Source organism: Chinchilla lanigera, unplaced genomic scaffold (assembly GCF_000276665.1).
Source record: "Chinchilla lanigera isolate Chin_1 unplaced genomic scaffold, ChiLan1.0 scaffold00037, whole genome shotgun sequence".
In the NCBI taxonomy this organism is placed as follows: domain Eukaryota; kingdom Metazoa; phylum Chordata; class Mammalia; order Rodentia; family Chinchillidae; genus Chinchilla; species Chinchilla lanigera.
The window spans coordinates 5,009,552-5,117,485 of NW_004955438.1; the positions used below are offsets into that span (position 1 = coordinate 5,009,552).

The 107,934-nt window shown below is 42.1% G+C and overlaps 2 protein-coding genes across 2 annotated transcripts; both read right to left on the reverse strand.

Moving 5' to 3' along the window:
* Positions 1–21,363: 21,363 nt before the first annotated feature.
* On the reverse strand, positions 21,364–72,464 carry Sel1l (sel-1 suppressor of lin-12-like (C. elegans)). Its single transcript, XM_005390240.2, has 21 exons — positions 72,282–72,464; positions 66,797–66,834; positions 65,725–65,953; positions 53,428–53,595; positions 52,033–52,138; positions 51,121–51,283; positions 49,130–49,183; positions 48,981–49,040; positions 46,956–47,037; positions 46,459–46,613; positions 44,592–44,648; positions 40,608–40,676; positions 38,838–38,915; positions 37,690–37,752; positions 36,210–36,297; positions 35,577–35,725; positions 34,548–34,713; positions 34,148–34,222; positions 32,883–33,055; positions 29,182–29,310; positions 21,364–25,666 (listed from the first exon to the last, which is right to left on the reverse strand). The coding sequence occupies exons 1-21, from the start codon at positions 72,343–72,345 to the stop codon at positions 25,457–25,459; spliced, it is 2,376 nt and encodes a 791-aa protein (XP_005390297.1). The 5' UTR covers positions 72,346–72,464; the 3' UTR covers positions 21,364–25,456.
* Positions 72,465–95,778: 23,314 nt separating this feature from the next.
* Positions 95,779–103,969, reverse strand: LOC102008665 (dnaJ homolog subfamily B member 6-like; the record flags this gene model as incomplete). Its single annotated transcript, XM_013517150.1, is given in 3 exon segments — positions 95,779–95,834; positions 103,241–103,519; positions 103,522–103,969. Coding segments are annotated over 3 exon segments (750 nt in total), but the record flags the coding sequence as incomplete, so codon positions are not given.
* Positions 103,970–107,934: the final 3,965 nt, after the last annotated feature.

Here is a 107,934-nt window from a genome sequence, read left to right on the forward strand (position 1 = left end):
CCGAGCCGCACGCCGATTGGACAGCCGGGAGAGGGGCGGGGCCGGGGCCGCTGGGTCCTGCGCGCGGACCCTCCCCGACCGCAGCCGAGTCCGCGCCGCACCCGGGCTGGGGTCGGTCCTTCTTGCCCGGACCCTGCCTCAACGATGGAGACCCCTGCATCCCCGAGCGGAGCAGAAAGTGTCGCTTCGAGGAAAGACGGAGAGGGGGAGGATGGGGATCCCCTTGGAGCTGGCTGGGGACCTTCGCGGTGGCGGCGCCATCGCGCCCTGGCCTCTCCTCTGCCAGTCGCCTGGCTTCCTTTCTACACTTTTCACCACGCAAGAGGCTTAGGACTCAGGGCATTGGCTTATGAGCAGCAGGCGCCACATAGCGTGGATTCTGGCCGAAGGCGGCACAACCCGACGTGGGAAAGGGAAGGCGACTTGTCCCAGGTCCCAGTCGGTCAACACCTGTGCAACCTGGAGAAAAGCACCAAGGTGAGATCACCATTTCCAAGGAATTTAAGACCAAGCTAGGGAGATAAGGCTGAATAATAATTGCCCAACATTTCTACCCATCTGCACTTTAAAAAATTTTTTTTTGAGACAAGGTCTCACTAAATTGCCTAAACTAGTCTCAATTTTTAATCCTCCTGCCTGCTGGGCGTGGTGGCGCACGCCTGTAATCCCAGCTCTCAGAGGCCGAGGCAGGAGAATCGTTGTAAGTTCAAGACCAGCCTGGACTACAAAGTGAACTCAAGGCCAACCTGAACTGCCTAGTGAGATCCTGTCTCAAACAGATTAAAAAAAAAAAAAATTAAAATTAAAAAAAAAAAAAATCCTCCTGCCTCAGCCCCCGAGAGCTCTGGGATTACAAGCATGTGCCACCACATCAGTTTACACTAAGTCTTTCTAAAAGTAAAAAATAAAAACAGCTGCTATAAAACCGAATTCTGCCAGACTTCTCTGTCACTCTTAAAAGCACTCCCTCTACACACCAAGATAGGCAGTAAATGAAAGTAAATAATAAATACCACATTTGTGCCCATTTTTCCACAGGTGTTTCTCCTTGTTCTATTCTCCCACACTGACAGAATCTTTGAGTGAGAAATCTGGCTTGGTAGACAGGTACTTCAAGATCTAAGTGAAAAACCATCTTGACCATGTCTTGAAGAGTTTGTTCCTATCCTAGGGTGAGTTTAATGTCATACACCTCAAAGAGCCCAAGACCCTCAGAGGAAATTAGCTCTGGTATCTCTAGTTCACCAGAGCTTATATTTATATTAATGGACAAACAACAGGCTCCTGTGACATTGAAAAGGTAGACTGGCCATGGGTTGAGCCTCCCCTGGTTAAAACATCAGGCATAGCAGCTGGAAACCAGCTGTGGTGGACGGACAACTGGTGGTCAGCGTGTAACCCCCAGCTGAACTGAGTAAGTGTGGTGCTGGGTGTGGGAGGCCCTCCTGAGGACTGTTGCTGGCGGCGTAAGAGGCAGACCTGAAGAAGAGGAGAGGCTGTTGGGAGCTGTGAGAAGCTGTAAGGAGCTGTTGATTCTCTTGGAGGAGCTTGTCATGCTGGCTTTCCTGACGAACTCTGCTGTTCTCATTGTCCGAGGAGTTTGGGACCTTGTTGTCACTGAGAATGGCTGTGGTTCACTTTAGTGGAGCTCTGGTCCTCAGTCTGAGCATCACTTCCTGGCTCCAGAGGGGAAGATGTGCTGCTCAGTCTCCTGGAGAAGCTTGTCATGTTGGCTTTCCTGATGGGAATGTGGCTTTCCTCATCATAGGAGGAGCTCGGGACCTCACCGTTGCTGAGGATGGCTGTGGTACTCTTGGGGGAGCTGTGGTTCTTACTTTGAGCACTGCTTCCGGGCTCCAGTGTAGTTCCTTCAGGCTGCTAACACAGATCTTTCATCCCGCTGGCACAGACTTCCTAGATTCCACCACTGACCTTTCACCCTTCCCAGCCCAGATCCGTGGAACAGGCTGCATGAGACACTGTCGTGGGCTCTTGGCCTCCAGTTGGACTCATGGGGGACATTGTTATGGGTCTTCAGCTGGACTTATGCAGGACAATATTGTGGGATCCAGGCCCTCAGCTGGATTGTCTTTAGTGTGTGGACACACAGATTTCCTGCACTCTCTCATGTATGATCCTTTGGGTGACTGTTATAAATCTTATAAAATATGTGTCCTGTATTATATGGTTACCCTTGCAAAAACCCAAACCAAGGACAGTAAGGACACCATCTGAGGAGAGCACCTGCATGGCACTTCCTTTCCCAGCACCAGAAACACGTGACGAGGTCAACTCGTAGTTCTAGTTGCTCATTTTTCACAGCTGTGGCTTTTGTCAAAGCCAAAGTTCTGTTGGAGTTGTCATACATTCGCTTCAGAGTTATTTCAGCCAGAGAACAGGGCTGACCCAAGGCAGTGAGTGACGTCGCCGGACCATCAGCCCAAGGATGAAAAGTGAAAGACATGGCATGTGAAGGAAGCACTATAGGGGCAAAGAAGATCTGTACTCCATGCAAGCACCCTAGAATCTTCTTGATGGCTGGAGCTTCTCCTGTTGCATCCAGAAAAATGTCTTAGTTGTGCCTCTTGCATCCCATTTCTTCTTCGGTGACTCCTGCAGAGCACTCAAGTCTCAACTAAAATATCCCTTCCTCTGTGAGCTCTTCATGAACTGCCAGGCATGAAGCAACAGCATCCTAATGACCTGTTTACTTGACTATCTTTTCAACTGGAGGACTGTGCAGCACTTAGCAATGGCACTCCCTTGTCTGGCTTTGTATGTGAAACATAGTAGGTACTCAGCAAGTGTGAACTGGCAGACTAATGTGACTGACAGGCCGGCATGTGGCATTCAGGAGGCTGGAGTCACACCTCTCTCTGCAACTCAGAAGGCCAACTTCCACTTCCAGGGTGGATGGACATTTGGGATGAGTCAGAGTGATCATCCACTCAATCAACTTTTTTTTTTTTTGAGACAGAGTCTCACTATGTATTTCCGGCTGGCCTTGAACTCTCTTTGTAGCCCAGATGGCCTTGAATTCATGGCAATCCTCTTAACCCAGCCTCCTGAGTGCTGGGATTACAGGGGTACGCCAACATACTGGCTCTTAACCATCTTTGAATAGGTAGTTCCGGTACATGCATCACTGTCAGGAAAGAGAAAAATGAGAATTTTTAAAAGGTGCTTGAGACAACATGGTACAACTGATTTAGAAAATAGTTCGGTAGTTCTTAAAAAATTAGAATTACCCTAAGATCCGGTAATTCCATACCTAGGCATATATCCAAGAAAACTGAGAACATATGCCCACATAAAAAATTTGTACATTGACATTCATGGCATCATTACTCATAACAGCCTAAAAGGAAAAGCCCAAATGCCCATCAGTGGATGAAAGAGCAACAAAGTGTAGTCTATTCATATAATGGAATATTATTCAGCTGTGTAAATGAAGTACTGATACATGATGCAATGGATGAATCTTCACAACATTATGCAAAAGAAAACAAAGAGTCACATAATATATAAGCTCATTCCTATGAAATACCTAGAATAGGCAAATCCATAGAGATAGAAAGCAGATTAGTGATTTTCAGGGATTGAGAGAAGGAGAAGTCAGGGAGAGACTGCTTGATGAACATGAGGCTTTCTCTTGGGGTGCTGAAAATGTTCTGTAATTACAGAGGGGTTATAGGTAGTATGCTAAGAAATCGCTGAATTGTAAAGACAAAAGTACACAGCAGGTATCTTGAGTGTGCAGAAACTGTTAATGAGGGTGTTATGGTGTGTGTGGGCTTCTAGAGTTTATGATTGATCCAGGGTCCAATGCTGGGACTAGGAGTGTGAGTGCCACACTGGCCCTGGGGCGGGTAGTTTGCATACAATACAAGGGAGGGAAAGAGGCTGCTCTCTGTGGCTGCTCCTCCCTTTTGCTCTTGTTGCTTTTGCTGTCTTCCCTGGCCATGAACTGTTGCCATCTGCCATGTGCCACTCTGCCTTGGAGCCAGCCAAGTATGGACTGAAACCTCTGCAAACTGTGAGCTAAATAAACCTTTTCTTCCCTAATTCTGGGTGTCAGGTATTTTGTCTCAGCAATGAGAGAAAAGTAACGGAAACCAAGGGAAATTCTAATTAAATCTTAAGTTGTAGCAGCTAAAACTACAAAGGTGTGAGGGAACTCTTCTGAGCCTGTGAAAAGCAGTCAAATATGTCCAGTTACCCTCAGACTCCCGTCCTCAGCAGCCCAGGGGGTCTTACTCCTTAGCTCTGCCTGGTCCAACTGAACATTGCATGATGAGGCAAATGTCCTTCAGCTGAGCTACTCAGTATAGCCGCCACCAGGTCCACGCAGCCGTCAGACACTTGGAGTACGGTTAGTTGCAACTAGAAACACTTGATTTTAAATCATTGTAATTTGAATGTAGCTAATGGCTACCAACATGGTAGTGGAGCTTTCAGTGGTTTTGGACCAGTACCATTTTAACTGGCAGTTTGGAAAAATGCAAAGGGGCATTGGAGTGGGACAGTTTGTGTCTTTACATCCAAGAGCTCCACTCTAACCTGTAACCATTAAAAGTGCTTCAGTAAGATTCGATCTCTTTTGTTATCTTTTCTATGAACTCTTCTTTTTTTTAGCACTGATGGGAGGGGCGAGGGGTGAACCCAAGGCCTTCAGACTGAGCTACATTCTCAGCCTTTATTTTATTTTGAGGCAGGGTCTTGCTAAGTTGCTAAATTGCCCAGGGTGGGCTTGAACTCATGAACCTCCTGCCTCAGCCTCCCTAGAGTGTTGGAATTACAGGCGTGAGTCACCATGTCCAGCCTCTCTGAGTTTTTAATCGGCAACTGTCCATAGTGCAGGTTTGGTTTTGCTTTTATGATAAAGCATCTCCATCCCACCAATATGTATGGCCTTGTCACTTTGTGGAACATGGTAGGAATAGGACAGGTGTTAGACACTGCCTGCCAGATTCCAATTGTTGGTCTTGAGGCTGACATAAAGATGAAACCAAAGAAATCCCATGCAAGGACCTTGTCCTTCTTGCCTTCCCTGTAACACCACCCTCCCCCACCAGCATTCTTGTAAGTGGGAACTCTTGCCGAAACGTTGAAGAATCTTTAGACCTTGTTTCCATCCCAAGCCTTGTAACTTCCTTAACTCCTCTAATGCATCTTCTGATTCATGCTTATCTTTCCTTTCTGTTACCGTTTGTATTTAACTGTCTTCCCAAAGGCTCATGTGGTCATAGAGTTTTTTTTGGAAGTGGCTCAATCTAGTGTGTATGGCGGATTCTTAGTGCAATGCTGGGATTAAGGGTGGGGTTGTTGCTGGGTCAGTCCACTCGTTAGGTGGCACTGGCCTAATCCTGGTAGCCTGTATACAGTGTAAGGGACAGAAAGAGGTTTGTCTGTCCTTTTTTTTGCTTTTGCTGTCTTCTGCTGCCTTGAACTGTTGCCCCTCTGCCATGTGCCACCCTGCCTCGGAGCCAGCTGATTATGAACTGAAACCTCCACAAACTGTGTGTAAAGGCCTCACAAGGGACATGCATGGCCTCACAAACAACAGGAAAAATTACTGATTACTCCCCCTCTTGTCCTTTCCACCTGCATCATTCCGCATTCTAGCCACTCCCGGAAACTCCCTGAAATGTATCGTTCCTTTCTTGTAAGTTTCCTAAAGTTTCTATAGTTTCTCGGAAGGCTGCTTCACAAAGACTTCGCTTGCCAAGCAGGATGTGGTTTTTTGGCTTAAAAGCTGCTCACACACCTGATTTGCTGCTGATCTGATCCTACCCTGCGTGGAGGCTCTCAGTCAGTCGCTGGCCAGCTAATAAGGGCTCACTTTTAAATCTCAATTGGCGATCCGTGTGCTCCGGTGTTTGTAGGTCGGTACCTTGGTTCGGTTCTGAGTCCAGAACACTGTGAGCTAAATGAACCTGTCCTTCCTTAACTTTGGGTGTCAGGAATTTTGTGTCAGTAAAGAAAGAAAAGTAACAAAGATCCCTTCTATGAATTTTCAATGAACTCGAAATCAGGTCTACAGAGCGTAGACTAAATGTAGTGTAATGACTAAAATGGTCTTCCAGCACCAAGATGTATTTGCTACATAAATATTTAGGTATGTGCGTCAGAATGTTCCTAGGCACTATGGATAAGAAAAATGAAGGGGAGAGTCACCAGGCAGCCCAGAGCCTGGTGTGGGGCCCACGAGACAGGCAGCACCCTTCAAGCTGGAGAATATCAAGTGTTCAGGAGCATGCATGGTGCATTGTGATAGGAATTCGTAGACATGATTATGATGATTTAAAAATAATCTAAAATTCAAAGTCACTTGTCCTTGAAATCCCGGTCACATATTGCAAGGGACCTCCATTGTAATGATTAAAAACAAACAAAAGAGCACAGAGCTACGCACACTGTCTTTGAGCCATTGCTTCTGCTATTCCTTTGGCCTGAAATGTCTTCCTTTTGGTCAATAAAATCACCAAGTGTTTTTCCCGTCCTACCACCCCAGCAGCCGGGGTTCGTTCTGTCACACTCCTCTCCCTCAGTGACAGCCCCCTCTCCTTTTGACTTCACTGTGTATTTCCTGACATCCTCAATAAGTGTTTCTGGAATGGAAAGGTGAAAAAGGGAAACAGTTTTAAACTCTTGTCATTGACAAATACAAACTGTAGCTCACGGTGGACTGCAGCGCTCCCTCTGCAGGGATGAAGGGATTAACAGAGTAATGGAAGGGGCCTTTCCCGACACAAGGAGAAACAAACACATCACAGCAGCCCAGCCTGTATCTGGAAAGGTCTCAGTCCCACTGCCATACTCTATGGCCTGAGGAGAGGCTGTAGATCATGGCCCAGAGCAGGCCTAGGACAATCTGGGTGAGTTCCAGTTCTGCCCTTCCACAGTTGTTTAACCCTAGACCTAAACATCTGTGGACCTGTTTGTTGTTTACCTGTATGAAATGAACTTGTGGTGATTCTCCTGCCTCAGCCTCGCGAGTGCTGGGATAACAGGTGCATGTCACCCCAAAAGTACCATTATTGAGCCAGGTGTAGGGGTGCACAGAGGTAGGAGGATCACCACAAGTTCAAGACCAGCCTGGGCTACATAGTGAGTTCAAGGCCAGCCTGAACTACATAGCAAGACCCTGTCTCAAAAAAATAAGAATAAAAAAATAAAAATACATAAGTGAAAAGTGCCATAATTAGAAGAAGCCGTGATGTCCATTGCTCACTGAGCTCCATCCGGGCTGCCTCCGTACAGCTCCTGCAGCTCACATCCAGAGCTGAACAGCAACCAAGTTGCTGGGGAGGCCGGGATTTGGCAAACTCCTACCCCAGGGCCTTCTCCTCTCCAGCTGGCACAGAAACGCACAGTTCAGCTTCTGCAACAATTACAAGAACCTACACCCTTGTATTGTTTTTCTTTTCTAACGATGGAGCAGTCACATGGTTTCAACGGGAAAAACAACTCTCTTGGAATTGGAGAGAGTGTGCCCTGAGCTGTACACTGTCTGGTCCTCGGGTCTGAGCCCCCAGAAGAGAAAGACCATGGCCCTGACAGGTTGGGGAGTGAGCTGGACCAAGACCGTGGCCAGCAGCGCTGGTGCCAGGCTGGGCACTGAGCAGGTTGTGTTGCAGGACGGGAAACACCAACAATCCTAACGAAACAGGAGCTCGTGTTTACCAAGTGCTGGGGACCAGGTGTTCCCAGAGCGTCTCCAGGCTTAAATATCTCGCCACTATCCAAGGCGAGCAGTGTGCTATCTCCACAACATCCCTGAGGAGAATGCACCTCCGCGAAGACAGGCCCTTAGCTGGGCTTCCCCGCTTTCTGGGCATTGTCAGAGCCAGCGTCCTCCTTCCCCAGCCCCCTGAGAACAGCTGCAGGGCTTCCAAGCCCTAAAGTGCATCCACTCTCTTGGGGATCTTGGTGGAATGCAGACTCGGACTCCCTAGGCTTGTGAGCTCCAGGCCTGAGGGGCTGCATTCCCAACAAGGTTCCGGGGAAGGCTGCTGGCCCCCGGACTTCAGCTGCAAAGGTTGGATTCCAGGTCTCAACCCAATCTGCACCCGCGAGTCACCGGGCGCTCTCAGAAGGCTGAGGCTGGGCCCCATCCTAAGAGTCTGTTTTCTTGGTCCGGGAGCAGCTCTGGCGAGGCGTTTGCAGCACTCTCTGGTGCATGTGCAGCCGGGTTGTGGAGGGAGGCACTGTCTGAGGGTTCCCAAGGGCATGTTGCTATCCTGCTCTCCCCTTTCCCGGCCGCAGAGGCCTCTGTGGCTGGGCTTCGAGGACGCCCTTGAACGAGGCCTCCGGAGCGAAGCAAACGCCCAGCTTGGAAGAGGCCCGAGCCGCCACCTGTTTCCTTCAAATAGTTTGCAGCTGTGCAGGGTGAGCTCATCGCCGGGCCCGCTGCGGGCCAAGCAGCGATCTGGAAGGTCCGCTTCCCTCCTGGAGGCCGGGCTCTCTCAGTGCGGAGGCAAGCAGGGAGCAGAGCCGCGGCTGGGGAGGAGCCTGCCGGCTGCGGGCCAGGCAGATCTCATTCGCATCTCCAGGGAAGGATCCCACGAGAGAGGACTGCTGTGCGTTCGAGGCCAGCCTGGGACTCCTGGAGGGTCTGCCCCGCCCTCACACTGCGTGCAGAGTAAATAGCATCACCCCGACTTTCCCCTCTGCCCACCCTCCCCCAATGCTCAGGAACGAAGTCACCAGGGTGCACTCCTTCTTCCTTAACAAGATGCACAAACACTGCCGTATGCGGGTGAAAGGGGAGGGCCGATCTCTTGCCCCTACGCTTCCATAGACAGCCACCTCTTCCGAAGTTGGGTCCATCCTTCCAAACGTTTTTCTGTGCATAAAGATGTTTAGTTGTACACAGACCTATACATACGAAACCTTGTTTTATAAACAAAAGTGCATCGTGGAAATTATTACTATCTTGAATAGCTTTCCAGTGGAGTTACATATACTTATCAATTATGTTAGTGTCTCTCAAACTTATTTGGAAATCAGAATCTCTCTTTTCTTGAGACAGGGTCTTACTATGTAGTTCAGGCTAGTCTTGAACTCACATGTAGCCCAGGCTTTCCACAGACTCGTGGTGATCCTTCTGCCTCAGCCTCCTGAGTACTAGGATTATAGGCAAGCGCCCAGCTCAGAATCTTTTGAGAGCATTTTTAAAACATTTGTTGGAGACCACTACAAAGGGATTGTTGGAGACCACTACAAAGTGGCTCTGAGCTGGATTTAATATTAACCAATTGGCTTTCTGTGTTTACTTGTGAGTTGTCTGAAGCTTAGGCACCTTGTCTGAAGATGGGCAGTGGACTCATAGTAAGTGAACCTCTGTGAGTCCTGGTCACCTTGAGGCCTGTGTTGGCCTGTAAAGCTGTGACACCTCAAAGGACAAGATAAGGCCACAGATGAGGAGGTTTGGCTCCAACCCCAATTAACTACAAGGAGACTACAGCTGCAGGCATCTCACTCCTGCTGTGAAGGCCTTCCTGCAGATAACATAGTTCTCCTAAATTAACATAATGTATTACTTGGAAAAGTCCTGCCCAGATTCCCGCCTTTTCTTGAGTATCCTCCTCTTTTGTTTGTAAGCCAAATAAATACGGGCCACCCAGAAAAGTCTTTGTCTAAACTCAAAGAATATTGAAACTGTAAGAGAGTGAGACACCCCCCCCCCCCCGGGGCCCTGAAATCATTTCCATTGTCTTATTTATTTAAGCCGTCGCTGTCCACTTGCTTGGGAGCTTGTGGGCCTGATCAGCCTGCAATAACTAAGGGTTATTTAACCCGATAGGGACTGACAGCTCTTAGCCCAGACCTACCGGGTGACAATCTTTCAGAGACCAGCCTGGGAAGTCTCAGATTCCAGAGCCTGCATTTCCCTTCGAGCCCAGAGATGGTTCTTAAAGTCTCCCTACATTAGTGATGCATTAGAGATTTCATTAGAAATCTCACCTTCAAATTACAGTACTGAGTGGTGGGGTTAGACTTCTGCTTAAAAGCGCGTGCACTGAGGCCCCCTGGTGGAAGTCAGGGTTATGCCTTTGGGGCCTTTCCTAGCTCATTAACTGAATCTATAAAAATATAACTATTATTACCCCAGTCTTTGGAATTAAAAAAGTACCCTCATCAGAGAAAACTGAGAATCCCTGCAACATACTCGCATCTCGTACTGTCGGAGGGTAGCCACGGGGAGATCTTCCTTGCAGGTTTAGCTTCGGCCAGGTCATGTTTTTGGCAAGGGTCCCGTCTTAGTTACTTTTCTCTCATTGCTGAAACAGAGTACCCAGCGCCCCAAATTAAGGAAGGACAGATTCATTTAGCTCACAGTTTGTGGAGGTTTCAGTCCATGCTCAGCTGGCTCCAAGGCAGGGTGGCATGTTGCAGGGGCAACCCTTCAAGGCGGCAAAAGACGTCAAAAGGAGGCAAAAGCAGCAAAAGGGAGAGAAGCAGGCTGTTTTCCTCCCTTACACTGTAAGCAGGCTGTGCCCGCCAGGGCAGGTGTGGCACTCACACCATCCCCGTGCCCTCCTCTTGCAGAGGCTTTGGATGTTTACAGAGGGAGCACCCAGACCCCTGCTGAGTCCCTTAGTTAAACTTCTGAACTTCTCAAGTTGACACAAGGTATCAGCCGTTAGACGTACCCCGACATACTTGACTGTACACGTATCTCCGTTTCCAGGTTTACATGCAAGTGTGTACAGGTGTGTATCAGTTCCCCCAGGGAAAGGCTTGAACCCCTCGTTTAAGGGTCTGGACGTTCTGGGTTCAGAAATGAATGTTACTGATGATCTGAACAGAATGGTAGAAGAGCTCAAAATAAACCTGGCGTTTGAAGTAGAATCTGTGGGTTGAACCTGCTCAGAATTTTCTGTTTTTCGTTTGCACCTCGACCTCCAGATTCTCCAACCCCGCCCCCCAATCACACAGCTTTAGACGGCTGTCAATCAAGCGCCCCCCTCCCCAGGCGGTGGGCGGGGCCTAGAGATTTGAACGCTAAGCGAGGATGAGAAGCGCGGCTCTGGCGCCCCCTGCTGGGCTAACCGTGAGGCTCCATCGAGCGTGAGCTCCGGCTGCTAACTCCGCGACTCTGTGGGACCTGAGAGCTGCACTCTCGCTTCACTCTCGAGTTTGCTGAACTACAGAATCGCTATTGACACCTTTCTTGGGACAGAATTCAGTGTTACATAGCATGTGACTATAATTTGATAAAAATTGTCCTTGGGAAATCTTAGGCTATAATTTGCTAACCTTGAGCTGGGCGTGGTGGCTCACTCCTGTAATCCCAGCACTCTGGAGGCTGAGGCAGGAGGATCATTGCGAGTTTGAGGCCAGCCTGGGCTACAAAGTGAGTTCAAGGCCAGCCTGAACCACATAGAGAGACACTGTCTAAAAAAAAACCACAAACAAACAAAAAACCAAAATAAATTAATTTGCTAACCTGTAAGGGTGCAGACACACCGACTCTTGTGAAGAAAGTTAAACAGCTTTAAGCCGGCACACGTCCAAACCAGAAGACCAAGGCCAGCCTCCCGCCGTGTAGCCCCTCGGTTATTAACCACTAGTAGTGCCCCAGATCGGCTCAAGACGCTGAGTCCTCCACCCGGAGAGCTCTTGGGGGATTGACCTTTGCCCTCCAGTCTCACTCCCTCTCTCCCCGCCCAGACCCGCCTTCCCTAGCAGCCCCGCGCTCCTGTCCTGCACCAGCCCCGCTACCTCTGACGGCAGGCAGAACGGGCCACATCCCGTCCTTTACCCACAGATCAGCAACCGTAACAGCACAGACGGGAAGGACCCAGCGAGCTGAGTGCGTGAAGAGCCCCTCATTGGCTCTGGCTTTTGCATGTCCGGATAACGAGTCATTCAAGGCAGGAATATTTGGTGGAAGATTCTGCCTTCAGTATATTCACCAAATCAGGCAGTGACCTTTCTGTCCAAGGATGAAGTCCCTGGGGCAGGTGTGGGAAGTCACTGTATAAACCGCAGTGTGATGACCAATACGTGGCTATGTGGGAATTAACTAACCGCGTGCGTGAGCAGAAATGACAGCGGGGAGCCGGGGAAATCCCGTGTCCAAGCTCGGCATCATATTTTAGAGTGATTGTGGCGATGTTATGGAAAACCCCGAGGTGACAAAGCCATACTCGAAGCGGTAGAGATGGACAATGGAGGCAAGGAGACCTGTGTCACCGTGTCCTTGAATCCGACGAGTGATAGAATGCTTCAGCTGCAGATACCGGGAACACCGCTGGCTTTGCTGTACTGTTTGCAGGAGACGCGCTGAAAAGCATCAGCGCTAAGTGTGAGTTACATTTTTAACTTTTGCTGCAATCCCCCGGTTCAGAGGACACAATCGGAATGTTCTCTCCTATCTCTGCCTATTGTTACCCAGCCTTCTCCCCGCAGAGGGCACCGGGGTAGATCACTCCCTGTGTGCAAATACCGCGCTTCTTCCCTTCCATTCTACAAAAGGGCATCCTCCTATAAACACTGTTCAGCTCAGGGTACTTTCCTCCTCTTGATATATTTTGGAGAGCTTATCCTAGTGATGCGGAGAGGACTCCTGCCTTGTACCTACTCAGTCCTGTGGATGGACGTTTGTTTCTCACCTCTTGCTCTTACAAATACTACGTGATATGTTTGTACCATGCTCCATGGGGCCATAATGACCTCCCAGGGGTGAGAATTAATTCTTGCCAGGGGCAAAGAAATCTTTTTGGATATAATGCCCGAGATGTGCGTATAGTACATAAACAGGTGTGCAGGATACCCGCGGTATCAAAGTTACCTGGGGAAGGGGCAGCAATGAGGGCAAGTTTGCAGTGTTTCATCAGGATCCTGGCAGTGAAGGAAGCTGAGAAACACCCCTCGGCCCAGTGCTCACCGAGCGGCACAGGACGGCTGCCCGTGGCCGGGGCCACCGTGGCCTGGGGTGACCCCGGAGCTGTGCTCTTGCATGAGGGAGCAGAGTTGGGAGGCTGGTAGCAAGGAGAAATTGGGATGATGGCTGGAGCTCTTCCAGGAATTGCCGGGGCCAGCATCTGGGGAAGGACAGCTGGCCAGCGCCCAGGGACCCGAGGAGCCGCTCTCGGCCCCTGTGCAGGTGTGAGGAGCAGACCCCGGCACGAACAAGAGGCCGCACTGTCCAAGGAGGACTGTCACCTCTTCCCTGACTTGCTCAGGACATGTTGACTCATGACCATCCTCACACGTGGTACCTCTCAGCAACAGTCTGCCCCTCTCGCCACCCGTGCCCTCCCTTGGCACTAGTCAGAGTTGAGGACAACTCCTCACCTCCCGTGCGTGTGCTCACAATTCAGGATCTTTGAGAAAAAGCGGAACCAAGGGGTGGAGACAGATACGGAGTTACTCGAAGGTTATTTCAGGCCCTTCTCCGGTTGAGGGCTGCTGCACCGCACCTTCATTCCCTGGGGCTCCCTGTGAGGAGCACACACGGTCTGTGTCTTTCAGAAACTGCTCTCCCACAGAGACGGGAAAACTTTGCTCCCCACCCGTCTGCTTCCGGTCACAGCCCAGCAAGTTCGATTCCTTCCTCCCGCGCCGTGGGCAGCCTCTGCCTGGCCATCCAGGGTTGCGCCAGCGTCCTGCACCTGGCCGGAGAGGACGGTTTCTGCTCATTCTGTTCATCAGGAGCCAGCAGGCTGGAGGAGCCGATGAACTCGGGGCAGGAGAGGTGGGAGAAGGTCAGCATCGCGCCCAGCACCCCTTCCAGCCCATCCCTTCCGGGAGAGAGAGCTCCGTGCTGAGCTGCTCTCTCTGGGAGATGCTGGCAGGGGCTGGAAGGGGTGGGTGTTGGGAGCCGGGCTGGGGTTCCTCACCCCCCAGGAGCTGCCGGCTGCTGTCTAAAGAAGTGACCTCCACCATCTCCCCAGTCCTCTTCCTTATATGCTAAATAAATTTAGATAAATACTTAAATAATATCTCTTTCACAGGCCTACCCAGGTCTAGCCCTAATCAGTGTGCCTATTTTTATTTATTTATTTATTTATTTATTTATTTTTGAGACAGGGTCTCACTATGCAGTTCAGGCTGGCCTTGAGTTCATTTTGTAGCCCAAGCTGGTCTCGAACTCACAACGATCCTCCTGCCTCAGCCTCCCGAGTGCTGGGATTACAGGTGTGTGCCACAATGCCCGGCAGTGTGCCTGTTTTTAAAGACATCCTTTCTCTGGCTTGTTGGAACATTTAAAAAAAGATCGATGTTCTTTGATGATCACTCAAATCCTGAAGCCGTAAAGAAAAAGATTGAGGTGTTGGGTTATGTAATGAAAAAGTATGCATGACAAACACCATTAAAGTGAAAAAGCACATTCAAATGGAGAAATCACCTGCAGTTCATTTTCCAGCAAGAGGTTAACTTCCTGAAGACATAAAAGATCACAGAAATCAATGAGGATCAATAGCCTAGTGGGGGAATTGAACAACATGATTAATAATTTGCAGGAAAAGAAACGCCTATGACTTCTAGAACAGGAAAGATCATTAAGCCTGTCAGCAAAAGAAATGCAAAGTAGCCAGGTGTGGCCCACACCTGTAAGCCCAGCACTCTGGAAGGCTGAGGCAGGAAAATAGCAAGTTTGAGCCCAGCCCAGGCCACTTAGCGACCTAGCAAGAGACCCTGTCTCGAAATAAAAATGAAAAAAGGGCAGTACCAAAAACAAACAAACAGCACAACTCCCAAGAACATTTTGCAAATTCCTTTTTTTTTTTTTTTTTTAATACTGGGAATCGAATTCAGGACCTCACACTTGCCAGGCAGGCACTGTGCCACTGAGCTATATCCCCTGCCCACAAATTCTTATTAAAAAAAAAAAAAAGTGACACAAGGTCTCATTATGTAGTTCAGGCTGTCCTTGAACTACGTTGCCCTGGCTGGCTTCAAACTTGCAGGGATCTTCTTGCCTCAGCCTCCCGAGTGCTGGGATTACAGGTGTGTACCAGCAAGGCTGACTGCACATTCTTACTGGAAAATGGGGAAGGGTGGGGGCGTCCCTGTCCATGAGAAGACCCCCCTCTCCTCCTGGGTGCCTATGTCTGAGTTACTTGGAGCTGGGAACTTCCTTTGACACGTACCAGGTACCTGCTGGCTTTCTGCTCCTCTCTCAGCACCGGGAGGCTGAGATTGGAGACGGGTCCCGGAAGCCGCCCGCGGAGGCCGCGTGGAGTGAGCGCAGGGCGCGGGGAGCTGTTTCTCCGCTCATCGCCCCCAGCAAGAGGGTCGACACGCTGTCAGCCAACATCTGTCCCCCACTACCTCAGCGTTTTCAATCAAAAGAGCAAGAGAGGCGCAGCGAGGCGTCGAACCTCTATTCTATGACAGCGAATAGCGGCTGACAGGATGCTTCTAGCAGTTACCGTGATTTGGCTGTGGGAAGCTGGGGGCACACACCCCGCGGGTTTCATGTATCCTCAGAAAAGTGAAAAATATCTGCAAATTTTTCCGGCTCAAGCTTCTTTCGGATGTAGCCCTTTGGTTCCCTCTAGTGGAAATTTTTGTGAACTACAACTACACTTTTTCCAGGCGCTGGGGTTGCCGCGCTGCAGCCAGGAGGGCAGAACTTGTCTTGGTTTCTTTTCAGTGGTGGTTTAGGTACTCAGCGATTCCTGCTTTCCATGTGCAAATGGCTTCGTCCCTTCGACAGGCCAAATTCAATGCAGGGCCCTGCTCCTCTCCCTGTGGCGCACAGCCATCCCTGAGCGGGGTGGCAGCTCTCAGGCCGGCGCCCTGAAACCGCCCCACAGCCCTCAGCTTCCTCTCCCTGTGCACCACGCTTTTCCCAGACGGATTTCTCCTTCTTGCGCGGGAATTGAGACCGTCAGGCAGCAAGCTCCAGGACATCGTGCTTGAGGTGGCTAAGGCCCAGCGCGTAAACCCTGCAAGTGCATTTGCACTGAGGCGGGTTCTCTGCAGAGCGGACTCGGGACCTTCCCCATCTTTCACAGTGTTATTTCTCCTGGAAAGCCGATCTGCGGACCCAGACAGGAATCGCACTGACTTGTGTGGGCAGTGCCTGCTCCGGACACACTGGCGAGCGAGAGAGACTGGTGCCCGGGCCCTCGAGATTTGCCACCAGGGAGATGGAGATTAAACAAACGCTGCAATCAATGGTAAGAAGGGCTGTAAAGGGAAAACACAGCGGGGTGTGTGACAGGTGGGCCTGATTTCCTGTGAGCACGGGCGAGAGTGCGCCTGGCCGGCGGGCAGAGGCAGGGCGGACAGGCAGGACAGAGCCCAGGGGACAGCAGTTCGAAGAACTGAAAACAAGGATGATTAACCCCGCACACGCACACGCACCTCCATTGGCCCCGCTGGGCTTTTCCACCAGCTCAGCTATCTCAGGCAAAGGGACATGCGAGGTCTGAGTGCTAGTCTGTGGGCAGGCTGGGTTGGTGGCAGTTACATTAGAAGCTCCTGAAAATTGAAGACAGGGAAACGGTCTTGGCCTTGAAAAGCTCCTAAGGGCCACGGTTTAGCAATGCTTTGGGGCTGGAGCTGTTGTCTGATTTATTGGCATCCTTGTGTCCTCACTATTCACAGCACAAGTTACATACAGAGGAGTCACCCCGAGGCCAGTCAAGCATTAGTGCGTCTATAACTGATTTATGGGCTGTCAAGGTTGCTGGAGCCACAGAGGAAAGCGAACCTGTGAAGGCAGCAGTCTCCAAGACTCCTTCCCCGCTTCCCTCCCATACACTCTGCCCCGGAGGCGGAGCCCGCTCCTTCACACGGCATCCTCGACCCTGGGCTGGCCTTAGGGACCACTGACCCGAGGACAAAGTGGAAATGGTGCTTGAGATTTCTGAAGCCAGGTCCGAAGAAGCCTTGCAGCTCCACCTGGGCTCTCCTGATTGGCTGGAGGCATTTCTGCTACCCCCAAAGCTCCACGCACGAAGAGGGAGACCCCGGACAGTCCCCGGGGCTCTGGCCATGGAAGCCGAGGTGCCAGGCGCGGGAGCGCAGGAGCCGTCTGGGATGGTCCGGCCCCAGCAGATGTGAAATGATCTGGTCCCAGCCACAGCCCTCCCGAAGCCACCCATGGCCCCTCCTCCCACCCTGGACGCGGTGGAACGAATGAGCCAGCCCTCACGTGCTCCAGATGTGCTTTGTTTTTAGCCTTGCAGGGCAGCGCTGGATGCCCGCAAACCCTGCTCTAGTAGCACAAGCTAAAAACAGAACGAGAGCCCGTGTAGACAAGGTTGACCCGTGAAAGAAACAGGTGTTGCTCCTTTCTGTTCCCCACCGCCCCGCGTTTATGCCTCTGTTATGAAACTTCCCGCGTCCCACTGAAGACCCCCGACAGCAGAGTCTACGGCGAAGAGCTTGGGATTTAGGGATTCTGAATTCCACTTTTGAGATTAACACTGAGCGATCTTAAGCGAGCTGCATGGCCTCTCCAAGTTTGCAGTTTATCTGGTAAGAGGGAGGGAAGCGTCCCAAGGTCACCGAGTGAGCGTCAACTGTAACTTGTGTACTTAGAGCCAGTCACATGCTGTGTTCAATCAGCTATCCGCAAAGATCACTCTCAGAGGACAAAAGTCTCTTTAAATCCATTCTTTCGTGTCCTCTTCCCACAACTCTCTTTTAGTACTGGAGATTGAACTCAGGGCCTCCGCACTCTGTTACATCCTTAGCCCTTTAAAAAACACTTTTTTTTTTTTGAGACAGGGTCTTGCTGAGTTGCTCAGGCTGACTTAAACTTGTGATCTTCCTGCCTCAGCCTCCCAGAGTGCTGGGATCATAGACTTGCACCAGCATGCCTGGCTCAGACCCATCTTAAAATTCATTTCCATTCAGTCCCTGGAAGATAGAGACTAGAGTATAATAAAGGCTGGTGGATGGAGCACAAAATGTTATGTTATAAACTTTAAGACTGACCTTTGAAACACACATGATAGCTGTGCGTGCCTGTGTTAGAAGCCAACCACCTCAGGGCACTAGAATGTGTTATTTCTATCTCAGAGCCCTGTAAGAATTTGCTGTTGGTGAAAAAGTTACTTCAATCACTTCTGCCATTAAGACCTCCAGCAGTGGGACAGGGCCCTCACAGCCACCCAGGGCAAGCCGGCTCCTGAGGTCTGCGGACACCAGGGAAGGGGAGGGTCCTGCGGGGGTGGCTGGCCACTCAGTGCAGGGCGCTACGGCACCCACCTCTTCCCTCTGCACTTAGGGTGGATCATTAACCCGCTCTATGCGAGGGTCAGGAAACGGAGAACGATGGGAGGGGCAGCTGGAAACGTAGAACCCGCTACAGCGCAGCCTGTGACGGGTGTGGCTGCAGCCCTCCCTGAAGCTTCTGCCCCACTAGTCAGGAGGACGCTCATCCCGACTGGTGACACGGCTTAAAGCCCCTTTTAATAACGGAGGCAATGTAGTTCTTCTGTAGTTAAGATTGGGATAAGTCAGCCAGGTGTAATCCTGGCACAACGAAGCTGAGGCAGGAGGGTCACTGAGAGCTCAAGGCCAGCCTAAGTTACAAAGCAATACAGCCTGTATCAAAAACCCAAGCCAAGGGCTGGGGATATAGCTCAGTGGCACAGCGCCTGCCCAGCAAGCGCAAGGTCGTGAGTTCGATTCCCAGTACCAAAAACAAAACAAAACAAAACAAAAACAAAACCAAAGCCAACACAAAACAGAAATGTTTAGGGCTTCATCTCCATTCAGTCTTTCCTCTGTCTTACTACTCTACAGCATAAATGTCCTGCCTAACTTACCGTGCTGTTTGGTGACACCTAACACATTATTCCTTGGTTAAACTAACCTGAGTACACAAAATATCAATGTAGTTGTGAAGGTGCTGTTACTGTTACGTCTCAAATGGGTGATGAAACGCAGATGCCACTGAAACTGACTTGTAAATGTTTAATTCTCTTTGCCTTTCGGGAAAAAAAGGCTGCTGTCCCCAGCTCTGGTGCAGACAGTTCCACTTACAGCACATATTTCAGTCAAAACAGGGCCACTGAGAAATCGCGTCCTCACCTAGGTAAATTTACATGCATTTCATGAGACGCTACCAGCGGAAGAACGCTGTGCACCTGGTGTGTAAGAGAAAATAACGCCCAAGTGCAGGTGGCAAAAGGAGCCCGTTTTGTACGAGGGCATTAAGGGAAACACAGCCATGCCTCTGCTCCTGTCACGCACACACACGCAATCAAGACTCGTCTCCATGCGTGTCAGATTTCGTTTAGTTCAATTAATGATATTTCCCAAGGAAACCTAGGGGTGAGGCTAAGGGGGAGGAGCGGGGGAAACCCAGGTGCAAACTCTGAAACCCACAGCTGCGTCGTCACATCTTGAAATAAATGTTTCCCAGAATGGAGGTTTTTTCCATTTAAGTCTTGCATCATGCAAAACTGAGGACATCTTAAGTCTCCCAGTATGTGCAAGACACGAACAGTTCTCAACCCTGAGGGGAGAGGTCAAAGAAATCCCCTTGGAGGGAAGACAGAGGCAGAAGCTGGACTGAACAACCAATGGTTACATGCACTGACCACCATCTACCCAATTTTTTTTCTTGTTTTGTTTTTTAAGACAGGGTCTCATGATGCAGTTCAGGCTGGACTTGAACTCACTATGTAGCCCAGGCTGACCTCGAACTTACAGGAACTCTCCTGCCTCTGCTTCCTGAGTGCTGGGATTACATTCTCCTCAATTTACAGGAGAAAAAATTATGTAAGGTGTTTAGGAATGGGATTTAACACACAGTTCAGCATTAACACTAGGTCTTGTTTAAAAGAACTTACTCCAGAGAAAAATAACTGGACCTTTAGGAAAATCAGAGTTTTGCCCAAAACATAACATTAATAGTATAGTACCATCAGTCTAAAACTCCTACCAGACTGATAGTAAGTATATTTTTCAGGATCCAATTATAAGCTTGTTCAGCCTGATGGTTTCTAAACAGTGCAAGTGACCCAGAAGTATTCCAGGTCTACAACATAGTACTACTTCATGAGCTCTAGAAATTTTGCTTTAAAACATTAGAGCATTTGCTTTTAAATATTTTGAATGCCAAAGCTAATTTTATTTTTGTCGTCTCCAGAAGCTAAAAACTTCCTTCTGCTTTTTTCACAGTTCCTGAGACTTTTAAAAAAAATTCTGTGTTTTGGTTTCTGTCAGTTAAGGTCTTGCTACGTAATTCAGGCCCCCCTTGAACTCATTCTGCAGCCCAGGCTGGCCTTGAACCTAAGGTGCTCCCTACTCCCGGGGATTTCTCATGTTTTACTTACATAAAGTTCAGATATATGCAGTTACTTAGTGAACGTAAATTTCAAAACTGGTAAAACCAATCTGAATCAGGATCACAGAGGAAGGAAAGAGGCTGTTTCTCATCCAAGAGCATCCCCTGAAGGCTGAGGGCTTCATTTTAATGGCTTGTCAGCAAGGCGCTGACTGGTAAGCAGGCTCCAGCCCAGCTCCAGGCCGAGCCGCCCACCTGATGACTGATGTGGCTCTCAGGCCCCACGTGCCCAGAGCTGACTTCAGCCAAGGTCTTGCGGGTGGCCGACTGCTCCCTGAAGCAAGCGCTGAGGTCTGATGTCTCCCTCGACAAGACCTCCCTGTCCAGGCTTCCCCACGCACCCCATCCTTCCAAGCTGCAGCGTCTGGCCTCTGCAAGTTGGCTGTAGGACAGAGGGCCAAACTTGAGGCCTACTTCTAACGTGCATCTTTGTTGCTGCTGCTTCTGGGGACTGGAGTTCGGGCCTCACATGTGCTAGGCAAGGGCTTCACCACTGAGTGACACCCCTAGCCCATGATTTGCATGTAAGGGCTCTTGGTTTCATATTTTCTTTTCCATTCCTCCTTCACTTAGGTCTTATTCTAAGACTTTATGGTGCTGCATGTGTGTGTCTCTGCAAGCACTGCTAAAAACTTCCTGAAACGAGAGACGGCGTGAATACACGGACTCTAAGATCGGGCTAAGGGGAACCATGCTATACTGTATCACAGGCTGCTTCGGGTTTAGTGTACCAGAGAGTGAACATTTCTTAGCAAATTCATCTCCCTAGAGCAATATTTAACTTACAGGAATCTGAACTTTAGGAGTTAAAAATGAAAGGTGGATTCAAATTGCTCCAAATGAGTGTTTTCCAGAAGTTTCTGAATTTCCAAAAAAAGTTTCTTTTTTTTTGTTTGTTTTTGTAGTTTTTTTTTAGTTTTTCTTCCAGTACCCGGAATCGAACTCACGACCTTGCGCTTGCCAGGCAGGTGCTTTGCCACTGAGCTAAATCCCCAGCTCCCAAAAAAACGTTTCTTAAAAAGTTGAGTCATGCAGTGAAACAGGTGTGACCGGGAACACGCTTGGTCGTGGTGTACTACATGACACGGACACCCAGAGGTGGAATTTTTATTTCACAAGGTTCAAGATACAGTACAAAACGAATCTGTACATCTCTCTATTAACAGGGTTTGTTTACACAATTATATTACACTTCGCCAGCCTGTATACTGTATTTCATTAAATACAAAATCAATTTACAAAAAGAGTCTACCGTGATGTTCCTTTACCATGCCAGCTTATGGTCTTTTAAAACTTCCTCTCCTAAATATTTATAGTGGTTGCTCCGATCGTATCAGCATTGTTTTTCAACGAGAGAGAAATAGTGTTAGCCGGTGTGTCAATCCAGGGTAAAAACGAGACATATGAGAGGGCACCCTGCATAGAAACGGGACCCTTCCCCTGCGTACCAAAGGCAGATTTCTACTTGTGTAAGTAGTCAGTGTCAGATACAGATCTTTGTATTTGGGGTCATCTTAAACATTCTTCAAGTACCAGCCAGATGGAGAAATTTAGTTTCTCAATGACAATACTTTTAACAACCAGGTAGTGCCTCAGACAATATGCCATTCAGCAATTGTATATTTTCACGCCTATTTGAGCAGTGACTGATGAGAACATATGCATAAAAGAGGTTTTCTTTTGTTCTATTATTTCTTGCATATTTCTACTCACAATATTGTGTAATATATAACAAGTTCACTTTAAAAACAAACGCTGGCTGTCACTGGAACAAATACAGCCCTGTTCTTTCTGCCAGGTAAAGCAGCCGTTTACCTGAAGCATCTTGTTTCGAAATGTGCATGTGAACTGTTAGTCCAAGCCTCTGTCAAGGAAGTTCTTGCAGATACAGTTAGACATTAGTGTAAGGTGTGGTGGCACATGCCTGTAATCCCAGCACTCTGGGAGGCTGAGGTGGCTGAGGCAGGAGGATTGCAGGTTTGAGCCCAGCCTGGGCAACTTAGCGAGACCCTGTCTCAACATAGACATTAGTACACATGCTACACATATGAAGAACTGTGGTTTTCATTCAGAGGCCTGCATGCATACTTCCAAAACATTGGTTTGAATAACAAACATGAGGAGCAGAGAAAGAAAAACAAAAAATGCTGTGTGTGTGTGTGTGTGTGTGTGTTTCCTGTAGGCTTACTCATTGGATCATTGATCGCTGGTGGAAGTTTCTAAGCTTTTCCAACGGTACAGAGAGAAAACAGCTTGGTGGTAAAATTCTCAGAAATTACCCTTCCACTGCAGCAGAGCAACAGATTCTTCAGAATGTCAGGATTAATAGTTCATAATCCAATGTAAGTTCTAAACAGTCAACTTTGGAAAAAACTTCTCATTTGCCTTTTCTACGCCACAGTTAACCAAAAATAAGTCAAGCCTCTCCTAGAAAACAGAAACAAAAATTTCAAACACAAAAGGAAAAACGACCAAAAAACTTACCAGGGCCACCTGGTAAAATTAGAAGCAAAGCACAGAGAACTGATGAACAGTCTCGTCACCTCTGGAGGCCGAGAGGCTGCAGAGACGTCAGCAGAGGTGGGCTGCATGGAGAGATGAAGCCGTACTCTACCGGCAAGTCTAAACTCTAACACTGAAACTCCTGAATCCTGGAGTTAGTTTAATGTCACTGACATTCACTAGCTTTAGCTATTGTCATTTTATTCAAATGGATGCCATTTGATTAGGTAAGTATTGTGCATTATTTTTAGGAGAAAAACCAAGCCCAATTCCTATTTGCTTAGGTACCACGTCTCATGAACCAAAAGACAAGGGAACAAAGTGTTCTGATACAGTCTTTAAAGGAGCCATAAGGGCTGAGTTATGTTAAACATACTATCTAAATTTTTTGGAAGCAAAGGCCCCGGGAAAAACAGGAGGTAGAAACAAGCCAAGGGAAGGATATTTGCAGTCCTACTACTACTAACAATGAAAAAGGACACGGCAAGGGTACAGTGACGGGCAGCTGTTAATACCCGAAGAACAAGACCACGCTTGCCCATCCACCTTAGGTAGTGCACGCTGACTGAAGAAGTGTTTTCTCCAAGTACCAGGGCAGGGAGGGAAAGCTTGATATAAAAATATTGGGCAAGGAGAAAGCAGGTGGATGGCAGGGGGGAAAATGAAACTTGGTTGTCATTTCTTAGAAGCATTTTGACTTTTTTTGGAGGCAGGGTCTTCCTGTGCTGCCCAGGCTGGTCTCAAACTCATGGGCTCACGTGATCCTCTGGCCTTGCCCTTCCAAGTGGCTAGGACCTCAGGTGCGTGACACTGTGCCTGGGGCCTTCACCTCAGAATAAATTACCACAGTGCTTTCTAAATGAAGTGCGGCCTCCCCTGGATGACACTTGTTCTGAAGGGGCGGGGCAGAGGCATCTGTGAAGACGCCAACATACGGTACCACCTGCGGTCCGGTCTCAATGTAAGAGACCAACAGTCTTTGTATTTACAAGGGTTGCCCAAGGCAAAGGGCAGGTTTCCTATCTCTCACAGATACGCTTTTCTATGTGTGGTCCTCTCTGACTACTTCTTCAAACGCGGAAGCAAATGCCTGGGAGGAAGTTCGCTTATCAAGTTTCCCATAATACTCTAAACACGCACAAAAAAGCACACAAGTTCACATTTAAAGCCTTCATGTTCACTCTAGACTAATTAAATCTAGTTCTAAGAACAACCCTGAATTTAAAATCCCTAGCATTACAACTCTACAAGTAATGAACTCTTCAAGTTTTCTTGCAGATGAGGGGTTCAGACTATGTCTGTGGACTGCCCACTCACTACGGAGCCTCCGGTGAGCCCCCACCGTTTGATGATACAAAGAAATCCAATTCAGCTTATGGGTTACTGCTTTCATTTGAGTGATAGAGTGAAGCTACCAATTTTCTTTTTGGTTGTTGTCTTCTGTCTAACCAGGCGATTCTATGGTGCCGCAGCCCTGACTTTCCTGATGTTTGCAACAGTGGGAGGACGGTGAGCGGGATCAGGAAGCAAGCAGTTTTCTCCTGTAACACAAAACCGCCAGAAATAAAGCTCCCTGGACACACAGGACAGTGCGGACAGGCCCTGCTTTTCATCGGGCACTGAGTGGAACCCCCCTTCGGTGCTCTCAGCTGTAGTCGTTCCTGTGGGCCGCACACTAAAAACGCTATTTCATATCTGAAGGGTTCACGAGGGAGAACGGTTCTTTGTGCAGAAAGAAATGCAAAGTGAAACAAAACGTGGGAACAAATGCTTCAACTTTTGGGGAAGTGTCTATGGTGCTGGGACCTCATGTGAGGTTCTTTAGCATTGCTTTTCATTTCATCCACTTAGTCCATCCTCCAGCTTCTGGATCAAGGCTCTGTATACTCAAAATAAACAAGCAGATTACACGGAGCAGGCAGGGCAAGCTCATGTCAGCACAGAAATCTGCTCACAGAATCCCACATGTATTCTACTACAAGGAAGGGACACTCCCACACAACTCTTTCAACAAAGCCTTGCAGTCTTTGAGGGAGAGAAGTACGGTACGAAGTGTGACAATCGCCTATAGGAAGAAACCTCCCAACCTTCCATTTTAAAAGAAAAAAATGCTGCATGTGAGAACTTGCATGTGGACTGGTCAGTCTCTCAGTTATCACAGCTCCAAAACACTTTGAAGGTGTCTTTTGTTTTTTACTTTCAGACTTTTAAATGTATCTTTTTTATGTTTTTTACTTTCAGACTTTTAAACGTGTTTACGGTTAGACTTGCAACTGAGTCTTCTTCTTACATCCATCAGTTCTTAGTGTTGCTACACAAGACCTTACAGACGGTTGGTATGAGAACTTCCGCACGGGGAGAGAACGACCAAAGGGACCAATGAAAGACAGCCGGCTACGGCAGACGTTACTTTTGAGGGTCTCACATGTTTCCAGAGAAAAAAAAAAAAGGAAAGCCACTGAGTTGTTATTCATATGGCACTGAAACAAACGAACATTCAGCTCAGCTTAGGAACGAGCTACTTATCCCTGAAAATAAAGGCATCAGATTCTAAGCAGCTTTAGGCATTCAATGCTTCCTGTGCCTCTTCCAGGAGGCCACCAAGCCAGAGTCTTCATTCAAATGCAAGTCCGCAGCAAACAAGTCCGTGGGAGTTACTGGCCGAGGCTGGGCTGGTGGCTGTTACTGGGGCGGCTGCTGCTCAGGTGGCGCCTCCTGCTGGGGCGGGGCTGGCCTTGGCCCCGGAGGCCTGGGCACAGGCAGGTCCTGGTGCTGTCTCTGTCTGTAGGCTATGACTGTTCCCAAGAGCAACGCGATGATGGTCATGAGGTAAAGGTCCCACTCGGGGCCCAGAAGCTGGTCCATGTCCACCTGAGTGAACATATCTCGAATCTTAATGAAAATAACATAAAAATCATTACTACTTCGCTACCAGGCAAAGGACTATGAAAGTTATGTCACAAATTAGAGACAAATATAAACTGCTTTTTGGAATATTCTGCAATGTGTTTTTAAAAAGTCTTAAAAACCTTCAACCGAAGCTCACAATGAAGTGTCTCTGGAACTAAGCTATTAGTGTATAGCAGCTTGGCTCTATAAAGTGTCTAATAGGGTTCACCAGTGTTATGGTTGATACAGTGTGTCAACTGCAGGAGGCTAGAGGCTTCACTAAGGGACTCAGCAGTTCTGCATCCTGGGGTGAAAAGGACATGCCCTTCCTGCTATACGATGTTGTTCACTGTGTCAACTTGAGAAGTTTAAAATTTCAACTAAGTGATTCAGCAGGAGGCCAGGGTCCTCACTTTGTGAACATCCTCAGCTTGTGGAAGAGAAGGGCAGGAGATGCGCTTACAACATAAAGGAGGAAAAGAGGCTGTTTCCCCGCCCTGTGGTCTTGCTGCTTTTACTGTCTTCTGCCGCCTTGGACTGTTGCCCCTATGTCATGCCACCGTGCCTCAGAGCCAGCTGACTATGGACTGAAACCTCCACAAACTGCGAGATAAATAAACCTTTCCTTCCTTAATTTTGGGTGTGGGGTACTTTGTCCCAGCAATGAGAGACAATCAGTAATATAACGTACCAACTGCCAACCATTTTTCACAGCAAATACCCAGTGAAAGGAACACTGGGCAATCAGGAAAGAAAGAAAGGGAAGAAAAGCCAGCATCTGGGGACACCGGTCATCTGTCTGTAGTGAGGGCACACTGGCCGCAAAGGTCGGGTCTAGCGGCAGCTGAGCTGTGCCACTACTACTTCTCAGGCAACTAAACACTGCAGTAATTCAAATGTTCAATAGCTGAGTGAATAATGCCTTTTTGTGAGGTTTTAACTAAAACTGTGTTAATGTGAATTTGAACTTAAAAGTTATGCTCATCATCTATGAGATTTTGTTTTACTGTCACTTTTGAGAAATGACTAACATTTTCTGTTATCCCCCAAAAAACAATACATATGGGGTATTCCTTTAAATAAGATTACACCTCAAAAGGTCCTCATAATATATATTTGTAAGTACAGGTGGCTAAGTTTTTCTGGAAACAAAATTGCAAACTACGGTGTTCCCTGAGAAAGTATCTGAGATGGGAGATTTTGCGCTTTTCTCTACTGTTTGACTTTCTTACATCTATACTTCTTACTCATACACTTCTTTTAAGTTGGAATATCTGTGTCATAAGATTATTTTGCTTTTACATTTCCACATTTTAAGAAAGCAAACACAGAACCTGACAGACACCTAGAAATCCTACAGTGGCGCCAGCATGACACACTTCTTTGTTCTTCTTCAAACCCCAAAATAAACTTCCTGCTCCCTTTTAAAGCTTGGGCCAACAACTCCCCAATCCTCTTGAGATAGACACCTCGCCTGCCCACACTGACTCCACCCATTCAACCTAATAAAACCCGCCCCCCAGCTCCCTCCTGCGAGGGTCCTTGCAATCCCTGCAATCCTCCCGCACCAGCAATGCAGGCCTTTTAAAATCTGTGTCAGTGTCTCTCAACAGTGATAAAACCTTACACAACCTGCTCCATATGGTGTACATTGCAACATCAAATCCTGGACCAGTGATGGTGAGCCTTTTAGAGACAACTGCTCAAACTGCAACCTCAAACCCAAGTATTTATCTTCAGGGGCCAACACTGCAATGAAACCTGAATACTGAGGTTTTCGTTTAGAAAAACAACCCACACATTAACATCTTTTTTCTTCAGTTGCTGTTGCCAGCCCCCTACATCCTGGACTCTTTCTCCACATTTTAATGGAAGTATTGTGGCAGACGTGAAAAGCGGCTTTAATCTGGAGGAACTGGAAAAGAATAATGCACACTGCATACAAGCCATCCGGGGCCCTTGTTCAGCCAATAGCATACCTTTCTGGTCTCCGGGTCTGACAAATGGAATAATGGAGGAGAAAGACATACCTGAATTGCCAGAACAGAGGAGAGAAAGGAAACGAGGAAAAAGAGGACAACGATATGGAAAAGATCTCAGACATGTCCCCTATAGAAGAAACAAGTGAGGAGGCACTGCCAGAGGAAACTATTACAGCAGGTGAACCATCTACAAGACCTTTTACTATCTTGGATGAAAAGACTAAAGAGGAGGATGCTTACGACTTCAGCAGACATTATATACAACAACTCATCCTTTTATATGGATTTTAACATTTCAGACAAACTGCTCAAATGTTGTATATGTGTACTATGCTACTTTTAATTTTGGTATAGCATAAGCTGCATAAATTTTGTGAATATATATCATGTATACATTAAAGCAACTAAACAATTAAAAAAAAAAAAAAAAGAAAGAAAAACAACACATGTGCCATAGGCTGCCCCCACTGTCCTAGGTGGTAACCGGTGATTAAAGCTGTGGGAGACAAGAGGATGTGTGAGCCACCACTGCCAGCTTTGTCATTAGAGGAACAGGACTGTTTCAACCGGCAGAGGGTGCAGCGCACCGCGGCTCATGCTACCCAGCAGTTACAGCAACTGCCGCGCACGGGCAACTGTGAGCAGGACACTGGACCCGACATCAGAGGACCTCAGGAGCTGGGCTCAGGTAGACAGAGAAGACCCTTTCTCTCTACTGACGCTGTGGCAGATGGACCTCACTGGTATTTGTGCAGTGTTCAAAAGCAAAGCCCGGTCTCAAGCCAATGCTGAAGTAACACACCAGCCTGTTTGGGAAGACACTAATTGAAACATCACCCTTTCCCAGTCCTGCATGATCCAAAGTTAAATGGCTGCTGATTTTAACAAGCGCTCTGAACACTTTAGGGTGAGTTCTAGGTACTGTGAGGAAAGTGTAAAACTGGCAGATCCTAACAGCACCTACCTGTAAGAATGATTAAATAAAGCTGGTGGTTTTGAAGAGAACAGGTAACCCATCTCCTATGTATGATCTACTCTTAGCTTATTTCAACAGCTCAAGCTATTTTTAGGGAAGAAACTTCTGGTGGCAATTTTAACACATGTTTTATTATCAGACAAATATGAAGTACAACAGCCTGGACAGCTTCTTGGGTTCATCTTCCTTTTTCTTTTTTTTTTCTGAAAGTACTGGTTCAAGTAATTACCAGTCACCTGACCTAATGTTTACTATGTTTAGTTAACTTCTGTTTCCCCGGCCAAGAGTCAAACCAGAAAACACACGCACCAACGGAAAGCACCTAGGCGCTAGGCACTACAGTACTTCACGGCACTGCCTAAACCCTGTGCTGTTTTGTGTCTACACTCAACTCTCTCCTGGTGAGGTCTTCTGGGGCTTCCGGTGGGCAGAGGAAGGGATGGGACCTGACTCTCACAGGGTATTCCTCCCCATGCCCCAGAACTATTCAGATACAAACTCCCAGGCCTGGGACAGTCGTATCATCTGCATTTTCATGAAAAGAAGAACGGACCACTTACATTTGTTTCCCTTATATACTGCAAGAAGTACACAACGCCCAATTTGCAGAGTGCTAAGAAGACGGGGACTTGTGCATCTGGGCTTGCTTCCGCTGCCATGTCATAAAAGCGTTTTGCAAGATGAATGTCCTGTAACACAGGTAATGACCAAAATTCACTCCTTGTCAAAGCAGGTAAGACTGCTAGTTAGTTTTTATATCGGGAACATCTGTCTTACCTTTCAGCTTTTCATTTTAAGATGAATTTCTATCACCTAGAGAAAAAAGAATTTCCCTCACCTAAAGAAGAAAACCCCCAATTTTCTCTGATTTCTTGAATTACCTAACTGCAAAATTTTGATAAATTTAATAAAAAATGAGGACACTTAGCTCATTTCTGTCCAACTCTGTTTGCTGTGTAGATATGCCGGATGCAGGCACTGCCCACTGCTAGCTGGAGAGTTCCAGCAGTGTGCGCTAAGTTTCAAGCTGTTTTTTCCTACTCAACCTTCACTCAGTATAAGAAATTTTGGTTTAGTTTAAATCCTTAGGTCACTCAAGATTTCCCAAGAGGCACTTGTCTTGGCTGGAGTTTAGTCCTCAGCGTCCATACCCATTTTCTCCTGAGGAGGCTCCCGAAGCCAGGCCTGCATGCACGGTGACCTCACTCCATGGAGAGAAAGTCACACCGCTTGCTGGCCAGCCCCGCCTTGGGCACACTGCCTGGGCACGGAGAGACCTCCGGGGTCACCACATAAAGAGACACCCTAAAACACTGGTTCTGGAGAAGGCTCCAGTACTGACTAATTGAAAACCCATTATAGGGCATCTTGTCTTAGATGTATTTCTATAAAGGAGTAAACAAGTCATTAGTTTTGGCTCAGGATGGAGTGTCGGAAATTCAGATAATGCTAGAATGAATGGAACAGTGGGAATTGTGATAGTTTTCACTTAAAAGTAGTTCTTGTTCCATCCCTGACTATTGTCAAAGAATACTAAACTCAGGAAAGAGTTCCATGAGACATAAGAAGGGCTAAACATGACTTTGCCCCTACACATTAAGTACAGTTACTCTTGGCTAGTCCTTGGTATGTCACTAGTTAAAAAGAATGGCACCTTCAGATAGTATCAGCAGTATGGTGTCCCTGATTTATTAAGGAATACAACAGCTCAGGGCTGGCATGTGGCTCAGTGGTCAGCATGTGCTTAGTGTGTTTGAGCCCTTAGGATCCACCCTCCACACCAAACAAAACAAAAACAAAATAAAACAAAAAACTTGAAACATTTTTTGGACTGCTCTATTTTTCAAGATGATGAGTTCAAACTATGTCATAACACAAACTACAGATGACTCAATAGGGTGATTAAGGCTTACCAATCCCCTTTCCAACTACCCTCGTCTTTACTTAGTACGTCAGAGCTTTCTAACTATACTAGATGCAGGAGTGATTAGTATGCATGAGTATGACTATTTCTTTCATTTGAAAATACGGAAAAATGGGAAAAGGTAATCAAGATGTCTTGTAAGAAGTAATGGAATTCTTAGGGTATTTGTACAGGAATATTTATTCTCAAAACCTGAACTCAAGTTCCCTCCCCCTATGCTCATCTAAAGAATACTATGCTTTTTTCAGTCACAAAAATGCATACTAACTATACGTTTTATTAAATTAGAAATCAAATTATAAGTACATATCAATCTTCTTATTTTATAACTGTTATTAAAGTGGGTTATTAGTTGTATCTCCCAAGCCTATCCCCTAAATACTATAACTTTTTTGTGATCTTTACATTAGTCATAAAGCAAAAATAGTAAATTTTACTTGAATTAAAAAAATTCAAACAAATTAAAAAAATGAAGTCAGCCTCCTGATAGAAACAGCCTCATGGGCTGAGGACGGAGAGGCCCCCGTGAAAGCGCTGCGTGGCAGAGGCCTTCTCACAACGGGGTGCGCTGAGTCCGCAGCTCCGGAGTGCTGACAAAACTGCATTTAAGTATCTAATAGTGATGATTCACGTTGTAATTATAAAAATTGACATACTAAAAGAAAACAATGTTTAGCAAATGCGATTTGCCAAAATACAGCGTATAAGCAGAATGAAATTAACAAGTTTCTCCCCATCCTGTGCCGCGTGGCAGCGAGAGGGGTGTGGCCAACAGCCACTCCCCGGCCTCGGAGCCTTCCCGGCGCTCGGCCCAGAGACAGCTTGAACGGCTGTGCAGGTCGGGGAACGGCTCTGCCTGCAGGCTCCGGTTCTAATTCTTCCCTTTCCTGGTACACGAGGGGGGCCTAGTCAAGTCAGTGGACGGCACACTTAAAGATGTCCCCCTTAATGAGATCACTGATGGTCGGCACGTCACCACAAAGTAGCTGAAAGAACCAGGTGACTGTGGTAATGAAACCCTGTGTAGTCCCACATACTTATTTATGTAAATAAGGTTTCGGTCATACATTTATAAAAACAAACAGCAGAACTGGTGCTAAGTCCATGAATTGTACATAAGCTTTTTTCTAAAAAAACACAAAATTTTTAAAAATCAAAATTATATTATTTCATTGATTTGATTAATAATGTATTAATAACCGGCTGACCTTGACTAGTTATCTGAATTTTTCTTATCATTGATCTTTTTATATCTACACCACAGAAAATAAGGCACAAAGTAAATTTATATAACTGTTTTAGGGAAGTATGAAAGTATGACAGAGTAACCAGTTAAAGACCTAATCATTCAAAATGTAACGTTAGGATGTAATTTCATATGTGGATGCAGTGGTTGAAAATATAAACTTAAGGAGAAAAGCTAAAGATATAATTTGCAATTAAGGGATTTCCTTGTATACAGAAATCAAAGATATCAAATTATTCTGGTACTTAGATTCCAGTGAATATTTTAAGAGCAATTTAATAACTTTATTTAAAAAAATGTTGAAAGCCAGGCATGGTGGTGCATGCCTATAATCCTAGCATTTGGGAGGTTGGGGCAGGAGGATCGTTGTGAGTTTGAGACCAGCCTGGGCTACAAAAGTGAGCTCAAGGTCAGCCTGAACTACACAGTGAGACCCTGTCTCAAAAAGAGGAAAAAAAAAAATAAAGAAAGAAATTGATATTTAAAATGGCTGGAATTTGTTGACGAGTTGACTGGTTGACTTCCTAGGATAGGGTCTTGGCCTTGAACTTGTAACCACCCTGCCTCAGCCTCCCAAGTGCTAAAATTGTAGGAATACACCACCATACCTAGCTTAGCTGGTATTTAGATCTTTTTTCTAATGGAAGGAAAACATTAAACATCAACTTAAAAATGTAGAAGAAATATATAGTTCTTTCAAAATTTGTTCAAGGTTATGCAGGCAAAAATATAACACCATGGGTCTAGAGAATGTTAGACTTCATTAGGAAAGTATAAGAATCAGAAATAATTCAGCAGAAAAAAATTTAATTCATATAAAGTAATCTAGGAACAACACAGAGTCTGACGGAAGATGGAGAGGTATTCTCTTACATAAGCGGCTGCCAGCGGAGGCGCGCTGCAGCTCTGTCTCACGGCTCTGTCTCTAACAGTGCGGGTTTTATGTGTGTTTGCGGGACGGTGACAGAGTCTAGGGCAGCTCTCCAAAATAAACCTGACGTAGTTCCAAAGCAAGTGTATCTCCCACCCAAACGCAGGCCCTTCCCCACCACGGTTCCATCACTCCAAAGCGGCTGTGAAGCCGCACTCACCTGCTTAATGCCCAGGCCCTTCTCGTGCATATACCCCAGGTTGAACATCGCTTGTGCGCTGTGCTGCTGCTCGGAAGCAAGGCGGTAATGAATGAACGCGGTCTCGTAATCTACGTCGGTGCCAAACCCATAGAAATGGTAGTCTCCGAGCTTGATTCTAGCCACGGTGTAGCCTTAAAAAGGTTAAATGCAAAGCTGACAATAAATACAGTAGGTTTACAACAGACCAAACTCATTAATTCCCTTTACACACTTATATAAAACAAAGAATTTTAATTTGCACTACACAAACTTTGTAATACAATCCTTGTCTAAGTCGTAAGGTCAGTGAAAATTTAAACTAGAAGCGTACCTTTTCTCAGAATGCATTGCAATAGAGAGGAAAAAATAAAACAAAGTGGTAGTACTCTCGATTTTACTATTCTCCTTAAATGACCAGGATCTATTTTATCACATTGTTCACGTCTTAAAGAATAGTTTGACCATTGCTTAGTCTTGGAGAAGAGAGAGGCAGACAATACTGAGTAGAGGATGTGTGAGAAAGAAATATTTAAAAGAAAAAGACAGCCGGGTGTGGTGGCACTCTCCTGTAATCCCAGCACTCAGGAGGCTGAGGCAGGAAGATCATCATGAGTTCGAGACCAGCATGGGCTACAAAGTGAGCTCAAGGCCAGCCTGAACTGCATAGTGAGACCCCGTCTGAAAAAGACAAAAAAAAAAAAAAAAAAAAAAAAAAAGACAAGAACAAGACAAGGGAAAGGCTACAGTCTTATGGCTTATATCTAGACGTCCCCCAGAGCTCAAGCACTAGCAGGTGGGACTTCTGGAGTGGCCAGATCATGGCCGTGTGTGTGATACTAGATTAGTCCACTGCCTGGTGCGGCATCGCTCTGGGTGGGTCTGACAGACGTGAGAGGGAAGGCCACCCTGGGCATGAGTGGCACTAACTACCAGGCCTGCAGTCTGGGTGGGAGAAGGGAAAGCGGCAGCAGCCGCCGCTTCCAGCTGGCCGTGTCTGGGGCCGTCTCTCCTCTGCCGTGCCCTCTGCCACGCCGCCAGGCGACTATGGACTGCAGCTCCTATGAACTGTGAGCTACAATAAACCTCTGTCATTTCAAGAATAAATGCTGCCCATGATGGAATCAAGGTAACCGATAGTATCTGTGCTGAACTTTAAGGTAATGAATGACGTGACAATGTTCACAGGAGAGAAAAACCACAGAGAGGTCCCTGGATCAAACTTTTACCCAGCATCAGCCACTCACCTTGCGAGGCGGCCCTGTTCCAGTGCAGCAAAGCTCTGGGATACGTTTCATTCTCACCAACAATGGTTGCTTCTCCTGCAGAAAAAGAAACAGCACAATCAGACATTCGAAGAAAGGCACTAGGACTCTGGCTTCATTTGCAAACTAGTGTGGTATGTGGCACATGGGAATATTGAACAAGCACTGAAATCAAACGGGTACTGGAATACTCAAAGGAGTCCCTGGATTTGGGGTGGTGCCACTTCCTGAAACAGGTTTTGTCCCTTGTGTCAATAATGGGACTAGTAATCAGCCACTTCTGGGTATCCACTGTTTGAAGAATGGTATTGTATAACCACTGTATCTTGAGAAACCTTTAATGAATGCAGTTAAACGGGAGGTGAACTACAGTGAACCTTACTCTGGTCAAGAATGAAGGCTGCGTTGCTTTGCGCCACTTCATAGCCTTGTTCCGCCAGCAGGAGGTACTGGATCACTGCGGCATTGTAGTCACCGTCTTTGTAGCTGTTATAGGCCGTCATGAGTCTCTCGGACCAGCGGCCACGTTCACACACGTTCTTAAACAACTATGAGAAGCAGGAAAAAGTAAGAAAGACATGCCGAAACTAAGCTTTGACCCTTGGCCTACAAGTGATTGTTAAGGTTGCTCTTTGAATCGCTAGAAGCTTGCTTGCATTTACTCTTTAGAAGTCAACGTGGCCGGGCGTGGTGGCGCATGCTTGTAATCCCAGCACTCGGAAAGCTGAGGCAAGAGGATTGCTGTGAGTTCGAGACCAGCCTGGGCTACAAAGTGAACTCAAGGCCAGCCTGAACTGCATAGTGAAACCCGGTTTCAGAAAGACCAAAAAAAAGAAAAATCAACATGTTTATAAAAAATTAGCAAACTATTTTATACCATTTACTCTAGCCAGGTACTATTCTAGTGATTATGGACATTAACAAACTTAATCCTCCCAAGAAGTTCATGAGAGGCCATCCAGTGAGGTCCTATTAATAGCCCTATTTTACAAGGGAAAATACCGAAGCACAGAGATTTAGAAACTTTGCCGCCCATTTATCAATGTCACTTTAAGTTATCAGGTCTAAGGGAGCTAAAAAGGAAAATTTCCAAAGAGGAATTATTAGCATTTCCTCTTGGAACGTTCACTCAGCACGTTCTTTTTCTGTGATGCTAACTATGTACCAGCTACTGTCCAAGACACAGCACACACCAACATCTGCCTGACAAACACCGACTGTAACTGAGACAGCCTCAACAAGCACCCTAGTTACACAGACCCCAGGGACTTCTCTCAGCACAGGAACGCCAAAAACGCTAAGTCCTTTTCTTAGACTTTCTTAGAAACCATGCAAGGAAAGCCAGACGGAAAGGGCCAGCCTCCTGTGGGGCTAATCCACTTCCTGCACACAGGTCGGAGAGACGCCTCACCTCCACTGCAGTGTGACAGGACCGCATCACACCTGTGCCGCTGGCGTGCATCTGTGCCAGGTTATAGAAAGCCAAGATATGGCCTCCTTGAGAAGCTAAGTTAAAATACTTCAAGGCCTGCTTATAATCTCTCTTGACTCCAATGCCATCTGTAAGAAAATAAAAAAGTCACATAAAAGGTCTGTAAAAGTCTAAATTAAGATCTGATTAAGCACCAGAGGTAGACTTCCCTATGAGGAATAAGACTGGCAGGAAAGTCAGAATTCATAGTAAATAGGTGAATCTGATTTAATAAGATTAATATATTAACACAACTGAAATACTTTACAGTGACAAGCAAGATGCACAAGTAACTAAGTTGGAGAACATGACAGCCAGAACCGGACCGCCCTCTTCCGCACCACAGTGCCACCTAGTGGAAAACAGGTTCCTTTAGCTTTTCCTGCTCCACCATTAATCCCTTTATTGGAGTGTTCCATGTTTTGGAGCATAATAAAATAACAATGAACATAACAATGGAACATAAAAAATTTTTTGAACTCTTGTTCCTTGAGCTTTTCTAGGTTACATATATAAATCTCATGCAAAAATTGCAAGCTTTGGCACAAATGGGTTAATTCCAATGCTACTCACTATAATACATAGAACCAAGCTGTAGTTGTCCATCTACCCAGCCTTGTTCAGCAGCTTTCTGGAAATACTTCAGTGCCAGGTCATAATTCTATAGAAAAAGACATCAAATGATGAAAAGCTTAAAAGGCTGACATGCCCCAAAGTTAGGAGATTCATATAGTAAAAAGAATGAACAAAATAAAGTATTTTCAAGAGTTATTAAAAGGACTACCTTATAATTATTTACACAGAGATAAACATGTTCTAATTCGTAGAGGTAAATATTTAAGACTGAAGAAAAACAAAGTTTTATAAAATGGTCTGTGTGATTGCTCTCAGCATAAATGCTAGAACACAAAATCAGAAGTTAAGAAATCATGACTCTTTTCCATCACCAACTAATCCTTTGAAACCAGTGTTTCTAGTACTGAATAAGGAAAAACTTTCTTTCCTTAATTGTCTCTTCTCTGTGTACTTTAACAGACACTATCTGATTACTAGATTGCAAAGTAATCCACAGAGAAAAGCTGGAGACTGCTCTGAACGTTAGTATCCTACAATGATGAAGAGAAGTCACAGTGACTGTGACTATCTGTGTTTGGTGTTAGGGAATAACTATAGATCACATTCTTGTATCTGTTTTTTTTTTTTTTTTTAGACAGGGTCTGGCTCTGCAATTCAGGCTGGCCTTGAGCTCACTTTGTAGCCCAAGCTAGTCTCAAACTCGCAAAGATCCTCCTGCCTCAGCCTCCCCAGTGCTGGGATTACAGGCATGCGCCACCACGCCCGGCACATTCTTGTATCTAGATCTTACTTTCAGGCCCAAATTACAAGAACATATTTCACGGAGAGACCATACAGAACACATCACAAACCTAAGGATACCTAACATGAAGAGGCAGCACAGAACAGTGAGAAACAATGGCCAGCGAAAACCAGGAGCCTGCAGCCACAGAGCCAAGGAGGAGAAAGCTCAAGCGAAGGAAGACCAAACACTGTCAACTGGACTGACATTTAGGAGGTCACCCCACACCCAGAACAGAGAGGAAAGTACTGCTAAGAACTACAGGGTGAACGGCAGTGGCTTAATAAAGTTCATCTGGAGAAACATAGCTTTGTGTGAGGGCTGGAGGGAAGAGACGTGATAGCTGGAAGGGGCAAAGGGCAGAATGGAAAGCTTTCCTCTGTCTAAACGGGAGACTTAAGCATTTTGTAAGCCTGATGTAAGCGGCAGGCAAGGGAGGTATCTATGTCTTAGAGAGATGGGAAGAGCGAGTAGGGTAAGGAGCAGAGACAAAACTGAACAGCTCAGCTCAGAAGGTGCCAGAGGTGCAGTCATCTTCTGAAGACAGCAAGAAAGCGGAGCAGGGCGTGAGACTCGGAGAGACAAGGAAACGTTCAGCTGTTGTCACCGTGGAATAAGCTCCCTGGGCGCTAGCTGAGGAACACCTCCTGACCTCATCACACGGTATCAAGTGAGTGTGCTAAGCTGAACACTTACAACTTGAACTCCTCTCCCGTAGAGGTAGGCCATTCCAAGCCCACTCTGTCCAACTGGGTTGCCCTGAAAACCAAAGAAATTAGACAAGAGTGAAAAGAATTCACTTAAAAGTGGGCAAGAATAAATGACTACAAAAGCAATGACTTACAAGCGTATTCAAAACGCGTCTTTTTTTTTTTTTCCCAGTACCAGGAATTGAACTCAAGACCTCGTGCTTGCCAGGCAGGTGCTGTGCCGCTGAGCTAAATCCCCAGCCCCTCAAAACATGTCTTAATAGTTTTCAAGTCAAAACTTTCCCCTTCCTATCAGGCTAAACCTAATACTAACTTTCAGGCATTTGGGGAGCTGTCAGTAATCTGCTTACAAACAGTAAGCAGTAATTCATTTAGAATTACATTTTAGTGACTTTATGATTATCTACCCTATGGATTTATGATGCAAAACAGGAATAACATTTCATAAAAAAGATGTCGGATGGCTGTTTACTCTGTGACATCTAACCTCCTGATGCTGGGCCGAGCCAACAGTGGCGTAATAACAGCAAAGCCAGTATCAGGTGGCAGAGCTGCAACTAAGAGCAGTAAAGTGACACAGAGCAAGGGTACTCAATAATAGCCGTTTTGCAATTCCAAAAAGAGAAATCCAGAATTCACCAAAGCCAATGTGATAGAGGACATCTTAACAAAGGGGCCACAGCGCTCCTCTGGGAGCACTCGAGTGGCATCTGGAGTACGGTGACACGTGGCTGGGAAGGAAGTAAACGCAGTGTCACTACGTGCATGCAGCTTTCTCTGGGCCAAAGAGCCAAATTATGTATTAAGATTACCAAAAACCCCAATCAGTAGGCTTCAAACTGCCGCCCAAATGAGGGAAGTTCTATAACTCCCAATTCTACTGCTACGATCAATATTTCCCTGATTAGGAAACATCTCAAAGAAATCCAAACAGAAAGTTAATATTCAACAATCTAGCTCCTAAAAAAATTTTCCTGCTTATTGGGAAAACACTGTCCAGTCAGTATTTGCACATGAATCATATTTATATACACGCCTTCAATAACTTATGATGTAACTTTGTTATGGTTAATCTTCCAATGTAGTAAATGTATTTATTAAGTACTAGCAGTACATTGAGTCTGGAAGGCTTACCATATCAGCAGCTTTCTTAAAGTAGTGCAGAGCTGTCTCATTGCTCTGAGGTACAATATCACTTCCTTCTGAATACATCTAGAAAACAGACCCCAGTTTCACTCAGTGTTAGTAACTCTGTCTAATTACATGTTTTAAAATCTTATTCTGGGGGTTGGGGATTTAGCTCAGCGGCACAGTGCCTGCCTGGCAAATGCAAGGTCATAAGTTCAATTCCCAGTACCAGGGGAAAAAAAAAAACAAACAAAATAACTCATTCTGATTTTTATTTCGTCTCATGAAATCTTCTCAAAGTTTCACATTCCCCACAGACTATTTTAGAATTAAAAGCAAAAATATATTTCCTGTCCTATCAAATTTATGAAGAAATATAAATGTATAGGGCTGGGGATATAGCTCAGTGGTACAGCGCCTGCCTGGCAAGTGCAAGGTCCTGAGTTTCATTCCTAGTACCAAAAAAAAAAAGTATAAAATCAACTTATAGATCCATTTCAAAAGAAGAAACCTTTAATGTACAGATATATCTGTCTCAGTCTGTCCCACAGCAATCAGTGGCTAATCATTTGCTTGGCACTGGATGGGTGACCAGAAAGCAGGGAGACCCATCAGTGGAATCCGCCTCCCCCGCTTCTCCCAGGGTAAGGTAAATGGCATGTTGGGTATATCAGCCCTGTTCCTTAAGTTCAGGACAAAAAATAATTAAAGGTTACTTAAAAAGGTTTAAAATATTAAGTAATTAGAGTTTCAGGTACAGAACATGACAAGGGACCAAGAGAAGAGAACACAGAATGGCCAATGCTGCTAGTTATTCACATACACATTAACGAATTAAGAGTTGTATTTTGAAGTAGGGTTAATTAGTAATTCAGAGCAAGGGCCAAAAAATTTTTTTCTAAAAATACCCAACAAAAATAGATGGGGGAATACCAATTTCCATGCTGTGATGTTGGAATGTTTAAATGTAGTGATTAGCCCTCAGTTAACCAGTTTTGATCATGCAGTAAATACTCATGAGACTTTTCTATGTGTAAAAACCTCTGAGATACAGTCCATCTGAACTTCCTTACTTTTGCATTTGGTTATACATGAAAATAATCATTGGTTTATACTATATTAGTTTTCAAAATAATGGAAAAGTTTTGAGATCCTTCTATGTAATGTATTCATTAAGTCTTTAGATGTATGCTTCCTGGCTTAAGAAAAGAACTGCATTGATAGGTAGATATTTATACAAATACATTTTTAACACATACAGATTTATTTATTTATTGATTGATTGATTGATTGATTGTACCGGGAATCAAACTCAGGACCTTGTGCTTACCGGGCAGGCGCTTGTGCCACTGAGCTATATCCCTGGCCTGATAGGTAAATATTTAAACTGTGATATTTAAACAATTAAAAGTTCTGCAGATTTCAATGAACTCTGTCTCCATTCAGCATGAACAGAAATATGCAATTGTGACAATCTTAGCAAAAAACTATACCACGTAAAGTATAAACTCTTCATTATTGTATAAAATACACACAAAGCAGGAGCTCAGATACTGGTAACTTCAACAGAGGATTAACATACTCATGGACCAATACTGTTAAGTAGCCTAAGAAAATGCTCAGAATGGCACATACCTCAAGACAAGATATAACAACCTTGAACTGGAAATTTTATTTCCCCCTTATTTTTGTACACTGTAGCTCCTGAATATAACATGTACTTATTATGCAAACATTTTTTATTATTACATAATCGATTCACAGGATGGACAGTACCTTTCCTAAGAAGGCCATAGCGTGTGAATTGCCAGCATTAGCTGCTAAGTTGAAGTAGTCAAACGCTCTCTGTGAGAAAAGAATTTACGAAAATCATTAGTTTTGCAGGGGGTACCGGGAATCAAACTAAGGACCTCACATTTGCCAGGCAGGTGCTGCACTGCTAAGCTGTATCCCCGGCAAGAATTCATTAGTTTTTAAAAGAATCTGTTTTAGCTAAAGTAATTATTTCAGGAACACTAAAGAAGTTTTGTTATATTACAACAAACAATATCCAGTCATCAATATTTAAAAATAGAAATCTGTACATCTACAAGCTTTATTTTACCCACTAGCTACATCAAGGTACCATGTATCTTACAGTCATTTCATGGTTATAGCCACAAAGAAATGTCTTGCATTCCCTAAACTTAAACCATTCCCTAAGCTTAAATCAGTAAGACGTATTATTCACAGGTAATGCGAGCAAGATTCCAGTTGCTTAAAAGACATCTATTAACAGTGCAACCTCTTCTGACCACCTTACTATTGGTAATCTGAGAGAAGGGAAAAATTAGGAAGTCTTTATAAGCCAATGGACATATTTACATGGTTCCCTAAAGAAATGCAATTTACTTTTGTATTATTCAGAAACAAATTTTGGATTTTACTTAAAAATCACATAAATGAACAAACTGGCATCAGCAGAATTCATTATCATCACTCTCAACCGTACTGTCCACCGTTACTAAGGACCTTGTACCATCAATTACTTCATTGCCTTGTTGATTTAATCTCCCTTCTTTTCAGTTCTTTCCCACTCAGATGGATTCTAGTGACCTATTTCTAAAAAATGGAACCAAAACACAAGATGCATCCATCCTTCAGATTCCCAGTTTTTCTCCAGTGATGACTGGTATCTGTTAGCTACTTTCCTTCACAGACAATTTTCGCAAATGCATTGTCTCCAGGTGCTACAGTGTGCCCTACAGTCAGTCTTAACTGGTTTTCATCCACACTGCTTCAGGAAAGGCTGATCAAGCCACCAGTGACTTTCACATTGCCAGTAGAATCTGTCTCTCATCCCACTCCCCTCTCTATGCATTTGGCATGGCCCATCACTCTCTCTGTCGTGAAATGCTGTTCTGGCTTGGCACGTAGGATGTCTCTCTCCTGGTGTTAGGGTGTGTGTCTAGATGTCCCCCCAAAGCCTCATGCACTCATGTGGCAGGCTTCTAGAGATTTTGATTGATTCATGGTCCAGTGCTAAGATTATGTGTGAGTGCTACACCCAGCCTGGGGAGAGAAGCTTGTATACAATGTAAGGGAGGGAAAGAGGCTGCTCTTTTCTTCTCCTCCCTTTTGCTCTTGTTGCTTTTGCTGTTTTTCAATGCCATGAACTGCTGCCCTCTGCCATGTGCTACTCTGCCTTGGAGCCAGCTGAGTATGGACTGAAACCTCCACAAACTGTGAGCTAAGTAACCCTTTCCTTCCTTAATTTTGGGCATCAGTATTTTGTCTCAGCAACGAGAGAAAAGTAACTAAGACACCTGGTTTCTTCCTTTACTCTACTTGTACCATCTCAGTCACCTTTGCTAATTCTGATATATACTCTTTTTTGTTTTTCTTCTGGTACTAGGAATCGAACTCACAACCTTGTGCTTGCAAGGCAGGTGATGTGCCGCTGAGCTAAATCCCCAGCCTGCTGATTCTTATATTACTGGCTGAATTCTACATATTAAGGTTCTTCAGGGCTTAATTTGTGATTTGTCATTTTACATTCTCTAAGCAATCTTATCTCCACTCTCACGGCTTCACATTCTGTTGAGATGATGGCAACCACTACATCTGATTTTACTTTTGCTCTAAAGTAGTCTATGCAACTATCTCTGAATATCTGAAGCTTGGTCAGATCTCTGAAATTTCTCCTTGACCTCAACCTGCTTCTCCTCCAGTATCTCTGTTTAGTTAGGCAATACGCCACCTATTGGTTGCTGAAGGTACCTTCCCCCTTCACTCACACCCAACGCATCACTATGTATTGGTGACCACCAAATACCTGCTGAATCTACCCAGTATCTTCTATTACCATGGTTCTAGTTCAAGGCACATTTTCTCTCACATGAACTTCTGAACTATTCTGCTCTTCTAATTCATTCTCTATACAGCAGCCAAAACCAGTGCTTTGAAACTGAGAATGTTAGTCCTCATAGTCCCTGAAGTCTGCACGGATACAACGGTGTGATGAAGGACTGCTCACTGCAGCACTGCCCCACGCGTCACACTCTGCATGTGGGGTATTCCAGTCCTGTTCCTTCCTGCTAGGACCCATGCACACTCTGCTCCTTTTGGTTTGGGATGACACTACTTCCACTGCCAAGTGAAACGGCATCTATATCTCCTGAGAAAAGGCTTCCCTGATGAATGGGTCCTCCCACCTACTAGCCATTTATGTATCCTTGTCTTCATCTGTTGATGTGGCCACTTAAGAAATATATAATAACTCTACTGAACCTAAAGCTCTGTGAGGACACAGACCAAAGCTCTTTTGTCCAACACTGCATCCTGAATACCAAGCAGTGAATGACAAACAGTAGGTACGGAAATATTCGTTGAATTAATGCAGTTCTGTACTAGTTACGCATTTGTGATAATTTATCATTTTGTAGTTGCTTTCGACACAGGCACCATATAATACAAGAATATTCCCTAACTTCTTATGCAAAAGCTCTGCACCAAACTTATTTATCTGATACTTTTATTAACTAGCTTATCTGATGCTGCACTAGCATAAGAAATGCATCTTAGTGACCTAAAAACAATGCAAGCTGACAAACTGTCTGAACAAAAGCAAACCCATAGATACCTGGTACAGTTTTGGTAAGAAGAACATTTTGTTACCATTTTATTCTTAAAGTTAAAAGGGATACAAGTATACAAAACACCTTAATTAGTATACTTAATTGGCATGGTAGAAAACAGTTTTATTAGTTTGAGAAGCATTTACTGAAAACTTACTATATGCTAGGCTTTGTTGGGAGCTGGGAGTAAAGTGGGAAATGAAGTAGACATAGTTCATGCTCTTTTGGACTTTAGGTTCCAGCAGGGGACACACTTAATTATGTAACTGACTGGCAATGGATAAGGGTTATGATGGGTACAGATTTTCAGATATCCTCTATGGTGCGTGACCTACTTCTGGATCGAGACTGGGCTTCAGGGGAGACATATTACAGGTTGGTGTTAAGTTCTGGAGGATGGGCAGGAATTAGCTACAGAACGAAAGCAGGTGGGGCAATATCATTTCAGAGAGAGGAACCAGTGTCATGGAAGTTCTGAGACAGCAGATCCTGACAGGCTCAGACATTTTCAAAAAGGTCTGTGGGTCTGTGACTCAAAGAGTGGAGAGCTGCTAAGAAAAACTGACTGATACAAAGCCTTGGAGGGCAAGTTGAAGACTGCGGATTTTAAAGTATTGGAAATCACAGCACTCAAGAGTTTTAACCACAGGACCTGATATGCAGTTTGCAGAGACTTGGGGGAGGACTGTGACAGATGATTCACACAAGAGCTAGGTATAACGATGGGTGGCAGGGAAGACGCAAGTCATATTTAAGACAGAAAAAAGACAAAACTTGGTGACTAGATTATAGTTACACACTCTTAATTTTTTAGAAATGACCTACTACTTTCCCAGTTCCATAAAACATTCTCTAAAGTCTTAAGACCTACTTTTATCATATAGTTACAGAAAACCAAGATCTGTATACGCATTTTTTGGGCAGCACAGAGAATTAGGTTTAGCATGGATACATCCGACCACCTTGAGGCACAGTCATGCTTTTACTCTTTAGCTTCCTAAAGGGTTAAGGAGATCCTGGCAGCTCATTTGTGAGGAGTGCTTAGATAATACCAGCTGGACATCGCACTGTCTAGCAAAAATAGACGTGGAGCATGGTTTCTTGTTCCAGCGTGAGGTGTCAAGCCCAGGGATGAGGTCATTACCTGGTGATTCTGTTCTACTCCACGCCCGCCGTGCAGATGCAGTTGTCCCAGACCAACCTGAAAATCAACAGACAGAAGGCAAAAGCAAGTGACAGTGTCTCGCATGGACTAAATTAGACCAACAAGAAACCATTTAGTCATAAAAGGCTTCTGTGCATGACTCAAAAATTAGACATTCAGTCTTAAATCCTGAAATTATTACTTTGATTATTCTAAAATTTCTAAGAACTGAAAAAGTATGCTTTAAACATCAAAGTATCCCTATGAAGTGACGAGTGAAATAAAAGCATTTTCAGAATTAAAACTGAATTTATCCTCAGTGAACCTGCTCTAAAGGAAGTTCTCTTTTTTTTTTGGTACCAGCAATTGAACTCAGGACCTTGCGCTTACCAGGCAGGCACAAGTGCCGCTGACCTATATCCCCAGTCCTCTAAAGGAAATTCTCAAAGATGCTGTTCAGGCAAGAGGCAAAAGTGTCTGTGAAATTTCGAGAGCAGTAAGGGGAAAAAATGCAATGAAAATATAAACAGATAAGTAAATGTAAATAGTTATCTATGTATAAAACAATACTTTGTGAGGTTCAATATACATGGAATTCAAACTGGATGTGACGGCACAGGGCTATAATCCCAGCACTCCGGAAGGCTGAGGTAAAAGGATCACAAATCCGAGCCCAGCCTGGGCAACTTAGTGATTCAGGGCGACCTTGGTGGGGGTGGGTTTAAAAAGCACAGGATTGAGAAAGGGCAGGGATGTAGGTCACTATGAAGGCCATGAGTTCATTCCCCAGTACCACCAGGAAAAAAAAAAAAAGCAAGAAAAAAAAAAGAAAAGAAAAGCAGGTGTGGTGGGGATAAAGTACTGTACAATATATTATCCTGGAAATGAAAAGTGCTCCTCCACACTAGCCTCTAATAAGGAAGCATGCTGCAATCCGCATAACCAGGGAGAGAGCAGTGAAAGGCTGTCCAGCGATGACGTTAGTGGAGGAGGAGACGCAGAAGCCAGAAGCACACAGAGCAAGAGGGACAGACAGCAGCGATGAGGGAACAGGGAAAAGCACAATAAACTGAAAGCAAAAGAGAAAATTTAAACCAAAATACATCATTAATGTAAAAGAAACATGCTTAATGTGATAAGATAACTTAGTTAGAATTAGTTTCCATGAGGTAAGATTTGGATCTACTTTTCACTACAGGCTTTCTCAATGACTTTCTTCTGTCAGCCTTAATAATTGTTCTTAAGTATTTACTACTCATTTCTATATATTCTAAATCAGAAAAACTATAACCATAATGGAAAAAAAGTTACTGAAGTTCTTTTTATTGTAGTCTATCAAAATAAACCACAAAACACATACACACACTATGTATTATCTGAGTGATGAACAACACACAATCCGAATCAACCTACTTCTGCTCTGGACTTTGAGGTACTCGCGATCTAAGATGAGCACAAGAAACACGAACAGTAAGTAGCTCTGAAGAGCATCTGATATCCTAAAGGCCCAGCATCTTGTTCAGAGTAAGTGACCGGTTTGTCCTTGCTGACTCCGGTGGGAGCCTTCACACTCAGTATCAATGCCCTTTCAAGCAGTGACTTTCAGTTGTGGGACAGGGGAGTCACGTGACCACTTTTTAGGAACTCTCAATGCCTGGGCCCCATCCTAGAGGAGCCCGAATGGAATCTTCTGAGTATGTAGAACTCTTGTATTTAATACTCCTCAGGTGACCCTAATATATAGCTAATAAGTGCACAGAGCTGTGAAAACATTACCTACAGAAGTGAATGCTTCTCCTCCCCCTGCGTTAAAGTACATAAAACAGTAGGAAACTCCTGGAGATGTTTAAACACATTAAACACATACTTGCGCTTGTACATCACCCTTTTCAGCTAGGAACTGGTAATATTGAATCAAGTCTTCTTCCAGCATCCCACTGTTCATTCCTGGGTTTTCTACTTCATCAGGCAGTCGGATCCTCTGCACCACTGAGCCGCCTGTTAGCGAGATATCACTAGCAACTGCAACAGGAGACAAGGCGGGCATCAAAGGAAAGCCGGAAGGGCTGGCTCACTGAGGAGTACGACCCCAGCTGCCAAGTGTTCAGACATGATGTTAAAGGAAATGGTTTCCACAGTAGTCTACGGATTATAAAATAGTAAGGTATTAGAAAAATTAGACTTTTCCCACAGAATATTTAAGACATAGAATTCATAAATTTTAATAAATATACTTCTTAATTAAAGACAAGTCTACTTAAGAGAGCCGGTCATATTTCAAATAGTACAATAAAAACAGATGTATTTAAAATTAATTCTGTTTTTTTTTCCTGGAAGGTGAAAAGGAAAAAAAAAAATAGCTACCATGATTGGCAACAAGACGATAATGCGTCAGTGCAGATTCACAGCTCTGGAGGACGCCAATGCCAGCCCAATACCGGTATCCCTGAAAGACAGCTTTGGGTGAGAAGAAGGCAGCTTCCCAGGCCAGAGGCATTATTCTTGGAATAAAGCAAGCTAGCCATACTCACATGTAATTTTGCTGTCCTATGATCTAAGTATGTGAACATCTCATTTATCCTGAGTTTTAAGTTCTGAGATAACTTAGCAAGTTCAATAGACTATAGCTAAGAACTAAAAAATAAAGTTCCTACAGCAATCAAAGTAAGTGCCATGAACTTTATGTATGAAGTGTGTACATTTTACTCAAGATAAAATTAGTGAGATTTACGCTTACAGCCAATTTTAATCTCACTTTAGATGCAATCTTAATTCAAAAGCATTCATCTTCCAAGCTAGCAAGTGACAAATTAGCACATTAAGAAAAGTGAAACTTAGAAGCATGTAGCATAACGAGCAATAAATGATTTCAGAATTAAGTGGGAAGAGAGTGGGGTCGGGGAGGTTAGTACATACTGGAAACATATACTAATAAAAAATAAAAAAGAGTAAATGTGAAGATTATTAATTTCTGAAAAGTACAGCAAATAGAAAGTAGAACTCTCTGGAATCCCTCTGTACAAATCATTGTAGACTCTAATAACCTTTAGGGCACTAATAGAGGGTAACATGCATAATATTACATAGTTCAAATCTGGAGTCATTACTTAAAAAGATTAGTAAATACAATTTGAAAGGGAGTTGTATAAAAATATTTACTATGAATGTGCCATATAAAAATAGAAGTTTCATTATTTCTTGGAAATTCACCTGAAAGGAAATTTTCAACTACTGTTTGAGGAATAAATGTTATTGTAGATTAAACAAATAAATGGAAACATCAAAACTAACATTTTGGTTTTCCATGTGCTTCAACTTCTTCAGTGGTACAGGCTGTAACAGGATAATTTGTAAGCTCGCCTGCGTGACCGAGAGCCTTTTCACTGGCGTCTCATCTCCCTGGCCAGCTTGTCACCATCAGCGCTGGCAGTTCTACTCTCCAGCTACACTAAAGTGTTTGCACTTTTTGGCACGCACCACATTCCCTCACGATGCTGTCTCTGTGCAGTTCTTTTTCCTGCGGCGTGTGTACCCTTCTGCTCCTTCTATTCATTTACTACTACTTACCCCTCAAAAACCCCCTGTGCTATTTCTTCAGCCATAACTCCTTTCACAAATTCTCTAACACTCTGTACTGTACTATAATGGCCTTTCTCGTTGAGGGTAACTGCTATGTATTATTGATCTCTGGAATCCTAATGATAAATAATCAATTAAATATTTTTGAATACATACAGGTAAAGTGATCTAAGATCTATCTAGTTAGCCAGCAAGTACATTTTCCCTTTTTGTTAAGTGTCATATCCCATCAAAGCACAAGCCTGGAGACTGTTTCTCTGTTTTCAGTCACGGTTCTACTCAGTCCATTCTTCACATTACTAATGGACTTACATTCACTTGAAACACTGCAATATGCACCTGAGGTCACTTGACCAGCCCAAAGCCACTTTATACAGCAGAAAGCAGATTAACTGCTTCAGCAGCAAAACAATTGGGTGGAAAGATACTATATTTACTATAAGCTATTTAAGTGACTAACCCTATCAGGTAATACATAGAGATACCCTTAAATGTCCTTTACAGGACAGAGTCTAAGTCCTCTGTGAATTTAAATGTAAAATTTAGCTGGGCATGGTGGCACACACCTGTAATCCTAGCATTCGGAAGGCTGAGGCACAGGATGGGTGTGAGTTCAAGGCTAGCCTGGGCTATGTAGTGAGACCCTATCTCAAAACAAAAAAAAAAAAACCCAAAGTAAAATCTGGGACAATCTCAGTAAAAAATACTTGATCTTAAGGAGATCTCAATCAAGAGCACTGGAAAAGTTGTATCCAGTGTCCATTTTTCTGCTACTTAAAATCATTGGTCTTTTACTGAGGTTATACTTACCAAAACCATGTGGGCTATTAGATTACCTCCAAGAGCTCCAAAAGTATAATACACAAGAGCCTGTAAAAGAATAAAAGATGTTTACCTGAACAGAAGGACCTACTTATTCAATCAAATCATAACATACAATTCAGTTTTAATAGTGTTACCTTTGCCTGACTTGAATTAACACCAAGTCCAGAGGCATAGAGAAAGCCAAGAGCCTGAAAGAAAATGGAAGAAGTAAGAATTCTTCTCTGGCAGAAGTTTAGTCGAGATTGACAGTTTTACGCCCTATGAAAAGATGTGAAACACTTTAAATGCTAAGAGATTTGAATGCAAGTATGCACAACTTGGAATTAAAGAGCCTCGGAAATGCATTCTGGGTTTTACAAATTATACAACTAAATATAACTTTAAACAAATGAAAAGTTTACCCTAAAGACAGTCTAGTGAAATATTAACTAGAAGAACAAAGCTAAACACTTAAACATGACTTGTACCTCATCTTTATCAACAGCCACTATGAACACAAAGCAACTCTCACAATTACACTGACACACGTCTCCATCTATGCAGAGTGGAATACACTCTGAAGAAGAACAAGACTGTCAGGACAAACTATGTTAGGAATAGAAAGAGGCGTCAAGGGGTCAAGGGTGAAATGCTACTTCGCAATGTTCAAGCACATACTGTTTTCTAAAACATAACGGTGAAAAGACAATGTGTTAGTAAGGTTCTTGATGAAGGTTACAGGGCAGGTGAAGCAGGGAATGCTTGTGCTCATAAAAACCCATGAGCCCCTTGAAATTTCCTAGCTTCTGTAGTTAGGTAAGAGGCCCATGTGTCTATGAGGTGGATGGAAGTGATGTGAGCCACTTTAAGGCCTGGCCTTTGTAAAGTTCCCAGCTATTCTCTCAGCATTGTCTTTTCCCCTCACGATGGCTTGGAAGCCTGTGTTCAAAAAGGTAAAACTACATGATTGAAGTGGTCCATGATTGGGAGCTGCCAGTTCAAAATGATTGACGCAAGCAGGAGAGAAGTATCACAGGTGGCACAAACAAGAACGGGGTATTTCAAGTTTGATCCCAGCCTACATATTGAGACCCTGACTCCAAATAAAAAAAGTAAAAGAAGGGCTGGGGATACAGCTCAGTACAATGACTCACCCAATCCCAAGTACTGCAAAAAACAAGCACAATACAACGTGAACACACAATGCAATGTGATTACAGAACATCTACAAGGTAGTCTAGGCAAAAATATTTTACTTGAGTTCATCAAGCTTTAGCTGTGACATCTGTTTATAGGAAAAAGAGGTGATGGGAGAAGTAAAATAAAGAACAGTATGAAGATTCAAATAGAGGTAGAACACTGTGCAGAAACGTGGCCATACCCCTAACACGGGGGGAGAAAAGGCACAGGACTGTGTTAGAAATTACAACTAAATGCATGGTGCAGTGCAGGACTAGGTGCTTAATAGGACAAAGCAAAAAATTTTTGACTCAACATGACATGAATATGGTGTGGGTATTTTACATAATGTAAAGATATGCTGGAACGGACAGATGAAAGCTGTTGATTAAAAAAAGCAAGTATGGAATAGTAAACAGCTCCTTTTCATTTCAATAAAAATGCATACATAAATACACACAAAGAGAAAGCTCTAAGGGTATGCGTGCACTGCAGTTATCACTGCTCAGAAATGGCTGGTGCACAGGTGGTGTTTGCTTTCTGGTTTTCCTAGTCTGTGTATCTGGTTTCCCACCATAAATATGTATTGCTTCTGTAACAAAATTTTTACAAGACATGAATATTAACAACAGCTATAGCATATGAATTTAAAAAAATGCAATGGTGAGTAGTTTCAGGTGAAAGAGAATTACTTGTGTATTTCATTCTTTATAGATATAATTTAGAAAAACTACAAATGCAACTGTGGCAAGATGCAACTGAAAAAAAATGCAGTCACTAAGTATAAATGTTCTCAGACTAGGGAAAGAGAGTATCAAAGGAGAAAGATAAAATGGCTTGCCAAAACAAAATTTAAAGACATGTTATCTTCCATCTTAGTTATTAAAAGGCATCAGGGCATAAGGAATAGACTGCTGCTGAAATCAATACCGCTGAACTGACAAGTTTGCATGGGAAGTGCACTTACAGCCTGCCCTTTGGGAGAGCCATCCTCAGTGAGCTTCTCAAACATCTCTTTAGCGGCCTGGATATTCTGTGGCAGGTAATCCCCAAACAGAAGGGCATAGGACACTCTCTCCAGAGCCTTGGTATGATTCAGGCTTGCTGCCTTTTGAAGATACCGATATGCTCTTTAAATGCAAGCAATTAAAAACAAATTAGCAGTGTTTTGGAACTGCCATTTCAAGTTTTTTCAAGATCTACCAAAATGCTGTTTAAATAATTTCCTTATTTTAAATAAGAAATTTCCTGATACTGTTTTTACTATCCAATTCGTTTTACTTACGTATGTGGAAATCTAAGGTGCCAGTTCTCCCTGTTATTCCGGCACCCTGGAATAGTCTAATTACACTGAGGATAATCTCACAAGCTCTGCAATAAATATGAAGTCTAGTAAATAATCCGATAACTATTCTAATTTAATTCTTTGCACAGAATGTAACAAAAGTTAGCTGAAATCAATAGACACAAAATGTTAGAATATAATCACTTATTCTGCATTCTTTCCATGTGAAAATTCTTAAATTCCAGTTGGAAATTTAAAAGCAAAACCAAAACCCACACTTAATGACAATTCCTTTTGTTAAATCCTGAACAGTATATGCATTCTTGGTTCTTAATAACCACGAGAATTTAGGTAAATTACTTTTACTTTCCTCATTACTCATCATTTTGATCAATAGCTATAATTTTTTTATGCTAACAAGTTAAAATATGTTAAAATTAATGCCACTAATGCACACAAATCATATTAAGTTTTCTTGTAACAGAATCACATAATCTGTGTTTCTGGCAGCAATTTTTAAAAAGTAAGTACTTGGCTATTTATTTCAGTGAAAGTCCTCTCTAGGGGCAAGAAAGGAGTCGGCTTGGTACCTACTCTCTTTTTTTGCTTTTCTTGTTGCTTCCATTGAGGATTTTCATTCCAGTCTGATACAGCATTTCTGCTTCCTGCATCTGCCGTCTCTTAGCAGCCTCTTCTTCAGCTAAAAATATTTGTCACATGCATTTAAATGGACTGTAATTCTACATGAATTATTTATCAAACATAAGAGTTTATTCCTTCTTTCAGGTAGTCACACAAACACAGTGAATGATATACCACTATTTCCAAATATGACTCTAAAAACAGTTTAAGTGTGGCCTTTATTGATAAAAGGTGAGACTTTCAAAACATAAAATCTCCTGAAATTTCTTTTAAAGGAAACACTATTAATTGGTTTTGGAGGGTATTTTTTCTGCTAACATTTTTATATAATTCAACTAAACTTTGAGATTATATATCCAAGTTAGGTAAATTAAGAGAAGAAAAACACTGTTGTAATCAAAGAATACTTTACCTCTATCTGAAATGTGTATTTTATAAGGAGAAAGTAATTACATAATAAAAATTAAAGACAGAGTGGTGGCTCACACCTATAATCCCAGTACTTGGGAAGCTGAGGCAGGAGGATCACTGGGGGGGGGAGGCCAGCCTGGGCTTCCATAGTGAGTTCAAGGCCAGCCTAGATTACATAGAGACCTGGTCTCAATTTTTTTTTTTTTAACTCAATATAGATCCTGACTTAGCTTTAGGTCCATTATTTTTCTCATACTAATTTCTCATACTCACTAGTATAACCCTGAAACTCATAAGACTTGTTATGGATTTTTCAAAATTATTTTGCTATCATAATAAGGCACTTTAAATAGAAATACAGAACTCACCAAAATTCATATTAAGACCAATTTATAGTAACAGAAGTGAGTTCTTCTTGTAGTACAGAAAAATCCATGCTTCTCTGTCACACCAGCCTACTTATATCCAGTTTCCCTGGAAACATAGTTGGCCTATAGAATTCAGCCTCTTTATTTATATTGATATTTATACTTACAATAGTTGAACATACATTTGTAAAACATTACATTAGAACAGCACACCTCACTCAAATTATTTTACAGAGGTACTTTTAACTATTATTACTTTCACTCTAAGGGTCTGCTTCTTTTATTGAATAAAAAATGTTTTATGTAATTAATCTAGCAGCTTGCCTAAAGGTTTTATGAATCACCTGTGCAAAACTTTTTTAAGGAAGACAGGAGTGTGCTAAGCTGTCTGGTGGCCTGAAAGGAACTGTTCATCCTCCCAGCACTCAAGTCTATTCTTTACGGCTATAACCACAGCACCAGCTTGGCCATGTCTGACCACAGTGGAGAAGGATGGCTAGAGAAAGGCCTTCAAAAGAAGGCCTCAGACCCAAGTCACACGGACACGCTTCTATTGAACAACGCTTACTTTCACAGAAGCCCCACTTCTCATCAGTTTTGTAGTCGTAGGTTGTAGCACACCACAGTCTGCCATCTTCCCTCCCATCGGACGTACATTCATCATATTCCTTGTCCAAAAAAAGGAAAGGGAAGTGGCAGGGTTCCCCATGTGCTGTGCCTTCAATGGCGGTAAAGGCTGGAAAGACAAGAAATAAAAACCTAAACATCAACACTTGTGGTATCCAGGGATTCACTGTGATCAATTTCAGTTGTTATCATCCACAGGCAGAAATAAAACGATGTCTGCTTTGTCAATGGGGGAAAGGCCATGACAAAATGCCATGACAAAAGAGCCACACTAGGGAGGATGTCAGGTCAACCTGACTTAGTCTGACTAGCTGACTACTCACACCTATTATCTACCTTAGACTTTTTAAAGATTTTGAGATACAACCTTAGAAACTTAAAACTCCTGCTCAACCAGTGAACAAAAAAAAGGCAAAATACATCTGAGTCAATTCCACTGCCTAGCGTAACTCTTCCTCCTCTCCGAATGTCATAAAGCAATTTCTTCATAAGGTAAAGTTATTCAGGGAAAATGTTCCCCTAGGCAGAGCTAAGGATTCACAAAGTCCTCTGTGATCCCACAGCATTTTTTTACTTCCTATACAAGCACTAAAGTGAATTTTTTAAACCATACTCTAGTTCCTACTAGATGTTTTTTACATGGTGCCTGTCATTTCAGGTAATAAAGGTTCAAAAGATAACAGTGGGTATTATTATTAGTGGCACACCTACTCTGAAAGGCTACAAAGTATCTCTTCTTTCCTGTGCTAAAAAAAAAAAGATTTTCAGTAAATTTTGAAAGAAGAAAATGAATTTCAAGTGGCTTACCACCACATAGATGTCATTTATCACCCTGGTAATCAATGAGCAGAGGTAAATTACTTCTTCACGGCTAATATATACATGTTTTAACAAAATTATCTTTCATGAAGACAAAGTATTAGCAGTAACCTCTGAGGAGTACTACAGATTTTGAAAAGGGATCCCCAACATTGCTGCTAGATCCAAATGTGCTTTGCAAAGTACAGAATTTCAACTCCTAAACCTGAATTTCACATCAAGTACCCTGTGATAGTTTAAAAGAAGACTAAACTTTTCTATAATAGAAATCTTTGCCTTAAAAGTAGCTTATCACTGAAATTCTAGTTTATCAAAAATATACTGTAACAAAATAATTATCTTTTCATGTGATGGAATTGTACACCAGAAAAAAACCTGGATGGAAGTAAAAGGATTTTGGGAACAAAAGGTTTTAACTTCCTGCAGATTTGAGTACTAACTTAAGGGGGAAGAATTCCTGGGATGCACCCACTTCACCAATTCAGTCAAAACTGAAATCTTGTCAAAATAATGCCTTTATTAGTGAGGTAGTAGAAAGGAAGTTTTGTACCTCTCAATTATCCTCTCCAAGTAAAATGACAATATGAAAATCGTTACTACATTTTAAACTTCTTTAAAGTATTTTAAAAGTTACTGACTGGGACTTTCTAGCTTCAAATCATTTATCTGAGGTAGAAATTTCTCAAAATAGTGTTAATTTCATTATGAATTGTCTTTCCATGGAGAAACTGCAACAATTTCAAAAGTAGCCTTTTAAAAACCTCTTAAAGAGTAGTCTAATTTTACGAACAAAGTGATTTCTCTCTTGGTATAACACAGTTGCCTGGCTATGTAACTTCAATTACTGATAGCCAGTAATTAAATATGACACTTAAAATGAAAGGGGAAAATGTGTGATTAAGTCAATTCTGCAGCTTCATGCAAAGCTTCACATTTCCTCGAAGGAACCGTAGTGTGGTTCTATGATAATGACACAGCATCACAATCTATTTACATGTCAAAGCTTAAGATACCTAACAGTACACGAAAACTTACTGTAGTAATTAAGAGACTGCTTTATATTTAAATTAGTAGAAATCTGCTCTTGCAAAAATGTATTAAAATTATTCAAGAAGGCCAGAAAAAGTAAAAAATACAACAAAAACATCTGAAAATAGTGTTGTCCAGCGTATGCGTAAATGTGCATTTTCATACTGCTAGCAGGAGTATAACCGAGTATGACTTCTCAAAGACGGACATTTAGCAATATGTATTTCAAAAGTGTACATAATAAAAATAAATGATTCTGAATATCAATATCTGTGCAAAAATTCTTAGAATTTAAAAGGTTTGTATCTTTACCTAAAAAAAATTTTGTTTTTTGAGTCACGGTCTTGCCATGTAGTTCAGGGTGGCCATGAGTTCACTATGCAATCCAGGCTGGCCTCTTTGTGGCAATCCTATCAGGAAGACACAGAGGAACCAGCACTTGAGGGTCCAAAGCATCTTCAGAGGCAGCAACAAGTACTGGTGAGGTTTCACTAAGATGAAGATGAAGAACAGAGAAGGCAACTTGCAGTTGGAACACAAAGGGAGAAGGAAATTTAGTGGGCGGAGAAGGTTTGAACTCAGGGAGATGGATTACAGAACAGGAAGAGAGGAAGGAAGATCAGTGACTGTGAACAACTCTGTCAGAGAACTAGGCAGCCAAGTGGAGCAGAGGGGCAGGGCGGGCCCTGGAGGAGGACTTGGGGGCACAAGGCTTTTGTTTTTAGTGATGACAGCATGTTTGAATGTTGAAGAAAAGAATCCAAGAGAGAATTATAAATATGGCTAGGATGCTGCTCATTTATATTTAACTAAGTGTTTTGGGAACACAAAACATTTTAAATTATCAAATCCAAACCCCAAAAAAGTAAACTTCTTGATCTATGCAAACAAATGTGAAAAACTTGGCTTTGCAAATTTTCCATTTTAAGCACCTTCACAATGCCATTAAAGACTGGTATTACACGGTAAGTTTAGATGAATGATCTGTTAAACAGAAAATTAAGTACTTAATACTATTCATTTGAAGCACTCTTGTATTTTCCAACAGAGCAGCAAGTAGTATTTTAATCAAATATATTTGCAGGCAAATAGAGTTGAAATGCAATTACTTCATGTTAAAAAGCTACCAATTTCAACCAAATTGTAACAGTGTTCATCAATTTTATCAAGTACCAAGTTAAAAATTCTAACCAACCAGTCATCACCAAAAAAATATTCAAAGTACTACAAACAAAGCATTAGTATACATGATTTAAGGAATCAACTAAACTTGATTCAAAGTAAATGGTGTAGCATGACTTCATTCATATGCGGAATTTAAAAACACTGATCTCATAGAATTAAGACAGTAGAAGGAATAGTGGTGAAGAAAGCAGGGGATGGGGTGATGTAGGTCAAAGGATGGATGCATGCTCATTGTGAGAAGGAATAGTTTTAAGAGTTCTATTGTACAGCAAGGCGACAGCAGTCATGCTACTGTATACCGTTATCTTGCAAAATACAACCTGAATGGATGTTGTTATACTGTCATTATAAAAGTAACTGTGTGAAGCAATGCATTTGGTACCAGCTACATTTAACCATTCTACCCTGTATAGGTATTTCAAAACATGAATATAATAAAAAACAAAAATAAATGATACTGAATATTAATATCTATGCAGAATGAGAAAAAAAATTCAGTACTTCACCTGGCTTCAACAATCACTTGTCCCAACCCTAGTATTTCCGAATTGAGAAAACCAAGGCCTTTCCAAGATTGCAAATTCTAAGAGTCTCTGTTCTTAGCTTTAGTGCAAAGCCGGGGACCTGATTTTCAATATGGCCCTCAAAAAAATGTCAGTAAATCCATATTTAGAAACAATGAGCAAATAAATGAAAATAATATAAATGGTTAAAAGAAATTCATTGTTGTCTGGGAACAAGTCAACAGTAACTTTTTGGGAAAAAAACTGTGTTACATAATTTTCTACAAGTAGATTGCTTTTACCAAAAATTGAGAAGTGATAAATACAGCTGAGAAACTACATCTGTAAACAAACAAACACATTCTGTTTACAGATTAAAATGTTTTTATCATGAAAAAAGGAGACAGCACATGAAGAATGAACAAAACGTAAGATCAGAGTTCATATAAAGCTTACCATTCTCTATGAGAAATAACCAGTCATTTAAAAGTAGAAACGAAAGTATTGGTCCCTATGCCCAATACCAAGTGACAAAGTTTATGACTCTCAGGTAACAGGCACTGCAAAAACCACAGAGTGTGACTTGTCCAGGAAAGCTGCTCTCTACAACAGTGAGTTTCTGAACTTGATGGCTTTACAGGAAGCTCTTCTACGTTTCAGAGGCCTGGTGGGGTGGGCATGGGTACTTCTCCATGGGGATGGTGCCCTGCAGGAGTTTCCTTGTACAAATAATTTCTTGCAGAACCGAAGGAACAGCAATACCAAAAACAACCAAAACCACCTTTCCACTAACGTCAGAACCAGCCATAGACCACTGTCTACGCTTCCTCTCCATCTTACCTTCTGTTTATCTGCCCACAAGGTGGGGGCCTCTCTTTTCCTGCCATCCACAGAAACAAGGGAGAAGCAGGGACACCAGGCTATTTCTGAACCAACTTGCTTCCTTTGGAACCTGAGTTAGTAAATTTAAACTCAATTCCTCTGAGTTATTTGCAACAGATCAAGATGATTATTCTATTTAATTCTTCTTTTTATTTTCAAAACTATAAGGATAATAATGTGTCTATTGCAGGAGATAATCCAAATAATAGGAAAACACACAAAATTAAAGAAAAATCAGTCACTGTAACCCAGTACCTCCTATCCTTTTTCTCCAGAGGTAATGCTTGTCAGCAGAAAAGGTTTGGACCTTTTTCTTTTTCTTTGCAAACATGATCCCCAACCCCCAAGGGATCTATATGATTTTGTCTGTCAATCTGGATGGGCCAAAGTACTCAGATATTTGGTCAATCATTATTCTGGGTGTTTCTGGAAGGTGACTTTTAGATGAGATTAACATTCAAATTTGTGAACTTTAAGCAAAGCAAATTACTCTCCATAACGTGGGTGGACCTTGTCTAATCACTTAAAGGCCTAAACAGAACAAAGACCCCGAAGAAGAGACTCTGCTAGCAGAGTGCCCTTGGTTCTGTTTCTCAGGACAGCTCTGACTGACGCAGGATCATATTAAATGATTTTGCAATATGCTATTTTCACTTAACACATTATTGAAATTATTCTATAGGCTGAGAGGGCAGAACAGCAGTGTTCTAGCAGCATCTTCTGGGTGGCCCCTACTCTTCTTAGGTGGTGCTCCTTATCAGGACAGCACCTCCAGGTTTGTGGGACAGGCATGAGCATGAGGCTACTCTACTGAGGGGTAAAACAGGAAAGAAAGAAAGAGATGAAGCTACTGGAGACAAGGCCTGAACTGCATATCCATAGAGCTCTAGTTCTGCCAGTTAAATAAACTTCGGTTTCTGCCTGTGCTTGATGGACTTTGTTATTTGCAACCAAGTGTTGTGTGTCAATCTGGCTGGGCCTTTTCAAATGACTACATGTACTGTGTAACAGGGAACACAACACTGTGAATCATTCTGATGGCCATTCACTCATTCATTTTCACCAAGTGCTGGGATGATGTGTAGAAAAGGTAACCTACAAGCCTGTTATCCTTTGAAAGGCCTTATAAGCTGGGGTCTTGACTGGTGTTAAGAAACTTGGATTTTGGGAGTTCCCAGCACGCTAGCTTATAAGGGTGACTCACTTTCCCTAAACTATTTGTATAAACAAGTGATTTACACTCAACACTTGTTTTCCTTCTGAGAGTTTACGATTTTGGTACACACTAGGCAGAGTGGTTGCATAACTTGGCCCCCAGTTAAGACACCAGGCACTAGGTCTCAAATAAGCTTCTCTGCAGGCAGCTTCTCACATTTGTTATCACACTTGGCTGCCAGGGGAAGAGTATTTCCTGTGTGACTTCCCTGGGAGAGGACCCTTGCATGGAAGTTTGTGCCTTGTTTCCTTGTTTCCTCCAGACTTTGCCCCAAGGACATGTGCCCTTTGCCGACTTTGCATTGCATACTTTCACTATGCAATAAATCATAGCTAAATCCTGTAATTTCTTCTAGCAAATTATCACATCTTCAGATGGTCTTGGGTAGCTGATATAGGTGGCGCTAGAAGTGGGATTTGCTCAAAGGACTCTCACTCACTGACATATGCAATGGCACTATTTTTAAATGGAAAATAAGGGACAGAGTATGGATATTTTTGGTATCCTGATGGTTATGGAGATACGTGTAAGCTAATGGCTGAGGTGCTGTCTGTTATGGGAGGTAAAAGCAGAATTTAAAAATGACAGATCCAACTCTGGGAGAGCTGGCCTGCTGCCTGCTTTCAGCCACACTGGCTAAAGTGATGGAGGAAACAGCAGGCCAGATGGTACATGATGTCTGGTTCTTGTTCCTTCCTCTAAAGGGTCCTAAAATTCCGCAGGTAGGCCAAAAATGTTAAAAGTTTGCAATGCTATCTCCTCCAAGTGGGGAGGAAAAGTTAAATCAGTTCCCAAAGCTGGAGGAAAAATTTAAATAACTGATTACTGAAAAAAAAAAAGTGTTGGGAGGCAACGCTCTACCAGCCTTCCTCAGCCTGGCAGCTACCACTGCTGCTCCAGTTGCCTCCTGCCTCCTCCACTGCATTCCAGCCTGGCTCTGCCTGGCAGCCCTGATGCTAACACAGCAAGTGCTGAATTTACTGCTGTGGTGTACTTACTGCAGTGAGGAAAAAGGGAAATTCTGTATTTTGTGGCTACTACATATGGGTATCTGAAAACAAAATAAAACAAAACCAAACCAAAAAACCAACACAAAAGGTTAAGTACTTATGATTTTAAATGCTAGAGGAATTGTCATGACCAAAGGAAGCTGTAAAAATAAATGTATTAGTGGGATACAACTTCATTGTTTTTTACTACCAGTAGGCAGGTGGAATTTAAACAGAGAAAGGTGCTGTGGTTGATGGTTTCTGCTATGGCAGATATAGATTTTCATGTATTGGAGTCACTGGAAAAAGGGAGACAATAAGGAAAGGAGGTGATCTGCAACATATCTGAAAACAGATGTACTTCTGGAGTTCTAAAAACCTAGTTTTAGCCGGGCATATAGCTCAGTGGCATAAGTGCCTGCCTGGTAAGTGCAAGGTCCTGAGTTCCATTTCCAGCACCAAAACAAAACAAAACAAAACAAAAAACCAAAAACCTTAGTTTTAGTTTGCTAATGAATTCTTGTGATAGCTGAGGTCCTAAAAGTACAGTGATTTTCAATCTGATGAGGCTATCTGTGAGTGGGTCAATGTGGATTCTAAGACTGGTAAGATAAGAACTTACAAAGACCTTCCTTATTACTTGGGCTTTCTGGCCGTGCAGTATTTTACTTGGGTTGTTGCTGAAGAGTCTCTCACTTTTTTGATTCCTGAACTCACAGACCTTAATTGCCTGGACCTGAGTCTGACTGAGCTACAACCTGATACTCCTGGTGCTTTCAGCCTCAGTGTGACCTGTGCGGGGCTGAATGAACACAACTCTGACTCTGCAACTTCACACATAGGGGACGCCTCTCCCCGGAGCCGTCAACAGTGAAATCAGCGACTGCATGTTGTTCTGTGGTAGGCCTCCCTGAAATCCAGCTGCTGATAGTGACTAACAGCACCCTGAACTTGTGATTACACACTGCCTACAGCTGCAGGCTGGGAGAGGGTACATCTCAGGGACTGTGATCCCCTACTTACTCTGGGCAGACTGACCTGATTTCCTCTGGAGCTGACTCCTGTATTTGCTTTCCCAATTAGTCTGCAATAATGGACTGACAACTCAACTTCGCTTTTCTTAGGTTCCATGCACCTCAGTGAAATCTGATTAAGTGTGGTCTTCCTTACAAACGGATTGGACTTTTCTAGGCTGCTCGCTAGATAAATGATCAAGGTGAAATAAGTGGGAGAGAATATGCAAACCCTATTTTGAAAGTTTCTGAAAATTTGGGATTTTGTTCTGATCAATTTTGGAACATGGTGTCTTACTGGTGAGGCTGTGTAAAAATGTTTTTCTCTGAAGATGTTTTGCCAATGCTAACCCTTCCTACCAGATAAGAGAATGAACGAAAAATGTAAAATTGTAAGTTTAGAATGGAAACACTGATTTTTGCAACAATTAAGGAAATAAACTGATGCCTGTACATCTGGGGAAGAGGAAGCAGAGAGGGCATCAGTGATCTCTGATTTTCGAAACTGTTTTTGGAAGCTTCTACCTCTTCCTAAAGGAAACCTCGGAGTAAGCCTTTGCAAGCTGCTGAGAATGACTGAATTCACATTGCTGACCGTATGGTCACCTGACAGGGCTGACTGTGCCCCAGCACGAGGTGGCCCAGCCCCTACTTCCACGCAGAAAACCTGCAGATGTTCAAACTCGTGAGGTAAATGCACAGGTCATGGACAGCAAAATCATTTGGAACCAACTGACAGTCCTGAAGCCAAGGACTGGACTAAATTATTTGGGCTGGATTAGGAAGCAAAGAACAAGCTGCTCATGGTAGGCGGCCACACGGTTTCAGCTAGTGCATGTCCTTTTTGTTTCCAGGACTATCATGTGTACTTTCTGGGATAGAACTCTCATGACACTGTCTCAGTCTTGGAATGCTTGCTGGTCAGCTTCAACTTATTGGCCACAATGATGTTATACCTGAATTGATGCTCTGGGCAAAAAACTTAAGGAGAAAGCCACCTGGCTTTCTAGGATAGACCTATTATGATTAGTAAGATTTGCTTTAACTGCCTTCAGTACTGGACTGCTAAGGGCTCCAAATGAAACAATACAGCAGGATGGCCTCATTACTCTGCAGTCTACTGATAATACTTTTGCCGTAAAGATGCTTTGGCCAGTGCCAACGGGATAGCCTGGGTGGTGAAGAGTTAACACAGCAGGCCTAAACTTGTGTCTCGGAAAAGGCCTGCTTGCAAGCCTGCCTTTGCTGGCACCTGTGAGATTACATTTCTGGTGAGTTCCCACAGTCCTGATAACAGTGGTTCACCCAAACTGTACAAACAATTGGTTTATGCTGAACACCTGCTTTTCTTCTCAGAGACTGCAATTTGGGTATGTGTCAGGCACAGGGTGCCAACTTAATGAGCCCTCACTAAAAATCTCACGTATGGGGTTTCTGGTAAGCTTCCTTGGAAAAGATGTGACATGTATTGTAAGCTGTTGCTTTGGAAATTAAACGTGTCCTCTGACTCCCTTATGACAGGACCCTTTCAATTTTGCATATGGTTCCCTTTAGATTTCACCCTTAGCACCCTTTCTTTGCTGGTTTTGTTTTGTATGCTTTTATTATAGTAAATCATAGCTGTGAATACAACCACATGCTGAGCCCTTTGAGTCTTCCCAGAGAATGATGGAAACTGGGGCTGTGGTCTTGGGGATCTCTAGCACCGTCGAGAATAAGTACAAAATATTCAAGAAAAAGAAGGCAGGTACAGGTGAAGTCACGTGAGTGGAGTGGCAGAGGATGAAGGTGGAGGGAGAGACAGAGCCTGAACAGGCAAGGCCTTGTTAGTAAAGGTAAAGGGTTTGGATTCTGAGTGCCACAGGAAGCCACAGGAGGCTTCTGGGCAGAAGGGAGAATGAGTCAGGCTTCTGTCAGAGCTGAAAAGAAGGAAGAAGAGTGCAGATCGGAAGCTGAGTAGGAAGCTCCTCGGTATAGGAAGTTCTTCAGTTGCCCCTGAGTTCTTTAGAAGAGAACCCCAAGTAACAAATACAGGAGGAATGGTAGAATTGCAAAGTCACCATTTTGCAAACAAAAATGAAACAAAGGGTCTAGAAGATAAACATAAACAGTTGCCAAAACTGCTAGGCAATAGGTCAATGAGCAACTCTGGAATGGCTGGATTGGGCTGACACCATCTGATTCCACTGAAAAAATTCTTAATGTCACTAAAAGTGGGACAATCAGATACTATCTGCTTCCCAATGTAATGCAATATGAAGTATACAACACCATCTAGGAAGTAACTCTCAATAAAAAGATAGAACCAGATCTACCCATGCTTTCAGAGCTAACATCCCATTTACAGAAGATACAGTAAATAGTGGAGGAAGTTAAATAACACTGCAAGAAAACAATTAGCTCGACACAAAACACGGGAAAATGTACAGCAAAAAGGTGACTGTTTCCTTAACAAATAAAATGACATTTAAAAGGACAGGAAAACTATTACAGAGTAGGAGAAACTGCAGCTCTTAGCTTGGGTACTGAATTAACTAAATCATTATAAAAAATACCTCGAGCAGGTGGGAAAACCAGACAGCCTGGGTATTAAATGATAAAAGAGTAAAAGCTAATTTTATGATTGTGTTGAAAAAATTCTGGTCAAAAAACACGTAGCATGTGCTTTAAAATACTCTAGGAGAGGAAAGGAGGGTAAGATTGTGTGGTGTAAAGATGAAACAAAAACAGCAGAATGCTGACAGCTGCTCAAGTTGGGTGACTGAGATATCTTCTACTTTTATGAGTGTTTAAAATCTTCATTAAAAAATAAAAAGGAATGGATTAAACTAAAAGACTTAGAAAGATTTTCAAATAGTTAAGACACACTGGGCCAAGGTATGGGAAGAGTCTCAAAGAAAGTAAACAGAATTATTTTTCGGAAGAATGATGTAATGATACATATCAAATGTCTTACACTAAATTTACACTCCATTCCAGAAAATTTACTTTTAAGAATTCTAAAAAATTTTCGAAGATGTACACGAAGATACATTTAAAAGGATTTCCCAGGAAAACACTGTAAATAGCCCATGTCTATGTTATGGCAAATTTACACAACTTTTTATAGCCATTAACCATTAAATTATAAAAGAAAAATAGAGAAATGTTCACAGTAAACTGGTAAGTGCAAAATGCAGGAGGTAAAACAGTATATATGTTTTGCCCCAGTTTAGATTTCTTTTTTTCTTTCCCTTTTATCTTTTCTTATGGTACTAAGGATTGACCCAGGGCCTCTGCACTGAACTACATTCCCAGACAGGTACATATCTATATACGGTTTTGTTTTGTTTGTTGAGACAGGGTCTTGCTATGTAGTTGAGGCTGGCTCTGAACTTACCATGTAGCCCAGGCTGTCCTTGAAGATGATCCTCCTACCTCAGCCTCCCGAGTGCTAGGATTACAGATGTGTGCCACCACACCTGGCTCTCAGGTTTATATTTTTAATTTTGAGACAGGGTCACACTAACTCACTAAACTGCCCCAGCTGAGCTTGAATGCACAATCCTCTTGCCTCGGTCTCCTGGAGTTCTAGGATTATGGGTGTACACCTGGTGCCTAGCCCCAAATTAGTTTTCTTAAAATTAGTTATTTATCTAGAAAAAAGCCTAGAATGAGTATTCTTCATGATGTTAATAGTTATTATTTTTAGTTGATGGGATTAAATTACTTATAGTTTTTTAATGATCGTTTTTCTATGCACACGTATGGTACATTTGCTGTAAAAACTTTGAAGATGTAAACATTCAAGTCTGGATCAATTTCTATGTTGTTAATAATGAAATAGTAAGTGGCCATGGTGGTGATCTTTAAAATAATACATTGAATGATGTTACAGTGTCAGGAAAAGGAAGAATAGATATATTAACATATTTTTTTAAAGGATGGCCTTTTGGTACACTATTGTGAGAAAGATCAACTTTTAAATTTAAAAGAAGTGTCAAGAAGGAGAATTACAAAGGGATTAAAGTTTGTACATTTACATAAGTTTCAAATGGAGAGATATAAAACAACTAAATTGAATTACAATGATGATTAAACAAGTTATTGTGATGAAACACCTAACATAATTCTGAAAATGTCCAAAGTGGCATGTTAGAAAATCCTTTCTGTGCTTCTACTTTGTGTACTACTGACAAATTATTTTTAAAGATTTCTCAGAAAGGTGACATACTGGTACCCAACTAGAAATGTTAGGGTATTAATATAGCCCATGTACAGTCTTTTTTTGTTTGTTTTTTTGTTTTTTTTTCTGGTACCGGGAATCGAACTCACAACCTTGCACTTGCCAGGCAGGCGCTGTGCCGCTGAGCTAAATCCCCAGCCCCCCATGTACAGTCTTATCTAGCTAATTCAGCTCATATAGTGTGGGTTAAATCTGAGAGGTAAATATTAAAATATAGGGGAACCCATAAAACTCAATTCTACACAATTACATGTAGTTAATAATCAGTAAAATCAGTCTTCCTCAACATATGCAACAATCTTCTACACTCACTAGCTCTAAAATTTCAGTAGTCTCCGTCCTACATTAGGCAAAAGCAAAGAAAACGTCCAGACTACCTGGTTTCCGTATTTTCCTTGGTTCGTCATAGTCTTTTTCTGGATTTGGAGAGTCCAGAAAACTGATTTCTTCTGTGGCACCTTCCCCTTCCTGGTTCTTCAGGCTGTCCTCCTCTTCTTGAACGGGAGATTCCAATTCTGATTCTTCTGCATCAACAAATATCTGACCAGCAACTACTCTACCTGTGATGGTCTGGTCCTTTACTGATTCGTCTGGTGGCAAAGAAGTCTGAGAATATAAAGTATTTTTAGTTATCCACAGTACCAAGATTCCCTCCAACCCAATCTGACCATACCTTCTACTAAGCCAGCTGTCTCCTTCAGCTCCTTGGAGTTATACTCCCTCATCTCTACAGAGTTTAGTTTGTGTAAACCACATGTCTTTATCCTATTGAATTCTTTTTGAATTTCAACTTAGATGTTACTTTAACCAGGAAGTCTTCTTTCATCCCCAGTGTCTGGGTTAGGTTCTCCCTCTCTACATGATTCAATCCCTATGATAACTCTGTTACTATAACTCCCTGTCTCTATCTGTATTCCTGCTAACCCAGACATTATAGCTTGTAACTAGGCAATCTCTTGGCATATGTAAGAATCAGCCTCATTTATTCATGCAACCAACAGATGCATTAACTCTTTAGAATACTTTTTGATAATGTATCTAAATAGAAATAAATGGCAGAGTCTTCAAAAGTTGGAGATTAAACTCAGGCTCTCATTGACTCAGCCAATATACTCATGGAAATATTTGCTATTCTCTCTTTTTTAAAAAAATTTTGTTTTTGTTTTTTGCTATTCTCTCTTATCCGTGAGTGATTTCTTTTTCTTTTTTACCCAGAAGGATTTGTTTAAAAAAATTCAATTGTCACTCAAAAGATACAGATTTCAGGGCTGGGGATTTAGCTCAGTGGCACAGTGCCTGCCTGGCAAGCACAAGGTTGTGAGTTTGATCCCTGGTACCGGAGGAATAAAAAAAAAAAAAGATACAGATTTCATATCCTTTCTAAGGTACACCATTCCTGCCTTTTAAATTGGGCAGTAAATACCAGCCATTGCAAATTTTAATACACACCTTGGAATCTAAAGATTCATCCTGGTTGCCTTCTTCATCTGCAAAGAAATTTTAAGATAATTTAGTCATCTTTTTGTTGGGAAATTACAAACGTTATTAAAAGAAAGCATCTAATAGGCACAACCACAAATAAGACACTAAACCTAGAATAACAAAAACTGGTTGTATTCAGCAACTATTCACAAAAGATTAAGTGAAAAAAAATGGGTTCAGGTGGCAGATTTTCTCCAGGTAGGAAGACCAATTACCCCCTCTGCCAAAGACATTTGGATTCCAGCCAATTTTTTCTGTATATACTTAGTCTACCACTGACAATGAGTTACTAAGTTCATACAAATATACCTTTAATTTCATACTTCTGCTTCTACCTTTGCTGTCCCTTTGGCCAGGATCTAGAGTTACATTAGTTTATCTTATTGCTAATTAACATTTTACTATTTAAAAACACTATTAATTAATATAATGTAATAAGTATTACTATTTGTCAGCAGACTTACCAGGCAAATAAACTTAGCATTTGTGCTCTACTTTACTTAAGGGCTAACCCGATACAGGTAAAAAGTAGCATCATATTATGTTTTCATTCACATGAAAGCTATTTATTAAGAGATCAATAGTCCATGTTAAATGATGAATACAGCCACTAATTACACCTTTCTTCCAAATTCATACAGGTTAGTTTGGTTTTGATGAATTATGTAATTTTTCTTTTATTATTCTTTCCATATCTTCTGGCTATTATAGCTACTCAGGCTGCTTATTCTTTCTTGTTTGCTCTTACATAAACACACTCACCAACTCAATGTCCAGTCACAAATATTTGATCTTTGTATTCACTGCCAGTTTAAAAAAAAAAAAAGTCAAACAAATTGTGAGATTATTTCTAAGACGGTCTCTAAGTTTCTTCTTGCTCTTAAAACTATCTGAGTTTATACAGGAGCAAGTGTCAATTATGCCTGCTCTGTCAGCTCTAAGAGAAATTAACCAGTAGGTAAAGTGCTGTAAGGCCCGGTGACTTTTACCTGAAAATGCAGCATTGTCTTACTTCATACAAATATGGTTAGGTCCTAAACATTATTTAGAACTTGTAACTCTTTACAGTAAAAACATGTTTTGGAATTTGTTATCAAAGTATTAAACTAAGAAGTACAATCAACTCATGCACAAAATATACTCTTATTTCACAAAATTTGAGTATCTAAGAAAATCAGTCTATCAGTGAAGTTTTGCCATATATGAAGCTAATGTCAATTTAAAGAAAATTTTAATTTAAAGCTACTGCTCACATTCACATATTTTTAGACTGCCTTCAAAGTATGTTTTATTTTGGGCAGGAGAGGAATAGTTCATATATCGGTCCCACAGTGCCCACACGTTTAGGTAGCGTTGTAATAGCATTCACCCTGTCCAGTAACTTCTTCACAAATATCACCCAAAGCCCAAGTTCTAATAGATGGTTCAAGCCCCATTCTCAGCAAATTTTGGACAAAGGAAAAAATTCATTTCTATTATGTTGCAAAGTTCTTTGCACATAGTTAACTAACCCCAATTTTCAATTAGTTAATATAGCAAGAGCAGACATGAAGAGTGCAGATGTATATGACATATCCCCAAACACTGAACTTCGGAGTAGCTGAGACTCTAGTCACTAATGACTACATCTAGTACTTCAACGCCTGGTAGCTAACATGAAAATAATGTACACAATATATAAATACATTTAAAGACATACATGTTTCAAAGAGTACAAGCCTTAACGCACAAGAAAAGCAAAATGTATTTTTGAACTCCAGGAAGCGTGATTTGTGACATCAGGATTATTTCATGTGAATTGCATCATGCTTCTTTCTTAACAAACTAGGAATATGTACTAAGATTACTGGTAAACAAGCATTCTTTTTCAGTTACTAAACTGGGAAAACCTACTCCAGATGGTAGTCTTACAGCATAAGCTTTTTTCTATTTCAGACTGATATCCACGTTCTCGTAGCACTTTTTAAAAGGTTGCTTATGACCAAAGCACTTCTGACATGTAGGATTTTGGTAAAGATTAAAGACACTGAAGTTATGCACAAAGAAAAAGTAAATAGTGCTTTCACCAGAACACAGACATCAAGCAAGAAGAATGCAAAGGGATTCAACAGTTACAGATTTCTTACACTTCAGTATCACACCTAAAATATAACTGTCCACAACATTGCATTAACTGTACAGCTTCCTTTGAAAAAGGTCAGTTTTCATTTGTATTATATCAGGCAACAAAACTACAAAATACTAGGCCTCTTTTTTCAAGGACAAAGAGTTATGACAAATTCATTTTACCACCTGGCACATAAATTTAACAGACTGATCCACCTTCAAACACACAAAGTCTGTAAAGAGTCTGATGAAAAGGGACTAGATATCCCACCTTCTGCACTGCCATTCTGTTTAGGATCTATGCAGCTCCTACTGATTCTACGTTATTCCAACTCTGAGGCCTGGGGAGCGGAGTGTGAGACCGGGCTTCACCACAGGTTAATTTGAACACTTCTGACTCAATACTGAACGCTTGCTCAGCCTTCATTTTCTCAGTCTATCAAAAAGGAATAATCCCATCGGACCTGTGAGTTCACAATGATGTAAGGAACTAAAACACCGCAGTTACACACCCTCTGCAGTCCAAAAAGTAAACCGTTTGCTTCTTTCTGCCCAAAACAATAAAGCATTTATTATTTTCATTTTGGTGTGCAGAATTGAACCCAGGGTTCCTGCAGGCTCAGTGCATGCTCTACCACTGAGTTACGCCCTCAGCTCCCAAGAAAGCATATATTTTTAAGTGAGAAAAAATTACTCCCTTTTCATTATTAAGAAAATGACAGAGAAATACCTTTTTAATCTCCTTGAAATTTACTCACAGGGAAAAGAAAACAATTCTAATGTATCCTACCTAGTTTTTCCAATTCTAAAACAGGGTACTAGACAATAGCTACTCACAGCAATAAGATCAGTATTTTCTTTGTTGGCTAAAGATATTCTACCTGGTTACAAATGCAACTTGCCCTGGGTAACAGCTAACACGGACACACAAAATTACCCCCAAAAACTTGACTTTTATATAGGGGCAAAGCTTTAAATTTTTCAAATGAGGCTGGAAGAGGCTGGGGATTTAGCTCAACGGCAAAGCGTCTGCCTGGCAAGCGCAAGGTCGTGAGTTCGGTTCCCGGTACCGGAGAAAAACAAAAAAACAAAAAACAAAAAAAACAAAAATCAAGTGAGGCTGGAATCCTGTGTAAATAAGCATTCTATTGAATGAGAAACCCAACTGAAAAATGTAAGCACTTAATTTACAGAACTTTATAGTCTGTGTGAACTTCAGGTGATGTTGGTACAGTTGTCAGAGGATTGGTTCTAGGACTCTCCATCCTCCAACCCCAGGACACCAAACCTGATGCCAAAGTTTCTTTTACAAAATGGAGCACTTTACATATAACCTAATTACTTGTATCACCTAATACAGTGTAATGCCATGTAAGCAGCTGTTACACTGGATTGCTTAAGAAGTAACAAGAAAGGACTCTACACATAATCAGCACAAACACTATTTTTTCCTCTGAGTGTTTTCCAGCTTTGGTTGGTTAAATCCACTTATGTGACCTGCAAGATTCACCACCTCTCAGCTTGTGTATCTATCTTCTTTTAATTCAGGCTGAGTTTTGGCACTTACTAGGGAAATGCTTTGGAACACTTTTTACTCTGATGGAAATCAGAGCAAATATTTCCTGAATAGTCTCCTTGTATCACTACACCAACAAGATTTAACACTTTGGTATGAATAGCTTTGTATCACAACATCCTGACAATCCTAACTGTAGATCTTCAAGAATCACCTCCTTACATGGAGCTCTAAGTTCATGGACTCATCAAAGGAAGATGTAGGAAAATTTGTAGACCTTTTTAAACCGCACAACTGAATTCTGATGAAATACACATCATGTTCTTAGTTACTGTAGTTTTCAAACTTTAGTATGAAGAACCACTTACAGAACTTGTTCATATAGATACCTGACCTATTCCAGACCTAAAACAGTTTTTAACAAGCTCCTAAGAGGAATTCTGTTGCAGGTGGTCCGCGGTTCATCAGGCACATTACGCACTAAACTCAACAGCTCCGTCTCACACTTCTTTCGATTGAACAACTGTTAGAAGCACTTCAAGAGTTATATACTAAACAGTCTCTAAAGATTTGGTCATAAACACACACTACCACTACAACTGGAGTGAAATGGATCTCACAGCGTGATGCTGGCAGTAATTAGCATATGCTTTTTGCTTTTGAGATGGTATGTCAAACCACATCGCGAACAGAAATTTGGTTCAGGTCTCTCAATTTAGAAGCAGGATGACGTTATGGCATTGATTTACAACTAGGACAGATAATTTGGGAATTCAAATAACCATCTGGGAAATTTTCTGTTGAAAAAAAGTGACATTTATATTCTGCCTCGTCCCCCCAAATTTAAAGCTGCAGAACATCTGCCTTGTTAAATGAAGCTGATTAAAATTTCAAAGCTTCACTGTGCTGTTTATTGACTCCAAGAAACACTATTTTTTTTCAAAAATTAACACTCAGAATAGAAGTTTTCTGATGGAAGCAAATCAAAACATTAAAAAAGAAAAAAAATTTACAACCAGAAAATCAATTCAAGAGCATATGAAGTTTTGTATCTACATCAAAAGGCGAACACTTTGAGATTTAGGGTTTTTTTTTTTTTGTCTTTTTTGAGACAGGGTCTGGCTATGCAGTTCAGGCTGGCCTTGAGCTCACTTTGTAGCCCAGGCTGGTCTGGAACTCGCAATGATCCTCCTGCCTCAGCCTCCGGAGTGCTGGGGTTACAGGCGTGGGCCACCACGCCCGGCTACTTGCGATTTAGTTCGTAAGAATCTTTCTCAGAAGTCATAAAACCACTGTCGATAAACACGGGCAAGTCGGAAACACTGTGACAGACGTCACCTCTCTTTTAAGAAGTTTCTGAGAGGGGAGGCGTCTTCGTTTCTAAACAATGAGACTAGGGGGCAGCGCGGGTGCTAAGCAGGTCCACGGGGCCACTCTCCACGTCTCGGCTTGACGGGCCCTGCTCCGCCTGAAGTGACAGCTCCCAACGCGGCGATTGCAAACCCCAAGCCCAAAGTCCACATCGCAGGCGCGCACGACCCACGCGAGGGCCGGGGAAAGGCAGCAGGCTCCGGGGGCCGAGCGGGTCTGAGCCGGCCGTCGGGGTCCGGCCCGCGGAGCCCCCCGGCCGCGTGGAGTCTGCTGCGTGGAGAGCCGTGGGCGGGGAGGCTGCCCTCCCCGCCCCGCCTCCAGCGCCCCGACAGCCCCACGGGCCCGGGCACCGAAGCCCAGGGAGGGCAAGTGACAGGCCGGGCGAGGGGCGACGCGCGAGCGCAGCCCCGGCCGGGACGCCAGCCCCGCAGACGGAGGCCGGGGGCGCCGGATACTGACCCGAGGACGCCGAGCCCAGCAGCACCGCACACAGCAGCAGCGTCAGCCCGACCCGGACCTGCATCCTGTTCTCGCCGCCCGCTGCCACCCGCCGTAGCTGTCGGTCGCCTTTGACTCCGCCACCACCAACTCAGCCGCCGCCGCCGCCGGACCGCCGCTCTTCCGGCTCCAGTTTCCTCCCTCCGCTCCTTCCCAGGCCTCCCTGATCCGGAGAACAGCCAATCCTCGCCCGCCGCTGGGGGCAACTCTCCCAATCGTCGTAGTTATCCCGCCCATCCACCCTTGCCCCACCCCAATGCTATCCATTGACCAATCCTTGCGCGAGATTTCCACACCTGCTTTTCCGGTTGGACCACCGCCTCACCGACATGGCCCCTGATAATTGGTAGCGCCTGAATCAGTGCGCGAGTCAAGGGCTGGGAGAAAGGATACTCACTCAGAACTACAATCCCCACAATGCACTTCTTATAATTCACTATGGGTTTGCTCTTGGGAATCGTAGTCCATTGTGGAGCAAGCTTTACACTTGTAGGTGGCTGTGTAGATGAAGAGAATATAATCAATGGCTGGGCTACAAGCAAAGGTTTTGTACCCACAGGACCTTTTTGTTTTGCTTTTGAGACAAAATAAATATCCAAGAACAAATATTAGAAGTTAAGAACTAGTAATGTGTTCAGCATCTTTTCCTACCTGTTCTATTTAGAAAATTTGAATTGAATATAGTGATGTGAGCACCGAGAAAAATGCAAGGCAGCCTGAAATTTCCCAGTATTTTAACGTAGACTTAAAATATTTAAATATCGTAAAATAACCTCCATAAAACAGTTCCGTGGTATACAAAAGCCAGAGTGCAACCAACTACCTGTCCTTTGTTCCCCATCGAAAAACAAAAAGAAATAAATTGCACTCAGTCTAGATGATCTCACCACTAGTAGGTATTTTTAATTAAGGTCATCAGATAATAATCATCTGGAAAATGTGGCAACAGCTTTTGGAAAACCCTTTCAAGCACTTGTCCTCATACCTCTTGCTTTGTCAACTGCTCTGTTGTCTTTTTCCCTGAGCAGCATTGGAAGACTAGGTGTGTATCTGTAGAGGCACAGGTGACAGCAATGGCACTGGAGAAACAGATGCGTTCTGTGACAAGCACCAGTTCAGGCACAGAACGGCTGGGCAGCAGGGCAATGACTTCTTTCATCAACTGTGTCACTCTGTTTTCGCTAGCGCACACCCACCATCAGCTGTTAGCCCTGGAGCCCAGCCAGGCCTCCTCAGGCCTACCTTGTCTCTGTGAACTCGATGTTTTGACACTTTTGGGCATTTGATTTCTGTTTTCTTTGAGAGTCTTTTTTTTTTTTTTTTTTTTAACCAGGACTGGGCATAAACCTGCCTGCTGTTTGTCGTTCACATCACAGAGGATGAAGGCAAGATATGCTTGTGAAAAATTTCTCTTTCCCACTGCACCTACCTTAGCTCATATCTCCATTTGTGACACTAACCGTGCTTCCTCAGAGCAACCGTTTCATTGACAAGGGTTTTCAGTGACCTTTTCTCGTAGAATAAAAAATATTAGAACTTCCTCTACTCACGAAATAGAAATGCATGTGGGCAGTTCCCTTCAGGGAAAGGATTGCATAAGACATAATCTGCCTTCCACACAAGAAACAGTGATTATCAGATTAGCAAAACTGGAGAAGTTCTCTGCTTAGTTAAGGCCCAACTTCTTTTTTCAATTTTGTTTTCTTATAGTCAAGGCCCTATGCTGGGTGCTGCACAGACTGATTTCCACTTCTCTTTAGCTTCTTACAGATTTCCACAGCAGCACAATCATGCCCGCCCATGGGTTCTCTGACGCTTTCCCAACCACTCTTACTTCTTCTTTGCCACAGCCCTGGTATGCTTCCCAATTTCACTTGAAATTTTTCTTGGCTGAGACTTCTCCAACCCGTCCTGTCTGCATTAATCTTGATTTCTTAGTATCTACCAGACATTTACAATCTTGCCTTTTAGACAGCTTTATAGATTTACCATGGCCAGAAACAATGATATGGTTTTATGTATAGACACAGGGCACTGAAATTGCTACCCATCAGCCCTAGATAATTCTTGTTCATTGACAGATCTACCTTACTTGCCCATTGTAATATTCAAAAGACAGATTCAGGGAAAAAGCACTTTCTGCATTGTGGAGTGTTTACAGATATTTTTATTGATTGCTTGTAAGGATGGAAATCAGTTTTATTTCTTTCATTTGGGAGGGTTTAGAGCTGTTAGAGCTTTTGTCATTAGCCAGCAGTAAGTGACTGACATGCTCTGGGAATCCTCATAAACTTCCAATCTCTAAGGCAGGTTCAAAATATGGTATGAGGACGTCAAGTTTATTTGGCCAGCCTGCTACACTGCATGATATTTAACGAGAAAATGACGATTGTGAATTCTCCATGGCCTTATCTAGTCTGAGCATATACTCCTCAAGGTTCCCTGCCAATATTCTCACTTAAGATTATCTACCCCGCGGGTACAAAATGTTAATGTTATTTATTAATTCATAGACTTTAATATTTGCTCAGCTGCATTAACTCTATGAAGTCTGTCCACATCAGTGTTTTAGGTCATTCTCAAAGATTTGCAAGGGGTGGGAAACCTGTTAGCTCTCCATTCCAACATAGAAATAGAACCTGACGGAGGGAGGTAATAGTGCCTTTCTACGCAGGTGACATTAATGTGACTTCATTTCACTGAGGTAAGTCAAGCAAGCAGCAAATGTTGAGGCCCTCCTGAAAGTGTTGAGCGCATAAAGCCAGCTTACTTTTCACTTAAATCAGTGGAACAACTCCCAAGACTTTTCCTGAGAATGGTGTGATTGCCGCTAACTCTAGGCGGCTGTTCCTTTCCTGTGCTGTCCTTAGCGATCTGTTTGAGTTGGTAATGCATACAGGCTGCCAGCATCTGTATCAAGGTATATGCCAGGGCAGGTTGAGAGAGAGAGAAGCAGGGTATTTTCCCCCTAGGCTTTAGAAAAGAATGTATTTTTTTTTATATAGCTGATGTGAACTAAAGTCATTTCTTTTTAATGCACAAGTAAGATATAAATCCTTGCATTCTACAGAGTAAGATATAAAGATGTGTACTCATTTACATTCTGAGGTTTTGGAGTAAATGAATAATATGGTTTTACATCTGATTGCATCCCTCATAATCCACATCACTCAGGACAGTGTACGGCAAGCGTAAATAAGTAATTAAAATAAATAACCTTTGGATAGCCATATCACATGCTATGATTACAATTAATGGTCATTAAGTTCAAAGTGTAGATCACAGAACTCAGAGAAGAGTTTTACTCTAAGTTTTGAAGCTGAAAGAAAATGAGAGGAGAAGAGGGCCCTAGCCCGTTTACCAAGTTGCGTTTTGAGGGGACATTTACTTTTGGGGGTGGGAGGGTATTTTTCTTTCTTTCTGAGCTGTGTTGAGCTGTGTCAGATAAAGGGAGAGCCAGGATACTTTTATATTATGAATAACTGGATGAAAATTGGAGGGTACAATCTTTTTACAGACTTTCTAAGTCTTAGCTCTGGAGAAAGACTAATTTAAAACTAAATTTTAATAGTAACTTGATGAGGTAAACTTTCTAAGATGGAGGGAAGTAGCTTGTGAATCAATCACAAACTCTAGTTTCCATTAAATTCAAAATACTGAACTCTTGAGTAGGTAGTTTAATTAGTGAACATCATATTAGGAACTTAATATTTGTAGAGTAATCAATCCTTCCTTCTTTCCCTCTCTCCTTTTGTCTCTCCCATAAATAGTTTTTGAGGACGGCCAATGCTCCCCTGCAAAGAGAACTGGGAATACACCTGTAGTTGAACACAATGGTTCTGTTACTTAATGGCGTGTGGAGGAACACATGTCCTGGGGTGTCTCAGTGAGAGGGTATTAGAAAGAAACTACAGTGGAATTTGGACTCTGGCTGGGTGATTTGTGGAGAGTCTAGAGAAGATAAGTTTGCCTTAGATTGGTTGCTATTAGAAGTGCTGTTATTGTCTATTATTTGGTAGAAGTAAATCAATAAGTCTTAAGGGAGAGGAAATTAGAATGTGGATAAAGTTATAACTGACAAAGAAGTAGTAGTCATTCATTCTGGGCCTAGGGGAGGCATTTGGTATTTTGTGGGGGCACAGGGACCTTGTTTTTGTCTGTGCTTAGAAAAGTTTATAAAATGGCCCTGCTGTGTCTCATCACATTCTCCTGTCAGAGTAACCTGTCTATGCTTTGGTGTTCTGTTAGCTTTCTGAAATCTTATGTGAGAATAACACAGTCTACTTGTGACTACAAGCAGCTTCTGAATGTCAGAGGTTGCTCTTTGTTTTTCTTTCTTAGCAGCTGCTGTGTCCTACACCCAGGTCTTGATGCTGGGGAGTCAGCAGTATATAAAATAGACAAAACTATGGTGCTCACATGCTACACAGAAGGGAGCCAGAACAAAGTGAACAATAAATTTAATATATTAGAAGATGAGAAGTGCTGTGGATGGAAGAAAAATAAAGGAGGGAAGGGGAAGAAGAATACTGGAGGAAGGTATTTAAATTTAAAATAGGGGAGCCAATTAGGCTTCCCTGGAAAGCTCACATTTATGCAAAGGTAACAAAAGAATGAGACATGATGATATATGGCTGTCTTAGTTACTTTTCTCTCCTTGCTGAGACAAAATACCCAACACCCAAGGTTAAAGGAGGAAAGGTTTATTTAGCTCACAGTTTGGAGAGGTTTCAGTCCACAGCTGGCTCCAAGGCAGGGTGGCACATGGCAGAGGGAGACAGTTCCTGGTGGTGGAAGACAGCAGAAGTGCCAAGGGTGGGGAAAGAAAGAGACAGAAGGAGGGGAAGAGAGGGAGAGGGAGAGAGAGAAAGAGAAACAGAGAGAGAAAGAGAAAGAGAAAGAGAGAGAGAGAAAAAGAGAGGGAGGGAGAGGGACGGAGGGAGGGAGAGGAGAGAGCCCTCCTTTGGTCCCTTACATTGTATGCAGGAGTCTATGGCCATAGCACCCTGAATGCACCCAATCTCACCTGATATTGTATGCAGGCTACACACACTCACACTCTTAATCCCAGTATTAGACCATAAATCAGTCACAAACTCTAGAAGCCCACCCTCATGGCTGCATGAGGCTTTGGGTGGACATCTAGATGAAAGCCATAACAAGGGTGAAGAAATTTCCAGGAAAAGAGAGCAGACTGTAGACAGGCAAGAGTGCATCAGCTGTGTTCTAAGAACTGCAAGGAACTCAGTGGTTGCAGAAGCAGATCAGGGAGGGTTAGCAAGATACGAGGTCAGAGAGTCAGAAAAGTGATGAAGTCAGTAGCAGGGCTGAGGGACCAGAGAGCTGAGGAATTTTAGGCCAACATTAAGGGACACGTAGAATGGTACTTTTGATGACACCGAGTAGCAGTGTGGCTTGGATAATGGTCTGGTAATCTTCCTTCTCCTGCTGAGGAATGGCTAAATTTATTAAACACATTACTTCATTAACTGTTTGTATATAATGTTAATGTGATCAATTAGAACAGTTTTATTCAAATATCTGATTCAGAGGAAGTTCATAGATTAGATAGAAATTGAGATGGATACGTATAAAATAGTTATTTTAAAATCTCTGAGGAAATGAATAAATGAGGTGCAGAGAAAATGTTTAGATATATTTTAGAGAGAACTTATATCCAAAATATATGAAAAATTAATAATAAACTATAACAAATACAAATAACTATGTAGAATAAAGCAAAAGAAATATGAGTTAAATAATATAAATATAACATTTATTACATGTATTTATATAAAACCCTCAATAATAAAAGTACAAAAAATTTAAAATGTAACAATCAGAACAGATACTTTTCAAGGAACATGTGCAAAAAGAAACATGAAAAGATATTCCACACCATTAGCTATCAGGGAAAAGCAAATTGAAATCACATTAAAATATTGCTTAATCCCACTAGAATGTCTAAAATTAAAAATTCTGACTATGAAATATTGATAAAGATTTGAAGCAATTAGAACTTGAATATATAACTGGTAAGACTATGAAAAGTTAAATCCACTGTGTAAAATTGTTTGGCAGAATTTCTTGTAAATTTAGTTGTGTGTACTCTTACCGTATATATCCCCATTTTCATTCTTAAATATTTGTTTAAGAGAGATGAAATGATATACCATAAATGTCTCATGCAAAACATGTTTATAGAAGGTATGCTATATTTACAATAGTGAAGTGCATGGAGCAAGTTAAATGTTCACCTTCTGGTGGGTGGATTAACAGAGTACCACCCAGTAACGAAAAGGAAAGCGTCAACAATACATGCAATATCATGGGTATGTCTTATGTTGTGTGTGTGAAATTGGCTGAATGAAAAACTAGAGACAAAAGAACATATACTTTATGATTCTAATCATATGGAGCTTAAGAACAAGGGAAACTAATCTACAGCGTTAGATTTCAGAATAGCTGTTGCTTATGGTAAAAGCAGCCAGGGAAAACATTGACTAGAGAGGGACAGGAAGGAATTTTTAGGTGATGGGTCTTCTGTAATCTGATTTGGCTGCAGGTAACATGAGGATACATATTTGTCAAACTCATAGAAGCATGTCTTTAAGATACATGCCTTCTACTCTATGTTAATAATACCTTGTAATATGCAGAATAATGACTCCATTTAAAAAATGTCCATGTTCGAATCCCAAACCAGTGCATATGTGCTCTGCATAGCCACAGGCACTTTGCTGATGTGGTTAATTTTAGGCTTTTGAGATGAAGAGACTGTCCTGGATTCTTTGGTCAGCTGCTAAGTGCAATCGCAGATATTCTTACAAGAGAGGCAGGAGTGCGGAAGGCAGAAAGACAAGACGTGATAATGGAAGCGGAGGCTAGAGTGACGCCATTATTGGAAAGGAAAAAAAATAAAGAATGAAGACAGTTTCCAGAATCTGGGAAAGGCGCAGAGTGGATTATTGCTGAGACCCTCTAGAAAGGACACACCTGACCCGCAATATCTTCTCCCTCAAATCAGAGCCCTTGTTCCTGGCTCACCTCTTAGATCTGTCGTGAAAAGTAAAGGCAACAGGATAAGAAAACGCTGACAACAAAACCCCCAAATTATAAGGTCTTATTTCTATGCCAGATTTTTGTCCAGCATACAGATTGAAATGACCAAGTATGGCCAGGCAGTTTGAATTCTTTTTTTTTTTTTTTTTGTTTTTTTTCTCCGGTACCGGGAACCGAACTCACGACATTGCGCTTGCCAGGCAGGCGCTTTGCCGCTGAGCTAAATCCCCAGCCCCTGAATTCTTGATTTTACTATTTAGTTATGATTAAGTTCCTTTCCAATTAGGGCAGTTCACACTCCCACTCTTTCTTAAAAGTTTTGTTTTCTACTTCCGTCATCGCCACTCTAGCCATAGCCCTTATTAACTCATGTTCTGTGACTTGCAGATAGAATATTCATTTTCCTCAAACCGTCTTGCTCAAGAAGTTATAAAGGTTTCCTGTAGTTTTGCGCAATGAGTTCCAACCCCTCTGCTTGACTGCCCAGAATCTTTCCTTCCTCCCTCTTCTAAATCTCCACCCATTTCTTCCTTTCCCCTCTCTTACGCCTTGTATCTAGATGTACCCCCAAAGCCTCATTTGTGGCAGGCCAGGCAAGGCCAGGAAGATATGAGGTGTGATCAAAAAATATACTGAATGTTTAAATTAAAAAAGTCTTTATAGTAAAAGACACACTGCCGTTAATGCCCCTCCGAACATTCCCCCCACTTCAAACACACTGCCCCATCTTCTTCGCCATTTTCTGAAGTATCTTTAGGAGTCCTCTTTTGCTTCTCTAGTTGAGCTGTTGTGACTGTCTCAATGTCTTGAATCAGTTCAAAATGTTCACTTTCATGGTCATTCTGACTTTATGGAAGACCCAAAAATGGCACGGTGCCAGAGTGGTGAATAGAGTGGAACGTTTTTACAAGCCCGCCCTCCCACTGGATGGCACTAGGTAACACCAGTCACCTTATTTTTGATCATGCCTTTAAAGACATGAAAGAAGACATCTATAACTGCTTTAGAAAGTGGCAAGGATGCTGGGATAGGTGTGCCTGAAGTGAGGGTGATTAATGACCACGTGTCTTTTACTGTAATAATTTTTAAAAAGATCTAAACATTCACTGTACATGTTGACCACACGGACATGTTGTAGGTAAGAGAAGCCCCAAACCGCATCCACAGACCTGACGACCTGCAAGGAAGAGAAGAGGAACAGTGTTCACGACCCGCTCTCCCTCCTTACACGTCTGCTGTGTGCTTCTCTGGGGACCTCCGTGCGCTGGCAGCCATCATGAATTCCCGTCTGAGACAGGAGAAACATTCCTTCCGTGAGTGAAGGTTTTGAGAATAAAGAAATGCCATGCCTTGCTTTCTGCCCAGACCTTTTGAGACCTTGAAGTTCACAGTCTGCTCAAACCTCCAGGCAGAGAAAAGCTGTGAAGCGGGGGACAACAGGATATCCGGGCACAGGGCGCCCAGAGTGAGCCTTGGCATGTGGAGAGGATCTGGATGTTCTTATGTACCTGGGGAAACAAAGGGGAATGTGGGAACCAGGAGACTGGGTGCTTGGAATCGGGAGGGTGAGCTGCTAAAGCCATCTATGACAAAGCCACATGGCTGCTGTCTTTTGGAATCTTTGGGCTCAAAGGGCCAGTTCAGCTGAGCGGGGTCACAGGCATGGCCAGTGCTGAGGATTCAGTACATTACACAAGAACCCTGCAGTGGACCCATGCACTGGATGCCACTCTGTGGCTGAAACTTGCTCTGAACACAAGATGCATGCTTAAGGTGGTGACAGTGTGTGTATAGATAGAGCTTGGATTGATTCAATCTTAAAGTGGAGGTGACAAAACCAAAACAACCAAAAATGTGTTTCATTAGTCCGAGGAGAACATCACCTCCAATCGACTAGATTAAGTTGGCGCCATTAATGAGGCTGCTGGCACCCCGTTCAGAAATGAAAATGAGTTGTAAAGCGTTTTAGCAGCTGTGACTGTGGAGCACACACCTGGTACCTCTACAGTCACCTCGCAGACAGCTGACAATGACTGGAAACCAGTGACGTGGTCCTTCTGTTTCCTGCTACTGTTCCTGGTGGGGGGTCGAAGGGTTGGGGAGAAGGAACTCCGTCTTACCCAGCTGCGGGCCTCTGCCCAGCTCTGCCAGCCGCTCTTGATGGCTACGTGTGCCCTCTTGTGGCCATCTCCTGACATGGCACCCCGTGCTCTGGGGAGAGGGAGAAAGAAAGCCTTTTTTCTTCCGGGTCCGCTTCCAGCAGAGGTGGTTCACAGGGAAAGCGGATTGAGGCTTCAGAACTCTAAGGATTATGGCTTGTTATGATAGACACGTAGCCTTATCAAGATGGCCCAGGCAGGAAGATTTCAGAATCCTGCTATGCCAAGACCAGGTCTCCACTAGGACAGTCTGAGACTCCGAATGATTCTCTGACAGACATTCAGTCTCTGCTCTCCCTGGTGAGTGGTTTTGGGACATCCTATTCTCCTGTCCTGCTGGGAGGCCACATTTGAGGCTCTTTTGTCTTTCCTACATACCATTATTTTTTAACCATTCTCTTAAAATAGTTTGAGATTTACAAGCTAAGTATTGAGTCCTTACTATTATAGATAGCTAAGTTGGGTAGGAATTATAGGCAGTCAGAAAGGGTGGGGCTTCTGAGAGGGAGAGTCAAGACAAAAGATAAAAATACACTACAGCTGTGGCCACAGACACACAGTTGGAGGCCAGGCCTCAGGATAACAACAAAAGGGCCAGGATTACATCCTCCCCAAGAGGTAAAATGCGTGATAACACTTGTCTAATAAAGTCCGGATAGGTATCAGTCACCTCAGAGGGCAACAAGACTCCTGAATCCATCACCTACCTGCGAAGTTCTTTGTTCTTTCTACTTACACTCACTATATGACCTGTTTCCCTATTGGATCAATATTACTTAAGCAGACATACTTATAATCTTATTGGTTGACCATAGCTATAACCCATGTTGTACCCATGTGGCTGTGCTCTGTAAGACTTCTGAGAAGTGTGGTCCTTGCTCCTCCTGTTGCACTAAGGCAAGAGCCTCAATCTCTCAGTAAATGTTTCCTACTCTTAACCTCCATTGTTCCTAGAATTCATTCTTCAAGTTTAGAGAACATGAACTCAGCGTATCAGACATTTAACAGGTTGAGAATTATAATACTTGCCTTATGTTATATTTGGAAGTTCTGATATCATCCCTGTATCGCTACCATAGGCCACACCATTTTCCCTGTTGTTAAAATGGCAGGCTAGTGTCGTATATTTGTCACGATGAATATTGAAAAATTATTATTAACCGAAGCCTTTATTCTGTTCAGGTTTTCCCAGTTTTTACTGAATGTCCTTTTTCTGTTCTAGAATTCCAGCCAGGGTGCCACATTTAATTAAGTCTCTTTAGTATCCTCTTGGTGAGGAAAGTCTCCCAGATGTTCTTGTTTGATGACATAAGTAGTTTTGAAGGGCACAGGGAGGGTGTTTTGTGGATTGTCCGTCAATTGCGACCTGTCTGGTTTTCGGTCTCTGGGTTTTTTTGGGCGGACCACAGAGGTGAGCTGTCATTCTCGTTCCATCTCATCAAGGACACATATTGTCAACATGACTTGTCACTGTTGAAGTTGACCTTGATCATCTGCCTGAAGGCTCTGTCAGGTTTCACTGCCATCAGGATCCTCTTTTTCCTTCTTTCTGTACTGTACTTTTTGGAAGTCAGGATACTCAGCCCTGTGCATCACCTTCAAATCTCCATGAGGAGTCTGTGACTCTAGCTGTAATGTTTGTCAAAGTCGTTCCATAATCGGCTTATAAGTGGTTGTGGAAATCACATTAGAAAATACAATAATATTTGTACTTATTCTCATGAGTAAATACTCTCTGAAAGATATTGCCTCACAAAGAGAAGACCATACACTTGCATCTTGGATGCTAAACACCAACTACATTTTTTTTTTTTTTTTTGGCACCGGAAATTGAACTCAGGACCTTGCGCTTGCCAGGCAGGCCCTTATGCTACTGAGCTTCATCCCTGGCACTAATACCAACTACATTAACAAGGAAGCTTTCACTGGTGATGCTGGGGACCGGTGCTGCCCCACCAGGAATGCACCTGGCACACACACCTGATAGGGTTCAAGACGTGGGCACAAATGGAAGCACATATACCATACTTTTTTTTGTGGTGCTGGGAATCAAGCCCAGGGTCTTGTGCATGCAAGGAAAGAGCTCTACCACTGATATACCATACTTCTGACAAATTAAAGTCTACAAATCAAGCAAGTACATGTTAAATTATGTTCTGTCTGCCAAAACAAATATGTCTTTACAAAAAATATTCAATGGTATAGTCTTACATAATTGAAAATTGGCAAATATCAGAGACAACTGAATGTAATCATTGCATGTACCTGGGTAGGTGTTCTATTGATGGGTTATCTATGTTTGGGTTATACATTAAAGATGTATGTAAGTTACAAATTATGTATTGATTTCCAATTTTTATTTTTATTTCTTTGTCAGCAATATGTCCAATTTTGTGCTTTAATCGAGATTTTCACAAAATTTTTGTCCTATTGACAGTAATGTCAAATTGCATAATATTTTTATGGTTCTTTTCTCCCTTTATTCCTAGTGCCTATTAATTTTACAAAGTATTGGGTCTTAATGCATATATTTTGATAATATTCATCTCCCATTACTCTTCCTTATTTCACCCTTACTGTGGAGGGTGGGCAGCTGGGCACCTCTCCTTGAAAGAGGAGCAGTTGTCTCCATTTTGGCTGAACCTGACCCTATTTCCATGTATTGATTTGTACGGACCTGGCTAGGACTTTTCCTCACCTCAGTTGGCTTTAAGCAAGGCATATTGGTCCAGCTGAGGTGCTGATGGTAGTCTTTGAAGATGGCAGGTGTGTTTTCCCAGACCTCTGTTGTTCCCATGTGTGTGCTGGAATGAGGCGGGAGCAAGGGCCAATGCTCTACCCTGTCAGCTGGGATGAAGCCTCAAGATAGGGGCTATGACCTCCTGGGGCTTGAAAAATTACACATCAGAGCTGAAGCACAGACCCCAAAACATTAGACACTGTCTCAGTTGTCTCATGCAGATTACTCTTTCTGCATATCCATCTCTCTGCATATTGGGGATTTCAGGCCTCCTACCTAGCCCAGCTCACAGCACTCACCTATTTCCCACCATTCTCACAGTCACTCGTCCTCAAACCACTCTTTTCTTCATGAATTAATAAAACCTGGGTTGGTCCCTGGGTTGAGGCCTCTGCTCCGGATAGCCATCATTGTGCCTGAACTTAGGACCCCTTGGCTCCCCATAATGACAAATATGCCTTAGTGTCTTTATTCTCGCCATGGGTTGCGCTGGAAGTGGTAGCTTGGAATTAGCTCACTAGAATTCCAATAACTTTTCATGGCTTTACAAATGTAGACTTCCTGGACCAAGACTGGGAAGGACTCTCTATACCTTACATAATCTTTCTTGAGTCACTGAAATTCATATGTAGTTTTTATTTATTTATTTTTATTTTTAATTTTTTTTTTTGTTTTTCTCTGGTACCGGGAACCAAACTCATGACCTTGTGCTTACCAGGCAAGCACTTTGCCGCTGAGCTAAATCCCCAGCCCCTCATATGTAGTTTTTAAATTTCAGGTTAGGGAAATCACTCTGCAGAGGCATTAGTAATAATTAGCATTTCTAATGAAGTCCTTAACATTATTAAATTTAAAAATGAGCCAGAAATATTATTAATATTTTCAAACATAGTTATGGGTTTGCATGTGATAATTTGTTTTTATCAATGAAAATATTACTATGTATTTTAATTCATCATCTAAACTGCTACTTTTCTATCATGATTACAACTGTTTCTTAAAGCAAGATTGAGGTCCAATTACTCTGACGTTGTTCTTTCAAATTTTTCAATGCTGACCTTTACAACAGGAGTTTGGTACTCAATTTGTTTTAAAAAAAAGTCCCACTTCCATTAAGGGTATACCTTGATCTAGGATTTGTTGGAGAAAAGCCTTTGGGAAATTTGTTTTAGAATTATTGATACATGAATCTTCTTTTATAGTCATAAAAACTTTTTCCTTTTTCTAAATTCTGCATACTTTATTAGAATAGTATCATTGTTGGATAATTTATACTAGTTTCTTTCAATTTACTGCAAAATTCTCTAAACCTTTAAAAATACATGGTTTAATGCTTTAAGAGTGAAACATCAGGTATTTTCTTGAGTTACTTTTTAACTTTAAAAGCAAGCAACAGATGACATCAAACATAGTGTATCAGTCAGTGCTCGGAAACAGATTTAATATAAGATATATAAATATAGAGGTATTTACAAAGTAGGCTTACAATGGCCAAGTGCAGAGAGAGGTGTGGAAGAGTGCAAAAGGGCTGTCTGTGTGCTGGAGATCTGCAGGTTCCAGTCAAAGGTTGAGGGCCTGGAACTCACTGGTGTTCCCTATGAGTCCATATCAGGAGGATAAAGAGTCTGTACAGGAAGCCAGGAGATGAAGTCTCAGGTGAAGGTGAAAACTAGCACTCCTCTGAAGTAATAGAAGTGAACCTTCCTTTTCTGTTCCCCTTTTATTCTGTGCAGGCTACAAGCTATTGATTGATGCCATCCACACCCACGGTGGGATTCTGTCTGCAGTAAATCCCCTGAACCAAATCCAGACCTATGTTGATCCAATTTGGTTCTTACTCAGGTTGATACAATCAGGTAGTTACACATGGGCAGCATGAATACATAATTAGTTTTCCATTTGGGAATGTTATTTTGCCCAGTTTCGCACCTCGGATCTTGTCTAAGAGGAAACCAACTGCATTAATAGTTTGTAATCTGAACTCCCATTGTGCGTCAAATTATGGCTGTAGTGTTTAAGTTTGGTATATATTCCATCATGATAGTCTGCTTGAAGGCAGATTCAGAAGATACTGGATTTCTCCTCTGAACTGTTCCAAAGAATAGCATTGTTATTGGCACAGAGGAACCCATTTCCCACATCAGTAAATTCCTACTACATGCCATACATAGCACAAAGAAAATGTTTTGGATTTTTGGTAAAAATTCTGACTCAATCAATTTTTTCTTTGCTAATCATATTAGTGAGATCTGGCAAGCCATCTAGCTTGCCTTTGTTCTTCTCTTCAGTCAGTGCTGAAAATTCTCTGGTTTCTCTTCAGATCACATAAATCTTTTGGCTTTTTTCAATCAATGCTTGAAAATGAGTATTTTTTTTAGTTTTCCACTAAAATTTCTTTTTACAAATTTAAGTTAAATTTTCATTTCAAAATGATACGTGAAAACAGAAAATTTATACATGCTTACGGAGTCCAAGTAACGCTGAGATACACGGATTCTGTGTAGTGGTTAAGTCAGGCAAACGTGTCTATCAGTCAATATTTCTCGCTTCTTTATTGGGGAAAACATTCAGAATCCTTTCTTCTAGTTTTTAAAGGGATGGTATAGTGCTGCCCTCTATTGGCAGCCTGTGTGCAATGGCAACCAGAACTTATCTATGACTTGGTACCCACTGATCCGCCTCTTCCCATCCCGCCCTCCCTCCTTTCTATGTCCTCATTCTCTGATAACCATATTCTACTTTGAACTTCTGAGATCAGCTTTTGTTATTTTCTAGTTATGAGTGAGATCCTGAGAAACTTGAATTTCTGTGCCTGGCTTATTTCACATAATAAACAATCTCCAGTTCCATCCATAGAGTCACAAATGACAGAATTCCATTCCTTTTGGTGGCTGAATAGTGCTACCTTGGGTATATTACTACCTTTTCCTTATCCATTCATCAGTTGATGGACAGATAGTTTGTTTTTATTTCTTGACTACTGTGAATGTACTGTAATAAGTGTCATAATACAGATGTTTCTCTGAGATATTGATTTCATTTCCTCTGAATATCCTTATATACTCATGGTGGGATTGTTGGATCATAGGGTAGTTGTATTTTTATTTTTTTGAGGAATCTCTATACTGTTTTCCACAGTGGCTCTATAAATTTATGCTTCCACCACCATGTTTAAACATTTCATTTTTTCCACATCCTTGTCAGTACTTGTTATTTTTAGAGTTTTTGGTAATAGCCATTTTTACTGGAGTGAGGTAATATCTTGTTTGTATTTTTACTGTTAAGTTCCTTAGATATCCTGGTTATTAAATGCTTGTCAGATGTATAGTTAGCAAATATTCTCCCTCCATTGTATGTCTCATCATTCTGTTAATTATTTCAGAAGTTTCTTAATTTGATACAATCCTATTTTTGTGGTCCCATGTAAATTTGAGGATTTCATTGTTTATATTGTGAAGAATGTCCATTGGTATTTTGATAAAATGACACTGAATTTGTCAATCGTATTAGGTACTATGGATATTTTAGCAATATAGACTCTTTTAATTCATGAACATAGATGTTGTAAATCAAGGTAAATATATCTTCATGAATATACATTGTTTTTGTGTATGTCCTCTTCAGTGTCTTTCATCAGCTTGTATAGTTTTCATTTTAGAGATTATTTTTGGTTAAATTTTTTTCTAGGTTTTTAAAAATGGTTTCTGTAAATGAGGATGCTTCCTTGATTCTTATTTTAGACATTGGCTATTGGCATATAACAATAGTACTGATTTTTATATGTTGTATCTTGAAGTTTTGCTGATTTCATTATTAGTTCTAAAAATTTTGGTGGAGGTTTTCCACATATAAGATCATGTCATATTTTTCAATTTGGCTGCCATTTAATTTTCCTCCCCTATGACTGTTCTAGCTAGGATTTCTAACACTATGTTGAATTGAAATGATGATTGTGCACATTCTTATCTTGCTCTGGATCTTAGAAAGAAGTCTTTAGGCTTTTCTCCATTCAGTATGATGTTAGTTGTTGGCTTATTTTACATGGTCTTATTATGTCAAGCTATATTTGTTCTACACTTAATATGTTCAGTGTTTTTATCACAAAACAATGTAAAATTTTCTCAAATGCTCTTTCTGAGTCTGTTGGGATGGTCATCTGGTCTTTCTTTGTCCTTCATTTTGCTGGTGTGCTGATCACATTTACTGATTGTATATACAGAATCATCCTTCACTTCTGGGATGAATCCCACTTAATCATGGAGAGTAATCCTTTATAATGTGCTCTTGAATTCAATTTGCTACTATTTTGTTGAGGATTTTTTCATCTATGTCATCAATATTGACGCATAGCTAGTCTTTCTTTCTTTCTTTCTTTCTTTCTTTCTTTCTTTCTTTCTTTCTTTCTTTTCTTTCTTTCTTTCTTTCTTTCTTTCTTTCTTTCTTTCTTCTTTCTCTTGCTCTCTCCTTCCTTCCTCTCTCTCTCTTTTTCTCTCTCTCTGTTTCTATCTTTTATTTCTCTTTGTATTTTTTCTCATTCTTTTTTGTCCTTCTATGGTTTGATCTCGCAGTAATGATGGTGTCATGGAATGTGTCTGGAAGAATTCTTTCTTGCCATTTTTTGGAATGCATAATTTAAGAAGAGGTAGAATTAGTTCTTAAATGATCAATAAAAACATTTTCAGTGAAGCCAATAGGTCTTGGGCTTTTCTTTGATAGGAGACTTTACATTAATGCTTCCACCTTGTTATTTATTGCTATTCTATTTACGTTTTTCCATTTCTTGATGATCAGTCCTGGTAAGGTATGTGTGCTCCAATACTGGGTGCATATGAATTTAGAATTATTACTTCTTCTTGCTGAGTTGATGCTTTTTTATTATATAATGTCTTTCCTTGTCTTTCTCAACTGCTTTTGATTTAAATTCTATTTTATGTGATATCAGCATGGCTACTCCTGCTTTCTTTTGGACTCTATTTGCATCAATCATTATATTCTCTCCCTTCACTTTTAGTCTGTTTGTGACCTTACAGGTGAAATGAGTTTCTTATAAGCAACATATAGTTGAATCCTCTTAAAAAAATCCATCAACTACTCTGTCTTTTGGTTGGAGGATTTAATTCACTTACATTCAAGGTAACTATTGGTATGTGTTCTTACTATAGCCATTTTGTAACTTGTTTTCTAGCTTTATTATAGTTCCTTCTTTCCTTCCTTCTTTCCTTCCTTCCTTCCTTCCTTCCTTCCTTCCTTCCTTCCTTCCTTCCTTCCTTCCTTCCTTTCTTTTACAATCTTCCTTTCCAGCTAAGTGATTTTCTCTAGCACTGTGTTTTGATCCTTTGCTTATTATTTTTGGTTTATCTACTATACAGATTTTTGCATTGTGGTGACTGTGAACCTTACAAAATACCTTTGATGATAACAGGCTCTTTTCAAATGCTAGCAATATAATAAGATCATAAAGAATAAAAGGAGAGGAAAAACCATAATAATAAGAATCTCTATGCTTACATTTCACTCCAGTCTGTATTTTGAAGTTTTGATGTCTCATTTTATATTTTTCTACATTGTCTGTCTTTAAATACATTGTTATTGTTTTACATATTCATACTAAAGATATGAGTGGTTTGTGCACCATGTTTACAATATTAGAGCATTTTGACTTTAAAGTTACATTTACCAATGAATTTTATACTTTCCCATTTGTTTTCTCATTAATGTCTCTAGTTCAGTTGGAAGAGTATCCTTCAGCATTTCTTGTAGAACAAGTCTGGTGGAGATATATTCTTTCACCTTTTGTCTACTTGGAAATATTTTTACTTCTTCATAATTTCTAGAGTATAGCTTTGCTGCACACCTTATTGGTTGGAAGACTTTTTCTTCCCCTTAGGACTATGAAAATCTCATGCCATTCTTTTCTGATTCTTTCTTCTTTTTTGTCCTTCTATGGTTTGATCTCACAGTGAGAAGTCTGAAAAGTCTGCTGTCTGGTGAATTTTTCTGTAGTTATCTTTAAATAAGCTTTCTACCCCCTTGGAATTCTCAGGTCCTTCCTGGACCCAAATATTCCTAATATTTACTTTTCTATTGCTGTCCTAAACTTCTCATCAGCTTTCTTCATTCCTCTTCATTCTTTTCTTTCTCTTCCTGAGCTGTATAGTTTAAAATATTTTGTCTTCAAACTCACTACATCTTTCTCTTACTTGATTTATTTAGTTATTAATGCCTTCTTATGCATTTTAAATTTCATTTAGGCTTTTTTTTAGCTCAAGAATTTTTTTTATTGCTTCCACCTCTCTGTTAAGGTTCTCTGTTAGAGTACTGAATAATTTCTCTGTCTCCTCTTGCAGCTCCTTGAGTTTCCCTAAAACAGCTGCTTTAAATTGTCCATTCAAGAGCTTGCTTGTACTGGTTACTGCCTGTTTGGTATTTGGTGACTTATTTTTATGGTTAGATGATGTTACAAACTTTTTTTTTGATGGTTAGGGGATGTTAGGAACATTTTGCCTCCTAGATCAGGGCATAATCTCTGTTAAGGGAAAAAAATCCAGGCTCCTATGCTACACCCGCGGCCACCAGCACCACAGTGCTGTGTCCCACGAAGCATACAGACTACGAAAGAAAGCACAGCCCTGGGTGGGACCGCAACCCACACTGCCATGTGTTGCTACTGCTGTGGTGAACTTGTGACTCAGGTCCCCTTTAAAACCAGCTGTAGGTGATACTGACGGGAGTAGAATACAAAGACCAGGGCCATGTGTTTATGGCAGATACTGGGGCTGTTGTAGAAGCTCCACCTTTGGACGCTGGCCTGGGATGGGGCTGCGAGGATCTGCCCAGTGTTAAGTTTTACCAGCTCAATACTGAGATTCAAAGTAAAGTCCTATGCTTACTGCCGACTTCTATTCCCAGGAAATGGAATTTTCCTCCATGCTGTGCTTCCCACGGCTGGGCTAGTGTTGATGAAGACAGTCCCTTGACCACCAAGGGCAGTGCCAAGTTGGGTCGGACCCGAATCTCACAGCTGCAAGAACCTGCAGAGCTTCAGGGATGTGCCAAGCCAGTGGAGCAGCTGGAAGCAGTGCAAACCACATGATGGGTCTGTCCTGTGGGGGCGTGGGTCTCTCTTTAGCGCTGGAACTGGTCTGGGTTCCACCTGTGAGCACTGGCCTGGGGATATCTGTGCTGCCTGAGGGTGTGGAGTGGGTGGAAGGGAGTCCATCGGCTGTCAAGGCTGATGCTAAGCTGGGTCATTCCTGAGTTTCACAGCCACAGGGACTTGCATAGTCTTGTGGACTCGATTGTGCCCCAGGCCCACTCCAAGAGAAAAATTGAGTCTATCTCAGTGGGTTGCAGGTCTTCACCTACAGCAAGACCAGGGATAGGAGCTCTGTCTGTAAGCGCTGGTCTGTTTATAGGGGCATTTTTTTTTTTTTTTTTTTTTCTGGTACTGGGGATTGAGCCTTTAGCGCTGAGCTACATTCCTAGTCCTTTTTATCTTTTGTTATAAGAAAGGGTCTTGCTAAGTCACTAAGACACCCATGCTGGATTTGAATTTGTGAACCTTCTGCCTCAGCTTCTTAGAGTGCTGGGATTATAGTTGTCTGCTACTAAAACCAGGTAAAAGAGATTAGAGTTAGGCTAAGAAGAAGAAGGATTAGGATCTGATGATAAGTTGGTGTGTCTGGAGGGAGATGATCTCTGGAGGATCTTACTCAGCTGACATCTTGCAAGGCCTCTACCCACTAAATTTTCTAAACTTATTTTTACAACTGGTGTAAAACCAGTGCTATGCTACTGAGTATTGAGTAATTTTCCTATTTTGATTGTTAATTTTGATCTTGGTACAATTTAGTTGAACTGAAGAAAAATAACTTCTGAAACCTTAAGTGTGTTTTCCTCTCACACCTCATTACCCATTAAATTAATAGCCTATCTTGAATTTTTATCCTTGTGCAATGACAAGCAGAAACACTGAAATGACACCTAGATCTATTTTACATTGATGGGCGCTGATTGTGATCATTCCTAAAATGTCAGGCGCTGATCTCTGGCTGTCTAGGGCTTAAATGGGATAAGCAAGCAGGAAGTACAGAGGTAGACCGCCTTCTCAGTTGGGTTTGGTTCCTACAATATGCATCATAGTGACCAGCTATGCATCAGAATAACCAGCCATTTCTAAGAAACAAAAGTGACAGGAACTGTAACCTGAATGATTACCTGTGCAACTAACAAACCAGAGTGTACTACCTGGGGGCGGGGAGGGAGCATCTTCTGCTACACGTGGGAGTGATCATTTGCTTTATTGTAGTTTTGTTTATTTGGCATCAGAACTAGAAACCATTTCTTCTAAACCTGGGTATTGCCCTTCCACTGACGTAGAAAGCATCATTATGCTTGGTAAATTCTGAATATATAATGTCATCCTATAATGAACATCATGGTAAGGTTCTTAACTGGCATTTGCTTATCTTTATTGAATATTACTGATTGCTCTTTATTAATTTCTTTTTTCAATTTTAGTAATTCCATTTGTGGCTTTCCTGTCTGCAAATTACATTTTACAATGTGTAATTATATCTTCATTTGGTACAGACTGTGAGGTTAGTTTTAGAGATTTTATTTGACCTGTGCAGATTGTGAATGGATGAGAATAATTTGCTATTTAAAAATTTTTAAATGGCAATTAAGTGTTCTTTACATAACAGTCTTGGTCAGAGAATTTTACGTGGGCCATACTTGACAGAAATTTGCTCATTTTCCTGGTTTCCAGTTTAAAACACACTTGTGCAAACGGCCTCTGAAGAGCAACTGGTTTCTTTTTAGATTATTTCTGTGGCTTGAGATCCCTACCAAAACTTACTTTGAAATCTAGCCCCTATCAAGATGGTGAGGACATGATCCTCCTCAGGTACCCGGACATGGAGACTCTGGAGGTAACTAAGGTGCTAATACAATGGAACTGTGACTTTACAAGAAGAGAAGGGACATGAGGCAGGTCGCTCTGTCTTATCACACGAGGCCCGTAGCACCACCTTGGGCCGCTGTACAGAGAGTGCCCGCCAGCAGGAAGGACCTACCAGATGCAGCTACACATTCTGTGTCTTCTTGGCCTTCAGAACTGTTAGACAAACAAACCTTTATTTTTATAAATGAGTCTGTGGTATCCAGTTATGACAGCAGTTAAATGGACCAAGATATTTTCTTCAGATATTTTCTTTACATCATGATCTTGATGATCTAAAGGACTAAACAATAGAATTTAAACTGTACACAATTTAGAAAGAATGAAAAGAAATTTAAAAATAAAAAAATTTATATTTAAAAATTCTTCTTTCATTCCTCCTTTCCTTTTCTTTCTTTCTATACTGGGGGTTGAACTCTAGGCCTTTGAAAAGAGTTACATCCCCAGCCCATTCATTTATTTATTTGTTTATTTACAGGGTCTTGCTAAGTTGCTAAGCTGCTTAGGGGTGGTCTCAGACTTGTGATTCTTCTACCTCAGCCTCCAGAGTGCTGAGATTACAGATGTGCTCTATTATGCTTAGCTAAAAATCCCGCTTTTCTATAACAATTCAGTGTGTTTATTGCTCAGAGGTCACATGTAGCCCAAATATATTCATCCAGAAAGGAAAAATATCTTTAAACTATATTCTAAAATTAAAGATAAAGTATACATTATAAATAATGAACATAGAATTTTTAAAACAAATGTCATCAATTAAATTGAAATATTTATATTCTTGAAAGCAATTGAATCACATAATCATAATTACTAAAAACAAAATGACATTCAATTCCAGCATTCAATGTCCATCTAGATACCAATATAAAGAATCAGTATCAAGCTTTATACCTGTCATGGTCTGTATCTAGATGTTCCTCCAAAGCCTCATGCAGTCATAGATGGGGCCTTTCAGAGGTGGCTGGATCTAGAGTGCGTGATGCTGGGATCAAGGGTGTGTGGCACTAAATTATTCCACTGATTGGTTTAGCATAGTTCTAGGTGTGGAAAGACCCACCCTGGGTATGGGTGGCGCTCTGGATGGGCTAAAAGGGAGAGGCAGACTGCTGTTGCTGCTGCCATCTCCTGCCTGCTCTGTGATGCCCCTCTGCTGCCATGCCTTGGAGCCAGCCGATTATGGACTGAAACCTCTACAAACTGTGAGCTGAAATAAACCTTTCTTCCTTTAACTTTGGATGCTGAGTACTTTGTCTCAGTAATGAGAAAAGTAACTAAGGCAATGCCTGTTCCTTTGAGACCTATTTCTATAAATTTGACAGTAATATAGAGGAGGTTGGGGGTGTCGTTCAGTGGTAAAACATGAGCAGCATGCACGAGGCTCTGAGTTTGAAGGCTAGCACAAAAAATGAGTAATATGAATTATTTAATATCACAAAATGTCCCTTTGCTCCTATGCAGTTGCTGTGAACATCATGACATTTGTGAGCATTTTTAGAACTGTGAATTGGAGGATGAAGTGAATCAAAAGTGGATGTTTGACAGTACTGGGAAATGGTAGTTTATTTTGAGAAAATCTGCTACATTCACGTTCTTTGAGAGGAATTAATTAACGTGCTGCATCACTGAAGCAGTGTATATAGTTCTGGGGATTGAACTAGAGGCAAATGCAGTTATTTTTACACATAATTGGAAATGCGGAGCTGTGAGGCTTGGGTAGTGGTAAGTAAACCAGTCCACCCACACTGGGAATGTGAGCCACTATTTGCTTATTTATTTACTTTTGTTTTGGATTCCATTTTACCAAGACTATAGTAGGAGAGCTAATAAACCCAACCATAGGGACAGAGGTACGGTTAAATACGTGGGTAGTAGCCAAGCCAGATTCATGTATCCTGTGCAGTTTGACGGGCACATCAGATGGATGCTGGAAATGCTCTTGAAGATTTGCAGCTTCTACAGTGTCTGATTTTGCAGACTGGTGGGGGGGCCACAGGGCTGGCAATTTACTTTCAGTATTTTGAAAGGAAAATTTACAGCTGGACTGGCCCTTTGTCATGACCTAATCTAACCCTCTTCTTTTAGAAAGGATGACAGAACCATTGAGGGTCAGCATTTGCTAGAGACCACAACACCTACCCAGCAGTCACAGGGTGGCTCTGGAGGGATCCTACTCACTGGCCCTGAAGGAGCTCATTTCCCACGTGAACATGCTTTCCTGCACGCACACCTACTACTCTGGCCAGGATTTTTGCAGCAGCCAGCTATCTGGAGAGCGCAGAAGCTTTTGTGCTATTTTTTCTTTAGTGCTCGAGAGAGGGCTGGAGGTCAGACTGGAAATGTCCTGCAGTGACCAGTTGGGTCTGTAGGGCTGATGTTTCTCTCGGTCCCTTCTCACCCACTTTTCAGGCAGGTGTATCTTCTTCAAGGTCCACCTCACTGCCAGGACACCTCTTCATCCCTCCCTACTGTCCCTGGGACACTTCCAGCCTCAGGAAAGCTGCTTGCCCTGAGGGCCCCCTTCAGGGAAGAGAGAATGGGGCAGAGAAGGAGGTGGAGGTGTCCAGGAACTCATCCGAGGGCAGAAGTAACACCTGAGGGAGAACACGAAATAATGACATTCAACTTTCCTTTCTTTTAAACTCCAACCCCAAAGCCACCTTAAGGGAGGGCACAAAAGTTATTCAACAGATCTTTGTGGGTTAAATACGTTGATAAGTCCCCCAAGGAAGACTGAGGTTTCAGAACCCAGTGGGATCTGTTCAATCCTGATTCTGTGACCTCAGAGAAGAGGAAGCAGAAAGGCAATCTTCCCCTCATTTCAATCAAAATGTGTTGGAGATGAAAGGGACTTCAGCGATGGTTGGGTTTCCTTTGTTGTTTTATCAATAGAAATTTAATGTCTTGCATTTTGTTTTCTGTCTGAACCTTGATGCAATACATTTATACAAATATTTTCATTTTTGAAATGAATAGAATATCTAGTAGGTAGCTATCCAAAAGGCTCTTTTCTCCAAGTCCCCATTCTTGCTCCTGTTTCTTGACATTTGGCTGTGAAGTGGCTCATTAAGCTGAGAAACATGCAGTGGCTTTGGGGTCTTTATGCTTTAATCCTGGGTCTTACCCTGGGTTCATGAATTTTGAAGCGGGGCCCCTTGACAGTTACAAAACTGCCTGGGGTTCTGATTTCCAGACAATTCTGCCTGGGCTGCTTTGATGAATGCAATTAAAAAACACAATGCACAGGCTTTTTTCTTTTTTAAACTACTGCATGCTACTAACTGTTAAGTAATTTAGATAATCTGGGATGTTAATAATCAACGTTGATACTCGAAAAGGCCATACAGCAAAGAGATGCAGGATGTGGTCCAGTTCCAGCTCTTAGGGAAGTGAAGAATAAAATCAGCAAACTTGCTACAAGGTTTTGAGCACACCTGTTCGTTCTTTTGCCATAGCTTGGCACATAGTAGGTCCTCAATAAATACTTGTTGAATGATGCACACATATATCTATAAAAAAAAGACTGTTTCAAGTGTCTTTAAATGACCAGCTAAAGAATTCATCAGGGCAAGCCTTAACTTCTCCCCGGATGAAAAAAATGAAATGGTACATGTGCATGGTAGGCAATCGACCCATGATAGATACAAGAACATATAAATGTACCGTGTGCTGGCTGAGCTTAATTGTGTCAACTTGATTGGCTTGGGAACTGCCAAGGGGATTGATGGGGTGGGCTTCCGGGTAGGTCTGGGTGAGTCATGGAGACCTGACACGGGGAATCTATGTCTGGTCCCTGGCTCTTTCCTCTCTGACACTGTTCCCCTGTTCTGCTTCCCAGCCACCATGCACTGCGAATCTTTGCCTACACAACCTTCTGTCATGATCTTTCTGCCTTAGAGTCTACCCACAATGGCCTGAATCTCCTGCAACTGTAAGCCAAATAAAACCTTTAAATTTTAGGTGCTGGATGTCATATTCTTGTCATGGGAAAAGTGAATCACACACACACACACACACACACACACACACACACACACATACCAGCTGTTGTGAAGCAATAGCTGCTGCTATTGTCAATAAATACTTAGTAAGTGCAATGTTCAGTTTTTCATCATTGTAACAAAATGCATGAGAAGATCAATTTAAAAGCAGGAAAGGTTTATTTTGGCTCAAGGTCTCAGTCTGTGGTCACTGTGCTCTGTTGCTTTCAGCCTGAGGCAACAAAGCACATCGTAAAGGGAACAGGTAGTAGAGGAAGCAGCTTACCTCACGGCAGAGGGGAAGTAAAGAGACGAGAAGGAGCTGAGGTCTCAGTAGCCCCAAGTGACCTGACCTCATCTAGCGAGGCCCCAACTCCTAAAGCTCTCTCCACCTCCCATGGGTTCCTTCCCACAGGCTGGGAACCAAGTCCCAGTGTTGTTGAGGGATATTTCATATGGGCCTTTGGGAAACATTTCTGACCCAAACTACAGCACTGAATATCCAAAAGTACCAGAGATCTTGCTATGTGCTGAGCAAGATGGTGTACAGAGAGCTAGTGATGCGGACGGTGAAAGGGATTTTACCAACAGACAAGGAATGTGGACAAGACTAGAGTTTGTTTAGATCAGGGTACACTGCCAAGAGGTGGGTTAGCAAGCAAGGAAAGAGTCAGGATGAGAGACCGGGGCTTTTGTAAGGGTTTGGGGATATGTTGAAAAGGTCTGGGTAGAAAGTGTGATTGAAGAATGTTTTTCCCGGGATCATTAACATCTTGTAGATCTTCCCTGAGCATCTGTATTGTATTTACTATCATGGTTATAGTTGTAATTCTGATAAAATCATTTCCTCAGGCATTTAGCTTTACAGAAGGGTGGGTTGGGGTTCAGGGGAGCAACGAATGTGCCCCATATCAAAAGGCTTGTTGTTGTTTTATGACCGCTTACCCAGAGCGGGTTGTCTAACTGGAGTTCTTTTGTTGTAGAACGGCTGTAATCCGAGTTCAGTTCAGGGTTTTTAATCCTCTTCATGGCTACTACACTATGGACACCTTACTGTATGATCTAGTGGAAGATCTACAGGCTTTGGAATCAGACATTTTGGGCTTGAATTCCAGCTCTTCCCTTTCTAGCTCTAGAGTGAAATTAGGTATGTAAACTTCTGTTTTTTCACCTGTACCATGGGGTTCATAGCAGTATCTTTGCCAATGGGATTGTTTATGAGGATTGAATGGAGTAAATAACATTGGCAAGAATTATAAAAGTCTTGGGATGTGGTCTAATTCGTTACTAGTAATAGGACTAATTTTTACAGGTGGTAATCTAGGTTTTCCCGTTGAAATGTTTCGGATGCTGTAGCATGTCACCGCTAGAGGGCGGCATGTGTCCACTGTTTGGAGTCCGCCCCTCGCAAACAGATGGCTCACAGCATTAAACACAGCGTCCTTCGCGTAGTATGAGTTTAACACAACATTTAGAGGCCTAAGCAGCTTAGTCCAATATTTTAAAAGTGACAGGTCTGACCTCCAGGCTTCTAGTCAACTGGGTATCGATAGAAACAATCAATTAAGTACTCTACATTCCAGATGTTGAAAATATTTTTGAAATCAGGCCTCAGCTGGATCTGAATTTTTGAATCTTAAAAATCAGGCTAACTTATCTAAAAACATGCGGCTGTCTTTGGGAATATTCAGAATTTCATGCAGAGTTTGCCAAGCTGTTCAACTCAGGCATCCCAGCAGCAAGTTGAGGTTCGTTTAAATTCTGTTTTACTCAGAATGAAGCATTGTACCAAGTAGAGGATTCAAAGCTAGAATCGTTCATTCAACAAATATTTATTGAGTGCCAGTATATATTACTGAGCATTCTCTTAAGAGAAAGGGAGGCAGAGAATGAGACAAAAACTAAAATATTGTCACCACCATTAAGAAACATAGGAGGTTTATCATGCTCTCAAATAAAAGGGAACAACAAGAAAGGAACAGCACAGCATGCTGAAATGATAGAGCGGGGCCTCCTAGTTCTGTACCAGGGCTGGCTTGCAACTGTTTGTAATCTTTTTATCGCAGGGGCCCAGCTCTGCCCCCGCCATGGCTGATGGGCTGGGTTATGCCGGTATGATCTCCCCATGGGGAGCAACTGTATCAGTGCCTCTAACCCTGCAGCTGTGGCATACAAACACGTTACTAAGGACTGTACAGAGAATGTCAGTTGCAGTTGTCTTTTACTATGAATCAGTCTACAAATCAGCAAATGTAGCTTACTTTATTGTCATGTGACTCATTTTTACTTTAGTTTGTCTCCTCACTCTGCGGCGATGGCAGAAACTTCATCTGGGTCAATGTGTTTTATGTGTCTTGTTTTATGCCTGGTGGTGTGGCAAAAGGCAGACGGGACATAATCAAATTGATAAGTGTGTGTGTGTGTGTGTGTGTACATGTGCATGTGCCATGCAGGGCTGTCCTTTAATCGTTTGCATTATCCGGCCACATAGGCTTCTCTGAGATGTCTATTACTCATCTGTCCTTTGGTGTCTGGGTTTCAGACTCACTAGTTCATTTGACTATCCTTGGCCCCTCTGCCCAGGGAGAAGGAAATAGGGGTTGCTTTTCATATTGGACTTCGGCAAACCTGCGGAAGGCAGTCACAGCCATGTTCACCTCTCCGGAAACAGCAGGTTGCTGTTGCCTCACTGCATCTTGCTGCCTCTTAGGGCTCTTTCCACGAATGGGGGTGTCTCTCTTGCTCTCAGATGCCCCACACCGGCTGGGGATTTTAGTGCCTTCCTGGGGTTCTCCAGCATCCCAACTTTCACGAGCTCTTAGCTTCCCATGCACCTTTCCATGGGAAGCCTGAGAAATCCTGTTAAGTATAGGAATTGGAAGAAGCCTTGCTGTCTTATTCATGAGTTCTTGCAAAAAACTATCCTCACATTCTCTGTTTATTCTAACTGCCTCGTCTTTTGGTATAAACAAAATTCAGAGTGAATCTTTAAAGAGGCTGTTTGATTTTTCTCCTTGCTGTGTCTCTCTGCTTCCTTTCCCTTCACAGAACAAGCCTGGGGTAACCTGGATGCTTGGGGGTGGTACGAGAAGAAGGGTAGAAAGGTGAAAGCAAATACAGGGAAAATATCGGTTAATATTTTAAAACTATTCTCCTGCCATACTACTAATAAAGTACCAACATTTGTGCATCATTTATCTTTTTTATAAATTGGAGTGGTTTCAAGGTTATCTCTATAATAACTTTCATCCTGTTATTCCTTCGGATTTCAGCTCAATCATTTCTTCCTCAGGGAAGACTCTCCTGACCTACCTTCATCTATGCCTCATAGCGCCATTTATCTCCCCCTCATAACATTTCATCTCATGTTGTGTAGGCTGTCGTATTTTTCATGTAACAAAGGTTACTGTCTTAATGATTTCTAACTGTGCACTTCAGTGGCATTAAGTACATTCACATTGTTGTGCTAACATCATCATCATGTGTCTATAGACCTCTTTCCATCTTCCAAGAAGGACATCATGTTAGCTTTATGCTACTTCTGTGACTGTCTGATTAATATCCATCTGTTTCCCTAGGTTCTCAGATCCCTCAGGGCTGAAACTGTGCTCTGTTCTCCTCACTGCTGTATTTTATAACCATATAACCAGGGAGCAAGTGCTCAGCCAGTGTTACTGAAGGAGAGGGCAGTTTTCCCTGGCCTTCCACAAATGCATCCTTGGGTGAGAGAAAAAAGGGGGAAGCACAGCTATTGTGCCAGAAGTTGCCCACCTCCCTGGGTACACATGGGAATGTGTTGTACAATTCAACAACTGACCATCACCTAGAAAAATATGAGCCTATGGGCTAATATCGCAGACTAAAAACTGCATCAACCCCTCTCCCCCCAAAAAATAACAAAATAAGGATGCAGGAAAGATAAACAAAACCCATAAACAGTAATAAGATGAAAGAAAAGACACAATATGGCACAACAAACTTATAAACAAGAAATACAAGTTTATTCTTTGGAAAGGTTCCTGGGTTGCTGGTAAAAAGTGGATTCCTAGCCCAGCTTGGACCCTCCAAAGGCCATACTGGGGAGATAATAGAATGCTGTGTGGACCCAAACTTGAACAGAAGAAAACAGCAAATTGAATTTATATCTATTTTTCTTCTGAGTGAGGAATTGTGGAAGTGACACTGGAGGAAAGGGGTGTTAGAGCTCATCCCCATGGCGGGGCAAAGAATTGGAGAAGCCTACTGAGGCCCTAAGTCACTGAGCGATGGGAATAGGACACGCCTGTGGCTCTCTGCATTGAGTATGGCGGTTCTTTGTGCAGCACGGACATGAAAATATTGGCAGGGAAAGCAGGGGTAAGTTTTCCCAGCAAACCTGCCCTGCCTGCTCTCTCAGATGGTTGCTCTTTCTATTTCTGACAGGAAACTAAACTGGCCTTAGAAACAAGGAACAGAGAAACCAAGAAGTCAGTCCACTGTATCAGACCAGTCAGAAGGTCTGCGCGGGTCTGTTCAGCATGAGTAAAATGCAAATAAACAGCATGGCCACAGTGCAAAGCTGCTACAGTAAGAGAAAAAACAACAACGCCACAAACCAAAGCAAGAAGCATGTTACACAGATTCCTTTTTAGAAGAAAAGTCAAGGAACAGAAAAAATAAATTTGCAATTGCTATATACTTTAAAAGAATATGACTACCACAAATATAGTCAGCTAATAAGTCAGAAATCATAAAACAGTAAAACAGAGTTATGGAAGCCCTACAGAGACAAGTGGAAGAATCAAACAACGTGATTATAGAACCAGTAATTGGTAATGGTGAAAAAATTAAACATTGCTAAAACTTGACATTTTTTTTAGAGATCAGAAAAGAAAACAAACACCTTTGTCTTTGCTGACTTCTTAATCATTTTATGTCTTTTACCATGCATGTTGTCTTCACATGATCTTACACCAAATATATTCAAGAAAACTAAAACAAAACTTTTAAGATGGAAATTTTCACAAATGTTTCTTCCCTCCCCCACAGAAATGTTAGCACTCTGAAATGTTCTTTTTTGTTGTTGTTGTTGTTTTTTGTTTTGTTTTTGTTTTTCTTTTGGTACCAGGGATAGAACTCACGACCTTGTGCTTGCCAGGCAGTGAAATGTTTAAAGTAATTGCTAAATCATTTATAAATAAGCAAGTCTGCATGTGCTCTGCATATAACTTACATTCAGCACCCACCATAATGATAAAATGAAGTACTAATGACGGGACACTAAAAACCCAGGTACAAAATACACAGATATAAGCAGACTGCAGATCCCACTGTGGAAAGAATGCACCAAACACATTCACATTTATTTTCTCCCTTCCTTCTTTTTTTTCTTTTTCTTTCTTTTTTTTTTTTTTAAAGCAAATGACAAAGACTCAGTTTACCAGCTTTTACCAAATGGAGCTTAACATTACACATTTAAACAATTGTCAAAACTTAAATTGCCAGCATCCATGTATAACTAGAAAACATCCTCAAATTTTAATTGAACCAGAAATGCATTATCATTAATGCATTAATAGTGGAAAAAAGGAAATTATTTCTGTGGAGAACTCGTCCTGGCAACGTTAGCTTCACAGCAGGCAGACACTACTTGCGCACGTTTCCAGCACAGTGGGAAGCAGATCCATGCTGGTGTTAGGGCACAATCTTGTCCTAGCGCTGCTCAAGGGTCAAGGCTTACCTTAAATCATGTTTAATAAAAAAACAAAGTGCGTATAGAGATTACAACAATTTTAAAGACAAAAAAAGATCCTACTGTGTGGTCCCACCAATACACTCAAAGGTCTATGACAAAGAGGGGCTCCTATGAGGTGTTTATAAATATTTTAGATAGGTACAGATATACTGAAAATTGAGTTCATCTAAAATCTTAAAAAAAGTTCCTGCTAATCCTCTTATGGTGCTGGTTATAGTTTAACATTTCTGTTAAATGCGTGCTTTGAATTACTTGTCATCCAAGCCTAGCAGCAGCTGCTCCTTACCATTTATCCTTAAGGACTTTAACTGTCCGTCTTCTTCAACTTCTACTCCTTCCTGACCGTTCTCCACAGTTTTCTTTGTGGTGATTTTTCTACCGTTAACGATTTTAGTAGACGTTGACACAGATTTGAAGTTACCCATTCCACTGTCTCCAAATGATGTGGATGAAATTGAAGTGAGGCCCCCATGACCCAGGGACCCAAATGAAGTAAATCCTGCATCAAATGAAGAAAATCCACCTCCAAAGCATGGAAATCCACTGAAGGCGGAGAAAGAAGAGCTGCACCAAGGCTGCTGCTTCCTCGGGGACCCCTTCCGTTCACAGAGATGTCTTCAAATGGGTCTTCGAAGAAGGTGAAAGGGTCCCTTCCTCCGAAAAATTCCCTGGAGACATCATCTGGGTTCCAGAAGGTGAACCCAAACCCCAAAGGACTGTCAAAGTGACTGCCGCCTCCTCCTCCACTATTTAATCCTTCTTTGCCATATTTGTCATAGATGTCCCGTTTTTTAGCATCTGATAACACCTCAGATGCCTCAGCCACATGTTTGAATTTTCGCTCTGCTTCTTCTTTAGTCTCAGGATCTCTATCTGGGTGCCACTTTAGTGCCAGTTTCCGGGATGCCTTCTTGATGTCCCTGGGGGAGGCGTGTCTCTGCACGCCTACAACTTCATAGTAATCCGCCAGGTCTGAACCGCTTGCTGAAACGGGTCTGAGGACGGGATGCCCAGCAGTGAGAAATGCGGCCAGTTCCCCAGCGGCTCCGGGACGGCACCTGGTGGTGGCTGCGGCGGTCCCTCTTTCTTTTCTCTCTCTCCTTTCTTGAACCTGAAACTTGAATCTTAACATAGAAAAAATGCATGAGATAATTTAAGTAAATGTAATGAAAAAGACAAAAGTAAAAGCAATGAAATGGAAGATAATAGATGTAAAAAGCAAAAAAAGAAAAAGATTCAGCGTAAAAACATTGTTTCTCTGAAAGAAGTAGTCAAGGAAGTAATGATTGAATTGAGAATAAACCAAAGTTTGCAAATCCAACCCTTATTCATTGTTGGTGAGAGTGCAGAATGGTGCAACGACTAGGGAAGATAGTACAGAAGTTTCTTGAAATATTAAAAATGGAGGGGCCAGGGTTATAGCTCAGCGGCACAAGAGTCTGCCTGGCAAGCCCAAGGTCCTGAGTTCGATTCCTGGTACCCCCACCAAAAAAAAATTGAACTACAGTATGATACACCAACCCACTTCAGGGTATTTATCCAAAAGGATTGAAATCAGTATCAGCACTCTGTCGCTGATTGCAAGAGCATCCCCAACAGCCGAGGTGTGGAATCAATTAAGTGTACTGTACTGTGCACTTAAAAATTTTAAAAATCCGGGGATATAGCTCAGTGGTACAAGCGCCTGCCTGGCAAGCACAAGGTCCTGAGTTCGATTCCTGGTACAAAAAAAAGAAGAAAATTTTTATTTTTATCTTTTTTAACTAAAGAACACATTTTATTTCAAAAATAGATCTCAGTAACAATGAAATACCAAAAGCTGGTCATTATAATAGAAAAACAAAAGGTAAGAGGAGTTTGCTTTGTTTTCTGAAAATACAGATTTACCACTATGATATACTGCCAACCCTCACTTGTTTTTATTTGGATTATTCCTTTTGTGGGTTATCCAAGGCTGTTTAAAAACGAGAGTGGCTAAGAAAAGTTTTAAAAGGGAAGATCACATGGTAAGTATTCTTATTACAAAAAGAGAAAAAAAGTCTCAGAATGCAGCACGTCTAAGTACTTCTTGAAAGAAACTCCAAAAGTAAAGCCACCTAAGGTCTGAATTGAAATACGGAACAAAGGAAAGCAGGAGTCTTGGTAAATGCAACGGGTGAACACTGAATCAATAAAAATGTATAATAAATTCCAAGCAATTATGGGTCTTATGGTGAAAGAACAAAATAGGAATGTTATGAAATGCATAAATAAGCATTGGAAGGTAACTACAAGATGTGAGTGAAATATACAATGAGTGTTAAATTCAAACATTTGTTACAGTGAAGACACATTGAGATTAATCTCCCCACCACTTTGAACACACTTATCCCGTCATTCTTGCCTCTTCCTTTCTTTTGTTAGTACATGTTTGTGGCACACGATGAATCCATGCATTGCAATTAGTTCGTGTACGTGACACACTTTAATTCGTTTTACGTTCCCTTCTTCCTCTTCTGGCCTCTCAATATCTCTTATTCCCCTGCCCATTTGCCAAAGATCTATCTGCTAGTCCCTATTGTCTATCTTTTGTTATGGTATTTGCTTTACTTTTCCTTTGGGTTTCCCATATAATAGAACTCATATGATGTTTAAACTTGTGTGTATGACTATTTCACTTGATATTATGGATCCAAGGCACACCCATTTTCCTACAAGTGACACAAACTTATCCTTCTTTATAGCAGAATAGTACTCCATTGTGCATAAATACCACATTTTCTTTATCCATTCATCTGTTGATGAACATATAGACCACTTCCCCAATTTTGCTATTATGAATTGCGCTGTTAGAAATGTGGATATGGATGTGTCACTGTAATATGATGTCTTTAACTTTTAAAAGAAGTTACCCAGAAGAGGAATAGCTGGGTCAAATGGAATTTCTATTTTAAGTGTTTTGAGGATTCTCCACACTAATTTCAATAGCGATTGTACTAGTTTACACTCCCACTGACATCTTGCGACTCTCTGAAGCCATTCTGAAAGTCCTCATTTGCATGTGTCTTTATGAGGTGTGATAAAAACGTGGTGAATGCGCTGCTGGGTGCCAAAACAGAGAGGTAGGTTGTAAAATCATTACTGTGTGTCCCCATCCACCTTATTCACGAGCTCTGGCAGCATGAAACTTCTGCTGTTTCCCAAAGTCAATTGACTATGAAAGGTAAAAGTTTTGAGTCAGTTCGAGACATCAAGGCAGGTACAACAGTGCAACTAAAGACACTCATAAAAGGAACCCCCATCTCTGCTGCAGCCAGTGGCAAGGTTGATGAGATAGATGTGTTCAAAGCAAGGGGGAGTATCTTGAAGGGAATTAATAGCAGTGCATCTTTCAATGTAATAGATTTTTTTCTAATATAAAAATTTCCCATATCTTTCAACCACACCCCATACAAACACAACGAAGAAGGGGAGAGAACAGGAGGAATTTGGAACTATGAAAGGCTTCTTATTTCATAGCAAGAAGCAAGGACTGATGAGAAACTATTCCTACCTTAGCTTTTAAAAACTTCCAATCCCATAATGTTTTACAAGCTTATTTCTTTTTCCTTCCTTTCTTTTTTTAAAAAGCTTTTTTGAAATTAATTATGTTTATTGGTACATACATAATGCTCACATTCATCACAGGGAATTTGTAGCTGTACATGATATATCTTGCTGGGGATATAGCTCAGCAGTGCAGCACCTGCCTGGCAAGTGCAAGGTCCTGAGTTTGATTCCCAGCACAAAAACAAAAACAAAAACAAAAACAAAAACAAAAACAAAAACAAAAAAGATATATCTTGATTCTTTTTTTTTTTTTTTCCTTTTTAAAGTTTTGTGGTGCTGGGAAATCATCCCACAGCATCATGCATGCTAGGGAAGTGTTCTACCACTGACCTATATCCTCCCTCCTATACACCCATTTGTCTTAGCCACTTTTTCCTTGCTGGGACAAAATACCCAATACCTACAAGTTAAAGGAGGAGAGGTGTGCATATTTGGTCCAGTATCCTGTGACTCTTGCCTTCTGCAGGCCTGTAAAACCAGCACCACATAGACAACTCCAACTTTTTTTTTGGTTTTTTTTCTCCGGTACCGGGAACCGAACTCACGACCTTGCGCTTGCCAGGCAGGCGCTTTGCCGCTGAGCTAAATCCCCAGCCCCGACAACTCGAACTTTTGAAATCCACTTGAATGGTAGTGGTCAGGCCCTCTTGGACCAAGGATATTGTGGTCTCTGAGTGCCTGAATTGCTGAGTGTAGTGAAGTGAATCCTAGAGAACCAATTCCCTAGGCATTCCCTCTTGAGCAGGGCGTCCAAGAACTGTCTTCTTAAATGAAAGATTTATAGTTTTGCAGCCTTGAACCCTACAGTCTTGTTAATTGCTGAGATGCCCTCAAAGCATCTTTCCTTTTGTCCATGTATGAAACACCTGGCTTCTTCTTCATGTTAATATTTTCAGTAACCTTGCTGTTCTTTACTCCAACCTTGCAGGTGCTTCCTTTTTAGTGAAACTGCACGCTCTTCAAAGCATTCAGCTCTGCTGCTTGCTCCCTATTCTTACTGTAAACTGTGCTGAAAGCAGTAATACCCATGCCACTGCCCAAACATAGGGTTGCCTTGAGATTTTTTGGTATACTCATTAGTCCACTGTTCTCACTCTTTTTTTTTTTTTTTTTCACTGTTCTCACTCTTAATCTCCCATAAAATCTCAGGACATGGGCAAAATGGCACAGTTTTTTTTTTTTTTCTTTTTACCAGAGTAGAACACACATGGTCTGTAGTCCAACTGCCAATGGAATTTTTGTTTTCAACTGAAATCTCCTAAGTATAGCCTGTAATATTCACATTCCTACTAGCATTCTGGTCTTTTGATCTCTGACCAGTATTACACATTGAACACTGCTCACAACATTCTAGAGTTTCTCTAGCTCACATCTCCAAAACTATCCAAACCC

What these genes read in the sequence shown, in the direction of transcription:
- Sel1l (XM_005390240.2), bottom strand. Translation starts at nt 72,345, where the DNA reads ATGCAGGTCCGGGTCGGGCTGACGCTGCTGCTGTGTGCGGTGCTGCTG. An exon ending in AGGGTGATGTACAAGCGCAA is followed by an intron (nt 44,649 to 46,458) that starts GTATGTGTTTAA and finishes GTTGATTTTCAG; the next exon opens with GTTGGTCTGGGACAACTGCA. An exon ending in GAGTAGAACAGAATCACCAG is followed by an intron (nt 40,677 to 44,591) that starts GTAATGACCTCA and finishes CTTTTCTCACAG; the next exon opens with AGAGCGTTTGACTACTTCAA.